We start from the raw sequence: 144,179 nt of genomic DNA on the forward strand, positions 1-144,179 counted from the left end.
GTGTGGGAAATGCTCACTGTGTGATATATTGTCTTAGAAGGGTTGCTGTTTCAATTGCTTTTGTATTTTTATACATGTATGTTCAGCTTTTATCATGCAGTCATCAAGCTTTCTTCATTCCAAAAAATGAAGTTTGTATGTTGACATAAATGTCTTTTGAACTTTGGTTGTGTCTCAACGATGTATGCCTCATATTATCTTTTATTCATATATAGAGCATTGCAAAAATTAACAAGAAGAAACACTGATGTATGGAAATTTATTTGGTGTTTCATTTTGTTATAAACATTCAAAGCAAACTACTGTGTTATAGCTAGCTTTGAGCTGGTATACAATACTTTGCATATAAAAACTAAGTAACTATGCAACACAAACTTACTATGACATTCTTTATAAAGCACCTTTAACCAAATGGAACAAAAATAAGATCCTTACTAAACATTAGCATGAAACGAGGGACTATAACAGATGTCACAAAAAATTCTAATTCAGTGAACTATCAGATGGCAAGTATACAAGATTTTTCATTTTGAAACAACATTTATTAAAATGAACAGTTTTTTAATTTTTTATTTTACCATAGAGGTAACATCAAATTCTGGCAAAATTCAAAACAGATTTTTTTACATCTGCATGTGTATAAGTACTTCTGTTTGTAAATCTTTCGTCATTTTTTTAAACGTCGTTTACACAGTTCTAGAATCTATCTTTTTATTGACTTACGATCAATGTAAAACATATCTGGCTTATGGTCAAAATTTTTAAAAGGAAAGATTAAACGCGCACAAATTTTCATGGTTTTATAAAACTTATTCACTCAAATAACTAAAATTATTTTCGATCCAAATGTTGCATAAAGAAAACTGGTTTCACCAGAAATGTGACAATTTCATAGAGTTATGTCACAAAACTACCAAACAGAAGCATCCACATAAAAGAACATAAATTATAATGTGACTGAACTGATTATATCTGACCCGTATTGTACAGACTCATATCAACCAGATAAACATACTGTACACGAATACATTTACAGATATTTATGTAAAATACTGACGATGAGACAATTGTTACTGGTTGTTTTTTTTATTTCTTGACAGTAGAGAGCTTTAATTAAACGAATTCCAAACTAACAAAAATGTAGCCATGCCAAATAAGGTTATTCAAAAAACAGTAACAACAATGCACATTTTAGTGTTTTCTTTCACTCAAATTTGGGTACCGGTAGTCTTTATGTTTCAAAAGAAATATTTTAAAATTCATTCTCCTTCTGTCTCATCTTTCAAACAGGGATGCAAAATATTCTATAGGTCTATATATTATTTAACTAAATTAAAAAAAAAGAAATTGTTTCATCAAATAAAACAGTATTAACAAATAATATATATATATGTGTGTGGAATGTTTTATGTATATGCTACAAAATGTGTTTTCCTTTTATTGCTAAGTACACAAATAGAAATAATGAAATTCCCATTTTGATTCAAGCTCTAAAATTGTGTATGAAAAGGTATAAAGGTACCATCTACGTAATGTGATGCTAATAATATCAATGATGTGATTCTATTTTTCTGATGACCCTTAAATGATGAAATGTGCAGAGAAATTAATACTAAATCTTGAGGTTCTCATTGTCCATGTTTTTAATTGATAATACTACAACTACAAAAAAATTTATGTCAGTTGTGTATCAATTTTAATTTAAAAATACCGTATCAAAATATAATGTTGCAGAATTTTTGGAAATGCCGTTTAATCATTTAGTAATATAATTTTTCATGTGAATTCAATACATCAAATACACTGATCAACAATTATTACCAATTTTGAAAGAAGGAAAAAATTCTTGATTCTACACACTTTCTTTTTTTATTACTGATACCTACTTCACATACAGGAGCAAAGCATATTATACTGTTCCTTTATCTCATTCTATAAAGCATAAGATAAAAACAGTCTATATGTGTGCTCTTTTTGTATTACCATGCCTTTAAACAAAACAAAATCTTCATTTAGTCATTATATTGATTTTGCAATGTTGCATGTTTGGCTCATCTTCGAAATGGCATCCATTTTTCATCAAATAAACTTATATATCAAAATTATTTCAGGAAAAGAAAGCTAAATGTTGAAAGGTGTATTTTGAAATCTGTGCTATAATTATCACCATATTCTAGAATTTTTGTCCCAAAAAAAAAACAAAATAAATTGAACAAATTAAATAACATTGCACTAACCCTTCATTATAAACAAAATATATAGAGAACAAAAGTATAAGATTTATATGTAACAAAATATACTAAATCAAAAATATATATTTGACAGACTATTTTCACAAAAAATCTTGAATTCAAAATTAATCTTAAGTTATACTGAAATCTTCATGACTGCCATGATTTTTTGTGAAAATAGTTGCAGAAGTGTTAAACTAAAATATATATACATCACTGCCAGTTTAAGATATTACCACTGTGAGAGTGTTTTACAAATTTACAAACAGTTTCTGATAAACAATAAAATGCATAAATAATACACCCAAATTAATATCTAACTTTAACATCTGTCCTCTATTACATGAAATAAATATAGAAATGATATCATTGAATTTTATTTGTTACAAGAGGAAATTTGTGACCTCATACAAGTGATTGATACCAAACATCATCTTAAAATTGGAGGAAAAGCATCGGTTCAATCAAGGAAATGATTCAAATGTGCAAATCATGTAAACATATTCAAGTATATGACTTTATATGTTCATCATGGTATAGGAACTATAGCAGTTGCCTAAATTTCAAGTACTGTAAATTCAGAAATTGTTGCAAGGTATTTATTAATGCACATAATGCCACTGGAGGAGTATCACAATAATAAGAACTCACATTCTGATATCTTATACATACATCTGTATGCAGCTTTTCCTGAAATAATTAATCTCATTTTGTCAATTCTTCAAAAATCGCAATAATAAATGCAAGCAATAATTTCTGAATTTACAGTATAAATGCTGTCTCATTTCTGGAATTTTGCTTTACTTTGTATAATTCTAAATTGAAATCCCAGAAGCTGAAGATAGTCTTGATTCAACATGACACCAAATGTGGCATAAGACAACTGTATTCATTTAAGGGTTTATAAAAATAAGAAGATGTGGTATGATTGCCAATGAGACAACTATCCACCAGAGACAACTATGTATCATGTACTTCTTTTCCTGAAAAATTTCCAACTCAAGTTTAGACTTTGTTTTAAAATTCCAAACTGCATACTAATTCTGAAAACATCTGCTTGCATAATACATTAATAAAAATATTGGTTTTGACATTCTCATGAAAAAAAAAAGAATTTCTTATACCTGAGAAAAAATTTTTGTTCTTATAAAGTTACACAAAACAATGGACTAGACAAGACAAGTATAAATCACTGACAAAAGGTTCTTTCAAAGTATAAATAAACCCATTAGAAAGGTTTTTTTTATCCAAAATATAGGAGCAAAGTTGTCTCTGTTATTAAAATAAACCTTAAAAAATATCATTACAAAACTTAAACTAAGGGAGATAATCAAGACACATTTCAAGCAAATTTATTCCAACCAAATGATTTATAAACTATAAGTATGGAATGACTGATTCTTCAAAAACTTGTTTCTACTTCAATCATAGACTATATCAAATACATCATGTTTTTTGTATGTTAAGACTAGTAACTAAATATATCACAAAAGACAGTGGTTAGCTTGTGTTGTTGATTGGTGGAGAAAATTCCATGGAAGGCGAGTGTCGAATGTCCTTATAACATGGTCGACAGACTGGTACAGGTCGTTTGGAATAATGTCCAGGTAATGGTATATTCTTGGCAATACATCGAGTGCAGAATACATCACCGCATTTCCAACAATGGAACTGTAACAAAAAAATAAATATTCATTAATGTTTTTGTCAGATGATTTCTAATTTTTTCAGTTCTGTGTTGAGGGAAAATACCTAACAACCCAAGCTTATACATGTTATATGTACGCTGTGAATGATAATTTACCTGTATTTACCTTTATTTTCACATAATACTCAGGTTTTTGAACAGCTGATACTGCATCTATAGAACACTGACCAGGAGATTAATAAAGGGACCTTAGAATTTCAATTTTCTATTAACCACTAACATGTAGTAATATCACACATTCGTTAAAAAGGTCAAGATAAAATATGGTGAATTTTTTATTTGGTACTGACCATTTCTTCTTCAAAATCGATCAAGAATACTTATTCCAAAAATCAGTTATTTTGGGCTGACCTCAGACTTTACACTACTCAAAACAATATTCGAACAAGAATACGTATTCATTGGACACCATGCCCAGCTCTGGGTTAAAATCTTAATTTTGTGCATATATTTAAGATATTTCACCTCATAATGAACATGTTGATGGGACCATGACTTCACGGTAAACTAACTTAGGCCAAAACTTTTAACCTGAGATTGTACTAATTTCCCGTTCCTAGGCAGGGCATATTAAAATAAGAAACTCATTTAATTGATATAATCAGACGCTTCCTAGTTAAACAACCACATTAAACATAAATTACGTTCAACAATTACAGATAAACAAAAGAATTAAAAGTGTAAGATTAAAGCCATTTTTTGGCCCATGAATTTCCAAAACTCCTTAAAATTCTACAACATTTTCAAAATTATGTTAAATTTATTGATAAATGGAAAGAAAGTGTTTATAATAAAACTGTTATCACAGAGATATCTCTCGCCTATTTGTTATTTTGATAATGCAAATGTTGAAATTAAAATAGCAATACTTTAACATGTAAGTTATGCAAATATTTAAAGTCAATGAACCATGACTGAAGGTACAGGGCTAAACAATCTCCATGGAAATGAGATGTGCCAATGCTAATACAACTGCATACCAAATACCATTGACTTTTCATAAGTCGTTCCCTTTAAACAAACCTAAACACAAACATTAACTTGTAAACTATGTAAAAGTTTCAAAGTCAATGAACCATAATAAGGGGGTGGGGTTATCATCTCCATGGAAATGAAACTTGCAAAGGCCAATACATTTGCATACAAAATATCATTGACTTAACATTAGTGGTTTATCTTAAACAGACCTAATCACAAACTAATACATATGTAAACTAAGCAAAAGTCAATAGACCATGACTGAGGGGGCGGGGCCAAATATTCTCCGTGGAAATAAGATGTGCTAATGTTTATACCACTGCATACCAATTAACATTGGCCTACCACTAACGGTCCCCCTTAAACTGACCTAATCACAAACTAATACATGAAAACTAAGCAAAAGTTTCAAAGTCAAACAACCATGACTGAGGGGGCGAGGCCAAATAATCTCCATGGAAATGAGATATGCCAATGCTTATACAACTGCATACCAAATATCATTGACCTACCACTAGTGGTTCCCCATAAACTGACCTAATCACAAACTAATACATGTAAACTAAGCAAAGTTTAGAAGTCAATAGACCATGACTGAGGAGGCAGGGCCAAATAATCTGCATGGTAATGAGATGTGCCAATGCTAATACAACTGCATACTAAATATCATTGACCTAACACTAGTGGTTCACCATAAACTAGACCTAATCACAAACTAATACATTGTTGACGCCACCGCCGTCGGAAACAGCATACCTATGTCTCGCTTTTTGACTCCATCAAGGCGAGTCAAAAATGTAATGACATATGACATATTTGACAATACTACTGTCTTATTATAAACTGTTTATTGAGAAATTATAATTGAGTTCAAACAAGTGAATCTGTGAGCTACTGCTTACTAATGATACCCCAGACCACTAAAAGTATAAGGGTAAACAGGAAGTTGTTGAGTGATGAATCGGAAAACGCATCACACTGTATAGCTGACTCATATAAACCCTGAAACCAAATTTCAGAAATCCTTGTAATGTAGTTCCTGAGAAAAATGAGACGAAAAATATTCATGGGACAGACGGACTGACGGACTGATGGACTGACTGGCTGACGGATGGATGAATGGACGGACGGACAGACAGAGGTAAAACAGTATACCCCCACTTTTTTAAAGCGGGGGTATAATAATTACTGTTGGTGTGTTAAATTTGATTAAGAGATTTATTTGTAAATAGCACATTCCCAAAGAAATTAGATAGCACATATTTTGTTTTTTCTATTGCCTGGTGTAAAATTGTTTCTAGAATAGAATAAAATGCTCTGCAGGGCGCAGCTTGATACGACCGCAGAGGTCGAACCCTGAACAGTTGGGGCAAGTATGGACACAACATTCAAGCTTGATACAGCTCTGAATTTGGATTGTGATTAAATATTTGACACAGCATAGGTTTCTGACACAGAATGAATGTGGTCTAAGAACTTTAAAATTTTAAATTGGACATTCACCTATTATGGTCCAATATCCAAAATCTAAATACATGGTTAGATTCAGCATATCAAAGAACCCCAAGAATTCAATTTTTGATAAAATCAAACAAAGTTTAATTTGGACCCTTTTGACCTCAATGTGGACAAAGTTGATAATGGGGCCCAAAAATCAAAAATCTAAATACATGGTTAGATTCAGCATATCAAAGAACCCCATATATTCAATTTTTGTTGAAATCAAACAAAGTTTAATTTTGGACCCCGATTTGGACCAACTTGAAAACTGGGCCCACAAAAAATCTAAATACATGTTTAGATTCAGCATATCAAAGAACCCTAAGAATTCAATTTTTGTTAAAATCAAACTAAGTTTAATTTTGGACCCTTTGGACCTTAATGTAGACCAATTTGAAAACGGAACCAAAAATTAAGAATCTAAATACACGGTTAGATTCGGCATACCCCAATAATTCAATTTTTGATGAAATCAAACAAAGTTTAATTTTGGACCCTTTGGACCTCAATGTGGACCAATTTAAAAACGGGGCCCAAAATCCAAAATCTTAATACACGGTAAGAATCAGCATATTAAAGAACCCCAAGAATTCAAGAATAAAACCCCATTGAAATTGGTCAAGAAATAAGCAATTTATACGAAGTATCTTCTTTTGCACAATTAACTGTGCAATTGAAATATTTCTTGCTATTGCGCAATACTGTACAATTGACAATTTCTTGCTATTGCGCAATATTGTGCTATTGGATATTTCTTGCTATTGCACGATACGGTGCAATTGAAGATTTCTTGCTATTGCGCAATACTGTGCAATTGAAGATTTCTTGCTATTGTGCAATACTGTGCAATTGAAAATTTCTTGCTATTGCACAATACTTATTATATAATAATTTACACATCCTGTTTGGTGTGTATCTCCTACCATATCATTATTATTTGCTTTTAAATATAAAACAGAAATAACCAACTTAAAATGGAAAATTTTAAAAGAAAAAAAAAAGGAAAAATGGAAAAAAAGGGGAAAAAAAAAATCCCCCCCCCCCAAATTTTTTGAAACCCCTTATGATTCATCACCCCCAAACTCAATCCCAGCCTTCCCTTTGTGGTATGGTACCTTGCAGTACAATTTCAGAGAGACCCATACACTTGAACACAAGTTATTGTCTGGAAACTAGAAAAATGCTTATTTTTGGCCCCTTATTCCTAAACGTTTTGGGCAATTATCCCCAAACTCAATTCCAGCTTTCCCTTTGTGATATGGAACCTTGTAGTACAATTTCAGAAAGATCCATACACTTACACACAAGTTATTATCATGAAACTAGAAAAATGCTTGTTTTTTGCCCCTTTTTTGGCCCCTAATTCCTAATATTTTGAGGCAATTACCCCCAAAATCAATCCCAGCATTCCCTGTGTGATATGGAACCTTGTGGTACAATTTCAGAGAGATCCATACACTTGAACACAAGTTATTGTCTGGAAACTAGAAAAATGCTTATTTTTGGCCCCTTTTTGGCCCCTTATTCCTAAACGTTTTGGGCAATTACCCCCAAACTCAATTCCAGCCTTCCCTTTGTGATATGGAACCTTGTGGTACAATTTCAGAGAGATCCATACACTAACACACAAGTTATGTCTGGAAGTTACAACAAGAGTGCACACGCTGAAATGTCTCGCCTTCTTTACTAATCATTGATATTATGTTGATAGTCCTAAATATAAAGCTTTATGACAACTGTCACATAAACTTAACATTAACCAAGTAAACTAAACATTGACGAACCATGAAAATGAGGTCAAGGTCAGATGAACCATGCTAGGCAGGCATGTACAGCTAACAATTCTTCCATACAACAAATATAGTTGACCTATTGCTTATAGTTTAAGAAAAACAGACCAAAACACAAAAACTTAACACTGAGCAATGAACCTTGAAAATGAGGTCAAGGTCAAATAAAACCTGCGTGACTGACATATAGATCATAAAATATTTCCATACACCAAATATAGTTGAACTATTGCATATAGTATTAGAAAAAAAGACCAAAACTCAAAAACTTAACTTTGACCACTGAACCATGAAAATGAGGTCAAGGTAAGATGACACCTGCCAGCTAGACATGTACACCTTACAATCATTCCATACACCAAATATAGCTGACCTATTGCATGCAGTATTAGAAAAAAAAGACCAAAACTCAAAAACTTAACTTTGACCACTGAACCATGAAAATGAGGTCAAGGTCAGATGACACCTACCAGCTAGACATGTACACCTTACAATCATTCCATACACCAAATATAGTAGACCTATTGCATACAGTATAAGAAAAACAGACCAAAACACAAAAACTTAACTATAACCACTGAACCATGAAAATGAGGTCAAGGTCAGATGACACCTGCCAGTTGGACATGTACACCTTACAGTCCTTCCATACACCGAATATACTAGACCTATTGCTTATAGTATCTGAGATATGGACTTGACCACGAAAACTTAACCTTGTTCACTGATCCATGAAATGAGGTCGAGGTCAAGTGAAAACTGTCTGACGGGCATGAGGACCTTGCAAGGTACGCACATACCAAATATAGTTATCCTATTACTTATAATAAGAGAGAATTTAACATTACAAAAAATCTGAACTTTTTTTTCAAATAGTCACTGAACCATGAAAATGAGGTCAAGGACATTGGACATGTGACTGACTAAAACTTCGTAACATGAGGCATCCATATACAAAGTATGAAGCATCCAGGTCTTCCATCTTCTAAAATATAAAGCTTTTAAGAAGTTAGCTAACACCGCCGCCGCCGCTGCCGCCGGATCGCTATCCCTATGTCGAGCTTTCTGCAACAAAAGTCGCAGGCTCGACAAAAATGCTTATTTTTGGCCCCTTTTTGGTCCCTAATTCCTTAACTGTTGGTACCATAACCCCCAAAATCAATCCCAACCTTCCTTTAGTGGTATTGAACCTTATGGTAAAATTTCATAGAGATCCATTCACTTAAACTAAAGTTAGAGTGCGAAAACCAATGTGTCTTCGGACGACGCCGCCGACGACGCCAACGTCATACCAATATACGACCGCAAAAATTTTTTGCGGTCGTATAAAAACAAAGGATATGGGGTGACCATCCTTGACCAGAATCAGTACATGCACAGCAAAGAACACACAAAAAACTTTTGAAGTTGCATTAAAAAATGTTATGCTCATATTCTTTTTAGAAGTAATTTCTACAATTACTCATATGATACTGACCAAAAATAAGTTCATTCATTCAACATTGTGTCAATGTAATGTAAAACTTTTTGGACAAACAAGTATACAGCTTAAAGAAATAGAATTGAGAATGGAAGGATTATTTTATGCAATTGAAATTCTAAATACTACTTCATGCTATATTGATAATAAGTACATGTATATGAGAACACACTGTAGGGAGAAACATCACTCTTTCATGCTATTTTTTTTAGTAAAAAAATGGGTGAAACCATATTCAGTGAATTGTAAGGAGATTGTGTACTAAGAAATATGAAATAGATATAGCTTATATAAATAATTTTCAATCAGTTATTTTGACAAGAATTTGGAATTTGGAAGTCATATCAAATTTAATAGAAAGCTTAAGGAACTAGTCAATATAATATTATCACTTTTAGTATTTTGACATTTCCTTTTATTCTTAATGTTTTGAAAAGCCCAAAATAACTTACATTCCTAGATGTTAGATACTGAATTAGGATTCATGACACAGAACCAAGAATACAGAAAGTATACATATTTTAAGATTTAAAGTTATTTATGCTTTGTGCTTATATTCATATAAACTGATATCTCATATACTTTGAAAAACCAAAAAATATTGCTCAATAAAAAAACACTGCTGAATGCTAAGTGAAAAATTGACAACTCCCTCTCAAAATAAAAAAAGATGTGAAAAAAGAATCATAATTGAAGATGCTACTTGTCTAAAACAACATCATCACATAAACTACATTCAAGGATTCTGTACCAAAAACCAACCATGTGATCAATATAATAACATGATGTAGGTAAAAATCTAGCTGTTTCCAACGTTTTCAGAGGAAATCTAAAATCAACCAAAGTTTTGTAATGTAAGATGACCATACAATGTATGTTAAGATAGAACCCAGATGACCATTGCATAAGCAAGTGGAAAGCTTATTTTTCTAATTCAAAATATCTTGAAATAAGCAATGAAGTTATGACAGTGGACATATCAAAAGTTTGATTTATCTATCTTTTTTGGAGCCTTTGCTTAATTTTCAAAAAAACTTAGCAGTTTGATATAACTCAAAAATATTGAAACCAATTTAATGTTCTTACTTTAAAAAAAAATCATATGAGATAGCAGCACCATATAGGACTTTTGTTGTGTTTCTTTCATTTTTGGTTATCTATCATTATGTTGGTGAGCATTTTTTATTATTAACACACCTACATGAAAATTCTAACTCCTTTTCAAATATTTATACAATAAAAAAAAAACTAAAAAGTAAAGAAATGTATTCATGTACCAAGAATCAGTTAGGAATACCTTGTTCCTTGCTCAACAACAATAGGAAAGTTAACCAAGATAGAAAAACATCCAAGGGCCTAAAAAGTAGTTAGTGGTGTCAATATATAATAATATAGCTTGCCTTTTTGGTAAAGCGGTCAAAGGGAGAAGCACATGAGCAGTTATGTACATTTCTGAAGGACTTCCAATCCAGAGCAACACTTGTCAGTTCTAAAACTAAATAGTCCAAATTAAGCTGCTCAGCGCTTGCCGAGCGTGTCATGCTAGAGTCCATAGTCCGACAATCTTCTATACCTGGTAATGTCATGTTAATATTCAAATCCTCAGGAACTGATTTGGACATTTCTTCAAATCCTGACTCAGAGTCACTTTTCTTGTTGCTATTTATAATATCTTTTTCCGTCGATTCCCCATCACTTTGTTGTTTTTCTGTGTCACCGTTGATAATAAGTTCTTTGTTTATTTTTAAGGGTAAATCATTGTTGTCATCACTAACTTGGTCCAATGATTCTGTAGACAGGAAGCCATTTAATTTCTTTTCAATCACTTGGTCTGGTTTACCCAATAACTTACAGACTTGTGTTATTCTCTGGAATCAAAAACATTTCATCTGATTTTAACAGAATTCACAATACAAATATGCTATTTTATTGAATGTTGTTTTTTTAAGCATGTTTGAAAACTCTACATTTAACAAAAAGTGTGTAGTTTTTCTTCCTCATTTTCCTTCTTCTTTGGATTAGCCAGCATTAATAATGATCAAAACATATTTTAGTAAGGTAAAAAAAAAAACAGAAATATTGATTTCTTTCGAACAATAAATGCACCTGCGCTTGCTTTCAAAATAATATTTTTTCAGTCTTGTGTACTACTTTTGGGACAAATAATATTAAAAGTAAAGAAAAAATCAGCTCTAACTCAAAATATGGACGATTTGATGTTGAGGTAGTCTTGAATTCAGTTTGACAGCTTCAGACATATTAATATTTTACCTTTTTCATCTGGACCAAATCACTACTATACCAAATAAAAGAAGAATGTGTCTGAGGACACAAATGTCCCTGCTCTGTGTGTTGTGGTTCTTAGCATTGTGTGTGAGTTTCACACAATTTGCACGAGGCAAACTTAAGTTAAGAGTGTGGAAACGAAAAAATTTGCAGTTTTCCAAGTTATAAAGGGTCATAACTATAAATGACTCACTGCCCAAATTTGAACTCTGTCTGTGTGTTGTGGTCCTTAGCATTGTGTATGAGTTTCATAAAATTTGCATGAGACAAAATTAAGTTAGAGTGTGGAGATGAAAATGGGATGGACAGGATGAAAAGACGGAAAAACAGACAAAAAGACAGAAGGACAGAGGGTCAAGAGTAATACTTAGTGCCCCCTTTGCCTACAACAAGGACTTTATTTCATGACCCAATATTTTTTTTTGGTGTTATTTCACCCCCAACTTGCTCTTTGAGATATAACATCTGAAGAACTAAATTTGGAAGGTGTATGAAATGTTTACATGTAAAAGGTATTTGAATGTTCTATTGATGACTGTGAAGTAGATCATATCTGTATTGTATGTCAGTGTATGTGAGACAGTAAAGTGCATTGCTTTTCTTGCAAAACAATTACAGACTTCACTGCTTTAATTACAAACTCTATGATTCAATCAATCACAATGCTTTTGAAAATGATTGTTAGTATGCTATAAACAGTAAAATGCAACATTTTTTCCACAGATATATCAGTACAATAAAAATGAGATATCTTTTCAGTAAAATCTATTGCTCATACTTCCCTGTATCAAACAGATATTTCATAACAGAGAAATAGTGTGATTTGGAGGTAATATCTACATCAATCTTTTAAATACTTCTGAACAGAATAAATTACCTTTTCTAAGAGCTGAACATGATCTTCTAAGGAAGCACAATGGTCACTTGCAGAACTTAATATATCTACAATATTCTCCCTTGGATGGATACCATTCTCATATCTATTATACATTCCTGCCCAAAACCTACAAAAATGTATACATTTGTCTCTTTTACAGCATTCTTTTTTCTGTGTAAACATACATAATCAATTGATTTATAACTTTATATTTCTATGAGTTTTTAGCAACAGAATCAGCTTTCAAACTGCAAATATATCATTCACACACTCAATAGGATCCTTCTTCTCTTTTGCACCATTTATTTTCATTCACAATCAAGTCATTTTCTGCAATGAACTTTTCACCTTTAGGAATTACCCTTACTATTTTCTAAAGATTCTTAAGTAACTAGAATAAAATGCTTGTTTTGGGATCCTTTTTGGCCCCTAATTCCTAAACGGTTTGGATCATCACCCCCAAAAACAATCCCAACCTTCCTTTTGTGGTATTGAACCTTTTGATTGAATTTCATAGAGATCCATACACTTAAACTAAATTGATTGTCCGGAAACCAAATGTCATTTGACAACAACGACGACATGATAGCAATATACGACCCCAAAATTTTTTTGCGGTCGTATAAAAACATATCTTAAGAAATGTTAACATAAATTAGCAGTGACATTTCATTTCTAAGATATATTCAGGAAAAAAAAAACATAGCAGACTTGAATTGCAAATATTTCTTTTTCTGTAGGCAGCAAATATTCATCACCTATTCTGATGTGTACTTGTTAAAGCAGAGTTTTCTATTCATGCTATTCTGATGTGTACTTGTTAAAGCAGATATTTCTATTCTGGTGTGTACTTGTTAAAGCAGAGATTTCTATTCTGGTGTGTACTTGTTAAAGCAGAGGTTTCTATTCTGGTGTGTACTTGTCACAGCAGAGATTTCTATTCTGATGTGTACTTGTTACAGCAGAGATTTCTATTCTAGAGTGTACTTGTTAAAGCAGAGATTTCTATTCTGATGTGTACTTGTTAAAGCAGAGATTTCTAATCTGGTGTGTACTTGTCACAGCAGAGATTTCTATTCTGGTGTGTACTTGTTAAAGCAGAGATTTCTATTCTGGTGTGTACTTGTTAAAGCAGAGGTTTCTATTCTGGTGTGTACTTGTCACAGCAGAGATTTCTATTCTGATGTGTACTTGTTACAGCAGAGATTTCTATTCTAGAGTGTACTTGTTAAAGAAGAGATTTCTATTCTGATGTGTACTTGTTAAAGCAGAGATTTCTATTCTGGTGTGTACTTGTTAAAGCAGAGATTTCTATTCTGGTGTGTACTTGTCACAGCAGAGATTTCTATTCTGGTGTGTACTTGTTAAAGCAGAGATTTCTATTCTGGTGTGTACTTGTTAAAGCAGAGGTTTCTATTCTGGTGTGTACTTGTCACAGCAGAGATTTCTATTCTGATGTGTACTTGTTACAGCAGAGATTTCTATTCTAGAGTGTACTTGTTAAAGCAGAGATTTCTATTCTGATATGTACTTGTTAAAGCAGAGATTTCTAATCTGGTGTGTACTTGTCACAGCAGAGATTTCTATTCTGGTGTGTACTTGTTAAAGCAGAGATTTCTATTATAGAGTGTACTTGTCAAAGCAGATATTTCTATTCTGATGTGTACTTGTTAAAGCAGAGATTTCTATTCTGGTGTGTACTTGTTAAAGCAGAGATTTCTATTCTGGTGTGTACTTGTTAAAGCAGAGATTTCTATTCTAGTGTGTACTTGTGTGTACTTGTCATAGCAGAGATTTCTATTCTTGTGTGTACTTGTTAAAGCAGAGATTTCTATTCTTATGTGTACTTGTTAAAACAGAGATTTCTATTATGGTGTGTACTTGTCACAGCAGAGATTTCTATTCTGGTGTGTACTTGTTAAAGCAGAGATTTCTATTCTGGTGTGTACTTGTTGAAGCAGAGATTTCTATTCTGGTGTGTACTTGTCACAGCAGAGATTTCTATTCTGGTGTGTACTTGTTACAGCAGAGATTTTTTCCACTTACTTTACACATTGTGGACTAGTATTTGGCATTATCACAGGTTCTTGATGCTCATAAGATTTTTTGTAGAAAGGATTCAAATATTCTGTCATGTGCTTGGTAATGTATCCCCACAATGAATAAGTTCTCTCTGACAACCTGAAATTTACATTATAATTAAGAGTATTTTTCTGCAAGTTTGATGTTTGGAATTTGCCTCTGCATACAACAATTTTTCATGTATAACATTTAGTAAACTTCTTTATCACATGCAAATCATATATTAAAAGAGGAAAGCTCTAATTTGTTTCCTAAATCTACCATATGCTTTTCCATTTAACCATAAATTTAGCCTATCTTTTTCTATCTTATTGTAAATCTTATCTTTCTTTTTTCTATCTATTGTTTTAAAGTGTACAAAATTTTTTTTTTTCGAAATACTAAGGATTTTCAACCCCAGGAATAGATAACCTTAGCTTTATTTGGCAAATACTTCCAGAATTGTGGATCCTCAATGCTTATCAGCTTCGTACTGTATTTGGCCTTTTTAACTTTTTTGATTCAAGCGTCACTGAAAAGTCTTTTGTAGACGAAACACACGTGTGGTGTACAAAATTTTAATCCTGGTATCTATGATGAGTTTATTTACTGTAAATAAAGCATATCTTTTTCTATCTTACCGTAAATCTAGCCTATCTTTTTCACAGTTCCCAACAAAAGTACCAAACTGACAGGAATAAACATGGTCGTGAATTGTGATCAAGAAACGGTCGTTGAACTGGAAAGCACATGGAAATTGCTGCATTAACTGCCACACACTTTCTATAAACTGAGTAAATACTGGAGATACTTCCTTTGAATCTACGGTACCAAGTAATCCACAACGATCGGTAAATTTGTGACCAAAAGATAACCATTCCTTCTCTATCAGTGCCTATAACAGAAAAAACAATTAAAGAATAACTACACACATTCCTGAATTCATGAATTGTTTGGTCACTTGTTGAATATATTTTTACATTGATTAGTTATTTCTTTTGTTGCATGATGTCAGAGTGAGAAAAAAATAGGATAATAATAAGAAGTTTTATTTGCTACTCAAAATAACTGTTGATACAGATTTTAATCTTTCTATAAGTATGAACAAGTTTATGCTGCTCTGTCAGGATATGTGTTTTTAATAATTCTCATGTAAAATATGGGTTATTAATAATTCTCATGTAAAATATGGGTTTTTAATAATTCTAATGTGAAATAAGGGTTATTAATAATTCTCATGTGAAATATGTGTTTTTAATAATTCTCATGTAAAATATGGGTTATTAATAATTCTCATGTGAAATATGGGTTTTTAATAATTCTCATGTAAAATATGGGTTATTAATAATTCTCATGTGAAATATGTGTTTTTAATAATTCTCATGTAAAATATGGGTTATTAATAATTCTCATGTGAAATATGGGTTTTTAATAATTCTCATGTAAAATATGGGTTATTAATAATTCTCATGTAAAATATGGGTTATTAATAATTCTCATGTGAAATATGGGTTATAATAATTCTCATGTGAAATATGGGTTTTTAATAATTCTCATGTGAAATATGGGTTTTTAATAATTCTCTCGTGTGAAATATGTCTTTTTATTTGACTGGAAAATCACAGCATTTAATAAATAGTTTTATTTGCTACTCAAAATAATTTTTGACACAGTTTTTAATCTGTCTATACTGTAAACATAATGAAAACACTATGGCATTTAGAACATTCAAAAGGAAGATATGCTTAATTTCAATAGTGAAGACCAGAATAATCCTAAATGCTTTAAAAACATTTCTTGAATGTGATTTCCATTTTGATTTTGTTTCACACAGTAAACATGGTAAAAGCAGTAGAAAATGAAACCTCTAGCTGCATCCTAAAGGCAGTGTTTCTCATTTGATTTCAAAAGATGCCAAATACATTATTTGATATATATGCATTCTAATTAAGGAGTACTCTGGATTGAAAGGCACATGGGGCACTTAATATAAGGAATAAGGTATATGTATATCTATAATATATTTTCTGCTTTTAAATGTTTTCAAATTTGAGAGATATTCCATTCTTATCTTGGCTTCCAAATATTCAGCTTTGAGTGTTCCTGATGAAGGTAAATCCAGAAAAGCGCTTTGGATGCATGAAATTTATTTCGTGTTGTTTCCATTTTTTTCAAAACATGTGTTGTTTTCATTTTTTTCAAAACAGTTGTTTGAGGTAAAAGAACTCTTACTACATCATACTGATAGCCTGAAATTGACTTTTGACGAATAGCCTGAGTTTAACTTTTGATGAATAGCCTGAATTTGACCTTTGATGAATAACCTGAAAACCTTTAATGTTTCTATATCATGGATTCACACCATTAGTCACTCCCCACAAGCTTTAAAAAATGTTGAAGGTGCTGGAAACATCATGCCTTAGTCTCTCCACCATATCTTCATTGAAACGAGACAAAAACAGATGAAAATCTTGTTTTGTGCTTATTCATCACTTCCAGAATAAGACTTTACAGTGAACAAGTTTATGCTGCTCTGTCAGGAATTATTAGTTCTTTTGTATACCTGAAAACCTTGAACAGTTCTGTAGTATGGATCCAGAATTAGACCTGATAAAGAACAGGTTTGTGCAGTTCTGTCCCATCCATCAGAACAATGAACCAATACACTTGTTCCATCTCTTACTGCCTGAAATTTAAAAATAAAATTCACACCAATAAAGCAGTTGTACAATATAATCCTTCTATTTCATTCTTTAAAGACACCATACACTTTAATAAACTGTTGAGATAGAGATATGTCTCGAATGTATGTAATATTGATAATAAAATCCAAATTTTTGAAATTTAAATGGCAACACTTAAACTTGTAACATGTAAACTATGGAAATTTTTCAAAATAAGTCAATGAATCATAATTACTAAAGGAAGGGCTATATAATCACTAGGGAAATGAGATGTTCCAATACTAATACAACTGCATACCAAATATCATTGACTTTAACATAGTGTTTCCCCTTAAACTTACCTAATCGTAAACTTTAACATGTAAATTTTGCAAAAGCTTCAAAGTCAATGAACAATAGCTAAAGGAGTTGAGCCGAGTACTCTAGATGGAAGCGAAACACACCATTAGTTGCTCCCCACAAGCTTTAATAAATGTTGAAGCCGCTGGAAACAGCATGCCTTAGTCTCTCCTCCATATCTTCATTGAAACGAGACAAAAACAGAATAAGTCCTGTTTTGTGCTTATTCATCACTTCCAGAATTTTACTTTAATATCTTAGCATTGATACTTTTACACTGGTAATCTGTCTCAGAAAGAGATTTCTATATGTATCTGACAAATACATTATATCAGGATCTGCACTATAATGTCAGAATTAAGAAACTGAAAGCATCTGCACTCCAGGTAGTTCTGATGCACTTAATGTTTTAATCTTTTTAACATTATGTCATAAAGAAAATACAAATGGACTTAATCCAAAAACCAATAATAATTCCAAGTCAAAATGATTAAAAGCTCCTTACTACAAAGAGTTCAATAAAACAGGCAGCTAAACTGAACTGAAAAATAAAACTTCTACATGTACATGCAAGAACTAGAAAGGACTATTCAAATAGTAATAACCCAAAAATCAAGGCTTATTGCATTTTTTCACTAATTTTCCTAATAGTAATTCCAACCTATGAATGGTCTATTTCTATATATAGGTATACTGAAACAATAATGATGAAGAGTTTTACAACATGTTTTTCTTTTATTTTCAAACAATCATAACTTCATTGATTACAAACATTTCTCTGAATGTAAAAAAAAATACCAATGAGCTACCCACTGCTTGGAAGTTACTTTTCTATTCTTGTCCTTTGTTGCATAATCTAATAAACAATTATCCCATTTCCTTTCCTGAACAAAAGTGCAATTATTTAGTCTTTTATATATCCCACCCCCAACTTTATACTAAAGCCATTACCAGTTATTAAGACTAGACAATAATGAATCTAACCTTTGCAATAAAGACTGCTGTATCTAATACAGATTTGATATGTTTTAACCACCCACATGACTCAAGTCCTGTCAGGAATGCACTCATTGATGGATTTCTCATCTCACATACTGTAATATAAGATAAAATGACATTTAACACAAGGAAACCAGAGATATCTTTATTTTGATACTCACTGACTTGTATCATTTAAATTGTAATAACTCATATTGATATATTTGTATTTTATCTGTACAGCATAGTTCTGTCAGTTTATATTTTAACATGTAGCTATGAAAAGCAACCATTTATTCAAAGAATAACTCTTTTTCAAGATAATAAGTTGGGAAAACACTGACGACATCTGTAAAGATTCATCCCAATGAGGACATTTATAAAATATATCAATAGTAATCCAAATGAGGACATTAATTTGTTATTCATCAAAGACTATATCAATAATTAATGATGTTTGTATAGTGTTTCTAGAAAAAATTCAACTTTTGGTTTCTGATTAAATTATTTGCATAATTCCTTAAATCATTAAACAACAAAAAATCTATTTTAGGGCAAATTGTCTCTTGAATAGCAGGAAAATAGATTATAAATATCTACATCATCAATCATATCTCACATTACATCAAAAAAAGATTAAATTCAAGGATTTTTTATTTGCTGTCTATTTGCATAGCAAGACATTTTCAAGATTAAAAATGACATTTGAATAAGAAAATTTCTTTGTATCTTTTCACCAGCAATATAAGTTCTATTAATCAATCAATCATGCCACAACCAAACTCTCATTTCAAAAAAGGGAAATTGAAATTATTGTAAACACTCCCACCTGATACTTATTGGTTGTAAGGAATGATATTTATAGCAAGCTGATAACTTTGTAATAAACTACTTATATTATATTAAATAGATTGTTTGATTGTTCTTTGCGTAAAGTCCAGTCACTAATATTTCATGCATATTCAGGACGAGTACAAATTAACAAGTACTCTAATAGGTATAATTTTCCTCATAACCTTTCAGTCTGTAATTTTTCTTCTATTATATGTCTCAGTTCCAATCCATGACTGTTTTTGTCTCTATCCACACTGATTTTATAATTGTGACATACTTACAATCTATAAGTTTTTGTAGACTGTTTCTCATGACATGGATATTTTCTATACCACAGAAATAAAACTTGATATCAGAATAGTAGTTCTCATTCTCAAAGCCTTTCCCTGCTGCCTTGTTAGCCATAGCATTTATCTGAAATTTAAAAATTGGTAATTAAGGCAAACCAGAATTTAAATGAAATTGTGTGGTAATATACAGTCTCTTAGATGTCTTTTTGGTTTTATTGTGTTGTTAGATTACTGCCTCAGTGACATCCCCTTTTGTGTTTGTTAGGGAGCTAACACATCAATTGAAGTGAAGACAAGAGGCTGTCGAGTGACAGCAAACCGGATTTTCCTGCGGAGATTGAACCCTGAACAGATGAGCAAGTATGGACACAACATTTAAGCTTAAAACAGCTCTGAATTTGAATTGTGATCGAATATTTAAAATAGATCATTATCTAATTAATAATGGAAATGATATTTGCAAATCTGACCCCAAAGCAGGATCATGTAAATATTAAACATTAACACACACAACAGAAATAAAATACCACATCACAACAATAGTTCTCTAAAATTAGATATTATGTTACACAATGTATATCTATTTTCAAATTATAATCAAATATAATTGATAGTTCCAAATATTTTTTCCCCAGTTCCAAATATTTTTTCTTTCATTTGTCACAAACTAATATAGATCTGCAACTTATCTGTCAATGTCAACAACTTTATCTACACAATGTAATGTAATGAAATATATCCTTTAACAAAATAGATTATTATCTAATTAAAGGAGTTCACTTCATAAAAAAAAAAATTATATATAGCATTCAGAAAATTAGTTTATACAGAATAACAAACAAACCTACCACAAAATTCTTCAAACAATTTAACAAAGAAAAGAAAAAAAAATCCAAAATGTCATTTATCATTAATACAATGTCTTTTAAAAATCTTTTTAAAAATGAGTTATTTCCCTTTGAACAGAAATGGAGTAATTAATAAGTATTTCATCAAAAATTTAATCCTTGGGAAAGGGCTATAACTCAACAACGAGAAAAGCTAAAATCGTGAAAATTGAACTTGACCTTCATTTAGTCACAGGAAACAACATATCTAAATTTGAAAACATTTCGTCAAAGTGTTTTCATGTTAATGAACGGACACTGTTTGGCAGCCGCCCGCCCGTCCGCCCACCGTACATCCCCAAATCAATAACCAATTTTTCCTTCGAAAAATCGGGTTAAAAAGGTAAAAAATTTTAAATATTATCAATAGACATGGATTTCCCACCCCTAATAGATGACTATGTAAGCAATCCAAAATGTGGATTTCCCGCCACTAATAGATGACTATGTAAGCAATCCAAAATATGGACTTCCCATCCCTAATAGATGATTATGTAAGCAATCCAAAATGTGGATTTCCCATCCCTAATAGATGACTTTGTAAGCAATCCAAAATGTGGATTCCCCACCCATAATAGATGACTATGTAAGCAATCTAAAATGAAAATGAGAAATGTTGATTTTCTTGTAAATCAACCAGCAAGTTTATTTTTCAAAATATTGTGGATATAATATATGCAAACAAACCTTAGGCCGGGTGTCCACAACATACATGTATTTTGACTTTGGATTAGCTTTGAGAATTGCATGTAACATTTGTTCATCTTCCACACATCTTGCACTGAACCCTGCTAATGGCTGACTACATCTGCATATGGCAGCCTAAAAATGTAAAGATAAGAAAATAAACATTTAAAAATGCAGCATTATCATTGTCCAATATATATGTATTGTGCTACATGTGTACATTCTAATAGACTGTGAATAATAAACCATTTTCTCCTTAAGTATTTTTTTCCACAAAAATTACCACTTAAACTGATCATAAGTTATAATAGAATGCTTGCGTATTGAGTAATTATATTCTTTTCTATATTCTTTTAAGAGCCATAGAAATGTTCATGACAACAAATTTGGGGGAAACTGTCGCAGCATGAAAGTTACACAATGTCTCCAGTAAACACTGCTCTATTCAGAAAACAGTAGCCAATAGGGTGATTGTGGTACCCGGTATACTGAAATTATTGCTATGTTTTTATTATTGCAAATAATGCAACTGGGTGAGTATGGCATTCTGATATCTGATACATATAATTAATATCGCATTTTTGTCAATTCTTTAAAAAATTCCAATAATAAGTGCACGCAATAATTTCTGAATTTACAGTTATGTCAACATGTAAATAGAACATATTACATAAGGTTGATATTCAATAATTTTATACCAATAATTCAAACAATTAGCAGCTTTATAGTCTGGATACCTTATCAGATCAGTGTTTGTTTCCTGTCTGTATATTACCTTGGGGCTTTTCCCAGAAATGTTTGTATTCAGAGATTGAAAAATCATCTCAAAAATATTTTAAGCCCTTATTCTTCTAAAGACATTTCCAAAAGTTCTTCAGATCATGAAACGCTATATTTGTGGAATGTTTTGGTTAAAATCTGTCCAGTATACATTGACTGAGGGAAGCACACTGTCATATTGAGTCAAAGATTTTTTTTAATTCTATATTACCTGATTAGCTCTGTTAAGATATGATAGCACTGGTAATCTTCCTCTACTTCTGAACTTTGAACTTCCAACAAGAATAGGTGTTGTAGCGCTAGCTGGGACGTATAAATTTCTTGGATAAGTATCACAGATCTGTGTAAATCAAGAGTAACAATTAATGTACATAAATACTTTCAATTAATCAGATATACACTTAGTTGAAATCTTATTCGCTTCAAACTATACCGTTATGCAATAATTATTTGTCACCTTCAATTTTTTGCTATGTGCTTCATAAAAAAAAAATATTTCTAATAAAATATTTTGTTGTATTGTTACAGTTTATAATACAAATTAGTTGGGTTTAATAATTTTGTAAAAGCTCTAAAAATATGTGTCACTGCTAACCCTATCAATTGGAGTCTCCTTAATTTTTGTTTACTTACCAGTCAATCTTTTTATTTTAACAGGTAGAAATTAGCGAAATGTGCTTACATATCAATGTTTTGTAAAGCATGTTTGTATAGAAACCAAATTGTTCATTTTGACATAACAGTGGCCTACTTTGGTAAACCTTTGACAGAATCTCATATTCATATTCATATCTTAAAGTATATAATCGGTAATATAATCTATTTCAGAAGTAGACTGGAAGTAAACTGAGCAAGATCTTCTTTGTATTAATCTTATGGTAAATGTATTTCGATATTTTAAAATTCCAATAGAACATTTCAGATACTTTGATGTTTCAGTAGCACTTGACTGCAACCTTGTTTGTCTGATCAACTGATTAATATTTGGAGCAGCTTACCATGACCTTTTTCTTAGGATGTCGAGTTCATAACATACTTACTTCATAGCTTTTATTCATACTGGTGAGTGCCCAGTGTGTACTAGGTACACCCATACGTAGATATTCTGTATCTGTATCATACAGGTGCCACCCAAAAGACTTTGGAATGTCATCATTCAAACTAAAGTCAAATGCATAAAGGGACTCAATATTACCTGTTGAAGAAACAAATAAATAACATACTCTTTTTAAATAAAGATAAACAAGAAGAGATATCTATACAGCACTCGATTGAAAAAAAACAAACAAATGGTTATGCTGAGTCCAGCATCATACAACAGCAACACAATTAAATAAGAATATTGAACAGGGGTATATCAAGAGCAACTAAGTAATTGCGAAATAAATGGGGAATGTGTCCATGGGACACAGATGATGCCCCCGCTTACATAAAATTTTATAAAGGGACATAACTCAAGAAAGGTAAAAGTGATGTTACCTAAATTCGTTTTTAATTTGAGTTTTGTTGTTATAAGCATTGTGTATAAGTTTCATAACATTTGGTTGAGGCAAACTTAAGTTAGAGAACGGAAACGAAAAATTCAGCAATTTTTCCATTTGTAAAGGGGTATAACTCTAGAACGGTAAAAGTGATGCCACTAAAATTCAAACTTGATCTGTTTTTGTGGTAATAAGCATTGAGTATAAGTTTCATAACATTTGGTTGAGGCAAACTAAAGTTATAGAACAGAAACCAATTACAGACAAGGGTAAAACTTAAAGCCACCTCCGCTACGGCAGGGCATAAAAAAACCATTAACTACAGATGGACAATGACAACAACATACCATAATAGAATGTATTTCAGTTACAAAAACATAACTCTATAAAAGAAAAATACTCTTCTTTGATGGATATCAAGCTTCTACCTAAGAGAAGAAACATAACTAACAGTCTGCATTGTTAGCCACTAGTCTGATGCCCCAGACATAACTGACAGTCTGCACTGTTAGCCACTAGTCCCATGCCCCAGACATAACTGACTGTCTGCATTGTTAGCCACTAGTCCCATGCCCCAGACATAACTGACAGTCTGCACTGTTAGCCACTAGTCCCATGCCCCAGACATAACTGACAGTCTGCACTGTTAGCCACTAGTCCCATGCCCCAGACATAACTGACAGTCTGCACTGTTAGCCACTAGTCCCATGCCCCAGACATAACTGACAGTCTGCACTGTTAGCCATTAGCCCCATGCCCCAGACATAACTGACAGTCTGCACTGTTAGCCACTAGTCCCATGCCCCAGACATAACTGACTGTCTGCACTGTTAGCCACTAGTCCCATGCCCCAGACATAACTGACTGTCTGCACTGTTAGCCACTAGTCCCATGCCCCAGACATAACTGACTGTCTGCATTGTTAGCCACTAGTCCCATGCCCCAGATAGTCCCATGCCCCAGACATAACTGACAGTCTGCACTGTTAGCCACTAGTCCCATGCCCCAGACATAACTGACAGTCTGCACTGTTAGCCACTAGTCCCATGCCCCAGACATAACTGACTGTCTGCACTGTTAGCCACTAGTCCCATGCCCCAGACATAACTGACAGTCTGCACTGTTAGCCACTAGTCCCATGCCCCAGACATAACTGACAGTCTGCACTGTTAGCCACTAGTCCCATGCCCCAGACATAACTGACTGTCTGCACTGTTAGCCACTAGTCCCATGCCCCAGACATAACTGACTGTCTGCATTGTTAGCCACTAGTCCCATGCCCCAGATAGTCCCATGCCCCAGACATAACTGACAGTCTGCACTGTTAGCCACTAGTCCCATGCCCCAGACATAACTGACAGTCTGCACTGTTAGCCACTAGTCCCATGCCCCAGACATAACTGACTGTCTGCACTGTTAGCCACTAGTCCCATGCCCCAGACATAACTGACAGTCTGCACTGTTAGCCACTAGTCCCATGCCCCAGACATAACTGACAGTCTGCACTGTTAGCCACTAGTCTGATGCCCCAGACATAACTGACAGTCTGCACTGTTAGCCACTAGTCCCATGCCCCAGACATAACTGACAGTCTGCACTGTTAGCCACTAGTCCCATGCCCCAGACATAACTGACTGTCTGCACTGTTAGCCACTAGTCCCATGCCCCAGACATAACTGACTGTCTGCATTGTTAGCCACTAGTCCCATGCCCCAGATAGTCCCATGCCCCAGACATAACTGACAGTCTGCACTGTTAGCCACTAGTCCCATGCCCCAGACATAACTGACAGTCTGCACTGTTAGCCACTAGTCCCATGCCCCAGACATAACTGACTGTCTGCACTGTTAGCCACTAGTCCCATGCCCCAGACATAACTGACAGTCTGCACTGTTAGCCACTAGTCCCATGCCCCAGACATAACTGACAGTCTGCACTGTTAGCCACTAGTCTGATGCCCCAGACATAACTGACAGTCTGCACTGTTAGCCACTAGTCCCATGCCCCAGACATAACTGACAGTCTGCACTGTTAGCCACTAGTCCCATGCCCCAGACATAACTGACAGTCTGCACTGTTAGCCACTAGTCCCATGCCCCAGACATAACTGACTGTCTGCACTGTTAGCCACTAGTCCCATGCCCCAGACTTAACTGACAGTCTGCACTGTTAGCCACTAGTCCCATGCCCCAGACATAACTGACAGTCTGCACTGTTAGCCACTAGTCCCATGCCCCAGACATAACTGACAGTCTGCACTGTTAGCCACTAGTCCCATGCCCCAGACATAACTGACTGTCTGCATTGTTAGCCACTAGTCCCATGCCCCAGACTTAACTGACAGTCTGCATTGTTAGCCACTAGTCCCATGCCCCAGACATAACTGACAGTCTGCACTGTTAGCCACTAGTCCCATGCCCCAGACATAACTGACAGTCTGCACTGTTAGCCACTAGTCCCATGCCCCAGACATAACTGACAGTCTGCACTGTTAGCCACTAGTCCCATGCCCCAGACATAACTGACAGTCTGCACTGTTAGCCACTAGTCCCATGCCCCAGACATAACTGACAGTCTGCACTGTTAGCCACTAGTCCCATGCCCCAGACTTAACTGACAGTCTGCACTGTTAGCCACTAGTCCCATGCCCCAGACATAACTGACAGTCTGCACTGTTAGCCACTAGTCCCATGCCCCAGACATAACTGACAGTCTGCACTGTTAGCCACTAGTCCCATGCCCCAGACATAACTGACTGTCTGCATTGTTAGCCACTAGTCCCATGCCCCAGACTTAACTGACAGTCTGCATTGTTAGCCACTAGTCCCATGCCCCAGACATAACTGACAGTCTGCATTGTTAGCCACTAGTCCCATGCCCCAGACATAACTGACAGTCTGCATTGTTAGCCACTAGTCTGATGCCCCAGACATAACTGACTGTCTGCATTGTTAGCCACTAGTCTGATGCCCCAGACATAACTGACAGTCTGCATTGTTAGCCACTAGTCCCATGCCCCAGACATAACTGACAGTCTGCATTGTTAGCCACTAGTCCCATGCCCCAGACATAACTCATAGTCTGCACTGTTAGCCACTAGTCCCATGCCCCAGACATAACTGACAGTCTGCACTGTTAGCCACTAGTCTGATGCCCCAGACATAACTGACTGTCTGCATTGTTAGCCACTAGTCTGATGCCCCAGACATAACTGACAGTCTGCATTGTTAGCCACTAGTCCCATGCCCCAGACATAACTGACAGTCTGCATTGTTAGCCACTAGTCCCATGCCCCAGACATAACTCATAGTCTGCACTGTTAGCCACTAGTCCCATGCCCTAGTCATAACTCATAGTCTGCACTGTTAGCCACTAGTCTGATGCCCCAGACTAGTAACATTTTATTCGGAATAGTAGGTAATTGCAAAACTTTGTTTAGGCACATAAGAAAAATATCCGAATATTAGTCTTCGGCTGGTAGTTGGAAAAGATTTTGGTGCAGACTGAACTGATCTTGTACTGGTACGAACTTCAGAAGTAGACAAACTGAAATTGGTAGACAGTGTGTAAGACATAGCTTGTATGAATAATTATTGATATTTTGTGATAATTTCTGTTAGACATTTGATCTGAAACCTTGAAAAAGCCTGTCTGATCACACCATAAATGTCCTGACATATCAGAGGGATTTCTAGACTTCAACACAACTAAACAATTACTGATAGTAACTCAACAATACTTCACTTGGATTTTTGGTAAGTCAGGATATACAGGAATTCTAATGATAGTAATCTATTTACCAGGACAAAGACTGCAACATCTACTAAGACAGTAACAAGTACATCATATTGATCAACATATGGATATCTATATGGAGCCCAGACATAATTTCATTGCTTTCTCCATTATTTCTTATTAATATGTTACCGGATTGTATATCAGACGGGTCAAGTTTTCCCAAACAGATGATAACCCAGAAATTACTTATCCCTAAATTCACAATGGACTTAGTGAAATATAGTGATACTGGTAAAAGGCCACTGTACTATAGTTATCATTATTGATTAGATTAAATCCCATGACTTTCTTCTATCAATTTTGTATATTTTGTTTGTCTTATTAGACTGCGTTTTTTCATTAAGAATGTGCTATTTTAGTGTTTCAATTTGATGATGAAATTCCCTTGGTAAATTATTTTTTCTATTGTTGAATGTAGAAGTGGAGAAATACTGTGTCACATAAGAAGCAATATCTCCATTGATTTCTCTGAAGACGTATAGGCGTACTTTGATGTATTTTTATGTGATCAGGAGAACGGCTCCTATTTTGCATCATCAGCATTACCTTTTTTCATGCCCTCACAATAGCAAATCTAATGAATAACTAAGACATTTGAGGAAATAATGGTAATTTGATCATAGAAGATAAAAAGACTGGAGAACCACACATTGACTATAAAACAATACTTTACTAAACTACAGTGGGTTCATTCAATTTCGTTGATACCAATTTTCGTGGATTGAGGAAAGTTGTTTATTTGTGGATATTTAATTTCCTCCATTTTCCAAAGTCTGCATACGAGCCTATAGAATTTAGATTTTTCGTTGCACATTTAAATTTTTGGTTCACCTTTGCCCATGAAATCCACGAAAATTGGTATCTAACAAATAATAATAAATCCACAGTATTAGTTACAAGTACACAGTAAGACACCTCCTCCAAACCCTCTTTCCATCATTAATCAAAGAATCAATCCTTCCATGAACTTCCTGTAATTTCCCAGCTATCAATTCATTTTAATTATGGACTTTTATCTATTTGTGCAGTACAATCAGTATCATCATATTTAAACTGCTGTTTACCGGTAATTACAAAGCCATCTAGGTACAATTCTCCATGCACGATAGATACAATTACTTGCTCCGATTGAGACATATACATGATATAAGTGCAAAATTATTGGAAAACGTTTTATAAGCTTTTCAGTAATATGAATTTCATAATGAATCAGAGTTAATTGAAAGCTTATAAGGATTCAGGAGTACCAGTGGTCTCTTCATCTTTCAATTCTTCAGCTGTAATACACATATGTTATGTAACTGTTGGCATGACTCTTTAGGGTGGATCTCATTTGGGCTAAGTGTGACACATGATTGGCCGATATTTTGTAAGCGTGACTTGTGAAAGTAAAATTATTGCGCATGAAAATAGGAATCAAAGTTGTGGGGGACATGTGAAATTACAAGCGTTATTATTACAATGATAAGTGGGATACAGAAATCTGATAAAACAATAAGTGGGATCCAGGATTAGACAACCCCCCCCCCCCCCCCCCCAGTGAGACCCCTTTAGGCAATATTGCACTTTTTGAGCTAACTGCAGCAATGGGAAATTTCAAGATGATTACTGGATCTTTTTTGGCTAAAAATAGTATCAGACTTTTTTGAAATTCATGTTTTCAACTTCAATTTTACATGATTATGATTGTTTATCTAAGACAACAGCAGTTGTTTTAAAAGATTGAAATTTTGTTCTAATGCAAATTTAATAGTTATACACTCTAATAACATGAATTTTATGGAGGAGATTTAATGGTTTTCCACCAGGAACAGTAATTAAATATGCATTGAAATTTTGCAGATTTAAATAATCTAAGTAACACCTCTTAGGCTCTGCTGATAAATGTTCAGAAAATGTAAATTCCAACTAAGATCGCAGGAAGTTCAGAAATGATGATTACTAGTATCTATCTGCATCAATACCACCAATAATATTGAACTTCTGTTTTGGTTTTCATAGTACTTTAAATTCTTCTTCAATCGTTTATAAAAGGTTACTCATTGATGTTTTCAGCAGTGTTGTAGGACTTTTGGGATCTACATCACTGTGGATTCATTATTGTTCGTGGAATACACATTTTCATGGATTTTGTTGGTATAGTCAACAATAAATTTAAAAGTTCAACGAAGTGTTGAATTCATATAGGCTAGTATGTAGACAGTGGCAACACCACAAAATCAAATATCAATGAAAAATACATTGTTTTCTTCAATCTGAGAATATGAGCACCCACAAATATAAATGAATCCAGAGTATATTTTAACTTTGGTTTTGGGTTGATGACTTTATCCTGTTAACTCTTATATCCTCCTATTTCAGATTTTTTCTGGACATAAATGAAGTACTTCTCAATAATCCTTACTTGGGTGTGATAGTTGCTGTAATGACTCTGTTATGTCCTGACAATCTCTATCACGAGGTATTACGAACGTCACACAACGAAAATCTTTACATCTTATCTGTAGTGGTGATCCTCCTGTTGTCAAGGGCAACCTATCTATTGTAGACATGTGCATATGGAGAACCTGAAAAACAAATAAATATGTTTAAAAAGGGGTGTGGGGTATATGTTAATGTGACAGCAATCATATGACACAAATACTGTAAATTCAGAAATTGTTGCATGCATTTATTATTGCGATTATGAGAAATATCCTGCTTCACTCATACAAAAAAATCCAAAATGCGAGTTGTTGCGATTAAAATCCTGATGCATTTTTAGCAATAATAAAAACATTGCAATAATTTCCGAATTTACAGTTACCAAAAGGTTATCAAAGAGATTAACATACAACATAAGGTATGAACATGTACAGGACGAGTTGGAATATAAATAATATATATATTAAGCTTCATAGAAAAATTTCAATAAAATCTTAAATTGACACCATCGACATGATCAGAATACACCACTGATGTTTGGCATCATTGGTAAAGCTGCCTTAGACAATGATAAGAATGTAGAAGCAAAAATGTGTGGAAATGTAAATTCAATTTGTACTTCATTTCTAAAAAATAAATTCAATCTGTCAACTCTTTCCTTCACAAATGTCCAGAGAGATGGAATTCAATGAATTACTTGATGTTCACACTCTCTTGTGGATACCCTTTAATCAATACAAAGAACATTTTGAACAGTTTCTGCTAAAATATTTAATGCAAAAGAAACAGTTATTTAGTTAGTAAACCCACACAGGCTTAATCCTTTGAATGATCATTAACAAAACAGTTCACACAATCATGACAATTGATAAATGAAAAAAAACATTTTATTTGTATATGAACCATTAAAATAAATAATGTAAATGTCTTCTGAACTATAACATTCTGATTTCTTTATTAACACTGAAATTGTAAAAAATAAAATATAATAAAGCTAACATATCAATTGTTGCTTCCATTTCCAGAGATTTCTATCATTAATAGTTCATAACTAGTCTTTAGACCATGAAAATTATATCATTTACAGTAATAATTCTACAGGAACTTAATATCAATGTATGGTCAATTGTTTTTATTTATCTTCAAATTATTACACAATTTGAGCACAGATAATTTGCTCTATCAGTTAGCTCTTCATTGTTAATGAAAATTTATGTCCCTCCTAAGGGAAACAACTCACAAAATGGATCCCTAATTACAGTGTCAATTATGGGATTGGCAAATAGACTATTAAGATAAAAGAGATGATTTTTCATTTCCTATAGTTAATTATCCGTTTTTAGATGGTGACGTTCCCTTGGCACCATCGTATGGTGTTTATATATATCTCAACTTAATAAATTCTGTCGTGTCTTTAACAACGTCTTTGATTTTAACGAAAGAAATCTCTGTATTACAGACAAATTATTACACCAGGGTTATCAATATCACCAACTTGTCAAAACTTTTACTAAATTTTATCATAGGCACACGGAATCATTCATAAATATAAATCAAAGTGCTGACATTTTATAGGTTCAGGTTTTTCACATCCCATCTTTCATGGTAATATTCTATACAAAACACAAAAATGTCGTCATTCACCTTAAAAGCTATTCAAACCTTTAAACAGACTTATTCACAAGGGATATTATAAGTTATAATACTGTTGTCATGTCATATTCAAACCTTTAAATAGACTTATTCACAAGGGATATTATAAGTTATAATACTTTATTCACAAGGGATATTATAAGTTATAATACTTTATTCACAAGGGATATTATAAGTTATAATACTTTATTCACAAGGGATATTATAAGTTATAATACTTTATTCACAAGGGATATTATAAGTTATAATACTGTTGTCATGTCAGTTTTTCCATTCTCTATTATATTGCCATATATATCTCTATAATAATTAAACAAATATCTCTCACTGTACTTCAACTGATTACCAGACTGGTTTTTCTTTAAAAGAACATGTATTGCACCAAAACCTTTTACTGCAAACCAGGGTTATTATCATTTATGCATGAAGAACAAGCAAATGACCACAAAAAATTGTTCAGATGACCTGACTTCAGAGAAATTAGCTGCAACACTTTACTGTTTACACACTATACATGTTGTATACCTTGTTTACATCTTAGTACCACTTTCTGTCATAAAACAGAGACAGACAGAGGCTGGTCATGAGAATACATTGTCACATTTCTACCAAAACTAATTAGATACCACAATACATAGACCACAAATAATTAAATCTATGTTACTATTGATTAGTATATATAATCACATCAATAGTACCAGTGATGTAGACATCATCACATAGACTTAAAATCAGGATAGCTCTTTGTTATAGTGTTTTTTGTGAATCATTAAATCCTTTATTACCCAGAGATAATACAACAAAAACAATAATGTCACAATCAGGAATATGACAGTTGTTATCCATTCGTTTGATGTGTTTGAGCTTTTGATTTTGCCATTTGACTAGGGACTTTCCTTTTTGAATTTTGCTTGATTTTACTTTTTACACACCCTGTTTTGATGAAAAGGTAGTAAATAATCAAAGGAATTTCTACAATTCTCATCTTATAAACTACATGCATAACTGGCATTTCTTGACAAAACAAATGGCTCAATGTAAAAGTCTGTTATTTTAGGTTTAGAAAGCCTATCTTTTTTTCTATAAGAAAAAGAAAATATTTTTCAAAAGTAGAAATATAATCATTTAAAGCAAAAAATAAAGATTACATAATGTATCCCACCTTCAAATTGTAAGCTAAAAGATTTTTCCTTTATTCAGAAACTGAACTTGTGGTAATAATTTTATGACATAACCATTGTGTTCAGTCTTTTTCCAGCATTGTGCTGAATAAAAAGACCATTGAACTATGAAAATGAGGTTACGGTCAGATGAACTCTCCAAAGAGATATATGTACACCTTACAATCATTCAATGAACCTGAACTATATAGCTTACATGATTGGTATCTGAAAAACCAATTTTATCACCAAAAACTTAATGATGACCAATTAACCATGAAAATGAGGTCAAGGTCTGGAAAATATCTATAACATTTTTAACCAAGAGTTTGTGAAGTTGTTTTTATTTTTAAACTTTCCTGGTATAGATTCTAGTTAAAACTTAAACTATAAATTACCTGATGGAGATTACTTATTTGTGATAAAAGTCTAAAGTTAAGGGATATTCAAACTACAAAAATTGTTATTCTATAATTTTTCTCACCATGTTTCTCTGAATGACTTTAACAGAATTTTTCAATGCACACCATTTAGAAAAGTAACAATTGAATATTACCCGTGACTTATATATACTTATAGAGTTGTCCACTGATCACTGGGAAGTTAATAAATGATATATCTGCATCATAAACAATAGTGTCTGATTATATAATAAGTGATTAGTTATTCCTTTTGACAATTTTTTTTTCACTATATAAAAGAACAATTTGGTAAAAAAAAAAATTATTACAATTGTTAGTTTGTGACTTTTACCATTAGTGATCTCTAAGCTGCTAATAATAGCATTTGCGTGTAAAAAAAAATTAAATCTTCCCCCACATTTTCAGTTAATGATTTCTAGCTTATAGTAGTGCACCAGCGGGCATTGTAAACAAGATAAAGGGAAACTCTTGGGGGGAAATGTCATAGTGAGACAGATAAGCAGGTTAATCATTGTAACAAATAATATAGGTACAGTGACGTCCACTTAATCATGTTATGGTTCCGTAATCCCTTATGATGGCACTCAGCTCCTGTCAGCTTTACCACTGTGGAGTAACATGATCAATCATAATTCTACAAAACCAAAGGTCAAATAAATTTTTCATGGGCATATGAATCTTATATGATTCTGCAATATTCTATGAATTGATTTATCATCAAAATGGATAATCAATGGAAGATGAAGAAAAACAAGAACTGGGTTGAAATGTTTTCTATAGCCAGGGAATAAAGAGAGCATAAAGCTATAGACATTAGTAAATGACATCATAAATGTATATGGATGATGATTTTATGTCTTCGTAATATTGGCAGCAAATATTTTTTTCTGGCTTTTTCAATATAACCTTTCTGTTGTTTTTTTTCTGAATAACAAATCTGCCATTTACTTGTGACAACATGGATAGGTTTTCATAACTAAGTTCCTTATAACAAAAATAAATGGGAAATGTGTCTATGGGACACAGATGATACCCCGCTTGCATATCATATAAAGTTATAAAGGGACATAACTGAAGAACGGTAAAAGTGATGTTACCCAAATTTGTACTTGATCTGAGTTTTGTGGTAATAAGTATTGTGTACAAGTTTCATAACATTTGGTTGAGAAAAACTTAAGTCAGAGAACAGAAAGGAAAAATTCAGCAATTTTTCAATTTGTAAAGGGGCATAACTCTAGAACAGTAAAAGTGACACCACCAAAATTCAAACTTGATCTGTGTTTTGTGGTAATAAGCATTTTGTATAAGTGTCATAACATTTGGTTGAGGCAAACTAAAGTTAGAGAACGGAAACCAACTTTGGGACGTACGGACAGACAAGGGTAAAACTTAATGCCCCCTCCACTATGGCGGGGGCATAAAAATTCACTAACAACTTACAAATGTTTCATTTTAATTGAAAGTCTGCACTTGTCCTGTTGTTCCAAGTAAAGGAGCATATACATATAAGGAAGGTAAGCCTAGTTTGAATCTATATGCAATCAATCCATGAAATAGCAAACAGCAGATTTAGTAAGTACTAATGCAAGTTATAATTTATCACTGTAATGTGTCTGATCCATCATTTCAAAATTAAATGGATAAAGGGCAAACAAACATCAATAGATACATAACCAAACATTCAGACTTCCCAACTTGATCAAATTGATATTTTCCAAGGAAACAGTTTTCCTCTACGTCAAAAAAACATTGGTATGCAGTAAACTTGATTAAATTTATCTGCCAAGAGCCACTTTGGCTATCAATTTACCCTAAAAATTTGATTACTATGAAAAGAAATTAATAGTTGTATGCAACTATGTCAGTTGTTTGTTGTATGTTCATTTGTCAAAAAAAGCCAACCTACCTTATCAAATCGATATAGGCAATTTTACTGAGAGGAAATTCTACAGCCCAAAACAGAACAATATTCAATACTTGTCAGACACGCTTATCAATTTAAGCTGAGATAAATAATATGGATGCCATTTACAGGAGATTTCTAACATGGAATGAATTGTATGACAGTACCAATAATGCATACAGTATCTTTACTTTCATCGCAATACAGACACAAGGTCCTGTTTGGTCGGTGCTTGCTATTGCTTTTTTGTTTCTCACTGACAGATACAAATTATTAGTTGATTTTCTGTTCTGTTGAAAACAAATATGTTTATTTCAGATTTAACAGAGACAGAAATAATTTCTGTTTCTTCCTTACAGAGAGAAAGCATTCGCTTTATAAACAATTTCGTTCATCTACTTAGATCGCTTCTGGATTTTTTTCTTTGTGTTATTGGATTACCGTCTTCATAAATTCAAATGTACCAAGAAATCAACACAAAAATAGAAAACTACACCTCAATGCTGTTAATAAAATACCTTAAACTCAAGGTTTGATATTAAATTGACAATGAGATTTCAAATACTAATAGTATATGGTGTATGGAATAACTGTAAGGTGTACATGTCTGTCTGGCAGGTATAATCTGACCTTGACCCCATTTTCATAGTTCATTGGAGAATCTAAGGGCAATTTCTGAAGTCAAAATGAACTGAAAGAGAATCTATTCCAATACAACAGCTATGATTATTTGTGCTTTCATATATCAGGACAAATTTTTGGTAGATATTTTAACACATCGATGGAATATCCATCACTATTTCTTTCTTCTATCATGAAGCCTTTTAAATACTGTAGCCATCTTTGCATGTTCATATTTGCTTCAAACTTTAAACATTCCAATAAATTCACCACAAAAAAAAAGTGTTTCAGTAAACATTTCTCTGATTTACAATAGTCATTTTGTTGTAATTAAGTGTTCTAAAAACGACTTTACTGCAGACATGGAAATCGTCTTAGCTAATATAAACCGACATTAAATAGTGCAGAAACTATTTGAAAACAACCTGAATCAATACATAAAAAGTAAACTCGATCAAAATCTCAATCTATCCAAACTTATTGGATTTTAGTTGGAAATAGAAATCTAAATAAGATTTTGTCACTGGTAGTACTCTAATATAAGCAAGAGTCCTACTAATCAAGCTGTTATTATTTCCTTGAAGTAATCTTAAGAGAAAAGTCAACAACTGACATTAAGATTGAGGCAATTTACAAATATTTTGAGTCAATCAAACTAGTTTATAAATGAAGTGTTAAGTTTCAATCATTCATCTTCTTGACAAATAATTGACATTTCTTGACTGTTAAGAAAAATAAATTGAATATAATACCAAAAAATTTTCAATCTAAAGAGAAATATAGATTCTAAAACTGCATCAAGTGTGATACGATATTTATCTATCGAGACAGTTAAAATTTTCAAATTTAAAACGTGAGGGGTAAATATATTTAAAATTTAACTGTCAAGAGCGGATAGATATCATAAATTGCACAAGATTTTGTTGTGGAATCTGTTTCTCTAATAATTTAAGTCGAATTACAGACAATCCGAATCCTTCTTTTTGAATGATCAGCAAAAAGATGTGCTCTTTCTATGTGACGTCAGCAGGCATTTTTCTTTTTCCCAGATCCCACTTTTTTTTTACTTCCGATATCCCAAATTTTAAAAACGTTTCATCCCCATCTTAAACACGCTTGAGTGACAACAAGTTTTTTTTTAAATATTGAAGTTATTGGTTCCAATAAAACACAAATTTGTCATTCTTAATTATGTTAGGGAACTCAAATTATAAATGTTCCTAAAATAGCAAAACTTGGCATGAACTTTTATGGTACTTTTCTATAGTGATGAAATGAAAGTTAATATCTTTAATTACTGTATTTATTAATGGCTCAACTGCAAAGAAAATTCATTTTAATCAAAATGAAATATATAACTGCTCTCCAATTAAATTTGATTGACATCTTTCAGAAATGATGCAGATCTGCAGTTTAAATGATATTATCCCTGAGGAAAATTCTTGTTGAAGAATTCAATTAATCCTGTTCAATTATTCAATAGAATTCCAATTAAACTGCTAGTTCTAAAGTACATATGTAAATTATATAAGCTGTAACTCAATTTAAAACCTTAAAACTTCTTCTTTTTTAACTTGCTAGATGTTATAAGATTAAGTACAAATAAAAATAGGGTGTTCTAGTTCTATATATGACCATACTGTAACATTACTCTAAATCACTTTCTACAAAAAATTCTGGTAAAAATAAGAATACAATGCTATGAGCCAAGTTTCTTTTACGTCTAAACAGTGTTGCTAGTTATTACAGTTTGAAATTGATGACTTATGTTAATTCTATGACTGATTAAAGTAATTAGCTAATGGAAAATGAATATTGATTGTATATATCTAAGTAATATTTCTTGTTATTGTAACAGTCCTAACCTTGGTGGTCTATGGCATCTAACATCCTTTGGTTAAAAACTGATTATTATTGCTGGTAACTTGCAGACTAATGTTAATGGCTGGTGAAGGAGACAATTCACTGACTGATATTGCTAGTAATATTTAAGACAAAAGTATCTGCTTAACTTTGATTTGATCTTGTTGTCTGTACTGTTCTTGTTTGATAATGGTGAACTAATCTCTTAAGTTAATAATGAACTAATTTCACATGTTAACAGTGAACTGATCTTACTAGTTAACAGTGGACTAATTTCATATATTAACAGCGAACTGATCTAACTATTTAACAGTGGACTTATCTCATTAGTTCACAGTTGACTAATCTTACATGTTAGCAGTGGACTGATCTCACTAATTAACAGTGTACTAATCTCACATTTTAAACAGTGGACTTATCCTAAATGTTTAGTGTACTAATCTTACATGCTAACAGTGAACCGATCTCACTAATTTACAGTGGACTTATCTCACCAGTTAATAATGAACTGATCTCCCTAGTTATCACAAAGAGTGGTCTGTTAACACTAGCTAGCAAATGACTTAACTTATATGTAAATAGTGAACTGATCTCACTAGTTAACAGTCAGGGTGGCTAAGATTGTACTGTTTTTGTTCTTTATTGGCGAATTGCTCTCTTAAGTAAGCAATGAAAATATCTCACATGTTACCAGTGGACTGATCTCAATAGTAAACAGTGTATAATGTAATATTTTAACAGTGAACCAACCTGAATAGCTAACTGTGAACTGATCTCACATGTTAACAGTGAACTGATCTCACATGTCAACAGTGGACTTATCTCACCAGCTAATACTGACAGCGGTCTGTAAACACAAGTTAGCAATGAACTTATCTAATATGTTAATAGTATACTGATCTCACTAATTAACAGTCTGGCTGGATTAGTTTGTACTATTCTTGTTCTTTAATGGTGAACTGATCTCATTAGTTAACAGTGGACTTATCTCACATGTTAACATTAAACTGATCTCACTTGTTTAAAGTCTAAAATCTAACATGTAAAAATTGAACCTACATCACTTGTTAACAGAGAACTGATCTCACTTGTTAACAGTGGATTTATCTTACATGTTAACAGTGAACTTATCTCATTTGTTAACAGTTAACTTATTTCACTGGTTAACAGTGAACTGATCTCACTAGTTAACACTGACAGTGGTCTGTAAGCACTAGTTAGAAGTGGATTAATCTCACATGTTAATAGTGAACTGATCTCACTCTCATATGTTAATAGTGAACTGATCTCACTAGATCTGGCTGCCTTAAAGTGTACTGTTTTTGTTCTATAATTGTGAACGGATCTCTTTAGTCACTAATTAACAGTGGAGTATTCTCACTGTTTAACATTGAACTGATCTCACTAGTTAACACTGGACTAATCTGTCTAGGTAACAGCTATCTAAAGGCATGAATCAACACACACTGTGTTTTTGTTAGATGTATTTCTATTTGTATGCATCTGATGAGTTAAGCTTTTTCCAACTGATTTTTTTATAGTTTGTTCTTATGTTGTACTGATACACCACTGTCCCAGGTTAGGGGGAGGGTTGGAGCCTTCAAACTAGTTTAACCCTGCCACATTATGTGTGTGCCTGTCCCTAGTCAGGATCATGTAATTTGGTGGTTGTCGTTTGTTGCTGTGTAACATATTTGTTTTTCGTTCATTATTTTGTACATAAATTAGGCCGTTAGTTTTCTCATTTGAATTGTTTTACATTTGTCATTTTGGGGCCTTTTATAGTTGACTATGCAGTATGGGCTTTGCTCATTGTTGATAACTCTAGTTGTTAATTTCTGTGTCATTTGGTCTCTTGTGGAGAGTTGTCTCATTGGCAATCATACCACATCTTCTTTTTATATATCAGTGAATTTATAGCGCTAGTAAAAATTGTTAACTTTACCAATTGGATAAAGAATAGATTCATCGAATGTATTTACAATGGTGGCATGATGCTGTTTCTTTATTGTGATAAGACTTCTCTGTTGTTCTGGCAGATTTATTCTGTTGCATAATTGGTCGACTGGAGTTGCTAGCTAATGATGAACTAATCATAATCCCTTTAGATAACAACAACCTATTGCAAATTTATCCATTCTAAGAACTGGATTCCTAAATTCAATAAAATGCTTTTATGGCTTTCAACAGACATATGTATAATTGCATAAAATAGCTAATAAATTGTTTAATTCATGCTAACTGTCCATATTTCAAGCATTTTCATATTCCGTATTGACAATTCAATTATGCTGATATACCATTATGGGAATACCAGAGTAAAAGAGAAGAGAAATCTACACTTAAACCAGTTGCTTAAAAAAACCTATTATCAGTTGTCCGTGTCTTGATAAAAAAAAAGAAACTGCTGCAAAAATATCAAATCCCAAACAAACCAGTTGATAATAATTTTTCAATTTATACTCTTTTTATAGATAATAAAACTCTGAACAGTCTGGATGCATTATTTACATGTAAAATATTCCTGGAAAAAAATACTTGACAATGTACCTCCATTAATGCATTTCTAGTTGAGGACATATTTGTTCTTAACCATTGCATTTCACAATGTGAGAACTTGTTTTCAAAAATGTAATAAATCATATCTTTTTACGAATTTCAGATTTTCTATCCAGTTGTATGCAGACTTTGGCAAACCACGAAATCAAATATCCATAAAAAAGGAAGTTTTTCTCAATCCACGAAAATTGGTACCCACGAAAATAAATGAATCCACAGTATGCTATCTAGACCATGTGTTTGTCTTGTTTAAACACTATTTTGTCCAAAGTTTGTTGTACTGTCCAATATTTTTTTTGTAATTCTTTATCCTCTCTATATATGTATTATTTTATGACTTAATTCAGTTGACCAATTTATAAGTTTCTGTATATAATCAGACTTTGTGTAATACATCAGATTCCTCTTTATTGATAACAGTTCCTGAAGTTTCTGTTTCAGATATAGGACTAATTTGATACATCTTTGGTATATCAGGATATTACATTTGATTCTAGCTAATTAGTTTCTAGATATAAGAAGATGTGGTATGAGTGCCAATGAGACAACTCTCCATCCAAGTCAAAATTTATGAAAGTAAACCATTATAGGTCTTCAACACGGAGCCTTGGCTCACACTGAACAGCAAGCTATAAAGGGTCCCAAAAATTACAAGTGTAAAACCATTCAAACGGGAAAACCAACGGTCTAATCTATATAAAAAACGAGAACACTTATGAACCACATCAACAAACGACAACTACTGAACATCAGATTCTGTATATCTATCATAAGACTTGTATATATCACATTTGAATCCAGTGTAAAAGTTCATCTCCTTTTGTATCATATTTATAAGAATTCCAAAATATTGTTCAAAATAAAGAAGTTGGACTTCTAAAGTTTTTGAATTTGTGCTAATTCTCAACAAAATCTGTCTCAAAAAAAGTTTTCCATATAAAAAAAGAGCTATATACCATTACCAAATAGACAGGGCAACAAGTTGCAGTTTCACCCTCCCCTACACCTAATGGTTGGAGAGGCATGACTTAGGGTTTTTATTTGCTATTAAAATTATTTTTTGTTTCTTAAAAGAAATGCTGATCCAGCATACACTCAATGTCCATCCCTATTCATTCAAAACTATAACAACTATCTTCCACTGCCACTGAAAAAGAAGCCACAAGACATATTTCTTTGTGATTGCATGATGAAATATTTCCACTTTCATGATAAACATGCATATATCATATAATTAGAGAGACGACTGTATCAAGCATTACTTTCTACTTCAGGAAATTACCCTTTAGACACAATTAATCCTTTAAATGGATATTTTTATCAAAAATAGCTCTGTATGCATTAGATAAATTGTAGTTTTTACTTAATGGCAGAATTTCTAAAATGATTTCTCTTCTGCAACAAGCCAAGCACACTGAATGAAGATTTAATAAAGTTTATCATGCAATCTCAGGAACCACCTCCAAATGAATGTACGGAAATTAAATCTTATTTTAAAAAGCTTCCTATCAATCTATGGATTTTATTGTGCAGTATTTCCTGTCTATTTTCCTATAAGCTACCAATAGGAAAATATGAAGCTGAGTATTACCTTAACTTGAACAATGGCAACTTCCAGCACTGGTAATTGTTTATACATATATATAACCCTTTTCAAAAATGATTGTGTTCAATATTTCAACTGTCTATACTTTCTTTTATGAGTATCATCAGAAATTAATAGTGTACAAGTGTCAACAAATGTATGTCAACAATAATTTTTTCAAAATATACAAATAAGAAGATGTAGTAATTATAAGATCTTGAACAATCATGTTGTCAACAGTCCTGTTTTAATTTGGACTTGTTTGATATAGAGCGTAGCCCTAAAAACAAAGGAGGAAACTTTAAGCTATATGCATAAACCACAATATACAGCTAAATGCTATTCCTTGTTTATGTGTTGATAAATTTTACTCTAAGATAAAAATTATATTTATCGATTCACAAATGGAAACTAAAGAGTCATACTACAACATGTTGGACTGTATTAAACCTATTTTCACCTTTAATAGACTGATTTGTCTGCAGTCACGACCTTCAAACAACATTGTCTGAACTCTTTATTGAAATATGAAATAGATTTTAAACAATTTTTCTCTCAATTACAGTGTTTTGAACAAAGTAAATAAATTAGCCATTGATTAGCTAGCTGCAATTAACTGTTGTTTATTCTCTAGACCGTCTGCTTAGAAAAAAAATACTGGATTAATCTGCAAACTAAACAAGTAAAGAGAACCATTCATCCAAGACAAACAGAAGAAACCCATATGTATCAACTTTATTGAAATCCAATAACAACTTTGTTTTAACATGTCATCAAAGAAGAATCTTCAGGACTTTAGACTATAGGATTTCTCTAGATTTCCAAGGTACTCTTAAAATCGATTACTTTGAAGCAAAAACATGAATCTAATAAACTGTTAACACAGAGATATGTCTCGCCTATTTGCTATTTTGATAATGCAAATGTTGAAATTAAAATAGCAATACTTTAACATGTAAGTTATGCAAATATTCAAAGTCAATGAACCATGACTGAAGGTACATCACTAAACAATCTCCTTGGAAATGAGATGTGCCAATGCTAATACAACTGCATACCAAATACCATTGACTTTTCATAAACCTTTAAACAAACCTAAAGACAAACATTAACTTGTAAACTATGTAAAAGTTTCAAAGTCAATGAAAAAATGAGGGGATGGGGTTATATAATCTCCATGGAAATGAAACTTGCATACCAAATATGATTGACTTATCATTAGTGGTTCATCTTAAACTGACCTAATCACAAACTAATACATCTAAACTAAGCAAAAGTTTCAAAGTCAATAGACCATGACTGAGGGGTAAGGACCAAATATTCTCCATGGAAATGAGATATGCCAATTCATATACAACTGCATACCAATTATCATTGACTTATCATTAGTGGTTCATCTTAAACTGACCTAATCACAAACTAATACATGTAAACTAAGCAAAAGTTTCAAAGTCAATAGACCATGACTGAGGGGTAAGGACCAAATATTCTCCATGGAAATGAGATGTGCCAATGCTAATACAACTGCATACCAAATATCATTGACCTACCACTAGCGATTCACCATAAACTAGTTCTAATCACAAACTAATACGTTGTTGACGCTGACGCCAGAAACAGCATATCTATGTCTCGCTTTTTGACTCCGTCAAGGCAAGACAAAAACTGGAAATATAAAATCAATTGACTGTTTTCTCTAAAAATAACAAATTGTTCTGTGAGTTTTTCATTTTCAATCTTCTTTAAAAAGTATCTGATTGTATAGCTCTTTGTATACATCTGTGGACCTCAAAATCTTTTGACAGTATTTCTTTGTACAGATTAATTCAGAAGTGTGTTTTGAATACCATAATTTTGTAAACTTGACCCTGGCTTCAATTGTGGACATTAAGGGTTTGACTTGCATAAACAGTTATGGTTGTTTTCTATGACATGGACGAAATAAAATAGACCAATCATCATGGACCTGAACCTCCAGTAAAAATCTCTAGATCTAAAGAAGTTATCCTGATGAAATTTTGATTAAATTTCTGAGTTTTTCAGATTCACAATACATGCAAGCACTGTGGTTTTTGAAGACAGCAAGTTGACCTGTCACCTCTATACATGTCCTTTGATTATTTGTGTTAGATTGCATTCTAAACCAAAATCTCCTTTTGTTCATAATTATATCATTTGTACTTACTCTTAAGTCTTATTATATCATCTGTACTTACTCTTAAGTCTTATTATATCATCTGTACTTACTGTTAAGTCTTACTCATCATTGATGACTAGGGGGTGACTAGGGGGTGACTTTCAAAATGAAGAACAGCAATAAAATAAATTTGATTCTGCTTTTTTTTTTTTTAATAATCATGGTCTATTTTAAGCTTTCCTGTGTATATGTACCCTACGTAAAAATAAGGATTGGTAGTATGATTGCCAGTCTTTACAGTACAAGTACATGTATACCCAAACCAAGGTATGAGGAAGCTTTTACAGCACCTGTAAAGTCCTCCTCAGTTTTTTGTTGGGCTTGTGTTGCTCAGCAAGCTTTAGTTTTGTGTGTAGTGTTTTGTTGACATTTGTCAGTCTGTTCATCTTTTTTGTTCTAGCCTAGATGTTATTGTCTGTCTGTCTTTGACCTTGACTTATGGTATGATTTTCCTCTAAGTATCTTCTTAATTTTAATGTTAGTTTAACAGATCAGAGCTGTTGGTCCTCTGTTTACCAGTGAATACTAAAACTTTCCACTGAAGATCTAAGGATAAGAATGTTAAAATATATGTCGATTTTTTTAAAATTCCAATAGTTTTTGCATCTACCTTACAAATGTAATTTACAAGACTGTCCCAAACGTCCGACAGCAGTAATCAATCATTTCATCTAAGGTTAAAGTAGAATAGTCCCATGTGACTTTTGAAATAACTCACTAATTTGAGAATGACTCCAGGTTGTACTACATTAAAACTTATTTCAACAACATCCATACAAAATCAATTCAATGATTAAAGAAATCTAATACGTAATAAAGTATTAATGAAAATATTTTTATAGTTCCAGACATTATTTAATTGTCCTTACATAAATGATAACATTATAACATGAAAATGATATGAGTAAAGGTGAACAAGATATTGATATCACAAATATAATAAAAGAACAGAGTTCCAATATCCCTCGCATTGCACATATTTTATCTATCCAGGGGCAATAACTAAAAAAAAACACTTTTTTTTGTTGTTCTTTAAAACAATTTATAAATAAAAAGCGTGCGCGGGGGACAAAAAAGTTTTTTTTATTGTATACTAAATATTTCAAACAGACCTTCAAGAGCATTACTTATAGTATACTATAAGTTTTATAAAAAAAATTGTACCTGTGAGAGCGCTAACGAGGCCATTCTCCATAAATTTAATATTTCCAAGAGTCATAACTCTTTTAAAATAAAATGCTTCGCTGGGCGCAGCTTGATACGACCGCAGAGGTCGAACCCTGAACAGTTGGGGCAAGTATGGACACAACATTCAAGCTTGATACAGCTCTGAATTTGGATTGTGATTAAATATTTGACACAGCATAGGTTTCTGACACAGAAAGAATGTGGTCTAAGAACTTCAATTTTTTTAATTTACCTATTATGGTCCAATGTCCAAAATCAAAATACATGGTTAGATTCAGCATATCAAAGAACCCCATATATTTAATTTTTGTTGAAATCAAACAAAGTTTAATTTTGGACCCCAACTTGGACAAACTTGAAAACTGGTCCCATAATCAAAAATCTAAACACATGTTTAGATTCAGCATATCAAAGTACCCGAAGAATTCAATTTTTGTTAAAATCAAACTAAGATTAATTTTGGACCCTTTGGACCTTAATGTAGACAAATTTAAAAAACGGGACCCTAAATTAAAAATCTAAAAACACAGTTAGATTTGGCATATCAAAGAACCCCAATAATTCATTTTTTGATGAAATCAAACAAAGTTTAATTTTGGACCCTTTTGACCTCAATATGAACCAATTTGATAGCGGGCCCACAAATAAAAAATCTAAATACATGGTAAGATTTAGCATATCAAAGAACCCCATATATTCAATTTTTGTTGAAATCAAACAAAGTTTAATTTTGGACCCCAATTTGGACCATCTTGAAAACTGGGCCAAAAATCCAAAAATCTAAATACATGTTTAGATTCAGCATATCAAAGAACCCCATATATTCAATTTTTGTTGAAATCAAACAAAGTTTAATTTTGGACCCCAACTTGGACCAACTTGAAAACTGGTCCCATAATCAAAAATCTAAACACATGTTTAGATTCAGCATATCAAAGAACCCCAAAAATTCAATTTTTGTTAAAATCAAACTAAGTTTAATTTTGGACCCTTTGGACCTTAATGTAGACCAATTTAAAAAACAGGACCCAAAATTAAAAATCTAAATACACGGTTAGATTTGGCATATCAAAGAACCCCAATAATTCAATTTTTGATGAAATCAAACAAAGTTTAATTTTGGACCCTTTTGACCTCAATATGAACCAATTTGATAGCGGGCCCACAAATAAAAAATCTAAATACATGGTAAGATTCAGCATATCAAAGAACCCCATATATTCAATTTTTGTTGAAATCAAACAAAGTTTAATTTTGGACCCCAATTTGGACCAACTTGAAAACTGGGCCAAAAATCTAAAATCTAAATACATGTTTAGATTCAGCATATCAAAGAACCCCATATATTCAATTTTTGTTGAAATCAAACAAAGTTTAATTTTGGACCCCGATTTGGACCAACTTGAAAACTGGGCCCATAATCAAAAATCTAAACACATGTTTAGATTCAGCATATCAAAGAACCCTAAGAATTCAATTTTTGTTAAAATCAAACTAAGTTTAATTTTGGACCCTTTGGACCTTAATGTAGACAAATTTAAAAAACGGGACCCAAAATTAAAAATCTAAATACATGGTTAGATTCGGCATATCAAAGAACCCCAATAATTCAATTTTTTATGAAATCAAACAAAGTTTAATTTTGGACCCTTTGGACCTCAATGTGGACCAATTTAAAAACGGGGCCCAAAATCCAAAAACTTAATACACGGTTAGATTCAGCATATTAAAGAACCCCAAGAATTCAAGAATAAAACCCCATTGAAATTGATCAAGAAATAAGCAATTTATAGAAGTATCTTCTTTTGCACAATACTGTGCAATTGAATATTTCTTGCTATTGCGCAATACTGTACAATTGACAATTTCTTGCTATTGCGCAATATTGTGCTATTGGATATTTCTTGCTATTGCGCAATACTGTTAAATTGAAGATTTCTTGCTATTGCGCAATACTGTGCAATTGAAGATTTCTTGCTATTGTGCAATACTGTGCAATTGAAAATTGCTTGCTATTGCACAATACTTATTATATAATAATTTACACATCCTGTTTGGTGTGTATCTCCTACCATATCATTATTATTTGCTTTTAAATATAAATCAGAAATAACCAACTTAAAATGGAAAATTTTAAAAGAAAAAAAAAGGAAAAAAAGAAAACCCCCCCCCCCAAATTTTTTGAACCCCCTTATGATTCATCACCCCCAAACTCAATCCCAGCCTTCCCTTTGTGGTATGGTACCTTGCAGTACAATTTCAGAGAGATCCATACACTTGAACACAAGTTATTGTCTGGAAACTAGAAAAATGCTTATTTTTGGCCCCTTTTTGGCCCCCAATTCCTAAACGTTTCGGGCAATTACCCCCAAACTCAATTCCAGCTTTTCCTTTGTGATATGGAACCTTGTAGTACAATTTCAGAAATATACAAACACTTACACACAAGTTATTGTCATGAAACTAGAAAAATGCTTGTTTTTTGCCCCTTTTTTGGCCCCTAATTCCTAATATTTTGAGGCAATTACCCCCAAAATCAATTACAGCCTTCCCTTTGTGATATGGAACCTTGTGGTACAATGTCAGAGAGATCCATACACTTACACACAAGTTATTGTCTGAAAGTTACAAAAATGCTTATTTTTGGCCCCTTTTTGGCCCCTAATTCCTTAACTGTTGGTACCATAACCCCCAAAATCAATCCCAACCTTCCTTTTGTGGTATTGAACCTTATGGTGAAATTTCATGGAGATCCATTCACTTAAGCTAAAGTTAGAGTGCGAAAACCAATGTGTCTTCGGACGACGCCGGACGACGCTGGACGACGACGACGACGACGACGACGACGACGACGACGACGACGACGACGACGACGACGACGACGACGACGCCAACGTCATACCAATATACGACCAAAAAATTTTTAATTTTTGCGGTCGTATAAAAAGTCGATCGTCCACCATTATAGAACTTGTCCAAGATATTGCTGATATCAACCTATAGTATAAGTTTTATAATAAACAGCTGCGCCATGAGCGGTCGTCTTGTGTGTGAATTTTTATGCAATAATCATAAATAGTTTCTGACATACGGCGCAATATGCGAAAACCCCCCTTTTTTTTTACAAAAAACTAAATATCTCTAAAATAAGATTTTGATTCAAAACCAAAAAGTATACAGATCTTAAGATTAATATAACTAAGAAGTGTGTAAAATTTTAAGCAATAATCATAAATCTTTTTTGAGATACGGCGCGACATGTGAAAACCCCCCTTTTTAAAAAAAAAAAAAATCAATATCTCTAAAATAAAATTTTGAATCAAAACCAAAGAGTATACAGATCTTAAGATTAATATAACTAAGAAGTGTGTAAAATTTTAAGCAATAATCATAAATCGTTTTTGAGATACGGCGCGACATGTGAAAAACCCCTCCCCCTTTTTTTTACAAAATACTCAATAACTCAAAAATAAAATTTTGAATCATCACAAAAAAGTATACAGATCTTAAGATTAATATAACTAAGAAGTGTGTAAAGTTTTAAGCAATAATCATAAATTGTTTTTGAGATATGGCGCGACATGTGAAAAAAAACACACACCTGTTTTAGTTACTAAGTCCCGTAACTCAAAAAGTTTTAATCTTATTTTCACCAAAAAGTATACTGATCGTTTGACCATCATAAGAAACAACTATGTTAAGTTTCATGAAATTTGGATAAGTCGTTCTCAAGTTACGGTGCGACATGCTTATGCCACACAGCCGGACAGACGACATTTGTATACCATAATACATCCCGTCAAAATTTTGACGTGCGTATAAAAATCTGGCAAAGACTTGTACCCATGAGAGTGTAATAGATTTTTGGTTGAAATATTTTGTCAAATGGCACTGCAAAGACAATTTTTGCTGTTAAAATGTATTAAAGTACCCTTATAACTACCCATGTATGAATTTTGTCACATTTTTCTCAATTTTGAAATTGCATTCAAGAACCATAACTATCCTCTCATAATTAGTTGGAACTTTCGACACTTTTTTCCCAATTTTGAAATTGCATTCAAGAACTATCCTCTCATAGTTGGATGGATCTTCCATGAAGGAATTGTCACCTACTGTCTCCAAATAATATATGTAAGATCTGCTTTTACCAAAGAATATGTGTTTTTCATGGGAAAATTTAAAATTTCATTGAAGTAACAGTACTTTATACTGCTCATTTAAAGATAATTTCACAAAGAAATCGCTCTGCAACAAGGTTTAAAATGTGGATAAATTTTAGTTCAGCTTTTTCTTTTTCCTATAGCACTGAAAAAACATTAAGTTTGACTTACTTTCTGAATTAACTGAGTAACTGACTAACTCTAATTTTACTTTTTTTTCTGTCAAAAGAATTTCTTTACAAAACTTACAAAGGAAGTAACAATGAGAATGGTCTTCCTTTTGAAGGTAAAAAAGTGTTTAAATTGTATACTTTAATCTACCCACTCCAACACCCCAAGACAAACTCTTTTTAATCTACCCACTCCAACACTCCAAGAAAAGCTCTTAAGTTGGCACTGAATGCCCTTTTTCTGATTTCTCATTGATTTTCAATGCAACCTTTAAAACTTAACAATGAAAACTCTATCCATAGGAAACTGTAGTCATTAAAAGATTTCAGGTTACAGAAATTCTATGTCATTAAAAAACCAAGCTCAGACTAAATCAAGCTTTCTTAAAGATCGTGATTTAAATCCTATTAAAATCTTAATGATCATACAGCATCAATTCAGATCATGTGCATAACAAAGACCACTAGAATTTTTGATAATAGGTATTCACTCACTTTCAATGTTAGCTTTAAAAAGATAAAACAAAGCATTATTCCAGTAACAATTATATTAGTACATGAACCAAGATTCATTGTTCTCAAAGTGAATTTTTTTCAAAGAGATATTTTCTAGATCTAGAATAAGTATAGCTTGGATTTCTCTGTTTAAGTGTTTTGTTCAACAAAACTAGTTTTTGTCGTATAAAATCGAGGACAGTATCATTATCATGGCATTCAATTAATTTTGAACACTGTTATTTTTAATGCACATTGATCTGTTTTCTAATTTCCATTTCCTTGAAGTTATCACATTGGCATTTACCTTTAATCAACAGGACAGGTGGAGTTCCTACTTTTTTAATTGATAACAAAAATGATTCAGTACATCTCTACAGACTCATCTTTAGGAGCGGAATTATACATTTGAAAAGCACTACTGAATCTATTAAGTGTAATTTCAATGCCAAAGCTAATTGAATGTTACCTTTCCTTTAGAAGTAATATCTTAGGTTCAAGACTTTCTTGTTACTTTGGGATTTATATGTGATAAGCCCTTGCCTTATCATCATCCAACTACATTGTACATTTGTAGCTGCCATTTGCCCTTTTATAATTGAGTTGGAAGAAAACATAATTGAACTGCTATTTGTCCGGCTCATAATTTGTGCTATAACTTCTCTATAAATCTGTTGATACATTAAAAGGGAAAACATACAATTTCACCTGTCAATACTTATATATCAATGTTATAAGTAAACTCAATATCATCTGACATCTAAAGGACTAAATCTAAAAAAAATTGTGAAAAAAACTCACTGCCAATTACCGGTAATATGAAACATGACACTCCCACAACCATATTCTCTTACAATTATATGAACAAAGTAGTCTTACAATAATAGAAAATGTTAATCACGATTAGAGCCATTATAAAGAATTCCAAAGATCAAGAATATCAATACACAAGGTCCCTTTAGAAGTTTACTAGTTGGCGTGATTAAAAGAGACTTACATATAATTAGAATGTTAACACACTATTCTTTTATTGGCATTATAGAATTGCTAGTAATTGGGATTTTTTTTTTGCATAATATTTGTGCTTTCCACTTGTGTTTCTTCTTATCATATTAAGATAGGAGTCAAACGCACCCCAATGTTGACATGCTAGTGATCTCTGTAGGTGAATTACTTAGACCACTCGGCCACAGGGCCCCTGGATTCAAATGCATACTCAGTCCTCGAAATTAGTACAGGAACGACAGGACATGTCCTGTAAAAATATATTCGGTCCTGTCGATTTTTGTTAATTTTATGATACATTCCTAAGAAAAATATCAAGAATCATCAATTCGGTCCTGTAAACCCCAATTTCTATGACTGCATACTATATTTATGTTAGTTAACTTTTCTGTGCTTATTTTTTAATTGTCATGCTCTAAATTAGATAACAATATATTATCAGAAATTTTCAAAATAGCTGAAAGTGATTAATAAACATCATCCAGATTTCAGAATTAACATGTACATTGGTATACAGACAAAGAAAAATTTGTGTCGAAAGAATGAAATAGTAAAACCTCAATGAAAAACATGACAAAGAACAGGAATTTCAATTCTACATACATTCTCTTCCCTTACACCATACTGGGACATAATATATTGATGGGACTTGACACTCAACAATCGTATCGATTACCTTGTCGGGTCAGTTCTAATTACCCATATGGTACTGAAACGGAGATGTGTCAAACTACATACTCCCTATTATTGACGATAAGATACAGCTCTACATTAGATAACATACAGCTCTACATTACCAATTGAAACGGTTTTAAAATAATGATTGGAATTTTTTTTATATTTTATAACACTAATGTAAAAATATTTAATTAATTCCAAAATGATAAAATGAACAATTATACAAAAACTAAAGTTGTTTTTTAAAAGAGAAAACGGCAATATTGCGATTATAACTGTCTTTCCTTTTTGTTTCCATTTTCTGATTATGAAACAATAAAAAACCAACTTTCACCTAAAAAGTGTTCAAATGTGGGTGTATGCTATAAATCTTCAAAATAAATAATTTAATTAAATTTTTTTTTAAATTATTTGTGGTGATCACAAATTGTTTTCTTAGTAGAAAATTATCATTATAATTATCATACATTTGATTATCGATCAAAGGTACCTTTTTTTATTTATTTCATAACAATGAATGAGTTGTCTTCTATTTTGTCTGATACAATATGTACTCTCTGATTTTGCATGTACAGCAAAGATTATTCCTTCTTTGTCTTAATAATGTAAAAAATATCTGATTAATTCCAAAATGATAAAATAAACAATAAGACAGACACTAAGTTTATTCTATTAGAGAAAATGGCAACTGCGATTATAATTTTCTTTCGTTTTTTGTTTCTATTCTCTTATTATCAACTGAGACATACAATAAAGAAGAAAAAAATATATAATATCACCTTATGTGACTTTCTGTCCAGCAATTTGTGTTTTTTTGTTGTTGCAAGAATTCTTTTCTTTTGTAAAATTATGTTCATTGAGGAAACAAGTTATGCTAAATATAATCTAGCCCCCTCCATTTAATAAAACCTTATTATTTATACGATACAAATTTAAAGAGTTATTTATATTTATTTCACATAGGGAATTTATTATTATTGTAATTATTGATGGTATGTCATTAAATTGATTTCTTACGCAAGAAAAAACAATATATTTTAACTTTGTCGTTTTATTTTAGTTACATAAGAATATATTTCGTAACAGAAGTGTGCCCAAATGCAAAGGGATAATAAATAAAATCGGTGGCCATAAATCAGTGACCGTTTCACTACGCTTTAATCTTCTCAACCTGAACATCTCTCTTTTATGTGTCATTCTAAATGACAAATTATATTTTGTTTCGTTTAATACTTAACAATGAAACATTTTTGACGATCGTTTAAAATTATAAATTCCGTAACACAGGCGTTGACATCTTTCTCTCCAAATCCTCGCAAGTCTCGTGGAGTCCGGTATTTAGGTCATATCATAAGGAAAAACCTGTCAGTATAATAGTCCCAGCATCATGAACATGGCTTAAAATTCAAATCTTAATTGATTAATTAAGATTGGAAGAAATATTTATTGCTATTCTTTAATTAAATATACCCCATACAATAGTCAGTTATTGGTTTACTGTGGTATTACAATGCATGCTTACTTTCAGTAAAAACGACATTATCATTCACGTATTGATTCGTATTTTTTCACTCTATCAGACTTCTTATATTTTCTAACTGTAATTGAAAAGAACATTGCATGTGGGCTAATTAAAAAATGTGTGAAATAGGTCAGAATAATACAAGGTCACTATAATCAGCATTAATTGATATCTAAATGCAAATATTTCAGAATAGTTGGCTGTCCATTATCTGACTCATTAGGGAATTCTCCAAACCCTATTTATCAATGTTTTCCTATGTTCATGACATTTCTATGAGTCCACCCATTTAAAACCCTAGTTTTGATGTTTAACTTGTTTCATAGTGAATATTCAGATGCAGATCCAGGAATTTGAAACAAGAGGCTCTCAAGAGCCTGAATCGCTCACCTGTATTTCAGAGGAGAAGATTTTTAAATGTTAGCAACTTGATGAACAAATTGTGTAAAATTGTCTTTAAAGGGCAATAACTCCTTAAAGGGTCAATTGACAATTTTGGTCTTAATAACTTTTTTGTAGATCTTACTTTGCTGAACATTATTGCTGCTTACAGTTTATATATATCTATAATAATATTCAAAATAATAACAAAAAACTGCAAAATTTTGCTAGAACTACCAATTCGGTGGCAGCAACCCAACAATGGGTTGTTCGATTCGTCTGATAATTTCAGGGCCGATAGATCTTGACCAATTTAACAATTTTACCCCATGTCACATTTGCTCTAAAAGATTTAGTTTTTGAGATATAAGCCAAAAACTGCATTTGACCCCTATGTTCTATTTTTAGCCATGGCAGCCATGTTTGTCGATGGATCAAAACTTCGGATACAATTTATAAACTAGATACCCTAAGGAACATTTAGTTCAAGTTTGAAGGTAATTGGCCCAGTAGTTTCAGAGGAGAAGATTTTTAAATGTTAGCAAACTTGATGAACAAATTGTGTAAAATTGTCTTTAAATATACGACCAAAAAATTTTCAATTTTTGCGGTCGTATAAAAACTGCAAAATTTTGTTAAAACTACCATTTCGGTGGCAGCAACCCAACAATGGGTTGTTCGATTCGTCTGAAAATTTCAGAGCAGATAGATCTTGACCAATTGAACAATTTTACCCCATGTCAGATTTGCTCTAAAAGCTTTAGTTTTTGAGATATAAGCCAAAAACTGCATTTGACCCTTATGTTCTATTTTTAGCCATGGCGGCCATGTTTGTCAATGGATCAAAACTACTGATACAATTTATAAACTAGATACCCTAAGGAACATTTAGTTAAAGTTTGAAGGTATTTGGCCAAGTAGTTTCAGAGGAGAAGATTTTTTAAATAGTTTACGACGACAGACAACGACGACAGAAGACGACAGACGACAACGACAGACGACGGACGACGACGGACGCCAAGTGATGGCATAAGCTCACATGGGGCCCTTCGGGCCCTGGTGAGATAAAAGGGGGTCCACCAAGGCAATGTTAGGAGTGGGAAGTGTAAAAGTAAATGCCAAAACTATATGATTATGTAGCTCCATCCATAAAGGAGATGCACCCCACTAAATTTACCTCTGATATGTGCTGCTGTATGTTGAACAACTATCAATCAATCTAAAATACAACTCATACATCGTATGGGATCTTCAATTAAAACTTGTATGTAGTTTATATCTCTCATTCCATGTAAATATCCTATAACTGACTGGAGATTTTTTATAAACTTTTAACTAAGGTACAATGGAAATATGCATAGTATTAATATAAACAAGGGTAGATCATGGATTTGTAATGTATAGTCTTGCTATACAAATCCTTAGGTAGACGTAGGGGTAAATGGAAATAATACAGCAACCTTTCATATGATTTTTATATCCTATATTTAGCCCATTTGACATTTCAGCTAACAAATGAAAACTCAGATTTGGGTAGACCTAGCATCAAGATACAGAAATTCCATTGACACAATGACAAATATACACTCATGCATTACTGCGGAATAAAACACATTCATTTTTGTGAATGAAATAAAAGTAGATTCTTTAGTGATACACTTGCACATGCAAGATTGTGAATTGACCTGATACTTTTTTTATCACGACCATTCCAACGCTACTGACAATATCAGCCAGTTCAGATCAAAGCGAAATCGTACAAATTACGATAACAGATAGTATAAAAATAATGTACTTTTCCATCATGTCTTTCTTATTAATCAAGCTGTGATTAATATCATCCAATTCCTATAAACAAGGGATCACGAAGGAATTACAATCAATTCCACAATTATAACATGCAATCTCTACATTTCATATCAAAATTAGTTTCCAAAATACATGTATTGTTAATGCCATGGTTAATTCTGTCACAATATTTGTCAACAGTCGGGTCAATTAATATTCTCTACAGAATAATTAACATTAAATTTTATTTACAAACTCTCCTAGAACTTTGCCTCATTTAACAGTACGAAAATGACAAAGTGAAATTGACAAGGAAAATACAAATCGGGTTATAGGAGTTTGAATGGATGATTATTACCTTAGAGACATGAAACTTTTGATATAAAAAATACTATAATGACAAAACCCTTTTAAAAGACTGATTAAAATGTCAGGTGTGTTTGGAATTCATGGTTTATTTTTGTAATAATTTCCTTTACCATGTTGGCTATGACATAATAATGAGTTTGAATGCAAATAAAACACTGTAAAAAATCTTTTCCTTTGTTCTCTGTGGATTTGTTGCATTTAAAACATTCTAATAAATATAGAATAATTTTTGACAAAGCAATAAAAGTTATCCACCTCAACTTACTTTTACTAAATCAATGTTAAAACCAATTGTTGTTCTTTTTAGGCCTTTGATGCCAGAATCTTTCTTAGTAATCTTCATACCAAAATATATGACAAACCAGACAATATTTTCTTTCCCTATTGAGAAAACTGATATTTCTGTGTTTGAGTTTTGGATCTTAAATTGGTGTGATATGCTGAGGTATTGAAAACACACAAACTCAATTATCTTCTTTTTCATGTATGTAGATATGAGTTTTACAAAACTTCCGAAACTAATGCTATGATTATAATAGTCAGCTGGGGTCACAATTGCCTTACTTTGATAAATAGTTTTATATACCAGCAGCACACTCTATAAATTCTATGGACACATAAATATCATTTCGATTTTTGTTCAAGTCAATCTATGCCAAGTTCAAATCTCCTGAAAATGTGACACACAATACTCAATAGTACATATGGAACAACATTCCAAAAATAGTTAATTCCTGGTTAATTCATGGTATTATATCACAAAATTGACCTCCTTTAAAACTAAATATCAATTTTGTTGCATATCAATGCACAAATCATGCAATTTTCTGGAACATTGTTATCAGTATTGCACAATTCATATTTGGTCTGGTGCATTTTATGCTATGAAATGTGTTTGTTCAATTACTTCAGCTTGGTCATTAATCTACAGAAATGGTTTCTAAATTTGTGAAGTATCTCTATGGTAAATCATGATGTTTTGTCAGGAGATTGGGAAAACAGTTAATTATTCAATGTTATAAAAAGCCAGCCTATTCTGGTATCTGTTAGTAGGATTTTTATTTTATATTTATTTCCTTCACATCTGGTATATTTGTAATCAATGGAGCAATTAAAAGAGATGCTGCATTATGGGTAGCAACATTGGTTTTGAATTCTGATTGGTCGAGACGTGGGGCCTGTGCAACATAATGTAGGAGAAAGGAGTTCAATTCTTTAATTGGTTTAGTCTTGATAGTTTCTGTTAAATTTATTCACATCTTATTTTTTACTCAAGGCAATTTAGAGCTTGACATTTTGTATAGACACCTGTCTATTATTGAAGAATCCATCTTGACTGCTAGTTTGAGAATTCTCTGATATTCAATAGCCCAAACCTGTCCCTAAAACCCAAGAGCATTCCTGGACTAATTGACAGCTAGAGGTCTTTAGGTTATTTGTGTCATTTTGTTTCTGTCCCATTGATGTATACCGCACACCTCTTTTAATTAATAGTTTAATACTACTGTAAGTCTTTCTAAAATACATTGTAATCAACATACCCATGTTTCTTTCTTGCCTTGAGCATCAACAAATATCAAATGGGTTGTCGTCAGATAGAGAGTTCCAAGCGTTGATTTCCTGGCATTGTATCTTTCTAGAAGCTTGACATTATCAACCTGAAAATATACAAGTTCAATAGTACTCCCTTTTTCAATTTTCTGATTCCCTCTCAAAGTTGGTTCTGTACCATCTGTTATATAAGTCCAATGTTTTACCATGTTTTGAGTGGATGACAATTTTGAATTTTAAATGGGCACAAAAATCAAAAGTTTGAAAGATGACTATTCAAGGATTATTTACACCATATAAACAAACATTATTTCTTTAATCGAAAGTATTTTTTTTGTAAGGATATCTCTTAAATTTCAGCCAATAAGATTATAGGAATCAATTTTTTTCCCTGCTGGACATTTTAAATTTGGGATCATTAGAAAAATAACAATTTCTTATTACGACCAACTAAGGGACAAAGCCCCATTTGCCAATGTTGTTCTTACTTATTCCAATTTCAGACTTTATCTACCTTGGCACTTTGAGCGCCTTGAGCAAAAACAAAATCTAGGACTTTTCTAATGGCCATTTATTCATCTCATTTATCTCAAATGTTTATATTATGCAAATATTTCTAAAGAATATTTGTAGTTCTTATTTTGGAAATTAAAATTACCATTTTGCAAAAATTTTGTACCATGACCACAAACCAGGAGTAAACCAAATGATTCAGGGCTAGTATTCATTACCACTTTACAATGCTAAAAGCATGTTTAAATGATATTTCTGTCCTTGAACAAACTATCGGGAAAGATAACTTTCTAATTGATAAAAGCAAAGCAATTATTACTAAAATATCTAACACCGAAAGTATTTCGACAATATAAATAGAATTTTTATTTCAAATTTATGCAAATGATGTGAAAAGTCTATTTCCTAATTAGGACATATTCTTTGTTGTTTATGTTTGCATTGACTAGATTTCTACTATAAGGAACATAAATCACAGATTTGTTACATAAATGTCTCATTTCCATATTCACTAAAGCAGTTTTACAATAACATACAATGGACATTTTTTTAAATCTGAAATTTAGATTGGAATCAACAAATTCCATTATAAAAATATGATCAAAGATTAAAAATAACCTTTTATCAGCTGACAGAACTCACAATTGTAATTCATTTTAGCAGCAGACCATGATAATTAAGAATGAAAGTATATAGTATTCCAACTTGCTCTGCAAACCTTGGTAACACTTGTTTACAGTATATGAGTTGCATGTGAATAACCATAGATAAACTGGTTCAGCAGTCATGCTTACTATTTTAAAGTCATGATGAGAAAAAAATTTCTAGAACAAAATATTAACATATTTCAAAACCATCCTTTTCACATATATAACATGGTGTTCAGATGTATGTTGGCTAGAGATTAACATACAGGATATGCTATACCCAAAAATAATTGTTTGCCAGTAAGTACTACTGGACAATTATACGTACAAATATTTTTGAGGCAAGGGTTTTACAGTAATTTGCTCAAAAGTCAAGTGGTCAGATTGTTTAGAACATTGTAAGGGCTGTATAACTCAAAAAAAAAACTTTAAAATAAAATCTGTGAAATACATTTAATTCCAGGGTCAAATTTTTCAAAGAAACATACATTCTGACAAGAAAAACTATCATTTCCAATGGCCTCTCCAAGATTTTAGGTCCCCTTGTCTGATTTTGAAGTATCTACAATCAATCTTTAGTATTGGAGGCTCCTCCACCAATCTCTACTCTACATGTATGATGGTATTTCTTTTGATATGATCACTAATTTGCCTTTCCTGCTTAATATTATTGTATACAAGCAACAGCATATTCTAAATCCCTTTTCTGATAGGAACGAACCATTCTATGATTTTCCATTTTTCATGCAAGCAGATGAGCCAATTACCTTATTTTGTTATCATTATGCCACTAATGAATGATTGAAAAGTTTTACTGAAAGTCACTTTTTGATTAGGCTCTTAAAATTATAATTTAATTGACAATGTTTAATACCCATTCATTGAATACAATATTTAACTTTAACTGCTTAATCTACTTCATATATTTTCAACTAAACTTGATTATAAAGCTGATAATATTTGTATATTGAATGATGTGCAATTCCAGACATATTTCCTCAAACTTTGGTTAATGGGGATCCAGAGAACCAGTACTTCTTGCAAATAAGGGGGAAAACTCATCTATATATTTTTTTAAAGTCAAATTCAAGCTAAATAATTTAGAATATATATATAGACTTTTATAGTTTTGATAAATGTACATGAAAAATATGATAAAGCTGCAAATTCCTGATTACTATAAATATTAGCAGCAACTGAACATGGAAGCAAATCAGCCGTTTATTTCTAAACAGTTAATTTCAGAAGCTGGTGCATTTTTTAAATTAATTTTCCAGAAATTCAAGTGTTTACATATTCATGCTAAAACTTAGACTGTTGAAGCAATATGACCCAATATGCAAAATATGGTCTAATATGTTTAAGGGGTTTCAATGAATAGGAACTGTTAATGAAGAATATTTTTTAAGAAAAAATTACCATAATTTCCTTAAACTCACAAGCAGTCTGAAAGAAAAATTTATATACATGAATAGCAAGAAGATATTTTAAAAAATGTAACCAAAATCTGTCTTTATGCCTGATTTAGGTGATTCAGTGTTTATAGTTATTTCTATTCTTTCAATGTCCATTTCCAATTGTCAATTTTCAGAAACATTGTAAGGGGTCTGATTCATGACATGAGTTTTAATAACAATAAGGATCAGATAAACTTTTTGATCATCTGTATTTGACAATGTTGGGACCAACTGAGTAGGGTATCATACATTTAGCAAAAAACATAAAAATATTTATTATATGACAAAACGCATAATCTATCTACAGAAAAAAATAGAGCAAAACACTTTTATTTAGCAAGAGTATTTTAATTTATCAACATATAAATATATACTAAAGCAACATACAGTATACATGTACCAAGCTAACATTGAAATTAATATGTATATATGCACAAGTAAAATATTGTTCTGATATTTCTAAACATCAACAATGTTGCAATTAAATAATATAAGCATTAAAAAGCTTTCTTGAGATAGCTCGTTGAATCTTACCCTTCTATTTATAGAATTTTCCGATGGAAAATGTAAATCCAACACATTACCCATATCATGAATCCATGTGTGAGCAATATACTCTAGAGTTTCTAGTTTTTCTTGTGTCCATTCTAACACATTCATTTATTTAATTTTAATATTTCAATAGATATACAAATTTCAATTAATCGGTGAGGTTGTTTATTGGCTTTCAATTATATCAATGTCCCATAATGGCAAAATCTACGAGTATCAATTGAATCCTGTTTGACACTCTTTAATCAATGAATTCTAAATGTAAAACAGTTTTGTTTAAATTAATGTGAATCTATCCCTGAAGTTTGTGCACTTCTCAAACATCCACAACAATACAAGATATTCAACTCCGCTGGTTTTTTATTTCTGCCACTATCACAGGCTGCTATTTACACTAAAAAGCTTTAAAAAGCAAGAAAGTTTACAATATCCTCCTCCGTAAATAATTAATTTACTTAAGTAAAAATCTCAGCGGAGTTGCAATGAAGTAAAAGTAAAAGCGAAATTGATTGTACCATTAAATCATCAATACCAATAATAGTCTTGATTGACAGGAAATGACACAGAAAGAGTTACAACACCACAAATTATCACTTATTCACTTGTTTTAAACTGTTTTTACCAAGTTCATAGATTTATTTTTTCCAATAATTTTATACAGTGCAAAAAAAAATTGCTGACTTTTGTCTCAATCCAAAAATATTTTAAATCTGACAATTCATCTATCAAAATTTAATTTTAAATAGTTCCTGTAGTAAATCTAAAATTAATAAAATGGTAAAACTTATAATTTCATATTCCGATATTGAATACCATCTCAAGACACTTCCATAAGCATGACCGATTCTGCTATCATCAGAGAAAATGTTTGCCTTATTGATCGACAATCTTAACAAACGATGTATTGATTGGTCAGATTTGTTACAAGATTCTATCATACCTAATAACGTCCCAAACATTTAACCAGGTCTTAATGAATCACTGCATTCATGATTTCATCAGAGATATTGGTATATATTCGGCACTGTCCACAGATGTGAAAAAAAAGAAGCTCAGCTTAGACAATAAACTATAAGAATTGTCAATAAAAATATTGATAAAAGCACATTTTTCTGATTCCCTTTAATACTTTCCTCAAGCCTGAATCAAGATCACAAATTAATCGAAGTAGTTTTTATCCAATTTTTTAATATTTTATGGATGTTTAACAAAAGTTAAAGACATGTCTAAAAAATTAAGCCCCTGAGACTGTGTATTATGTAAATGTAAACTGCAAAAAAAAAAACCAGCTTAGTCCATCTATCAACAAGAAATGATTGTAACAGGATGCTGTTACGAAGTCTCCCAAACGAAGCTCCCATAATTTGTCATTCCCAGGGTCGCCTGACATTGGGCAAAGTCCAGTGAAAATTGGTTTGGTCCAGTAAAGTTATATGCATTATTGATGCCTGGGGACTGACCCTGTATATCATTCAAATCATCTTGGCATGACAAACCAGAATATATATGGTTTAGGGGTGGGGATCTCGACCATTTACAAGATATTAGAACATTGGGGGTGGGGGGAACACCTGGGGACTGACCCTATACGTCATTCAAATGTTCGAGACATGAGGAACAGGAATATATATGGTTTAGGGGTGGGGATCTCAACCATTTACAAGATATTAGAACTTTTCCAAATGGCAGGGGGTCGAGATGACCCCTGGGGACTAACCCTGTATATCATTCAAACAATCTTCGCATGACAAACCAGAATATATATGGTTTAGGGGTGGGGATCTCGACCATTTACAAGATATTAGAACTTTCTTAAATGGCAGGGGGTGGGGGTGACCCCTGGGGACTAACCCTGTATTTCATTTGATGTGCTTTATCATGACAAACCAGAATATATATGGTTTAGGGTTGGGGATCTTGACCACTTACAAGATATTAAAACTTTCTCAAATGGCAGGGGGTTGGGATGACCCCTGGGGACTAACCCTGTATATCATTCAAACCATCTTAGCATGACAAACCAGAATATATATGGTTTAGGGGTGGGGATCTTGACCACTTTCAAGACATTAGAACTTTCTTAAATGACATGGGGTGGGGGTGACCCCTGGGGACTAACCCTGTATATCATTTCATGTGCTTTATCATGACAAACCAGAATATATATGGTTTAGGGGTGGGGATCTCCACCATTTACAAGATATTACAACTTTCTCAAATGGCAGGGGGTCGGGATGACCCCTGGGGACTAACCCTGTATATCATTCAAACCATCTTAGCATGACAAACCAGAATATATATGGTTTAGGGGTGGGGATCTTGACCACTTACAAGATATTAGAACTTTCTTAAATGGCATGGGGTGGGGGTGACCCCTGGGGACTAACCCTGTATTTCATTTGATGTGCTTTATCATGACAAACCAGAATATATATGGTTTAGGGGTGGGGATCTCGACCATTTACAAGATATTACAACTTTCTCAAATGGCAGGGGGTCTGGATGACCCCTGGGGACTAACCCTGTATATCATTCAAACCATCTTAGCATGACAAACCAGAATATATATGGTTTAGGGGTGGGGATCTCGACCATTTACAAGATATTAGAACTTTCTCAAATGGCAGGGGGTCGGGATGACCCCTGGGGACTAACCCTGTATATCATTCAAACCATCTTAGCATGACAAAGCAGAATATATATGGATTAGGGGTGGGGATCTTGACCACTTACAAGGTATTAGAACTTTCTTAAATGGCAGGGGGTGGGGGTGACCCCTGGGGACTAACCCTGTATTTCATTTAATGGGTTTTATCATTTAGAACATTCTCAATTAAAAAGATTGTGTCTATTACAAACGGTTTTCAATTTATAATCATTTGAAAATTTAAAAAAATAAAATCCCATAGGGTTCTATAGTAAAACCCTCTTTTCTTTTTGCCCCTCAAAGTACCCCTTTATAAACCCCATTGCACAAACAAAACCCTGATTGCACCACTAGACATGTTAGTCTAACATATTGTGAAACCCTAAGTTAATCTGACAAGCGGTTTTGGAGAACGGGTGCGGTAAGTTCAAATTTAAAAGCGGTGGAAGAGGAAGAGGAAGAGGAAGAGGAAGAAGAATAATAATAATAATAAGAACTGAGCAAAAACAATAAGTCTTCCCAAACTTCGTTTGGGAGACTTAATAAAACATTGGAAATGAAGAGGAAAAAATCAAAATTTGCTTCAGATGTTATTTCTTAACCATAAAAATACTTTTGTCAAAGCTTCAAAAAAATTTATGAAGGTTTGACTAAATTCTTGAAGTCTAAAAGAAACATCAGACTGTATATAAAATTGTAAATTGGATACCTGAGCATATATATTAATAATGAATTGTTAGACCTGGGTATGATCTAAAGAATATAAGATAAGGAGATGTGGTTTGATTGCCAATGAGACAACTATCTACTAGAGTCCAAATGATGCAGATGTTATCAGCTATAGCATGTATAGGTCATTGTATTGCCGTCACCAATGAACAGAACACATAATTCTGACATAGCAAGCTATAAAAGGCCCTGACATGACATAATGTAAAATGATTCATACAAGAAAACTAACGGCTCAATTTTATGTACAATACTAGTATATGTACAACAAACGAAAAAACAAATCAGATAGACAGTAACAAATCACTGAATCACAGGCACATACAGAATGAAGCAGGGTTTACCATGTTTAACACCCAACCCACATCTATCTTGTGTTTTCACACAAAACAAGACCAATACCAAGTCTGGACCTGTGTTGCTGCATGCAACTGATTGAGGTACCATGCAAACCGGAGCAAAAATGATCATTTCAAGACCAAATATTAAAATCATTCACTTAAAAAAAAAATGTCCTTGTACAATGAGTGTTGCTGAAATTTCAAACTATCGAAGTGGCTACACGGCCAATGTAAAAATTGCTACAACTTAACATTAGCTGCAGACCAAATCTTAAAACCCTCTTCAAAGAAGCCAAGAACACTTTGTCGAAAATTTGCCTTGTACAATGAGTGTTGTTAAATTTCAAACTATCGTCAAACAGAAAGTGTCTACACAGCAGATGTAAATATTTCTTACCACTACAACTCAACATTATCAAGCTGCAATACAAATATTCAGTCATTCCCTTTCATAGAAGCCAAGAAAACTTTGACAAAAGTTTAAATTCAAGCAGACTGAAAGACAGATGGACTGAGTTGAGCGGTTATTAGACCAGCTTCCTCTTTGGGCCAGGCAGGTAACAAAGGTAGAGAAGAAGTTTAAATATAACTAAAAAGCCAAGTCTCAACTGAGAACTCTAACATATCTACAACTCTACACAACACACAGCTCATTTTGAAGAAATTTTATTGTTTCAATTGATCCATACAAACAATTTTTTCCAATTTGAACCCTCGTCTGTACTATATTATGTTTATAGTACCATAAGTAATCATTAGAGCTCCAGGATTTACTGTCCGAAGATCGTAACAACAGTGACTTGTTCCATATTGATTATTCTTCACAAATACCACAATACTGTATTTATCGTGTTTAACCGGGAAATCATTTGCATTCCATTTTGTATGACGACTCTCCAACATATGTACAATTCTGTGATATCAGAAATGTTCTAATCTTTGATTAATGAAGAGTATTCTATACTTGATTAGACACAGTCAGATGCAAACTTTTAATGGAAAAATTTGGTCTGTTTTATTCGTGCATATTTAACTTTCAGCAATACAGTTATGTAAACAAAAATTATTTTTTAACTCAGAACAAGAATTTAACACTAATATTTTTACATGTATTAACATAAGATACCAAAAATCTTTTTCCTTTTCTATTACTACTTTCAAAACACAGTTTTTTAATGAAAGAAAGCATAAAACACAATTGTCTAAATACTGGTATATACCTAATAGTATCAAAATAGATTGCTCAAATATACAAAGGGGACATTCAAAAATCATAGGTCCAATTTAGAAATACTGCTTCCCTTGAAGCAATTCAAAGAAATATGAAATGAACTAAAAACACTCTATTCCCTTGACCCATGTTGACCTCTGACATCTGTCACTGACAAGTTGTAAATGGATATATTGTAGTCCTATACAATTAACCCAAGATTCTAGAAATGTCTCCGACAGAATATAATTTCCCCAAAGAATAATCTCTAACAATACATTTCTCCCAAAAGAGTAACTTTCTACCCATACATTTTCATTGAGGTCGGAACAAATTTTCTTACAATATTCTTTGAATAAATATGAATACATCTGTTAACTCATATTACTGAATGTGTCATTAGGGAACATCTTTAGAAGCTTTAATAGGTTTTGAGAATCAAGACGTCTATGGAGTATGGAGGTCATTTTATATGCTGTACAGTTCATAATGTGATTTCAAGCAAGGAAGACAGGTTGATAGATTTTTACCTGTTAATCAAATATCTTGGCCATAAAATATTCCTCAGGCTCAGATTTTTAATGAATTACCAATACTTAGTCCTTGGCCTGCATATTAATAAAAGTGGTAGTTTTCTAGGTTGCCAATCATGGTCACATAAGGAATTTCTTATAGAACATTAAAGCTATACAAAAAATTTATAGTTCTGATTTTTCTTCTTTTTTTATTTCGTTTATAGTTACATGAACACCTGTGACAGCCATGCTGTTTACTACCTGTGAGACATTAAATGGTTTCTGTTTCAAGATGAATAAAATGCTCCGCTGGGGCGCAGCTTGATACGACCGCAGAGGTCGAACCCTGAACAGTTGGGGCAAGTATGGACACAACATTCAAGCTTGATACAGCACTGAATTTGGATTGTAATTAAATATTTGACACAGCATAGGTTTCTGACACAGAATGAAAGTGGTCTAAGAACTTAAAAATTTTCAATTTACCTATTCATACATGTGATGGACTGTGAAACTCAGATCAGGAGATTGGGAAATTTTGGTCAGGAGATTAGGACTCAGATCAGGAGGTTTTTAATCGACATTAATTTTGTTGTAAATGTAACCGTGTGCTGTAAAAATGGTCTTTTAAAGTGTGTTTTCTTCAACTTTCCATCCAATTTATTATGTTTATAGTACCCTTGTACTTATAAAGTTTCTCCATCTTTATATTCTACATGTTCAATCTAACATTGTTTTTTTTCAGTATGTTCTTTAAATTTTTTACTTCATATTCTATAAAACAATCATTGCAACCAGAGCATTTGTTTAGCTATCTGCAAATAGTTTTTATTTTTTTTTTTTCTCTTGCAAATAGTTTTTATTTGCAAACTCAGAAAATCATTTTATCTGTAAAATTAGGGTCATAGTTATTATATAAATTTCAATTTAAGCCTTGAAAGGAAGTCTAGAATCCTCAAATAATTTTCAAATTATTATTTTTTTATTTGTCCTAAGACATTTAAAATCATTTAATAACCATCCTTTTATGATTATTTGTTCAATTTATATTTTATTTATATTCTTTTAAAAATTTTCATTATTAAAAGGAAAGTAACTTCAAACAGGATAAATCAAGGGAAGTAACCCAATAAATACACAGTTTTTGTTACACAACGGCAGTTAGCCTGAGGTAAAAATCGTTGATTACCTGTATGTTTGACACCCAAGCTGACAAGTGAAGCCATATAATTATGCATGTTAATTGATTTACAGGTAAAATATAACTTCAGGTAATGTCAGTTACACCAGATGCCTGAGATGATATGTTGGGCAGAAATTTTTCATTCATGAAAAATTTCATACACGGGATTTTTTCCTCTTCAACGGGAGGTCGGGAGGAGACCCCTGAAAACGGGATTATTGTACTCCCGTCGGGAGGTTCACATGTATGCCTATTCAAACCATATCATTATTATTTGCTTTTATATATAAATCAGAAATAACCAATTTAAAATGGAAAATGTTAAAGAAAAAAAAGGAAAAAAAAAATCCCCCCCCCAATTTTTTGAACCCCCTTATGATTCATCACCCCCAAACTCAATCCCAGCTTTCACTTTGTGGTATGGTACCTTGCAGTACAATTTCAGAGAGATTCATACACTTGAACACAAGTTATTGTCTGGAAACTAGAAAAATGCTTGTTTTTTGGCCCCTTTTTGGCCCCAAATTCCTAAACGTTTAGGGCAATTACCCCCAAACTCAATTTCAGCTTTCCCTTTGTGATATGGAACCTTGCAGTACAATTTCATAAAGATCCATACACTTACACACAAGTTATTGTCCTGAAACTAGAAAAATGCATGTTTTTTTTGCCCTTTTATGGCCCCTAATTACTAAAATTTTGAGGGAAAACCCCCAAAATCAATCCCAGCCTTCCCTTTGTGATATGGAACCTTGTAGTACAATTTCATAAAGATCCATACACTTACAAACAAGTTATTGTCATGAAACTAGAAAAATGCTTGTTTTTGGCCCCTTTTTGGCCCCTAATTCCTAAAATTTGGAGGAAATTACCCCAAAAATCAATCCCAGTATTCCCTTTGTGATATGGAACCTTGTAGTACAATTTCATAAAGATCCATACACTTACAAACAAGATATTGTCATGAAACTAGAAAAATGCTTGTTTTTTGCCCCTTTTTGGCCCCCAATTCCTAAAATTTGGAGGCAATTATCCCCAAAATCAATCCCAGCATTCCCTTTGTGATATGGAACCTTGTGGTACAATGTCAGAGAGATCCATACACTTACACACAAGTTATGTCTGGAAGTTACAAAAATGCTTATTTTTGGCCCCTTTTGGCCCCTAATTCCTTAACTGTTAGTACCATAACCCCCAAAATCAATCCCCACCTTCCTTTTGTGGTATTGAACCTTATGGTAAAATTTCATTGAGATCCATTCACTTAAACTAAAGTTAGAGTGCGAAAACTAATGTGTATTCGGACGACGACGACGACGACGAAAAATTTTTTTGCGGTCGTATAACAAGCATTCTGAGAGTATTGCATGGCAATACATAGTCCCCTACCGGTTAAGAATTCATTATACTGGAAGAAAATGCTAACTTGATCTATAACTTGTCATGATGTAAACTATATAATAAATATTAAGTCAGTGTCTTAAAGTGTGACGAACAAGCATTCTGAGAGTATTGCATGGCAATACATAGTCCCTTACCGGGTAAAAATTCATTATACTGGAACAAAAAGCTAACTTGTTCTATAACTTGTCATGGTGTAAACAAAAAGAAAATATCAAGTCAATATCTTCAAGCATGACTAAAAACAGTGTGGAAAACTGATTAAATGAGTGAATTTTTCAAGTCCAAGGACCATAACTCTGTACAAAATTACCAGACCGAAACCAAATTTCGAACTTGATCTGTATAACTTGTCATGATAAAACTATATACCAATTATCAATCAATATCTTCAAGCATGATGAAAAAAGGTGTGGAAAACACTTTAACATCAGATATGATTAATAGTTCTCTAAAATTAGATATGATGTAATACAGTGTATATCTATTTTCAAATTATAATCAAATATAATTAATAGTTCCAAATATTTTTTCTTTTATTTGTCACAAACTAATATAGATTTGTAACTTATCTATAAAATGTCAACAATTTTTATCTACACAATGTAATGTAATACATACATTAATAAAAATATATTATCTAATTAAAGGATTTCACTTCATACTTTTTTTTATATATATATAGCATTCAGAAAATTAATTTATACAAAATAACAAACAAACCTGCCAAAAAATTCTTTAAATAATTTACCAAAGAATGTCTTTTAAAAAATGAGTTATCTCTCTTTGTACAGAAATATGGTTTAACATAGTTATAGTACTCTAACATTAGATATGGTCCAGAGTTATGGAACAAAATTTGAACTTGATCTATAACTTGGCATGGCAAAACTATATACCAAATATCAAATCAATATCTTCAAGAACGAAGAAAAAAAGTGTGGAAAACTGATTTTGCCGGACTGACGGACGGACAGACGGACAGAGTGCAAACCTAAAGTCCCCTTCTACTTCGTCGCTAGGGGACTAAAACAAGTGTGGAAAACTGATTATTTGAGCAAAATTTTTAAGTCCAAGAACCATAACTCTGCAAATAAAATGCTTCGCTGAGCGCAGCTGGATACGACCGCAGAGGTCCAACCCTGAACAGTTGGGGCAAAAATGGACACAATATTCGCCCTTGATACAGGTCTGAATTTGGATTGTAATTAAATATTTGACACATAATAGGTTTCTGACACAGAATAACTGTAGTCGAAGAACTTAGAATTGGTTATATGATTTGAATTTATATTCAATTTTTTTGTTTTTGAGCAATTCACTATGCTGTTGCGAATTGACCCCCACCCCCCCAAAAAAAAAAATATTTGAAGAAATTTTCTTTTTAATTTCTGAAATCTGAAATGAGAAAAAATTGTCCCCCCCTCATAATTTCTTTTTTACCCCCCCCCCCCCCCCCCCCCCCTTTTTCCAAAAAAAAAAATTCTTTCCCTCAAGATATGGTCATAATCTCAATTCAAATTTCCAATGGAGTTTGCAACCATAAATACCCATTTAAAAAAAAAATCATAAAAATCTTAAAATAGAAAAGGACATACATAATCATGGCTAAAATTAATATATTAACCCTTTCAACGCTACATAAAAAATAGAAAAATGGCTGCTGCTGCTGCATTTTTTTTTTGTGTTCATTCATTAGACCAGTATATATTCCTTTTCAGACTGCTGTATCTTTTTTATTATAAGAGATACAGACAAAGTTAGTGCATGAAAAATGCTCAGGAGAGCATGAACTGTAATGTTATGCAATTATTTTAGTAAAGTTTTTATCAGGCTACCTGCATTTTCAGGTAATTAACAGATAAAAGGTGTAAATTATTGTATTTGTGCTGAATTTTGAATAATTTTCAGTCAACCTCCATTTCCCCCCTTTTTCTACGTCTCGTCTGGGAACAGTATATCTAACGGGAAATGAATCTGATACGCTTTTCAGTATAAAATTGATAAAATCTCGGACTCCCCGAGACTTCCCAAGATTTACGGATTTTGGTAGCGTCTGACTGAAAAACTATCAGAACTGCTCAACAAATAAACCACATAACTCTAATTGTAAATAAATACAAGTTTTATCATTTAGTAGATATATTTTGTCATATAAAATTACCAAAATAAGTTTGATTTATTTGATGTGAAGTGTTTTATAATAGTTTGGGAATTTGTAAATCATCGCGGCAATGGCCGCCATTTTTTTATTACCTGGTTTGCATTCTGCACAATTCTGTGATGAAATGCTTGCGATTTTAACAAATTTGAAGTGACAGAATACAAGTTTGATACACTAGCATCACTATAAAACTAGTTTGAATGACATTTAATTGATAATATAAGAAATTATTAGGATAATAGCGAGTCCGTTTTTAACACATGTCCGTTTCTGTATCGTATCTTTATTAACTATGGCACGACGATAAAATCGACTACAATCAGGTAGTGTCAAGTCCCGTCAATATATATGTTCCTGGTCTCGTAAAGATCGATCAAATCATATTTCCCACACGAATTGAATGTAATAAACACATTGAGATAACGGGAAACCTTTTAACTAATCCTCGTTGTCAGTTTCGCCATAGAAATGCTGAAATATTTCCATATTTACAGTGTCTTTTTTCGATTTCCGCCATTTGCATTTGTCAAAATATTTGTTTTTATTTTCCTTCTACTGCATGATTTTACCATAAAAATTCCCGGGATTTCAAGCACAACTGGGACCTTGTATATCCTCGATTCATATGAGGAAAAATTAGAGAGGACACAAATGAAAACCGAATGGTTTAAGAGGCTGGATGAAAAATCCGTTGTCATCGCGGCATATGCAGCGAATAGCAGTGGTGGACGGCGTACGTCATCGGGGCATATGCCCTGTATAGCGTTGAAAGGGTTAAATATTCCTTAATCAGCATTTTCAAATAGTAACTTCTAAAAATAAATTGACAGCTAATCACCTTAAGACAATACAACATTTCTTTATACATAATTTAAAAGCAGTGTAAGGGAGGTAATCCAAACTTAACATTGTACTTTTTTTTAATTGTCCATTAACCAGGAAACCCTTGTTTTTCCCCCTTTTTTCCCTTAATTCCTAAATGGTTTGAGCCATAACCCCCCAAAGCCAATCCTAACCATCCCTTTGTGGTATGGAAACTTGTGGTATAATTTCAGAGATCCATACATTGTTCCACAAGTTATTGTCTGGAATCTAAAAAATGCTTATTTGGGCCTCTTTTTGGCGCCTAATTCCTAAACAGTTAGGACTATAACCCCCAAAATCAATCCCAACCTTCCTCTTTATAAACCTTATGTTTAAATTTCATAGATTTCTATTAACATTTACTAAAGTTATTGTCCGGAAACCAAATGTCTTTGGACGACGCTGACGACACCGACGTGATACCAATTTAGACTGCAAAATTTTTTGCGGTTGTATAAAAACTAAGTCTATTTATCAGTAAAATATGGAAAAAGGAAAATAAATATTTCCAAAATTTTACCCTTAATACTGTATTTTGGTCATAAATAAGCCTTCTGTCACAATTTCATAAAATTTCATGTAGGTTTGACAAAGATATTGATATCCAAAAAAAACTTTAACCACAGACTGAACCTAAATGTTGACGCCGCTGACGACGGAATCTATGATCACTATGTCTCGCTTTTGCGAAATAAATTTTGCAGGCTCGACAAAAATGACCTAAAAGAGTTTGAACACATATATTCATGAAATTGTATATATCTTACATGTAATATGTTGTATGTATGTCATGTACATGTATATGTTTTAATTGTTGGAAATAAAAAAATCAAAATTAAAAAAAAAATATATATTTGTTAATCGCATTCTGACTTTTTAAATGCCCATTCAATTAGGTATGTAAAATTTTTTCTACATGAGATAATTATATATATAAGTGGTAAATAGGGTAGAATAAAATGCTCCGCTGGGGCGCAGCTTGATACGACCGCAGAGGTCGAACCCTGAACAATTGGGGCAAGTATGGAAACAACATTCAAGCTTGATACAGCAATGAATTTGGATTGTAATTAAATATTTGACACAGCATAGGTTTCTGACACAGAATGAAAGTGGTCTAAGAACTTAAAAATTTTTAATTTACCTATTCAAACCATATCATTATTATTTGCTTTATATATAAATCAGAAATAACCAATTTAAAATGGTAAATTTTAAAGAAAAAAAGGAAAAAAAAAATCCCCCCCCCAATTTTTTGAACCCCCTTATGATTCATCACCCCCAAACTCAATCCCAGCCTTCCCTTTGTGGTATGGTACCTTGCAGTACAATTTCAGAGAGATCCATACACTTGAACACAAGTTATTGTCTGGAAACTAGAAAAATGCTTGTTTTTTGGCCCCTTTTTTGGCCCCAAATTCCAAAACGTTAAGGGCAATTACCCCCAAACTCAAACCCAGCTTTCCCTTTGTGATATGGAACCTTGTAGTACAATTTCATAAAGATCCATACACTTACACACAAGTTATTGTCCTGAAACTAGAAAAATGCTTGTTTTTTTGCCCTTTTATGGCCCCTAATTCCTAAAATATTGAGGCAATTACCCCCAAAATCAATCCCAGCCTTCCCTTTGTGGTATGGTACCTTGCAGTACAATTTCAGAGAGATCCATACACTTGAACACAAGTTATTGTCTGGAAATTAGAAAAATGCTTATTTTTGGCCCCTAAACTTTTCGGGCAATTACCCCCAAACTCAATCACAAATTTCCCTTTGTGATATGGAACCTTGTAGTACAATTTCATAAAGATCCATACACTTGAACACAAGTTATTGTCATGAAACTAGAAAAATGCTTGTTTTTTGCCCCTATTTGGCCCCTAATTCCTAAAATTTGGGGGCAATTACCCCCAAAATCAATCCCAGCATTCCCTTTGTGATATGGAACCTTGTGATACAATGTCAGAGAGATCCATACACTTACACACAAGTTATTGTCATGAAACTAGAAAAATGCTTGTTTTTTGCCCCTTTTTGGCCCCTAATTCCTAAAATTTGGAGACAATTACCCCCCAAAATCAATCCCAGCATTCCCTTTGTGATATGGAACCTTGTGGTACAATGTCAGAGAGATCCATACACTTACACACAAGTTATGTCTGGAAGTTACAATAAAATGCTTCGCTGGGGCGCAGCTTGATACGACCGCAGAGGTCGAACCCTGAACAGTTGGGGCAAGTATGGACACAAAATTCAAGCTTGATACAGCTATGACTTTGGATTGTCATTAAATATTTGACACAGCATAGGTTTCTGACACAGGATGAATGTGGTGTAAGAACTGGAAAAAATTTAATTTACCTATTATGGTGGAATATCCATAAACTAAATTGTTTGTTAATTTCAATATATCAAAGAATATGTAGAATTCAATGTTTGATGTAATGTAATAAAGTTGAAATTTGGACCGTTTTTGTTCAATGTGGACCAATTTGGTAACATGTATAAATAATCAAAAATCTAAATACATGGGAGCCCATTTAAATACATCATAAAGGTATTAAAATAGAAAGTGACATCATAGTCATGGCTAAAAATAAACAAAAATCCTTAATCAGCAACATTTAAAGTAATATCTAAAAATAAAATTCCTTTGTAACCATAAAAGCCCATTTAAATACATCATAAAGATATTAAAATAGAAAATGACATCATAGTCATGGCTAAACATAGCAAAAAACCCTTAATCAGCATCATTTAACAGTAATATCTAAAAATGGAAATTACATCATAAAGGTATTAAAATAGAAAATGACATCATAGTCATGGCTAAAAATAAACAAAATCCTTAATCAGCATCAGCAACATTTTATAGTAATATCTAAAAATAAAATTCCTTTGTAACCATAAAAGCCCATTTAAATACATCATAACAGATATTAAAATAGAAAATGACATCATAGTCATGGCTAAACATAGCAAAAACCTTAATCAGCATCATTTAACAGTAATATCTAAAAATAAAAATTTCTTTGCAACCATAAAAGTAAAATAGAAAATGACATCATAATTATAGCTAAAAATAAACAAAAATTTTTTTTATTGGCAAATTTTAAATGGAGTTTATTATACTAAAACAATAAATTTGCAACCATAAACATGATAAAACCCCATTTAAACACATCATAAAAGTATTAAATAATTCAACTACATCATAAGGCTATAAAAATAGAAAATGACTTCATAGTCAAGGCTAAAGGTAAACAAAAAACCTTCATCAGCAAAATTTTATATTGGCAAATTTCCAATGAAGTTTATTACACTAAAATTGTTGGCAAATTTCCAATGCATTTATTAACAATAAAGTTATTGGCAAATTTCCAATTTACATAATTTAAAAGCAGTGTAGATGAGATATTTAAATGAGTTTGAATTACCAACCTAACACTGCTTTTAAATAATGTTCTTTACTCAATTATTTGTCTATTAAAATGGAAACCCTTGTTTTTTAACCTTTTTTCCCCTTATTCCTTAAACATTAGAGCCATAACCACCCCCCACCTACTTTCTCTTCGTGATAAAAAATAACTAACTTAAAATGTAAATTTTAAACAAAAAAAAAAAGGAAAAAAAAAAATTACCCCTTTTTTGACCCCCGCCCCCCTTATGATTCATCACCCCCACCCCCCTTTCCCCCCAAACCAAGCTCAATAACAGCCTTGCCTTTGTGGTATGGTACCTTGTAATACAATTTTAGAGAGATCCATACACTTGAACACAAGTTATTGTCTAGAAACTAAAAAATGCTTATTTTAAACCCCTTTTAGGCCCCTTATTACTAAACGTTTTGGGCAATTACCACAACACTTAATTCCAGCTTTCCCTTTGTGAAATGTAGCCTTGTAGTAAAATTTCAGAAAGATCCATACACTTACACACAAGTTATTGTCATGAAACTAGAAAAATGCTTGTTTTTTGCCCCCTTTTGGCCCCTTATTCCTAAAATTTTGAGGCAATTAACCCCAAAATCAATCCCAGCATTGACCCTTTGTGATATGGAATCTTGTGGTACAATGTCAAAGAGATCCATATGCTAACACACAAGTTATGTCTGGAAGTTACAAAAGTGCTTATTTTCGGCCCCTTTTTGGCCCCTAATTCCTTAACTGTTGGTACCATAACCCCCAAAATCAATCCCCACCTTCCTATTGTGGTATTGAACCTTATGGTAAAATTTCATAGAGATCCATTCACTTAAACTAAAGATAGAGTGCGAAAACCATTGTGTATTCGGACGACGACGCCGGACGACGACGACGACGCCAACGCCGACGACGACGCCAACGTCATACCAATATACGACCTCAAAATTTTTTTGCGGTCGTATAAAAATGCTTATTTTTGGCCCCTAATTCCTTAACTGTTGGTACCATAACCCCCAAAATCAATCCCCACCTTCCTTTTGTGGTATTGAACCTTATGGTAAAATTTCATTGAGATCCATTCACTTAAACTAAAGTTAGAGTGCGAAAACTAATGTGTCTTCAGACGAAGACGCTGGACGACGCTGACGACGACGCCAACGTCATACCAATATACGACCACAAAAATTTTTTTGCGGTCGTATAAAAATCAAAACTTTGAACAGATTCGAAATCACCAATATGAGCATAAAAATTATCAAGTTTATTCCAACAAATTTTTGACTCTGCAAAAGTAATTAATTCCACTATTTTCAAAGGCTTTATTTGAATAATTACTAGGTTTTTAATCCAAGTGTACTAGTAAGTAGAATAGACAGTTAAGTGGTGGAACAATGACTTGAAGACGAAATAAATCTTTATTTGTAAGGTGTTTTGTGCAGTTTCAGAATCCAGTACATATTTGGAGCTTTAATGTTATTCGGTTATAGATGTCATTTTCCAAAAATTGAGTCAGTTGAAATGTTGGTGAATTCGTGATTTCCTTTTGAAGAACCTCAATATAAAATTTATGTCAAGCAATAATGATATTATTTGCAGCCTTATCAGCCGGGGCAAAAACAAATTCCTAGCTTTTGTTTGATACGAGAAATAGGGCTATTATTGTTGTTGTTTGGAGTAAAATGTTCTTTAAAATATTTAATACCTATACCAACTATGTTCATTACTGAATTAAAAAAAGAATTTGTATATCACTACTATATCGGTGCAAAAATCCTAAATGGTGATAAGGACTATAAACTTAGACTATAGAGATGGTTTTTTTTATGAATGAGTTGCATTGGTTGCCTCGAGGTCAATAGGGGTATAAGACTCATTTAACAATCTGTTTTTACTGTTATATAGTAACATAAGCATTGTGACATCGGAAATTTATGATGAATTTAAAAGTTGTCTGTAGCTCTTTGTCCACCATACACCTTATCGCTATTTGTCTGCCATTACTGGACATCACAGAGGTTCCATTAAAATTTTGATGTCACAAGAGAAAATGTCTGACGTCACAAAGGAAAAGTGGTTGTTGTACGACGTCAAAAGTTCAAGTGTCACAAATTCTAGGGTCAAGTGTCACAGATTCCCTAGTGATAAGGTCTATTAGCAGACATCACAGCCGTTCCAGTAAAATTTTGACATCAAAAGACAAAAGGATGTCTGATGGCACAAAAGACAAATTATTGTTGTATGACATCAGCAGTTCAAGTCTCACAATTTCTTTGGAAAATGGTGATGAGGTCTATTAGTTTGCACTCTGCGTGATTATTATGCTCTTAAAACAAATTGGGGGAGTCACTGTAGACAAAATTACACACCCATTTCTAAATTTGTAGGATATGGACTAAGCTGTTATGGTTTAAAAGAATATGTAACAATTCCTTTAACAAATTGTCTCATTTGTAATTTCCTTTGCATTAAATGTCGGCAATAGCTTAGACTATTGCAACTGATTGAACTGTTCATAGCTCTCTGCTTTGGATATTTACAAACAATTTTCTGATGGTAGCGGTTTATGTATTCTCAGTCCTCGTTTTGTCCTGAGTCAAACTTTTTCATTCATTACCTTTGGGGTTTTGATAAAGTCCATGTCGACTGACAGACTTTTATTTCTTTGCAAAATGTGAAATTTATGTCTCAGAATTTTTTAACTTCATCAGCGCCATGACACCTCCTTCCCGGAAGTGACATTATCCGAGTGAGGTGCGCTCTGTTACTAAAACTATTGTACGACATGCATGTGTGACTTACAGGAGATGGACAAACATCATTCATTTCTTTCCCTATATATATTTTTGTGAATCAATAAATTTTCAAATTAATATTTCGTATTGGATCCTTTCCAGTTGGTTTAGATCTATATCGTGTTGTGTATATGGGTCCCATATTCGATCATATCATATATTCCTTGGTCGATCTCACTAACGATATATATACGGTCTTTTTGCAATCTTTTGGGCAAAAGACTAGATTTCTTAATTCTGAGATTGATAATTGTAAATAAGAATAAATCAGAATAAAAACGTAAAGCTATAACTTAAATTTAGAAATTTGACTTGTGTTATGGCTAATATGTAGATGCCCAAGAAAATATGTGATTTAAAATGTATATACATTGATATTTATACAGATGAATTGTGTCGTACAGAACAGTTGGTGACAACAGTTGATTTTTCCTGCGTTTTTTTAATTCAATTCAGTTCAAAAGAATGTATTGAATAGACAACTTAACCGTTCAATTATTTCAACAAATCTTTATAACGAACGTGTCGATCGGTAACGATTGAATAACATTTGTTGAATCAATCAACTCAACTGATTACCATCGTTTGTTGAATCAATCAACTCAACTGATTACCATAGTTTGTTAACTCAATCAACTTAATTGTTTATGATGATGATTCGATCGTAACGATAGATACGATCGATAATGATTGAACAACATTTGTCGAATCAATCAACTCAATTAAATTGTTTATGATGAAGACTCAATCGTAACGATATATACGATCGATAACGATTGAACGTCATATGTCGAACCCACCATCACGTTTCTTTATGACCCTACTCGATCGTAACTATCGATAACGATTGAACATCGTTTGTCGATTCAATCAATCCAATTTGTTTAAGACGAAGTCTCAATTGTAACTATCGATAACGATTGAACATCATTGCATCGACATTTGTCGAATCAACCATCACAGTTTGTTTATGACCACTTCTCGATCGTAGTTTATCGATTCAATCAACTCAATATGTTAATGATGAAGACTCGATCGTAACGATGGAAAACAAATAATAATCCTGAGCTATTAGAATGGAATTTTCAGTGGGATATTTTCTATCGCGTACAAGTAGACTCTAATGATGGATTTAAATGTATAATCTTGAAATCTCCATGTACTCGTTACGTATTGTGTAAAAATAAATTAACTATTACTAGTATACCCTTGATCCGTAGGCTGTGTCAATATGCCTTATTGCGCCGTAGGCTGTGTCAATGTCCCGCCTATCGCCTTATACTTTGTCCTTGGGTTAGAGTTAGCTTAGGGTAATGATCACGCTGTATCTAATAAGCCATCTGACGGCGTAGGCTGTTTCCATGGATTAGAGTTATGTTAGGGTTAGAATTAGAGTTCGGGTTAGGGTAAGGCTGTATCGAATATTCCATCTTGCGCCGTAGGCTGTGTCCTTGGTTCTTGTCGTGCAGTTGTCTTACCCAAAACAGAATTGTCTGAGTTGATTAATCTTATACCATCGTTTATAATATGAAGATACAGTTGAATGAGTTGATTATATTGATCAACCGTGGCACAATCGTATCGTTGAATACTTGCTAATTACAGATCCATTAATGCACAACACAATTAAAATTTAGATTTTCAGATAATTTTTGGGTTCCAATCAACTGTATATATACATGTTTTTGAGGTTTTATTCTGTATATTTGATATAGTTCTTGTCTATTACTGATACTAATATACAAATAAGGAGATGTGGTATGATTGCCAATGAGACAACTATCCAACAAGAAGCAAGAATGTAAACAACTACTGTAAGTTTTATTTAATCTGTACACAGAAACTGGTGTTACACCAGATTAAAATGAAGATACAGTTGACTGAGTTTATTATATTGATCAACCGTGGTAAAATCGTATCGATTGATGATACGATCGAAACGATCGTGCTCCGTTCATTATATGAAGATATTGACGGCGTGCATATAGCTGAGTCTACAAACGTAACGTCTTCAAAATACTTTTAAATCATTTACGACGTCGACATTTTTTCCCAAGAAAACAAACGCGTAACAAAAACACTGGACACTTAGTTTCACATAACTTTAAACATAAACGGTAAACTTATTTCTTTTTTTTTTCGAACAACAAAGTGCAGCAAATACACATTCCGGAAATACAAATAAATATATGCTAAGAGCAGTCTAACGGAAATAATAAGCGACTATATGTCGTGGACTCTATTCAGAAAATAGCGTTAAAACGTCATTTCTTTAAATTGTAACATAATAGCTGGACTTTTAAAATTTTCAGGTGTTCAGCCTGGACTATCGAATCATTCATATTTTGCAGATATTTTTAAACTTCTTGTTATGCACATATGGAATATCAAGTTATTTCGAAATTGAAAAATAGCAATTACATATTTTTTCTTACCGATTCTTACATTTTCGAATATTAATTCTTCCAAATTACTACTTCTTACACATAACGAACTACATTCCAAACTCATCTTCCATGGCCGTTTTTGAATTTTGTTGCATTGAATTTCGTCTGACGTCATAGTCCGAATCCGAAAAATTCTATTATAAGAAAATGCGGGAAAATATGTTGAATTTGTATAAATTTTAGGTCAAAAACTCTATTTTATGCTTATTCAATGTTACAAGTTTCACCTATTTTTGCCGTTTTTTCTCTATGGTCGTTTCATACTTTATAGATTTAATTTTGATAACCTTACTAGTAATGTGGATTTTAATAGCTAGCATTCAATATTTAATCATAAAAAAACTTCCTATTTAAAGATATTTTAAACACGGTTGTATAAAACTACTTTTAAAAGCGCATTTTACAGTTGCCGTCAACTTTGTGCACGCCGTCATAGCTATAGTTGATTGAGTTGATTATATTGATCAACCATGGCACAATCGTATCGATTTAATACGATCGATATGATATTGCTCATTTTTCATCATGAAGATACAGTTGACCGAGTTGATTACATTGATCAGCCGTTGCAAACGTATCAATTGAATACAATCGAAACAATCGTGTTCCGTTCATAATATGAAGATGCAGTTGACTGAGTTGATTATATTGATCAACCGTGGCACAAACGTATCGATTGAATGCGATCGATACGATCGTGCTCCCTTCATTATATGAAGACACAGTTGACTGAGTTAAATATATGATCAACTGTACCATTTGTCGAATCAATCGATTGTCGAATGCTGTACCATACTCCACTGTATTCAGTTGTTTGCCATGATACAACAACTTGTAGTAGCATCATTCTCTGTACTATTGTGTGTGGGAAAATAAACATTTATAGCTTTTTTTATAGTACAGATATGATAAAATGTTTTTTGTTGTTTTTTTTTTAATTTGTGTACTTAGTATCAATCTGATTGTTAAAGCACTTGTTCAACTGACCTTTGTTCTATATTATTGCACTAACACCGCCGTCCTAGGTAAGGAGAGACTTGGGTGCTCGCTAAATGTTAACCCTGCCAAATTGTTGATGATGTGTTTGTCCCAAGCCAGGAGTCTGTAATTCAGTGCATGGTTGTTGTTAGCTGCTGTCTGTCGTTATTGTTTTTCCTATATATCTCTGTTTTGAAAAGTTACACAGTTGGTCATCATATTATAGGGTCTTTTATCGTGCTTATTAAACGACATGGGTTTTGCGTATTATTGAAGGCTAATTTCTGGAAAGACTTTATTTTGGATTCATACGACCAATTTTGGCGTATGAAAATGTGTGTTATTTGTTAATTCCAGGATTTACATAGTAAGTCTTACTATATAAATCCTTGGATAATTGTATAAGAGAAGAATCGTACCTAATTGAATCAGTACAATATGAAGCGGCCATAATTTGGACTTATTAGCGAATATGCGCCTTTTGATAAAAACTGTATACAGAGATTGGATAGAACTCATGACATCACAGATGTAAAAAGAAACCTAGAGTTATTGTTATATATACATTAAGCATTCAATTTGTATGTGTACCTTCCAAACTACATTAATTACTGAAAATGTGATGTCTCATGTAAAGACGGATGAGAACTCATGAGTTGCTTTAAATCCCTCGTGTTTTCAATCTACCTTTAGCATGGTTAGGAAAACTCAGTTTAAGAAGAAGAAAAATAGAGGTTCTTCCCTTTGTTCCCTTAATATTTGTAATGACATGGATAATCATTCACTAATTAGATATAGGAAGATGTGGTATGAGTGCCAATGAGACAACTCTCCATCCAAGTTACAATTTATAAAAGTAAACCATTATAGGTCAAGGTACGGCCTTCAACACGGAGCATTAGCTCACACCGAACAGCAAGCTATAAAGGGCCCCAAAAAATTACTAGTGTAAAACCATTCAAACGGAAAAACCAACGGTCTAATCTATATAAAAACGAAAAACGAGAAACACTTATGAACTACATAAACAGACGACAACTACTGTAATCAGATTCCTGACTTAGGACAGGTGCAAACATTTGCAGCGGGATTAAACGTTTTAATGGTACCAAACCTTCTCCCTTTTCTGAAACAGTAGTATAACATCACAACATAGAAAAACACACTATAAAATATCAATTGGAAGGCTTAACTCAATCAAAAAACGTAAATTAACACACAATGAGCGAATAAATTTGACCTGTGACACCTGAATCAGGGGCGGATCCAGGATTTTGGAAAGGGGGGGCGTAGCATTAAATTTTTTGGACCTTTTTTGGCTAAAAAACCATAAAATAAGTGTAAAATGCATTTTATAGTTAACGTGTAGGGGTTGGACATTTTTGGTGCCGTATTCTCTCCATCAATTGTCTATTATAAAATGATTGGATGGATCCAAAGCTATGTACTAATTGATATATTTGATGTGGTATTTGTCAGTAAAAAAGGGACAAGGAAAATTCTCGTTTGTTGTATGGTTAGTTAGCATAACCTCACAGATTTCTTGTTGTAAACAAGATATACGGCTATTCAATGAAATTTACAATACGACCGACACGAAGAAAGACAAACAAGCAATTTTTATCCAAATGTTTCACCCAAAAAGGGAAGTGAGGGGTTCCAAATCAACCAAAGGCTACGAATGAGTCGGAAATGACAATGAAGTTGTGAATGGCGGTCGACACATGGTGACATATGGGCCACACCCAGCAGGCAGGTTGCAGTCGGGCATTGAAAAAAGTATTCAGAATATCAGTTCGGCGAAACAGACATTCCGGTCAGATATGGGATTCACATGCAACCCCTCAAAAAAAAAATACACCAGTTTTTTTATTAATCAGGTTCATTTTAATGCTAAATAATTCTGTTGAAAATATTTTTTTCTCATAGCAAAAAAGTGGACAAGATTATTGTTTTCAATCCAGATACGGCCAGAATTTTTGTTTAAGGCAAAAATCAGGGTCAGAATGTTTTCTCTAAAATATCTCAGACTGCCCCCTCAAATCAAATGGTCCGTACCTTAGACTTAAAAATCTATATCTAGAGCTTACTGACTGGGGATCACTATTCAGCAATGTTATTAATGGGCTGGGGCGTGTGGGGTTAAACATGTTTTCATACATGTAGGTAAATAATATTGCTGTGGAACTTTTTTTTTCATGAGAGTGTAATTAATAGAGTATTACTTTCTGTTGGGTGGAATTGTGAAATAGAAGTCAATACGTTCAACTTCTTGCTCAATACTTTGTTGCTTTGAAGGCGTCATCCTCAGCCTAAGCAATGTGTTACTGTAATCTGAATTTCAAAATGTCTTAGTGACGTTTTTTTTCGACGTACTGGCCAACTCCACCGTAGCGAATCACATGACTTTGACATAATCAATAATATATTACAGTAAATTCGAGCGAAAAATATCTTTATAAGTAAAGAATTGTCGCATAAAAGTTAAATACACGGGAAATTGCAAAGTTCACAAAGTCTAGTCTGATTAATCATTTTACAAAAAAAAAAAAAAAAAGTGCAAGCAAAAGGGGGGGCGTACGCCCTCTACGCCCCCCTCTGGATCCGCCACTGTGAATGCAAATACACAGTTAATAAAAATTACAATTAAGGGATAAATAATTAAAGTCAAAAGTAAATAAGTTTGTTTTCTCTTTCTTGGTTGGAAAAATATAGTTTACAGTAGTTTCTGTGTTTTTGATCGTACTATGTAAAAATTAGGAGATGTGGTATGGTTGCCAATGAGACAACTATCCACCAAGTTCAAATGAAGGGGATGTAAGCACTCATAGGCAACCGTACGGCCATCAACAATGAGAAAAAACCCATACCGTATAGTCGGCTATAAAAGGCCCCGACATGAAAAATGTAAAAACCATTCATACGAGAAAACCAACGGCCTTATTTATAACAAAATAATTTACGAAAAACAAATATGAGAGACATGAACCAACGACAACCACTGAACTACAGGCTCCTGACTTGGAACATGGACATAAAAAATGTAGCGGGGTTAAACACGTTTTGAGCGCTCACCCAACCCCTAACCGTGTGACAGTGGTGTAACCACACAACATAAGAACAAACTGTAAAGATCAATAGCAATTTGCTAAACTAAAATTGGTACGAGGCACAAAAACAACTAACACAAAAACAATAGAAATAAAGCACCGAAATAAGAGTACTCGATACAATTGAGAATTGAAATGGGGAATGTGTCAAAGAGACAACAACCCGACCAAAGAGCAGAAAACAGCCGAAGACCACCAATGGATCTTCAACACAGCGAGAAAATCCCGCACCCGGAGGCGGGCTTCAGCTGGCCCCTAAACAAAAATGTGTACTAGTTCAATGAAAATGGACGTCACACTAAACTCCAAAACATATAAATGAACTAAAATTAAAAAAAACATACAAGACTTACAAAGGCCAGAGGCTCCTGACTTGGGACAGGCGCAAAAATGCGGTGTGGTTAAACATGTTTTGTGAGATCTCAACCCACCCCCCCCCCTTTATACCTCTAGCCAATGTAGAATAAACAAACACACAACAATAAGCACTGTAAAACTCAGTTTAAAAGAAGTCCGAGTCCGATGTCAGAATAGGTAACAAAAGAAACTAAGCAAAATGACAATGATACATAAATTAACAAAGGACTACTAGTATAGTTACTGACATGCCAGCTCCAGACCTCAATTAAACTCTTTGAAAGATTATGTCTTCATCATATGAAAATCAAGCACAATACCTCCCCTTAGGGGTTTAGTATCATATCATCATAAAATATATGAGTAGAACATAACCCGTATCATGCCAACAACTGGTATTAGAATAAATGTGTTTATTTCCGATGCAAAGACCCTATGAGTAAATCAATATTAATACCAAAATAGGCCATCTTTAATGACCTGACAACAGTATCGTAACTATATCTCTTCTGAATAAGTCTGTTTAAAGGTTTGGTTAGCTTTTGAGGTGAAGGTCGACATTTTTGTGTTTGGTATAGAATATAACCATAAAAGATTGGATGTGAAATACCTGAACGTATAAGATGTCTTCATGTTGATTTATATTTACGAATTATGTCCTTGTACCAATGATAAAAATTTAGTAAATTTTTTGACTAGTTTGTGATGTCGAAAACCCTGGTGTAATAATTTGTCAGTAATACAGAGGTTTCTTTCGTTAAAATCAAATACGTTGTTACATACACGAGTGAATCGAACAAGTTGAGATATATAAACACCATAAGATGGTGACAAGGGAACGTCACCATCTAAAAATGGACAATTAGCAATAGGAAATGAAAAACTCATCTCTTTTACCATAATTTTTGAAGTTACCGAAAGCTAGTTCAAATCCAATATCAACTATTAAATAAATCTTGATATCTCGGACCAAACTGGTATCAATCAGTACACATCCAACGGATTTAGTAAAAAGAGGTCATAAACAGTGCGAGAAACGTATGACCTTGTGCAATGCCAAAATCACAAGTAAACAGTATCGACAGGATGCAGGATAATGAGTTTTCAGAACTGTATATATGTAGGACTCTGAACCGCGATGGTACTCCGAACCGCGATGGTCACGCTGAAGTGCGATGGTTTGACGCTGAAGTACGTTTTTGATCACGATGAAGTGCGATGGTGGCATTGTGACGCTATCTTCTTGATAGCTACGCCGAAGTGCGATGGTGGTTACGCTGAAGTGCGATGGATTACCTAACCTTTATTGTTAATGTGTCCCATGTGGATGAAAAGGTAAATTTGTTTGCTAGAAGCAGCGTTTCATGTTTATCAAATAAATTATCGAGAACAGTAACCTGTTTAATTAAAAACAGTCATAACTAGATTTGTAATTGCGAGCAATAACGGATGGCACCCTTCTCCCCATTGCCACGGTAACGGCAGTCATTTTGAAAATTAGAAAGTCAAAGAGCGCATCTACACATGCCAATTAACATTGTTGTAAAGTTTCATGAAGTGTGGAGCATTTTGAAAGTTTAGACATTTTTGCTGTTTCCATGGTAACGGCAGCCATCTTGATTATGCCATACCCCGATTGCAAATCTGCACATGCTGGTTAACATTATGGTATAGTTCCATGACAATTGGTTCATACAATTCCGAGATATAAGCTGGACAAAAAAAGTGGAAGAAAAATAATAAGAAAAAAAGAAACGTAGAATAAAAATATGTCACCCCAACACCGTTAAGGGTGCCATAATAAATATTTCCAGTCATAATTGTAAAGTTGTAGTTCGCTTTTGACAAAAATAAGCCAACGTTCATACAGTCATTCAAGACGCTACATACAAGATTATTTTCTATTAAAACAAGTGTTAATTTCAATGACTGATATTGTGAAAGCTGTTTAAGATGCAATTTGATAAGGGCCTTATTAGTTTATTACCGTCGGTGTTTTTTTCTGCAACTGAAGAAAATATGGAATGTTTTTGCATATTCAACATGAATACAACTTGTATTTTTTTAATACTACCGAAAAAGGGATATAATTAGTAGACAGGGAAAATGTAAATGAGATTCTTTTTCGAATACTATAGAAGTTTTGTTTTTTTTATGTACGATGGAGCTTGGAATTCTCCAACTACATATGGGTCCGCAGAGATCCTCCCCGTATTATGATATTACGGTTAACGTGAAAATCATGAGAGCTGAGAGTTGATGTTACTTTAACACATTCAGTAATCTCAGATGAGAGGAACAAAGTAAAGATAAGCTGTTAACGCAGAATAATGTCCTAATGCAGCAAATTTAAAGAGAACAATCTATCATTTAGTATGGAACTGTAAAAGAGAGGCGAAAGATACCAGAGGAACATTTAAACTCATTAGTCGAAAATAAACTGACAACGCCATGGCTAAAAAAGAAAAAAACCAACAGACAAACAATGATGCACAAAACATAACATAGAAAACTAAAGACTGAGCAACGCGAACCCCACCAAAAACTGGGGGTGACCACAGGTGTTCCAGAAGGGTAAGCAGATCCTACTCCACATGTGGCACCCGTCGTGTTGCTCATGTTAGTACAAACCCGGTAATAAGTCTAATTCGGTAGGTCACATTCGGGAAAAGGGGACGGAATTGTAGTTACGACATTAGGAACATATTCGTTATCATCTGTGAAACGGATATCCCAAGTAATGGCTGATATAGACCACTCGGTGGAGACCATCGCACTTCACCGTGACCATCGGACTTCAGCGTCCCCATCGCACCTCCGAGTCCTACATATATATATAGCCTTAAGAATAAGTTTATTCAAATGATCAATTAGTTCACATGGGTCGTATCTAAGTGTACGGGCTTTATGAACAACATCACCGTAAAAATTAGGATGTGACATCCCGTTTTTTATAAGAATTCTACAGGTACCGCATTTTTAATTTATTTTACTTCTCTCAGTATTATCTAATAAAGCAGTAGGTGTTTAAATGTTTTTTTTCGAAACGCCTTCTTGACACTTCTTGTTTTTAATCAATTATCTACATCTACATCTATATCTACACTGGGACTATTATACTAATATTCAATATATTATGTCCCAGATCTACAATACAATACAATACAATACAATACAATACAATACAATACAATACAATACAATACAATACAATACAATACAATACAATACAATACAATACAATACAATACAATACAATACAATACAATACAATACAATACAATACAATACAATACAATACAATACAATACAATACAATACAATACAATACAATACAATACAAGTATTTTTTTTTTAAGTTTACTACACTTCCATGATTTCTTTTCATAAGAAAACGTTTTTTACTTCCTTCATCAATCCGTGGCAATACTGGAACCCTAGTTTCTTTTAAAAAATAATCACGGTTTAATTTATCAACAAAAAGATTTAAGAAATGTATGTTATAATTAATTTCAGTGGTGAAGCCCTTACTATAGGGCTAATAATAAAGATGATTTAAACAAAATCTATCCTAACAATAAAGTTGATGTAAAGGTTGCACAATTTTCCGGAAAAGTATTGCAACTTATCCCGGTTTCATCTAATATTATTATTGTTAATGGTTCCCAGTCCAAAATGTTCAGTTAACATATCGCTCAACGAAAGCGTCGCTTAATCAAGTAACTAGTCGACAGAATTTCGAAAGGCATGAGAGAATAATATTTGGTGGGAAATTCTGTAGTATGATCCGAAGATATTAGAAATAGATAAGAAGGCATATATATGCAGTTCATATATTTTATTACAAGTTAAAGAATTGGAAAGTTTACTTGTGTATGTAGTTTGTACTAACCAAACATTTCAGCTTTGTTTCGTTTTTAGATACATAAACAACTTTCTTTTTAATTTTATGCCCCACCTAGGGGCATTATGTTTTTCGGTCTGTGCGTCCGTTCGTCCGCCTGTCCCGCTTCAGGTTAAAGTTTTTGGTCGCTTCAGATTAAAGTTTTTGGTCAAGGTAGTTTTTGATGAAGTTGAAGTCCAATCAACTTGAAACTTGGTACACATGTTCCCTATGAGGCTATGCTCAGTCAAGGATATAACTCTTTAGGGTTATTAGAGAAAAATAACATACATTTGTTATTGTGGACTAAAAAATAAAAGAACTGTGATAACATATGTATGTTACATGTTCGAAAGGGCCAATATACATAATTTGTTTTGTTAAAATGTATACAAGTTCTATTGATATTATTATTGTCTTTATGTATACTAAACTATAGAAAGATATAACAGTTCATAGTTTGCCAATCATACATAGTACACCTCTGTTATTTCAGAAAAATATGCCTGTAATAACTAAAGGGTGTTATTACAGCTTCTCTACATCACTTCAAAGCCTTTGCTCAGACATACATCATGCTTAATCACAATGTATTTTAATTTATTGTAAGAATTAATGATCAGAGCATGTAATGAGGTTCTGCGCAAGCTTCCCAGTAATTCCCAAGTGTCTCATATAATAAGTTACATGCCTTTAATAACTAAGCCTTGTTATTACAGCTAAGTTTATCCCTTAAAAGCCTTGTCTCATTGATTTACCATGGTTGTTGAAAAATGTATTAATTTAATTCGAAAATTAGTTATCAAGGCTATGTATTTAGTTTCTGCGCAAAGTTTCAGGAATTCCCAAGTGCCCACTAAAAATCAAAATATTTATGATTTATTTAACAAATAACAAACATATATACATGAAGATGTATGTTACTACAGATTTAGAAAATTTAAGGATTAAAGAGTAGACAACTCATGAAAGTATCTGTAATAACACATGCAAGATATTTTCTCTAATAAACCTATAGAGTTATACCCCTGACTGATGATATGATCTTTCTAATTTTAATGCCAAGTTAGAGTTTTGACCCCAAGTTCACCGTCCACTAAACATAGAAAATGATAGTGCGAGTGGGGCATCCATGTACTATGGACACATTCTTGTTTATACTGTATAATTATCCAGAGAATTTATACAATTGAATCTTAAGGCTCTGTATATAGTATTATGTGGATTTCTACCATGTAAAAGTTCTGTTCATGTACTAATCTCCGGGTAGAAACTTGGATGGTTAATCTGTTGCTTTCTACATCTAAAATAATCCTTACTCTTCCGGAGCACCTGAGATCACCCCCAGTTTTTGGTTGGGTTTGTGTTGTTCAGTCTTTAGTTTTCTGTGTTGTGCTTTGTGTACTGTTGTTTGTCTTTTCATCATTTTTAGTTTTATGCCATGGCCTTGTCAGTTTGTTTAAGACTTATGAGTTTGAATGTCCTTTTGGTATCTTAGCCTCTCTCTTAAAGACTTTTTAAAAACAGTTTTAGTTTAGATCTGATTTGGCTGCCCAATTAATATCTACATGTATACCGGTATACAATTTAACTGTAATTTCGGTAAGATTTAAACAAGTTACCACACAACTTAAACCAGTGCATTTTTCCTGAACAGCATCATTTATTCACCTGAAGCAGGAAGGCTATGTAAGGGAACAGCTGTTTTAACTTTGAGGGGATTATTATTTATTTTCAATCTAATTTTTTTTCTAGTACCATTCAAGTATCAAATAATTCATTAATTTGTCGCACAGATCACAAAATTTTCTTTTAGAACTTACATATGTAACAACAATCAGAATTTTTTGTTTTATTCTCCTTTATTAAAATATTTTATTCTTCAAAGTTGGGAATCAGAATATTATTTTATAGGAAAAACATATATATTTCTATCTTCAAAATTGCAAATTTGAGAAAAGCAGTTTGTATTCACAACTTCTGAACAACTGAATGGATTTCACTGTAACATTCAATTAGTCATATAACATCATTGTGAGACTGAAAGTTATATTTATCTGATTTTTTTTTTTTTTGTGGTTTCCAATTGCATATCGTGGAATTTGAATTAGCAGAAGAATGTAGTATAAAATATGAGCTCTGCTTTCAGTTTTTGTCTCCCCTGCAACAGAAGCAGAATACGAGACATAGGAATTACAATCAGAAGGCGGGGACAGCATACACTATTGTGTAGAGCTTTATATATCTAAAAGGTAAAAGGCCTTAGTCCTATAAAGGCTATTTCCTTCATATCTTTTTTGCAGATGCCTTATGTTACAAAGTTCCAGTCTGTCTCATGTCCATTGCCCTTGACATTTTCATGGGTCAGAGACGGTTTGAAAATTTTTATTTTTTTTTGTCATGTGAATTTCTCAGACACTAATTATGAGTACAATGTAATAGGATAAATATATTTGGTGTATGGGTTCCTTTCAAGGTTTACATGTCCGTCAGACTGGGTTCACCTGGCCTGACCTCATTCCACTGATAAGCGATCAAGATTAGTTGTTAGTGGTCAAGTCCATATCTCAGATACTATAAGCAATAGGTCAACTAACTTTGGTCTATGGAATGATTGTAAGGTTTACATGCCTGACTGTCAGGTTTCATCTGACCTCGACCTCATTTTAATGGTTCATTTGTCAATGTTAATTTTTTCTGATTTGGTTTATATGTCAGAAACTATAAGCTATAGCTAAAGGTCAACTATATTTAGTGTATAGAATGATTGTAAGGTGTATATGTCTAACTGACAGGATTCATTTGACCGTGACCTCATTTTGATGGTTTATTGGTCAATGTTAAATTTTCATGGCTTTGTCTGTTTATCAAATACTAGTATAATCAATAGGTCAAATGTATTTTGTGTATGGAATGATTGTCAGGTGTACATGTCTGGCAGAGTTCATCTGACCAGACCTTGACCCCAGTTTCATGGTTCATTAGTCAACTGTATTTGGTGTATGGGATGCAGTGTTCCAGCTAGGATTTGAAAATAGAGGGGCACGTTTTTAAAAAAGGGCACTTTAGCACGTTCTCACTGAAAAAAATCAAATACTTAATATTACCACATAATGACATATTTTTAGCAAGCATGTAGCTAAGTTAAATACTCTATACTATTATATACAAGTTTAAAAGTCATTTATTTAGAACATATAAGTTAAAATCAAACTGAGAGCACTAATAGTCATTACTATATTCATTTCTCTTTCAGAATTACAGATTTTTTCAAAGAAGAGTTCAAATGCAAATAAATATTAAACAACATTGAAAAGTCTTCTGTTTTTCTTTTTGAAGAAGGTTGTCACACATTGATCAAGAATTTTTTCAAATTTAGTTTCATCACAGTTTAATTTTACAGTTAGTATTTTTGTTAATGTCTGTGTTTTCAAGTTTGCCCTGTGACTAATCTTTATCAATTTGACCTCTGCTGTACTGAGTGGTTGTATTATTGCAACACTGAATAGTTTTGCAACAAGAGGGTACATAGATAAGATAATAGGTAAATGAAATAGCTCTAGCAGACTAGGTAAGGAACGATCTGTAAGTTCTGCTGATGACACAAGAGCTATAAAGTCCTGCCATTGAATAAGGAGAGTTTCAGGGTCCATGTCAAATGTATTTGCCAGAGCTTCTATCTCTGTATAACCATACATTGTTTCAATGTTGTCTGTTCCTGTAAGGTCTAAAATGGCCAACTGATAGATTGTGTCAGCATCCTTAAATCTAACTGTTATATTTTCATATAATCCATTGAGAAAGCACTCTCTGACTTTAGTGTCAAAATCTACTGGGGGTGGGTCAGTAATGTTACATGTGCTTCTTAAATGTTCCTCTTTTTGAAGCCATGTGCCATTCTGGGTCTTTCTTGTTGTCAACAAATTGACAGTTTTCTCCACACTTGTTTTAATGTTGCCAAGATGAACATCCCTCTTCTGAAAACAAGTGAGAGGCTACAAATGTGTGGCAGCACATCTGCAAGTAGCAAAACAGCTTTCAGCATGGCAGGATCTTTAAGATTTTTAAGCAAGCCATTTCCCACTGGATCAGTTCGAATTTCTGCAGACTCTAAATGAACAACAAGAGACCTGTATGATCATGCAATTGAGGATATTGCTTGGTCATGACTTAGCCAGCGATGACGTTTTGCTAGTTTAATAGCTAAAGATGCCTGATCAAAAGCTTTCTGTATTTCTGGATTGGCCACTGACTACCATTACTTCCGTGTGATTGATGCATGTTACAAAGTTTGCAAAGCATGACACCAACTAATGTTCCATCCTCACTAAAGTCTTTGTCAAAATATAACCAGGAATACTGTTTCAACCAATTATTATTTATACCAACTTTGTGTTTCCCACTAGGATTTCTTGTTCGTGTGTAGGAAGGAAGTGTAGGGTTAGGATTTTCTTGAGTTGCTTCATTTGCTTGTATTTGTGGTTGTATAGGAGTTTTGGCTGTCTCAATTACAATTTCTGGGGTCTCATTTCCATCATTACTAAAAGAAAATAGGGAGAGTAGGGTAAACTTTACATTGAAAATTGTGTAGGTTTGGTTGTGAATTTAAATAAGAGTGCCAATGAGACAATTGTCTTTATTTCGATCTTGAGAAATAGATTAATTCAACAAATAAGTTTGTTAATTCAACTTTGAAAGTTTATTATCAATTCAACAAGCATCTCCGTATATTTCATGTTGAGCGTATCTAATAATATCAATAAGTTTGTCAAAACGGATTTCAATAAGAAAATTGATACAAAAATCGGACTTTCGAGAGCTCCGTAATCGGCACAATAATAAATTAATTCAACTTTGAAAGTTTATTATCAATTCAACAAGCATCTCCGTATATTTCATGTTGAGCATATCTAATAATATCAATATTAAAGTTAGTCAAAACGGATTTCAATTTAAGAAAAATGATATAAAAATCGGACTTTCGAGTGCTTCGTAATCAGCGGAATTTACAATAGAAGAACAATTGCGATATCTGATAGAAACCTTTCTTCTTCTCGATTTTTCATAAAAGTAAAGAATTAAATTATTTTTTTACCTTTGATGGTCATTATTCTTGAAAAAAGATGTAATAGACTGGCAAGTCTTTGATATTTTCTTCTTGTCATTTTCGAGTTGGTCAATTTTTCTTTTTTTCGTCGGCATTTTGCGTGTTGACGATTTACAATATACTATTGGAATGATTCTTTTTTAATGAACATTATTTTATAGATAACAAATACAATAGAAATGAACATCGTTCACATTTATTTTTTTAAATTCTATTTTGCATCGTCAGGTGTTAAAAAATCAATTCATTTAACTTGGATGTTTGGTGCTTCAGTGCAAAGGGATTAGACAGGGTCGTAAATTTCACCTGATTAAGTAATTGACTCTATTCAAATAGGTGATTATATACAGGTAACAAGTGTCAACAATTTTAATCTGTTGTCTTAATGAAGTGTGTGTATAAAGAACTCAACAAAATGGCGACGATATGAGGAAAAAAGATCATTTTTAAAACTTTTTTCAAAAGGGCACAGAGGGGCGCATCAAAAGGGCAGAGGGGCGCAAAATTTTGGGGGCGGGGTGCGGCGCCTCTCCATTTCATGCTAGCTGGAACACTGGGATGATTGTCAGGTATACATGATTGTCAGGTATACATGTCTGTCTGGCAGGGTTCATCTGACCTTGACCTCATTTTCATGGTTCATTAGTCAATGTTGTTTTCATAGTAATGTTTGTATTCAGATACTGTGACATTTACTGTCAGCAATAGGTCAACTATATTTGGTGAATGGAAGGATTGCATAGTGTACATGTTGTCTGGCATGGTTAATCTGACCTTGACCTCATTTTCATGGCTCATTAGTCAATGGTAAATTTTCGTAATTATGTCTGGGTTTTTTCGGATACCGTAATGCAAATGGTTAACTATATTTGTTGTATGTTATGATTGTCAGGTGTACGTGTCTGTCTGGCAGTGTTCATCTGACCTTAACCTCATTTACATTGATAATGTTAAGTTTATATGAAACTTATAGTAAAACCTTCATATTACACTCTTTCAATATAAATTCACTCATGATAAGTAAAGCAGGAGAGACATATCAGTGTATGCACTCTTGTTCTTGTTTTATTAAAGAAGTCTAAGTAATAGTTTGATTTAAGTATTTTCATTTATATCATCAATAAGATATATTACTAAAAGTTGTATATGAACATGATGTAGTGAGAAAACAGGAAACATTTATGTTTACAAAACAATATTTTGTCTTATTACAGTTAAATCGCAGGCATGGCTAACCAACCAGGTAAGTTATTTTAAATATTATTTTTTAAGAAAAAATGTAAAATATTTTGACATGTTGATGAATTGAGAAAATTCATAACCATGAGATTATGGTAAAAACAGAAGTACATCAGTGTGAAAAATACTCGCACAAAAGTTGCTTCATTTTTTCTTCAGTCATTGCTGCTGTACATGTAATGCTGTAAAATTTTTATGAAAACCATTTGTAAATATAAAATGCATATATTAAAAAAGAGAACAAGTTCACAAAATGATATCAAAGCTTACATTTACAATCAACATGATCAGTGATTAGAACTATTTGAGGAATAAATAAATTAAATGTGGAATATGCATGTACATGTGTCACACACATGTACAGTGATTAAAAGAATAATTTTCATCTATCATTGCCCATACTGTACATCTTCAGAATTCTTTTTCTTCAAATCGTTCTGTAAAACAGTTTGGATCCCTAGAGTTCTTACTAAGATGAGTCCTGGGCCTACTGTCATAAAACTTTATTCAGTACTCGGAGTACAAAATTTGTGCTACAAACACAAAATCCAGCATTCTGATTGGTTGAATTTTGAGAGTACGGTTCTCTTACTCCAAATTTTTATGACCGCAAGGCTTGGAATCTTGAAAATAAGACTAGACTCACCATTTAAATTTTGGATACTTCCAAAACTGCATCAAAATTCACTGAGCTGAGTCTCGAAATCATCATTGCATTACAAAAAAATGGAATTACTTAATTAGTAATGTTAATCTGATTAAGGACATTTTGTTCAGACTAGATCAAGAACACTTGCTGATGACTTAAGGCTCTGATTATGTTGATTTTAATTGTCAGTATTGTGGAATCATCATTGCAAAAAATGACTAGTCCTAAGATTCATCTAAAAAATTCTAAGTGAGAACCCTAATTCCTCTGAATCTATTGATTAATAAATAAAGACTGTTTTGTCCAATTGAATTTTACTAAATTTCTTAACAAACGAAATATAATTGAACTATAATATAGGGTTCAGTTTCTTAGTTATTAAATAATGGTATACCAAGTATGATGATTTCTTTGGGACAAAGGAGTCACAAATTAAAAAATCTCAAGCAATAACAAAACAACAAACTTTAGATGTCATAAAATATTGGGAGTTTTTTTTGGGACAACTTAAATTTTCCGAACCACAAAACCTATATATGTACTTATACATAAGAACAAATTACCTTTTCTAGGAGGGTTTAATTTTGGAGGTCTATCTGCAACATCAACACCATTTTCACTAAATAAATCTGCAACAGCCCCTGCCGCCACTGGTGGCTTTAGCTTTGGTGCTGCACCTGCAGCAGGAGGACAATCTACAACCACACAACAAGCAGCAGGTGGTTTGAGCTTTGGTGGCACAGCCAGTACAGGCACAGGTAGGTTTAACAATATGTAATGAATGATAAGGCTTTTTTAACAAATCCTAAATTCTCCCCTTTTCTTTGTAAATGGGTGAAAAGGGAGAGAAACCTCTAGCAAAATAAAAGGAAATAACCTAAGTTCAAGAGCGCTCGTCACTTTCGTTATTTACCAAACTGTTTTCAAAATGACGAAAGTATTTCAAATCAATTTCGTCACTTAAATTTGGAAAGCGTAAAAATATTTTCGCATGAAAACACTATAATTCTAACTGTCTACATGTTTCTGACAAGTTTATGACCCTCAGCTTATTCACATTTACAACAGGTGTTATAAAGTTGTGATTACAGGTAATCCGCTTATCGCCATCGGATGGGTCACTAATCCGGTTAATTATTTTCCCCAGTAAAATTAGTCAGTCTGCATTTTAATTTTAATATTTCTCAAGGCCAACTACCAGATTTTGCAGTTCGCTTGTCGTAGTTTCGTCATTTGAACAAAATTGTTTCCCCCCGGACAATTCGCTTTTTAATTTCAATATTTCTAAAACGATCATAACTTGCAGTTCGTTTGTCTTAGTTTCGTCAGATGATCGTATTTTTGTCATCTTTGATATAAAATGTTCAATTTCGATTAAAAAGATAGAACTTTATTCAAAACGTTCAGAAATGTTTTCACGTTAAAAATTTCCATCATCATCAATGAGTCAAACAGGTTACAATCAACCATTAGATTTTATGGGCGCAGCCATTTTATGAGCATAACATGGTATTCAGAGTTAAGAGTATAGCTAATCCTGATTGGTTGATATGTGTGCCCGTTATTTTTTTATTATTAGAGACTTCGTGCATTCTGCATTATACCAAAGGCCAAATAAATTATTTTCCTTAGCCCTAACAGAACTGAGATGTCTTTTCAACGCTAGGATGAGACACGTATTTTCAAGTGCAAAGTTGATAGGCATGGGAGATAAGTACAAATTATGGTAAGAAAAACAACGTGAACCTATATTTTTTGGACCAAAAAGTACTGTCCTAATAACTTTTCTTTAATTCTAGCAAGGTTTCGTTAAAAAAATCAACTTTCTAAAGTCGGTATCTCGAAAAAGGCTATCATTGTCGCCTATGGGGAAATTAATTGTTTATTTCAATCTACAGGTGCTTCCTTTACGATATACTGCGCATGCATGAAAGTATTCCTATGAATTTATAGACACTTAAACGTAAAATACAAAATATATTTAGTGCCAAAATAAATGAGAGAGACAAATATAGTTCTTACTAAGCAAATTGAAATAAAAAAATGATAATTTCCTGCCTTTTTTTAAACACGAACCAATCCGTAGATGAATCCTGATTCATTCTGAGTTTATTATCTACATGTACTTGTCACTTCCTGTTTACATTTCATTTGAAAATCGAAAGTAAATGTGATCAATTCTCGATTAATTTACAATTTAGTTATTCGAATCGTTCCATGGGAATTTGTACAAATCCTTGGTTCCAACTTTATAGAAATTAATTCAAAATATCGATTTAAACATCTTATAAGGATAATGATTATGCAGTGTAATAGTCTTACAAAGTTCAACAAGTTCATTTATACTGTGATTCCTGGTTTTAAAAAAAGGAACCCAACTTTTGTTGATCAGGAATGTCCCTTGAAACTAATTGAAGTAAAATTTTGAACTAGATTTTCAGATATTATATCCTAATCTTCATATTTAAGTGACACATCAGTCAAATCATGCAATTAGTCCTTCAAAGTCTGACAAAGATGTATAGTTAGTAATTATAATATACATACATCCTTGGTCCCTTGCTGTTACCCAAAATAATGTTGATTTTCATCTCGCGCAAAAGTGACTAAAGCCCTCAAAATCCTAGCTTAAACTCTGGTTCAAGCTTCCTTAATTTGTTTGCATTGAAGAAATCTAAGCAGGGGGGGATAATCTAGATTTTTTTTATTATGGCCTTACAGTTAATTTTGAAAAAAAGTAGATTATTACATCATTTTTGAAGCGGAGGGGGCATTAAGTGTTACCCTTGTCCGTCCCGTCTGTCACGTACATCCCCAAAATTGGTTTCCGTTCTCAACCAAATGTTATAAAACTTATACACAATGCTTGTTGCCACAAAACACAGATCAAGTTCGAAATTGGGTAGCGTCACTTTTACCGTTCTTGAGTTACGCCCCTTTATAAATGGAAAAATTGATCGCGTACATCCCCAAAATTGGGTTTCCGTTCTCTAACTTTAGTTTGCCTCAACCAAATGTTATGAAACTTATAGACAATGCTTATAATCACAAATTTAACTACGTGAATCCTGCATGTATGTGGAAGTTGATTCATGTATATATTTACAAGCAGGGGCATCTGTGGCCAATAGACACATTCTCCATTTAATTTGCCTTAACCAAATGTTATGAAACTTACACACAATACTAATTACCACAAAACACTGATCAAGTTTGAATTTTGCTGGTGTCACTTTTACCGTTCTAGAGTTATGCCCCTTTACAAATGGAAAAATTGCTGAATTTTTCAATTCTGTTCTCTAACTTAAGTTTGCTTCAACCAAATGTTATGAAACTTATAGACAATGCTTATTACCACAAAACACAGATCAAGTTTGAATTTCAGTGGCGTCACTTTTACCATTCTAGAGTTGTGCCCCTTTACAAATGGAAAAATTGATGAATTTATCGTTTCCGTTCTGTAACTTTAGTTTGTCTCTACCAAACGTTATGAATCTTATACACAATGCTTATTACCACAAAAAACAGATCAAGTTTGAATTTTGGAAGCGTCACTTTTACTGTCCTAGAGTTGTGCCCCTCTACAAATGGAAAAATTGCTGAATTTTCGTATCCGTTCTCTTACTTAAGTTTGCCTCAACCAAATGTTATGAAACTTATACACAATGCTTATAAACAACACTTAGATCAAGTACGAATTTGGGTAGAGTCACTTTTACTGTTCTTGAGTTATGTCTTTTTATAATGTTATGTGCATTATTTACATGTATTTTATTATTTACTTTATACTTAGGCATGCTGATGCATTGTTTTTTTTTAGCAAATAAGATCAACATAAAATACACAAATATATTTCTTTTTTATATAAGGTGGGTTTAACTTGGGAGCCAATCTGGCGGCAACCTCAGCTCCAACAGGTGGTTTTGGTTTTGGAGGTGGCACACAGCCTGCTAGTACCTCAACTGGATTCACTTTAGGAGGCATACCTGCTGCCACCAGTGCTACGGCGGGGCCTACCCTAACTGGATTACTATCTGGAAATCCACCTGGAAGTACAGGAGCCTTAGGACTAGGTGGTGTGGCACCTAAACCTGCAGCTACAGGTATAATATGTTCTAAGACTATTGTGTCAATTTCGATAAAATATTGCAAATTTGGCATGTTTTTGTAAATTAATTTATATTTGAAATACAATGTACATGATATATAGCCATTCTTTTGATAAAATTAGTTTTTTCTATGGAAAGTCCTTCACATATTCATCTTTGGGATATGCCCTGCAAAGGCTAACCCTTGAATAAAATGGCCTGTAACGTATAGAAAGGAACTCTTATCTCCTCACTTGTGGGTACATCTTTTTGGGATCAATTTTTGTTTGCAGATAGATGGGTAGGACTTTTAAGAAAAGGAATCACTGAAGTAGATTATAAAAAATACAACAACAAATAGAATTCCAAACCAAACTTGTTAACTTTGTATAAAAACATGGAAGGGAAAAAAATTATATTAATTGGGAGTTCAAATACATGTATATACTTTTTTAATAACAGGTGTATCATTTGGACAGGCAACATTAATAGGGGCAACAACTTCTGCACCAGCAACTGGATTATCTTTTGGAGTAACAACTCAACCTGCAACTGGTTTAACCCTGGGAGGGTTAGCTAAAACCACCACAGGTCCAACATTAGGTGGAATCTCACAAGCAAAGCCTGGTTTTAGTCTTGGAGGTGCAATAAGTCAGCCAGCTGCAGGACTTGGTGGGACCCCACAAACATCAACTGGATTTGGACTTGGTGGGACCACACAAGCATCAACTGGATTTGGAATTGGTGGGACTACACAAACATCTTCACAAGGGTTTGGCCTAGGTGGAACCACACAGACAGCCACTGCTGGATTTGGTGCAAAACCATCATTACAAACTGGTCTCACCATGGGTGCTGCCGGAATCAATATTGGACAAGCTACAAGTGGTATGTTTAAATTTATTTATCTATTCCCTGGGTTACATTTGTTTAAAATGCGCTTAAACAGCCAATTAAAGTGTATTTAATGGAACGCCTTTGCATAATTTCTTTACAAATCTTTATATTGTGTCTTGTTTTTGCACTGTATCATACAGCATTTTATCAGATTAATCAAAAACATTAAAAAGGAATATACACATACAGCTGAAATTAGAAAGGCCTTATGCAACTACTGGCATGAAGAGAATTAAGGTGAAGGAAGGTGATTAGAAAAAAAGCATCCCCCTTAAAAAATAATAAAAAGAAGAAAATGACAAAACAAAAAAGTTTAAAAAAAAATAGTTATTATACTGCCCACTTGAAAATTTGATGTGCCAACTTACCTACAATGTAGTCAGTCTTCTGTGCCAGCTTACCTACAATGTAGTCAGTCTTATGTGACAGCTTACCTACAATGTAGTAAGTCTTATGTGCCAGCTTACCTACAATGTAGTAAGTCTAATGTGCCAGCTTACATACAATGTAATAAGTCTTATGTGCCAGCTTACATACAATGTGGTAAGTCTTATGTGCCAGCTTACCTACAATGTAGTAAGTCTTATGTGCCAGCTTACCTACAATGTAGTAAGTCTTATGTGCCAGCTTACATACAATGTAATAAGTCTTATGTGCCAGCTTACATACAATGTGGTAAGTCTTATGTGTCAGCTTACCTACAATGTAGTAAGTCTTATGTGCCAGCTTACCTACAATGTAGTAAGTCTTATGTGCCAGCTTACATACAATGTAATAAGTCTTATGTGCCAGCTTACCTACAATGTAGTTAGTCTTATGTGCCAGCTTACATACAATGTAATAAGTCTTATGTGCCAGCTTACATACAATGTGGTAAGTCTTATGTGTCAGCTTACCTACAATGTAGTAAGTCTTATGTGCCAGCTTACCTACAATGTAGTAAGTCTTGTGTGCCAGCTTACCTACAATGTAGTTAGTCTTATGTGCCAGCTTTCTTATGTGCCAACTTACATACAATGTGGTAAGTCTTATGTGCCAGCTTACCTACAATGTAGTTAGTCTTGTGTGCCAGCTTACCTACAATGTAGTAAGTCTTGTGTGCCAGCTTACCTACAATGTAGTTAGTCTTATGTGCCAGCTTACCTACAATGTAGTAAGTCTTGTGTGCCAGCTTACCTACAATGTAGTTAGTCTTATGTGCCAGCTTACTTATGTGCCAACTTACATACAATGTGGTAAGTCTTATGTGCCAGCTTACCTACAATGTAGTTAGTCTTGTGTGCCAGCTTACCTACAATGTAGTAAGTCTTGTGTGCCAGCTTACCTACAATGTAGTAAGTCTTGTGTGCCAGCTTACCTACAATGTAGTAAGTCTTATTTGCCAGCTTACCTACAATGTAGTAAGTCTTGTGTGCCAGCTTACCTACAATGTAGTAAGTCTTATGTGCCAGCTTACCTACAATGTAGTAAGTCTTGTGTGCCAGCTTACCTACAATGTGGTAAGTCTTATGTGTCATCAGCTTACCTACAATGTAGTAAGTCTTATGTGCCAGCTTACTTACAATGTAGTAAGTCTTATGTGCCAGCTTACCTACAATGTAGTAAGTCTTATGTGCCAGCTTACCTACAATGTAGTAAGTCTTGTGTGCCAGCTTACCTACAATGTAGTCAGTCTTCTGTGCCAGCTTACCTACAATGTAGTAAGTCTTATGTGCCAACTTACCTACAATGTAGTAAGTCTTATGTGCCAACTTACCTACAATGTAGTAAGTCTTATGTGCCAGCTTACATACAATGTAGTAAGTTTTCTTGAAAGAACAGGCAGATTCAAACTCCAAAGCTGTAGGAAGTCTTCTTAATGTCTGATAATCATAGAGTTTACAAAAAGTGAAAACACAACAAAAGTATTCACCTCATTAATGTTAAAGTTAATCAACAACTCAGGAATAAGAAACACATATTTTCTATTTCAATTAGCTGGATCTAGTATATTTGGACAGACTGCAGCCAAACCACAAGTTGCAGGTCTGGGAGGTGTTGATCCAAAGACTTCAGCAGTTACATCTGGTAAGGGTTTCTATGATAATGAACCAAGGAATGAAACCAACCCTCTATTTATACTGTAAATTCAAAATTATCACATTCATTTATAATTGCGATTTTTGAAGAAAGGACAAAAATATGAGATTTATTATTGCGATTTCAGGAAAACCTGCATACGGATATGTGCATCAGATATCACAATGTGAGTTCTTATTATTGTGATACTCACTTAGTCGCAATATTCACATAAATAAAAACCTCGCAATAATTTATGAATTTACAGTAGTTAATCGTGAAAAAATGCTAAAGATTTGGAGAAGGGTAAAAATTCTAGTTATTATATATACAACCTGGTAATTTTAAGTTATCCTAAAGTGTTTGATCCTGTTTATTGTTGTTTTTGTGACATATATGTAACATGTCTGAACTTAATCTGTGTTGTTGGTATGATAAGTTCACTTTTGGGAACAAAAGATAAAAAATGATTTTCAAGGAGTGGTTGTTTACTTGTAATAAGTGGAGAAAATGAATTTCTCTTCACCTTATATTTTATACTTTTTACATAATTACTTCTTGAACATTTTTGTTCACAAATATTGATTATAAGTATGTGAGAGTTACATGTGATTCACATATATGTCCTTCTTTCATATGTAATGTGGTGGTCATATGTATTTCAATTCTACTGGAATTAATAATGAATAGAAAATGGAATTAGTTTATTGTCATGTAACTGCATTATAACTTATTAACAAATAAACATACCAACAAATTAAAACTATTATCTAAATGAAAGACAATTACAATGAAATATCTATCAATCATAATCATGATAATAGTGTTTCTTCAAATAAGTTTCTCCAGACATTTATTTGGATTTTATTTAAACAACCCAGATATTAACACTGAAAAAAGTATTTATGTTACATTTAAAACTTGACATAGTCAGTGTCGTTTAGTTATAAGTACTTTAAGAAATAATGTCATCTGCTTCTGTATATGCAATCACTTTTAGTTATGAATATATCTCGGTGTGAGCATTTAGGAAAAAATATATTTTTAATAAATAAACATGTACAAAAGTCTACTTATACAAATTTGAAAACCTGAAATCCCACAAAACCTTTTAAATGAGTCCAATCTGAAATTGAATAAGTATTTATTACCCCTTTGTATGGGACTATGCTATATACATTATATTTTTTTCTTTACAGGTGGAACAACAACAGATACAAAGCCAGGGTAAGCCTTTGTAACAATACTATTGGAATGTTCCATTGGCAAGTTTTGATAGTTAAAAAAACAAGACACACAGAATGTGGGGAGGGGTTAAAATGTTTTTAGGTGCACTAATCCTCTCCCTTACCTGGGACAGTGGCATAATAGCACAACATAAGAACAAACTATAAAAATCAGGTGAAAAGGGCTTAACTCACCAGATCGATACAAAGCACAACGACAACTGAAAAAACACAAAAGACACAAAAAACAGACCTGAACGTACTCACAGTTACTGGAAGCTAGTTCAATGCCAATAACGACTAATAAAAAAAATCATGTATCTAAGACTAAAATATCAATCAGTACACATCCAACTTCCAATGGATTTAGTGTAAAGATGTCATTACAAGTCAGAGAAAAACATGACCTTTTGCAATGCCAAAATATAGGTGTCGACAGATTATAGGACCGTGAATGTACATATGTGTATAACAATGATATTTAGTTGCGTTTAAATTTATCGATAACAAAATAAATATTTATACTGATAAGAACAATAATCAAAGATTTAATTACAGTGTTAAATTGATAAGTTTATTTTAAGGATTGATAAGTGTACCTGGTTTGTATCTACATTTATGGGCTCGGTAATCAACATCACCGTAAAAATTAGAATGTGCTATCCTGTTTGTTATAAGTTTTCTACAGGTTCAGCCAAACTTTCAGACTAAATCTTTGTATCAATGATAGAATTTAGTTTATTATGGTAATGAAACCCTTGACTCAACAATTTACCCGTAATACATTTCTAGTCATAAAAGTGACATTAAAATTAATTGCTATAAAAGCAAACTCTAACTAAGTACCCCATCAAAAACTTTATACTATCAACTTTAGATGGTTGTCTGACAGCTGAGTTCACCTGACAGGTAGACTGTTACTTGACATTGGTCAATCCTTTTGAAGTTGTTTTAACTGTTTAACTGTATTGCTTCACATTAAACAGTTCAGTTTGTAAAAGCAATATTTAAATTCTTTATATTAAAAAGGATTTTGATTGAAAAAAAATACAGAATCATGTTGTTTACACAAGTGTGCAAATTCAGGTTGGTATGAAACTTAATTATGTAATTGAAAGCTTTCAAAATGAATTAAAAACCAGTGATTTATGATTTTCTCAAGCATTTAGCTGAAGAAATGATGTGGAAAGAGCAAAACTTCAAAAGTCTCAAAAAAAATGTACAAGGATTTCAGGTATTCTGTCTGTTCAGAGTTTTAGTTTTGTCAAGTCAACATCATTAGAAAACTTTTGCTTTTAAAAACAAAGTAAAGTTTCTTATCAAAATGTTATTGCATTGATAAAAGAGTATTGGGCAAATGTAAAATTGAGAATGGAAACAGGGAATGTGTCAAAGAGACAATGTTTCGACCAAAGAGCAGAAAACAGCCCTAGGCCACAATGGGTCTTCAACACAGAGAGAAAATCCCGCACCAGGAGTTGGGTTTCAGCTGGCCCCTAAACAATGAGGTATACTAGTTCAGTGAAAAGTAAGTCTGCTGATGTTCTGACCTTCAAAAGATGCTCTGTAAATTAACAAAACTATTAATGTACCATTTAATGCCAGTTCACTGAATCTATATCAGAAGTATGAAGTTATCATTTTAGGTGTTGTGACCAAATACACTGTCCTAGATTCCCAAATGGTCACATTGATTGACTTGAAAGCCTATAGTTACAAAGTCTAAACAGATTGAAAATGGGGTAAAACAAATTTTTGACTTGGTCATTTTGTTTTTGGTTTGTTTTTGGAAGCCCTGGATCAGTTACATGAAAATAGATACATGTGAAAGAAAGTCTTTGTGTTAATTATGATCATGTTAAATAATTTAGACAAGGCATTGACATATTTGTTCTGTCAATTAATTTGCTATAAAATATCTTTCTGCTTTTCCATTTCAGGGATGGCAAAACACTTAAAGAATCACAGCTGCCTCCAGAAATATATGGAACTGTTGATGAATTTCAGTAAGTCTTAAAAAATGACTACTGATTGACATGAGAAAATTAAGAAGTTTGGATAGAAAATTTATGCAATGGTTTAGTTGCATGTTTTTTCAATTGGACGAAGATCTATGAAGTTACATGTTATGGCTTTTCACCGGTATACTGAGTTGAAATTAAAAAAGTAAATACTGAGATGCATGACAATTTAATATTAATTCATATAAGACAGCATTATCATGTTATATCAGTTTATAAATATCATGCATAAATATTATTTTGTCAATTTATAGGAGTTAAAAATAAATCCTGAAAATGCCTGTTGTCTAAATGGTGAAATAAACAATGAATGCATTAAAATTACTTAAGATTCATCAGCCTTGGGGAAAAGGAGATATGAGTTCATGTACATTTCACAAAATTTTCTCAAGAATTACAATTACACCTGGAAGCTTGCTCAACTTGAACACAGGGGATTGTTGGTAAGATCCCTGATGGGGTCTAAAGAAAGACTTGAACATTGGAACTTGCAACTTTTCCGCAAAGCACATGGCATTTAGAAATATAAGTAAGGACTGGTTAGCTCAGTAAAAATAATGTGTCCGGGAAGGGTGACACATCTTTTTGTGGACTTTTAACTTGTGAAGTTTCACTTTAAAAATCCATCTCAGTGTGTTGGTTTGGTCAAGCAGGGCACATATTCATATCACATTATCATGTTCTCGTCCTGAATATGCATTTAATATATCACTAGATGTACATGATCTTCATCGTAGGGAAAAAAGAATACCAAAGTTATAGCACTTTTATTGCTGTTCTCTATCTATCACTAAGAAAACTCGCACCTTGCAACAATATCAAACTTCAGAGGTCTTTTTTTTATATTCACAAATAACTTTTATAGATGTGTTTTGAAGAACATTTGCTGGAGATGTCACATTTTATTATTGCAGGAAGTACACCAAATCAGAGAAGAATGTACAAGATGACTTAGCCAGATCTACCTCCAAACCTCTATACAAAGTGCAAGAAGATGTTGTAGCTTTAAGGCAACTTTTATCTGTAGTGTCCAATGGTCTACAGAGAAATGCAGTGGTAGTCGAAAAGTTAAAACATGAAATGACTCAGGTAGGGCTTTGAAATGCATTCATGGTAAGAGTTAATTTGCATGATTTGAATTAAAAAACTTGCAAATTACAATTATGAAACTGTTCTTGATAGCAAATTAGTTCAGTTGGAATTCAAACTCTGCTAAAAACATGTAAAGTATTGGAACAAAATTAAGAATGTTCTAGTGTCATTTAGCCTCACATCAAGCCTTGTTAAAAGTGGTACTGGCTTGAAAAAATGTTACAGCTCAATCACTTTATTGATCACAACTTGAAAGGTCTTAACAACTATAAGGTAATTTTCACTTTACCGTCTTTTGGTGTGTATAAAACGCGGTCATGCAAAGTACACACCCAGTTTTTCGCCCTTGAAACTTGAGAAAAAGTTTCTTCTTAACACGCAGTGACTTTCTGGAAAAATCCCAACTAGAAACTTGGTAAAATGCATCCATTGAAAAGTGATTTCTTTTTCGGACACAAATTGAACTCCAGTCCTGGTTGATTACAGGATAATGAAAATATTGTTGCAGAATAAATAATTTAGCAAATGATGTTTGATTCTTTATTGTTTCCATGGATGTGTTTGATTGAGAACAACAGGAAGTGTAAATCAGGAAGTTGTTTAAATGCTAATCGCAGTCGGTGAATCTTGTAAGGAATACGGAATCATTACGAATATTCTAAAATACACAATGAATAAATAAATTGTAATATTTATGTTGATAAATTAGTGCTAAAATAAATATTAATCTCTGTTTATTGTTTGTTGGTACTCATTGAATCGTTTAATCCGGATTATCACACTCTTATTGAATATCAATTAAGAAGTCTAATTGTTGTCAAAACAAATTTGATTGACAGATTGATTTTGTTCCTTAATCAAATTCGTACAGTTAACAAGAGGGCATTGACATGTCTGAAATAATGATTTGAAACGGTATGTAGGTTTTTAAAGTGTCACAAAGTAAAAATGTGTATGAAATCATCACTTTATTCAACTTTACAATAAAGTCACATAACATGTGATCACCTGATACAACGAAAGTAAAAAACAATGGCGGTTGCTATCATCAAACGGGCGTGCTTCATTCAATTTTTATACATTTACCTTCTGTATTCCTTGTTAGAACACATATACAAAGTAAGTAATAAACCAGACAAACACCTACACTAATTTAGCCATTGACAGAATCCTTCATCTCTAACTTGGACATGACCAAATGCAACTTCTGGACGGCTCGGGAGAACAGACACAAGAAAACGAAATAAACAACTACTGAAGCATTTAAATGATTTTTATTTGCATACAACATTAAAAACAGTAACAAATCAGATACAATTCAGATACAAATAAACATGTAAAACGTAACAACAATCAAGTGCATGCTATGAAAATATTTTCCTCCAGATTCCTGGTCTCTCGGTCGGAATTCAGACCTGAAAAAAGTCTACAGAACTGTGTAGCTATACATAATACGCACCCCCTTTTCAGAAATCTATCCCAGGGTAAAAACCCACGTACTATACACACCAAAACACGTTATTTATCATAATTTAAAAGGTCTTAAAGTCGGCTTTTAATGTATGTTTCACAGGAATTGAAAAATGCTGAGATGTCAATGAGAACCAAAGATATACCTCCAGGACTACAGTATGACAACACAGCTCCTGCAGAGTTAGTATAGTGCAAACATATCTCTTTTTGTGAAGAAAATTTCCAAAGGGGTCATACTTTCCATTATTTCATTTATAAATTTTATGGTTGCTTTGACAGAAATAATTGGAAAGAATATCATACACACTGTTATAAATTTTCAATAAAGATAAAATATTTTATAAAATATAGATAAATGATTATTATATTTTTTCATTGATAAGATAAAGTTTTTCAGCTAATATAAATGATTATAGGTCATATTATGATATCAATTTAACAAAGGAAAAATGAATTTCCATTTAAGATTTGAAATTAGTAAGTGAGTTTTGAAAAATGTAAAAAACTAGTAAAAATATAAGAAATTTGTAAGGTACATTGAAACTGTTGTAATTTCTTTTGAGATGGTTAATATAGTTTTGTTTAAATTAATAATAAATTATATTGATTATTTTTTACTTTAATTTGAATGTTAGAAATAACAGTTATGAATTTTTGGACTTCTGTACAAGGATGAAATTCTTCATTTCAGATACTTCCATCGTTTGGTAGAAGATTTTGAGAATCAGATGTTATCATACAGACAGCAGATAGAAACATTAGAAGAACACTTGGCATCTACACACCAGCCAAATAAACTTACACCGGATGGTAGATATGTCTTTAAGCGCTGTTTATGATTTATCTTGGTGTTTTTTAAATTTTTATATAGTTATAAAGTTTTCATCTGATATTCTGAAAAAGTTCTTACAAAATGCTTTTGAAAATGAATTTGGAAAGTTAAATATATAAAATTGCAAGATGTTTAACCAATTATTTATTAGAGAGTATCATGACAGAATGTCAGCTCATAGATAACCACGCCAAATAATAGTTTTTGTAAATGTCTGCCTAGAACATCTCGGATCCAGGCATAAACTTAGGGTTTTCAAAATTTTCATCTTAGAACCAAAAAAAAAAATCATTTGATTATATGGTCTTTTTCACTGGTCTATTTTCAGGTAGTCTATGAGCAGAAGTAAAACTGTATGACTTTGCAATCTATTAGAAGACATACAACTGTATGAATTTATTATCTATTGATTGATGTTTAAAGCCACTTTCAGAACTGTTGGCTATTTCATGGTGGTCAGATTTTATTGGTGGAGGAAGCCAGAGTGTCTGGAGAGAACAACCCATCTTTGGCAGGAAAACTGACAATCCTAGTCAATTAAGATTTGAGTCAAACATACCTGCCATGTTAGGGGTTGGAACTCACAACCTCAGTGTTGACAGGCTAGTGATACAGTAGATGGACTACTTGGACCACTCGGCCATCGAGGCCCACAATTTTTTAATCTATGAGCAGACATAAAACTATATGACTTTCTTATCTACGAGCAGAAATAATTCTGTTTGACTTAGTTATCTCTGAGCATTTATCTTTTTTCAGATTTAATTTTGTTACTAAGGAAACTCCATGAGACATTTATAGCATTAGCTGCACAGTTACATCAAGTACATGAAGCTGTGAAGGTATTTAAACATACTGTTGTTTTTATGAGAATTTTAAGTGGGTCTTGAAAAAGGATGTATCCTGGTGAATACCATATCCCACAAGTTAAAGGTTACTCTGACCTACATTTAATGCTTCATTGACATGTTAATTATCAGGTCTGAATACAGATCTAAGATACTTAGTAACCTACTGTAAAATGGTTTGGTGAAAAGATGTGTCTTTGGGAGTATGAAAGTCTTCCTTAAAAAGTAGACCTACATTTCAAGCTTAATTTATTAGGATCTTAGTTTTGATTTCTGATCTCCAATATTAAATAACCTACAATCACAAATATTAGCTTCACAAAATGACAATTTTTTTATAATTTTGTTTATAAGGAATTTCCCTATAGGAATGTCCTATAAGGTTTTTGCCCCAACAAAAAGTTGATAGCCACATTTTTGGGAACATATTATTTTTATTTACTTAAATGTATGGATGTTATGTTTTAGACACAAAAAGAACACTATTTAAACTACAGAAAGATTTTTCTCCATGATACAAATAATATATTTGAGCCAGAAAAGAAACAGCAACCCCAAACTAGACCAGATACATCTACACATCTGGGTCCTACACCATTTGGTGGTCTGACTAACGCTGCTGCAGTTGCCATGGCATCAGCTTTAACTAGATCACAACAGCCTGCAGGTAATTCTGACATGTTCAAATCTGTAATTTATTATTCTGGATCCATTTTAAAATTTATTCAAATATGACGCTCTTCTTCTGCTTTAGAAACAAAGCCATTTTCTAATTGCAATAGAACATGGGCTACAAGTGATTGATGTCACAATTGAATTGCAATGTCAGATGTATTTTGAACAACGCCAGAGATCAAAATGGACATTTTTGTTGGTGTTGCTGGATAGAAAATTAAATAAAATCATTCTAAAAGTAAGGACATGTATCTGTTCATTTTTATACGACCGCATAAATTGAAAATTTTTTGGTTGTATATTGGTATGACGTTGGCGTCGTCGTCGTCGTCGTCCGAAGACACATTGGTTTTCGCACTCTAACTTTAGTTTAAGTGAATGGATCTCCATGAAATTTTACCATAAGGTTCAATACCACGAAAGGTAGGTTGGGATTGATTTTGGGGGTTATGGTACCAACAGTTAAGGAATTAGGGGCCAAAAAGGGGCCAAAAATAAGCATTTTTGTAACTTCCAGACAATATCTTGTGTGTAAGTGTATGGATCTCTCTGACATTGTACCACAAGGTTCCATATCATAAAGGGAAGGCTGTAATTGATTTTGGGGGTAATTGCCTCAAAATGTTAGGAATTAGGGGCCAAAAAAGGGGCAAAAAACAAGCATTTTTCTAGTTTCATGACAATAACTTGTGTGTAAGTGTTTGGATATTTCTGAAATTGTACTACAAGGTTCCATATCACAAAGGGAAAGCTGGAATTGAGTTTGGGGGTAATTGCCCTAAACGTTTAGGAATTGGGGGCCAAAAAGGGGCCAAAAATAAGCATTTTTCTAGTTTCCAGACTATAACTTGTGTTCAAGTGTATGGATCTCTCTAAAATTGTACTGCAAGGTACCATACCACAAAGGGAAGGCTGGGATTGAGTTTGGGGGTGATGAATCATAAAGGGGTTCAAAAAATTTGGGGGGGGGGGGGATTTTTTTTTTTTCCTTTTTTTTTCTTTTTTTCCTTTTTTTTTCTTTTAAAATTTTCCATTTTAAGTTGGTTATTTCTGATTTATATTTAAAAGCAAATAATAATGATATGGTAGAAGATACACACCAAACAGGATGTGTAAATTATTATATAATAAGTATTGTGCAATAGCAAGAAATTTTCAATTACACAGTATTGCACAATAGCAAGAAATCTTCAATTGCACAGTATTGCGCAATAGCAAGAAATCTTCAATTGCACAGTATTGCGCAATAGCAGGAAATATCCAATAGCACAATATTGCGCAATAGCAGGAAATTGTCAATTGTACAGTATTGCACAATAGCAAGAAATATTCAATTGCACAGTATTGTGCAAAAGAAGATACTTCGTATAAATTGCTTATTTCTTGATCAATTTCAATGGGGTTTTATTCTTGAATTCTTGGGGTTCTTTAATATTCTGAATCTAACCATGTATTAAGTTTTTGGATTTTGGGCCCTGTTTTTAAATTGGTCCACATTGAGGTCCAAAGGGTCCAAAATTTAACTTTGTTTGATTTCATCAAAAATTGAATTATTGGGGTTCTTTGATATGCCAAATCTAACCGTGTATTTAGATTCTTAATTTTTGGTTCCGTTTTCAAATTGGTCTACATTAAGGTCCAAAGGGTCCAAAATTAAACTTAGTTTGATTTTAACAAAAATTGAATTTTTAGGGTTCTTTGATATGCTGAATCTAAACATGTATTTAGATTTTTGATTATGGGCCCAGTTTTCAAGTTGGTCCAAATCGGGGTCCAAAATTAAACTTTGTTTGATTTCAACAAAAATTGAATATATGGGGTTCTTTGATATGCTGAATCTAACCATGTATTTAGATTTTTGATTTTTGGGCCCCGTTATCAACTTTGTCCACATTGAGGTCAAAAGGGTCTAAAATAAAACTTTGTTTGATTTCATCAAAAATTGAATTCTTGGCGTTCTTTGATATGCTGAATCTAACCATGTATTTAGATTTTGAATATTGGACGATAATAGGTGAATGTCCAATTTAAAATTTAAAATGCTGTGTCAAATATTTAATCACAATCCAAATTCAGAGCTGTATCAAGCTTGAATGTTGTGTCCATACTTGCCCCAACTGTTCAGGGTTCGACCTCTGCGGTCGTATCAAGCTGCGCCCTGCGGAGCATTTTATTTATCATGAAACGGTTGATTTTCTATATCTGTAACTTATTATTCTGGATCCATTTTAAAATTTTAGTGTAACATAGAGTAATTAAAATTTTCAGAAATTGTGTAGTTTAAGCTACTAGTTGATACAATGAATATTAAGTCAGAAATACAGAAAAGTGTGATTTAATTTAATGAAAGGGTGATAGTTATATTTATCATACCTTACATTAATATATAGTAATTATTATACGCCCGTTTACGGGACGTATTATGGTATACTGTTGTACGTCCGTCTGTCCGTCCGTCCGTCGTCAACATGTCGGACATTAACTCAAAAACGCTTTAACCAATTTGCTTAAAACTTTGGTGAATTGTTTATATCTATTGACATGAGCTCCCTTTCGTTTTTTATAAATTTTAGATTTTACGTTTCCGAGTTATGGGGTTTTATTCATTAAAAAAAGGTGGATTTTCCAGTTTTCCGACAATAACTTGAGAATGCTTTCACCAACTTGCAAGAAATTTTGGTTAATTGTTTATATCTATTGACATGAGCTCCCTTTGGATTTTTATAAATTTTAGATTTTACGTTTCCGAGTTATGGGGTTTTATTTATAAAAAAAAGGGGGATTTTCCAGTTTTGGGACAATAACTCAAAAATGCTTTCAGCAGTTCTCATGAAACTTTGATGAAACGTTGATATCTATTGATGTAAGCTCCCTTTAGAATTTTATGAATTTTAGATTTTACATTTCTGAATTATGGGGTTTATTCATTAAAAAAGGGGGGATTTTCCAGTTTTCAGACAAAAACTCAAAAATGCTTTCAGCAATTGGTATGAAACTTTGGTGAACTGTTTATATCTATTGATGTAAGCTCCCTTTAGAATTTTATAAATTTTATTTGTTTATAGTCTGACAACAGATTTACTAAGTATTGCGCAACAGCACAGTGTATTGCACAACAGCAAGAAATCCTTAATTGAATATAAATTCAATTCATCTAACCAACTTCAAGTTCTTTGACTACATTTATTCAGAAACCTATGATAGATGTATGTCAAATATTTAATTACAATCCAAATTCAGACCTGTATCAAGCTTGAATATTGTGTCCATTTTTGCCCCAACTGTTCAGGGTTAGACCTCTGCGGGCGTATCCAGCTGCGCTCAGCGAAGCAGTTTATTTGATTGGTTATACGGAATCACGTGTCATAGTTTAATTTCAATGTTTTTCCCAAAATTGGTAGGAGCGGTGAATAACCCCAACAAATTGAAGCCTCCATCGAACAACCCTATTATACCCCGGTGAATAACCTTTTCAGCCCTTTGGTTTTTGCATTAATTATCTCCCATAAAAAATGACGTCATTGACGCCTGTAAATAGAATGGCAACGACCAGGTAAGAAGCCCATCAAGTAACAAGATCAAAAAAGGTTTGGAAAATTATCTAGTTCTGAGGATATCTCTCGTTAACGGTCCTTTTTCAGGGCCATCAATATTTTACAGAAAGAGTCTACCTTTGTTGTACATACTAGAAATTCATAGACCCAAAATAATTTTCTAATGTAAGCGTTTTGACAATCTTTTTTTTCTCCTGTAGGGCAATATTTTACACTTAATTGTTTGGTAAAATAAAACAGTTTTGGCCTTTTGAGTCGGTGAATATCCAAAATTGTTGACAATTTAGGATATTCACCTCCTCTTACTCGTATAATAATGATTTAGTAGGACCACCTGTAGCAGGTCTGGCAGGAAATCTGGGTCAAACAGCTGGATTTGGTTCTACAGGATTATTTGGTGGAGGATCAACACAGCCAGGTATGACACAAATTTTGGATGCAAGATGTATAACTTCTTACTCCTCAACTTAGTTTATTAATGCTTATGCTTCGATCTGTCATTTTGTGAATTCTACATTTATATTACAAATTACTGTATAGAGATTTATTTTCACCAGGCTTAAAATTATTTATTTCTAGGGCCAAATCTGTTTGCAAGATTTTATACTTAAAATTTTTCTTTTCCCTGATTCTAATCCTCTTAAAAGTGAAATTATCACAGGGGATATTTTCAATATTTTATCTTGATTGGGATTGAAAGCTCTGATGAAAATTTCCCATTTGACAGTATTACTTTATAGTTTTTACCTAGTATGCAGATACCTTATGTGACGAAGTTTCCTTCTGTCATAAGTCAACTGTCCTTGACCTCATTTTCATGGTTCAGCGACTGCTTGAAATTAAATATTTGTTTTTTTGTCATGTGAATTTCTCACTTATTATGAGTAATAAGATAACTATATCTGGTATATGGCTTCCTTGCAATGTCTACATGTCCCTCAGACAGGCTTAACCTGACCTCAGCCTCATTTCATGGATCAGTGATCAAGGTTAAAGTTATGTCATTAGGTCAGTTTCTCAGATAGTATAAGCATTAGTCAACTATATATGGCGAATGGGATGATTGTAAGGGTACATGTCAGTCTGGCAGGTTTCATCTTACCTTGACCTCATTTTCATGGTTCATTGGTCAGAGTTCATCTGACCTTGACCTCATTTTCATGGTTCATTGGTCAATGTTAAGTTTTTCTGTTTTGGTCTGATTTTCAAGTACTGTAAGCAAAAGGTCAACTATATTTGGTGTATGGAATAATAGTAAGGGGTACATGTCTGTCTGACAGGGTTTATCTGACCTTGACCTCATTGTCATGGATATTTAAAAATGTTAAGTTTATGTGATACTTGTAGTAAAACCTTCATCTTTAAGACTTTCAACATAAAATCAATGGTCAGTAAAGCAGGTGAGACATTTCATTGTGTGAACTATTTTTTGTGTAGTCTGTGACAAACGTGACTGGTAAAAGAGATTACTGTTATTGTTTTTAACAACATCAACTGCTCAATCTCCAACATCTAATCAGTGCCCCAGCAACTAACTTGAAATGTGCATGGTATTTTTTTGTTAGTGCACAGGACACATTGTTTTCGGAATGTGTCAATTATGACTGATATTTTATTCATTTCTTTAATCAAAGTGACTCATTTCAGTCCATTAAGTTATATTGGCCAGCAATATCCTGACTGGTAAAGGGATAAACTCCAAATTTGATATTTATTGAAAAGTGTTTCATCTTCACTTTAAATATCCACATGTGTTACGTCATGCAAAAGGTCTTGTGATCTGTAGACATTTAAATCATCATATGATAAAAGAAATTTTTGTCTTTTGATGATATCACAATTTTACAATTTTTCTTTCAGCTTTTGGAGCCACAACGGCAACACAGCCAGGGATAGGAGGTAAACAAAATGGATTGCAAATGTTTCTAGTATATTTATTTTACCCATGTAATAATTTAGTAGACCATATATTGCAAGTTAAAATGGTTTGTTTGGTATTTTTATACGCCCGTTTACGGTATACCGTTGTCCATCTGTCTGTTCATATTCTGAAATTTCAACATACACAACAAAACAAAAATATTTATTTCTATTATCAAAACTATCGTGGAATGTATACTGCTATGTACTTGCCAAAACTTGAATAATAATTACGAAAAAAGATTCTTGTGTAGAATTCCAACAAGGAATATTTGACATTATTGTTGTAATTAAAACCATTTTTTAACATCTAAATGATTTAATTTTATAACATCTAAATGATTGTCAGAAATGACATGTCTACTATGTATGTTGGACAGATAATAGAGATTTTGAAGGCTTGTGGCAGAAACATCTTAAAAAATGGTTTAATGACTACTAAAAATTAAAACAAAAAATAATTTGAAAATTCCTTCAGTTTTGCAATGAATGATGTATTATGGTGTCAGTTTTATACTGAATATAAAATAGTGTCAGAAAGCATTTACTGAAGTCTTTGTATTGGACGTTAAAACAACAACTACCAGAACAGGGAATGATTGGTTCAAATCAACGACAGGGATCAAATTTGCTAGTCGTCCAGGTATGTACAGCTACTTATTCAGAACAAGTTATATCCCTTTGTATAAGTGTAAAGTTATAAAACTTTCAAACTAATAGATACGTAACATATGTAAGTAAGATTTACATGTGAAAGTGAGATTTACATATGTAAGTGAGATTTACATGTGAAAGTGAGATTTACGTAAGTGATATTTACATAGTACATATTTATCATCATTTTGGTAATTTGGTTTAATTGTGAGTAAAAAGTATTCAATAATTGAAAGCTCCTTTTTATACGACCGCAAAAAATTTTTGCGGTCGTATATTGGTATGACGTTGGCGTCGTTGTCTGGCGTCGTCCGAAAACATTGGTTTTCGCACTCTAACTTTAGTTTAAGTGAATGGATCTCTATGAAATTTTACCAAAAGGTTCAATACCACAAAAGGAAGGTTGGGATTGATTTTGGGGGTTATGGTACCAACAGTTAAGGAATTAGGGGCCAAAAATAAGCATTTTTGTAACTTCCAGACATAACTTGTATGTTAGTGTATGGATCTCTCTGACATTGTACCACAAGGTTCCATATCACAAAGGGAATGGTGGGATTGATTTTGGGGGTAATTGCTTCCAAATTTTAGGAATAAGGGGCTAAAAAGGGGCAAAATACAAGCATATTTCTAGTTTCATGACAATAACTTGTGTGTAAGTGTATGGATCTCTCTGACATTGTACCACAAGGTTCCATATCACAAAGGGAATGCTGGGATTGATTTTGGGGGTAATTGCCTCCAAATTTTAGGAATTAGGTGCCAAAAAGGGGCAAAAAACAATCATTTTCCTAGTTTCATGACAATAACTTGTAAGTGTATTGATCTTTATGAAATTGTACTACAAGGTTCCATATCACAAAGGGAAAGCTGGAATTGAGTTTGGGGGTAATTGCCCAAAACATTTAGAAATAAGGGGCCAAAAATAAGCATTTTTCTAGTTTCCAGACAATAACTTGTGTTCAAGTGTATGGATCTCTCTGAAATTGTACTGCAAGGTACCATACCACAAAAGGAAGGCTGGGATTGATTTTGGGGGTAATTGCCTCAAAATTTTAGGAATTAGGGGCAATAAAGGGGCAAAAAAACCAAGCATTTTTCTAGTTTCAGGGCAATAACTTGTGTGTAAGTGTATGGATCTTTATGAAATTGTACTACAAGGTTCCATATCACAAAGGGAAAGCTGGGTTAGAGTTTTGGGGTAATTGCCCTAAACGTTTAGGAATTTGGGGCCAAAAAACAAGCATTTTTCTAATTTCCAGACAATAACGTGTTCAAGTGTATGGATCTCTCTGAAATTGTACTGCAAGGTACCATACCACAAAGGGAAGACTGGGATTGAGTTTGGGGGTGATGAATCATAAGGGGGTTCAACAAATTTGGGGGGGGAGGATTTTTTTTTCCTTTTTTTTCTTTAAAATTTTCCATTTTAAAATGGTTATTTCTGATTGATATATAAAAGCAAATAATAATGATATGGTTTAAATAGGTAAATTTAAAATTTTTAAGTTCTTAGACCACATTCGTTCTGTGTCAGAAACCTATGCTGTGTCAAATCTTTAATTACAATCCAAATTCAGTGCTGTATCAAGCTTGAATGTTGTGTCCATACTTGCCCCAACTGTTCAGGGTTCGACCTCTGTGGTCGTATCAAGCTGCGCCCCAGCGGAGCATTTTATTCTCATTTTTGAAGGCCGTACAGTTGCCTATAATTGCTTACATCAACTTCATTTGAACTTTGGTGGATAGTTGTCTCATTGGCAATCATACAACATCTTCTTATTTTTATAGCAAGATTTTCTAATATTTTTATCAATTCTAGAGTGTTGTGTCGGTTTGACACAATTTAGTTGTGAAATGATTGTTTATTGGTGACATTTGTGGTTTTAATATATTGAATATTTGCATAATTCTGTTATTGTTTATCATTGATGTTCATGTTTTTGCCATATTGAGTATTATATTTATATATTATTGTTTTATTGGTAATGATTTTAGTTAATTTCATATTTATTTTTATACCATTCTGTTATTGTTTATTAGTGAGATTCATGATTTTCTTATTCAGTATTATAGCATTATGTTATTATTGATAATTGAGGTTCTTCGTTTACTTGTTTATTAGCGAGGTTCATTTTGTGCCATATTGTGTATTATTATATGCTCCTATTAAACTGGAGGTATACTGTTTTCTGTTTGCTCCTTAGTCTATCAACAGGTCATACAAATGCAAGAGAAATTTTGGTCAAATTTCATGAAACTTGTAGGGAATATTGTAAACTTTAGGCTGTTTGTGGAATTAGAAGTAAGCTCTTGTTTGATTTAAAAAAAAATCTGGTTTGTCATTTCACATTTAAGGGACTTTGAATGTCAGATTTAAGACAATTTTACACAACTTGAGTAAGCTGGGGTCTATTTACCAATTGTTGGGAAATGTAAAAGTAAGCAACCTTTTGATTTGAAGAACTTTTCTATTTGTCATTCCAGGGTTGGACTTTAAATGTCAAAATGAAGGCAAATTTTTACATGTCCCACTCTAGCTTGAGTATGCTTTAGATCAATATACTTGAAACTAAATTTTTGTTTAGATTGGTGAAAGTAAGCTCCCTAGTTGGATATTAAAAATGTTCTCATATGTCATTGCAGAGTTATGGGACTTTAACTGTTAAATTTAAGGCAATTTTTATATGCCTAAGGATAGCCTGCCACAAGTTTTTCTGCAGTTTACTGACTTCTCATTTAATGCCTTCTTTGATATTCCATTTTATTATTGCAATGATATATATCAACATGCATATGACAGGCATATTTTGTGTTCCTGGTTTGGCTGTCTATTTCATTTATTTAGTTATTGTTAATTGAACAGCTTCGTGTTTTACTTGCTTGTATATTTAGAATTATGTAATTATGTTATTGTTTGTAGGTGACATTCAAGATTTTATTTTATTGAGTCATATATAATTCTGTAATTGCTTGTTGGTGAGGGTCATGGTTTTGTCATAGTGGATTCCATGTCAATTTTTATACGACTGCAAACAAATTTTTGGATGGGATTGATTTTGGGGGTAATTGCCTCAAAATTTTAGGAATTAGGGGCAAAAAAAGGGGCAAAAAACAAGCATTTTTCTAGTTTCATGACAATAACTTGTGTGTAAGTGTACGGATCTTTCTGAAATTGTACTACAAGGTTCCATATCACAAAGGGAAAGCTGGAATTGAGTTTGGGGGTAATTGCCCAAAACGTTTAGGAATAATGGACCAAAAAGGGGCCAAAAATAAGCATTTTTCTAGTTTCCAGACAATAACTTGTGTTCAAGTGTATGGATCTCTCTGAAATTGTATTGCAAGGTACCATACCACAAAGGGAAGGCTGGGATTGAGTTTGGAGGTGATGAATCATAAGGGGGTTCAAAAAATTTGGGGGAGTGATTTTTTTTTCCTTTTTTTCCTTTTTTTTTTCTTTAAAATTTTCCATTTTAAATTGGTTATTTCTTATTTATATATATAAAAGCAAATAATAATGATATGGTTTGAATCGGTAAATTAAAATTTTTTATGTTCTTAGACCACATTCATTCTGTGTCAGAAACCTATGCTGTGTCAAATATTTAATCACAATCCAAATTCAGTGCTGTATCAAGCTTGAATGTTGTGTCCATACTTGCCCCAACTGTTCAGGGTTCGACCTCTGCGGTCGTATCAAGCTGCGCCTTGCGGAGCATTTTATCTAGTGTTGAATTTACCTTTTTTTTTTTTATTCTTTCTCATTTTTAGGACTACCGGTATGTAATAAACTTTTTACATGTGTAATATATAAATATATATTGTTAATATTTGATAATAGTTTTTTTTAGAAATAGAAAACAATATTAAAAAAAAATACATATCTTATTTACATGTTTATAACATTGTTTTTCTGAATCAAGAACTCTATTATTTTTGTTACATAATATATATTTTGGTTATAGAAATTGTATGTTGATATGTCATGTTTTGCAGATAATTATATTTTGATAATAAAATGGTTTTTGATTTATTAATTATTCTTAGAACTAGAAACTTGTAACATTTATCGTTTACCAGCATACATTTCATTAAGGTACCTAACAGACATGAAATGAATCTGATGTTCAGTAGTTGTCGTTTGTTGATGTGGTTCATAAGTGTTTCTCGTTTCTCGTTTTTTATATAGATTAGACCGTTGGTTTTCCCATTTGAATGGTTTTACACTAGTAATTTTTTGGGGCCCTTTATAGCTTACTGTTTGGTGTGAGCCAAGGCTCTGTGTTGAAGACCGTACTGTGACCTATAATGGTTTACTTTTATAAATTTTTACTTGGATGGAGAGTTGTCTCATTGGCACTCATACCACATCTTCTTATATCTATGAAGATAACATTGAATGACCATTTTATATCATAAGTAACCAATTAATAAATAGATTTTGGGGTCTTAAAAGTACTTAAACTGCTGTTGTGCACAAATAGGTCTTTATACATTTATAACATCATGTGAGAGTCAGTTGTAACTAAAGACTGTTAGGTTAAGGTATCAATAAGTATGGTTTAGTCTTTTTAAAGAGGCCACAGTACCATTGTTGCATTGTGAACTTGGAAGACAGACTGATTAAATCAATCAATTTGATTCGATCATAATCTTTAGTTTTATATGTTTATTTTTGAAGTAATGGATTAATCACTTGCAATTATTGAGCAATCATAATTGGAAAAATGAGATGTCTGTTTTAATAGATGCCTGTTAAGTGCCAATCTGCCTAAAAATCAGGCAGTGGTGAAAACATGACAAACAAAAACCCACTCAAGTTGACATTAACTTATGTTCAAATTATATAATGGTGCACGAATATAACATTTTTTTCCTTTTTCTGTTCTGGTAATTCAAAATATAATTTGGTTGAAATGCACTAGAAATTGAAAATTAAGTGGAGCTAACTCTGTAATTTGCTATCATTGTAACCAAAAGTTATCTAGAGATTTCTCTAATTACCAGACACGCAGAAACAAAAGACCTACCATTTCTAACTCAGGATGAGGGTATCTTCAAAATAGGATGATTAGGTCGGTAGGTTTTTTTTGGTCAAGTTTTTGATTTTTTTTCTAAATTGCCTGATTCTTACAAAGACTGGCACTTAAGGAGGCTCAAGGGTACAAAAATTTCAGCAACATTTTAAACATTTTTTTTTTCATTACAAATTTTATTTATTACACTATTAGTTGTTACTTTATGATATGGTACAAACATGAACCCAAAAAATCTATTAGTTTTGGCCCCAGATGACTTTTAAAATGTTTATATCATTGAAAAAGCTCCAAATTATCTCCCTTTGGTGCAAAAATGCATTTTTTTTGCATTAAAATTGAAATATCTTTTTTAACTCATTGGTGACCTATATTTTTTATTATTGTTTTCAAATAAGCTGTACTTAAACTAAACAATTGTAAAATTTAAGCGATTTCTGTTATTTAGTTCTTTTTTTATTTCGATATTACCTCTTTTTCTCCTATTAGTTCAACAGAAAAAAAGTACCTTAACAAAAATGCATGCTTCTTTCGAAGGCAGATTGTGAGCTTAAATGAATGGTGACCCCATTTTTTTATTTCATTTTCTATTGAGTATATGATAAATAAAATTGAGAATGGAAATGGGGAATGTGTCAAAGAGACAACAACCCGACCATAGAGCAGACAAAAGTTCATTTATAGAAAATAATAGCGAAATCCTATATTTAAAAAAAAAAATGGATTTATACCCTCGAGCCCCCTTAAGAAAGATATATCTACTTTATGAAGTCTAGCATTATCTGATTACTTAGATAGATAGTAGATATGATAGAAACCAATACAATAAATACATTTAGATGTAAACAGTTCAAAATGCATGTCAAAAGAACGGTATGACCTAAATTTGTTGGTTGAATGGTCACAATTTAGGTGTTGAAATTTAAGTTTAATGGGTTGGTTTTAGGAAGTTTGAAGTAAAGTAGATGATATATTTTAACATGAATTAAAAGGGATTGTTCAATCTAAATATAGGTTCAGCATTTTTACGTGCGACAAAAAAGATTGTACCTCAGATTTACTAACAGTTGTATATAATTTTTTGAATTGTGCTAATACAAAGTTTGCTACTACTTTGAAACATTAGTGGGAAAATAAACATATTGGTGAGTTGTTGTTTTCATGATTTCAATTACTCAACTTTTCACAGTGGGGTTAAATTTGCACTTCAACGATAAGTCGGTAAGTTGAAACTTCTCATCAATCTTATTGCTTTGTAGAAAGCATTGAAGTGGGAGATATTTTGTGTAATTTATGTGAAAATTTCAACATTTACAGTTTAATTATGTCAAAGTGTCCATATAATTTTTAAGATAATATTTCTTATAGAATTGCATAGCTGAAAATTTTTATTTTTATTTTTTAGGTTTTGGTGGATTTGGCAGCACTACTACACAACCTGCTGGATTTAAAGGTAAACATTTTGTTTGATGGGTTTTAATCCATTTTCTTACAGTGGACTTCTTCAGAAATTCAGCTTCCATCCTTGTCAATTACATTTTGCAGTCTCAGCAACAACAAAAATAATGTTTAGACCAATCAGAATGTCCAAAACAGGGGCCTTCCCACAATGCAACATAATTTTTAATTGGTTTATTACACAATTTCATTTGGGTGATTTTTTTTTTTAAGTGTAGATTTATGAATAGCCTATGATCCACCAGTTTATAAATGGTCATTACAATATCATTACAGATCGATTGCAAATATCAATTTTTGTCAAAAGACAGGAATATTTGCTGTTGTTGTCTACGGGACTGAACATGACCAATGATTCCTTGAAAAATAACAATTTCATGTGTGATTTATGTCACTTTTATAAATAATAATTTATTACATGAGAAAAAATACCAACTTTGATTGGTATGGATCAATATTTGGAAAGAGTACTAATAGTTCTGTACAGATAAAAAATGTCGCTACATTGACAACAACACTTAAGTAAACTATATCTTTTATTGTCGACGTTTCGCCGATTAGATCGGCGTCATCAGGACAAAATATACAAAATTAGAACCCCTGAAGTACAAAAAACTGGCATCTTGTATATGACGTCATAATTGTCCATTGTTGATGTTGCTATAGGATACTCTATATCATTATGTAATGTTGAACAGAAAATGAATCAAACATAGTACAATACAAATGGAGTTACTAAATTCAGAGTTAATCTATAATTGTTCTAATTGTCTTTATCTTAAAAATGGTTGTAAACTATTCTAATGGTAAGTGTATTTATAAATAAAATGTGTTTTTAAATAAAATTATTGTTTAACATGAATGTAAGTACAATGTCAGTGTACAGTTTGTATAAAGTTTCTTCCTAATTTGGAAAATGTGTAACTCTGATCTTTTATAAAAGTAACACCACAAACAATAAATCAACCATTCTTAAAATACATATCCCTTATAAGAAATATCTGGTGAGGTATTTATTTTTTTCTAGGTTTTGGCAGTGGATTTGGAACAACAACCACCACCCAGTCAACAGGTTTTGGGGCTGGGTTTGGTGCAACAGGAGGGACAGCCACTGTTCGACCATTAGGTTAGTGGTAAGCACTGCCCAATTACAGGTACACAGAGTTCACCATTTACCATTAGGGTTTGTGGTTTTAAAGCATGGCCCAAATTTGGGAACATAGGTATCTGTGTGCATGTCCCAATTACCAAGAAAAACTCAATTTTTTAATACTGTGAGATACATTCTAGTTTCATTTGTTGTAAATAACTTTCTTTTTGTGTACTGTTGACTTTGGTCAAGTTTTATATTCTTTTTTTATTACGTGCCATCATTAAAACTATTCAAGGGACTAGTATTATCCTAATTTTAAATATATGGCTATTTGTTGCATAATAATTTCTAGTTCTTTTTTAACAACAAGAAAAAATACAAAGTTATAAATAATTGACAATAATTGGTTGTTTTTCAGGATTTGGAACAGCAACAACAGCTGCATCAGGTTTTGGAGGTCAGAGTACATTTGGTCAAACTGGTACCCTGTTTGGTACAGCCCCTGCTGCTGCACCTGCCTTTGGGGCTAATGGGGAATCACCTTTCCAACTCAACAAGCCCCCTACATCAAAGAAAAAGAGATGATCAATATAAGCAGGCATCTTAATGATGTCTGAATTATGATTTTAAGATGTGACCGAAACATGTAAATTATTTGAGATTACAATTAAAAGTCTATTTTGATATACAAACATTTTGTTTATATTTTTAATCATCTTTTTTAATCATTTTTGATTAATATGATATTTGATTTAAACTTTTATATAGTAATGATAGAGACATTGTTTGACAAAAAAAGATTCTGCCTTTAAGGTTTTTTTCTATTTTGAATTTTATTCAAAATGTAAGAGATATAACAATATGGAGAAGATAAGATTACTAATATAAACAACGAACCCCAAGAGATCAAAAGGACTAGAAATTAAACCTACAATAAAATCATCAATGAACTTGAAAGCAATATTTAAGATAAACTGTAATAGTATGTGGAACGATTGGGAGACAAATACATGACGGCCTTAGTTTAGTCAATAACATAAAACAGGAAGCCAACATCTACCACTGGACTGCAGGTTCTTACCTTGTGACAGGCATTATGAAAATGAAACAGGATTTAATCAGTAGTAAAGGTATCAAATATCTAAAGAGTACATTGTATTAAGAGATGTTAAAAAAATGCAATTTGATTTTTTGACAAACCATTTGATCACAAGTAATAAAGAATTTTAACTTGAAACGAAAGTGATGAGCTAGTGTTAAAAATAAATAAGTTATAAGTCTAGTCTTATTATTTGAAATTGAAAAATATGAAACAGTTGAGAGTCTGTTGCAAAATTTAAATTTTAGTGTTCAAATTATTGAAAGAAAACTAGCCAAAAGGACAAAAATATTAGTTGTTGAACTCTTATTGGATACTGAGATGAACTAATATTGAATGCTTATCTAAGGCATTTTAAAAAACATATATAAGACCATCATTATAATGTTGATATCAGATAGCCACACTGAAAGAAAGAATGAAACAGATGATAAACTGAGATAGCAAACTATTTGTGAAGTATTATTTATTTTGAATATACAGTTATGACTGATGAAGTGTACTTAGTTATGTTTTTGTTACTGTAATTTAAAAATTGTGATTGGGGTGAACATTATTGTAGTTAAAAGTATCATTTAAAATTGTAGTAATGTACTTCTAGAATATGTACTGGAATTGAAGTCGTAAATCTCTCATTATGATCTGTTCTAAAATAGTTGCAATGATAAATGCATGTATTAAATACTGAATTTACAGTGTTTTATAAAAAAAGACACAAAGTTATTATTTTTATACGACCGCAAAAATTAAAAATTTTTTGGTCGTATATTGGTATGACGTCGGCGTCGTCCGAAGACACATTGGTTTTCGCACTCTAACTTTAGTTTAAGTGAATGGATCTCCATGAAATTTTACCATAAGGTTCAATACCACGAAAGGAAGGTTGGGATTGATTTTGGGGGTTATGGTACCAACAGTTAATGAATTAGGGGCCAAAAAGGGGCCAAAAATAAGCATTTTTGTAACTTCCAGACAATAACTTGTGTGTAAGTGCATGGATCTCTCTGACATTGTACCACAAGGTTCCATATCACAAAGGGAAGGCTTTAATTGATTTTGGGGGTAATTGCCTCAAAATGTTAGGAATTAGGGGCCAAAAAAGGGGCAAAAAACAAGCATTTTTCTAGTTTCATGACAATAACTTGTGTGTAAGTGTTTGGATATTTCTGAAATTGTACTACAAGGTTCCATATCACAAAGGGAAAGCTGGAATTGATTTTTTGGGTAATTGCCCGAAACGTTTAGGAATTGGGGGCCAAAAAGGGGCCAAAAATAAGCATTTTTCTAGTTTCCAGACAATAACTTGTGTTCAAGTGTATGGATCTCTCTGAAATTGTACTGCAAGGTACCATACCTTAAAGGGAAGGCTGAGATTGAGTTTTGGGGTGATGAATCATAAGGGGGTTCAAAAAATTTGGGGGGGGTGGATTTTTTTTTTTCTTTTTTTTTTCTTTTTTTCCTTTTTTTTTTCTTTTAAAATTTAAAATTTTAAGTTGGTTATTTCTGATTTATATTTAAAAGCAAATAATAATGATATGGTAGGAGATACACACCAAACAGGATGTGTAAATTATTATATAATAAGTATTGTGCAATAGCAAGAAATTTTCAATTGCACAGTATTGCACAATAGCAAGAAATCTTCAATTGCACAGTATTGCGCAATAGCAAGAAATCTTCAATTGCACAGTATTGCGCAATAGCAAGAAATATCCAATAGCACAATATTGCGCTATAGCAAGAAATTGTCAATTGTACAGTATTGCGCAATAGCAAGAAATAATCAATTGCACAGTATTGTGCAAAAGAAGATACTTGGTATAAATTGCTTATTTCTTGATCAATTTCAATGGGGTTTTATTCTTGAATTCTTGGGGTTCTTTAATATGCTGAATCTAACCGTGTATTAAGTCTTTGGATTTTGGGCCCCGTTTTTAAATTGGTCCACATTGAGGTCCAAAGGGTCCAAAATTTAACTTTGTTTGATTTCATCAAAAATTGAATTATTGGGGTTCTTTGATATGCCGAATCTAACCGTGTATTTAGATTCTTAATTTTTGGTTCTGTTTTCAAATTGGTCTACATAAAGGTCCAAAGGGTCCAAAATTAAACTTAGTTTGATTTAAAAAAAAATTGAATATATGGGGTTCTTTGATATGCTGAATCTAACCATGTATTTAGATTTTTGATTATGGGCCCAGTTTTCAAGTTGGTCCAAATCGGGGTCCAAAATTAAACTTTGTTTGATTTCAACAAAAATTGAATATATGGGGTTCTTTGATATGCTGAATCTAACCATGTATTTTGATTTTTGATTATGGGCCCAGTTTTCAAGTTGGTCCAAATCGGGGTCCAAAATTAAACTTTGTTTGATTTCAACAAAAATTGAATATATGGGGTTCTTTGATATGCTGAATCTAACCATGTATTTAGATTTTTGATTGTTGGGCCCCGTTATCAACTTTGTCCACATTGAGATCTAAAGGGTCCAAAATTAAACTTTGTTTGATTTCATCAAAAATTGAATATATGGGGTTATTTGATATGCTGAATCTAACCATGTATTTAGATTTTTGATTATGGGCCCAGTTTTCAAGTTGGTCCAAATCGGGGTCCAAAATTAAACTTTGTTTGATTTCAACAAAAATTGAATATATGGGGTTCTTTGATATGCTGAATCTAACCATGTATTTAGATTTTTGATTATGGGCCCAGTTTTCAAGTTGGTCCAAATCAGGGTCCAAAATTAAACTTTGTTTGATTTCAACAAAAATTGAATATATGGGGTTCTGTAATATGCTGAATCTAACCGTGTATTAAGTTTTTGGATTTTGGGTCCCGTTTTTAAATTGGTCCACATTGAAGTCCAAAGGGTCCAAAATGTAACTTTGTTTGATTTCATCAAAAATTGAGTTATTGGGGTTCTTTGATATGCCGAATCTAACCGTGTATTTAGATTCTTAATTTTTGGTTCCGTTTTCAAATTGGTCTACATAAAGGTCCAAAGGGTCCAAAATTAAACTTAGTTTGATTTTAACAAAAATTGAATTTTTAGGGTTCTTTGATATGCTGAATCTAAACATGTATTTAGATTTTTGATTATGGGCCCAGTTTTCAAGTTGGTCCAAATCGGGTTCCAAAATTAAATTTTGTTTGATTTCAACAAAAATTGAATATATGGGGTTCTTTGACATGCTGAATCTAACCATGTATTTAGATTTTTGATTTTTGGGCCCTGTTATCATTTTTGTCCACATTGAGATCAAAAGGGTCCAAAATTAAACTTTGTTTGATTTCATCAAAAATTGAATTCTTGGGGTTCTTTGATATGCTGAATCTAACCATGTATTTAGATTTTGGATATTGGACCATAATAGGTGAATGTCCAATTTAAAATTTTAAGTTCTTAGACCACATTCATTCTGTGTCAGAAACCTATGATGTGTCAAATATTTAATCACAATCCAAATTCAGAGCTGTATCAAGCTTGAATGTTGTGTCCATACTTGCCCCAACTGTTCAGGGTTCGACCTCTGCGGTCGTATCAAGCTGCGCCCTGCGGAGCATTTTATTTTATTTGATATAGTTGCAGGGTGGAACAAGAAAATCAACCAAACTTTTTTTGAACATACTGTTATGGAATACTGTAAACCAGCTAATTTTCAAGAGTGATTAGTTTACACGACTTTCACAAGTAGAAAAATAAGGCACATATAAATCATCATTATTATGTCAAACTTTGATCTCACATTATATGAATGCATCACAGTTATCAAGTCACAAAAATAAATTGCTAGAAAGGATTTAAAGATATAAAAAAAAAGGTACTGTGGATTCATTATTTTCCGTGGGATACCAATTTTCGTGGATTTGGGATTAAAGATGAAACATAAATTTATATATGTTCAATGAAGTTTCTGTAGGCATATATGCAGACTTTAGCGAAACCAAAGAATCAAATATCCTCGAAATATATATATTTTTCTTCAATCCATGAAAATTGGTATCCATGAAAATAAATGAATCCACTGTATCTGGAAAAAAAAATTGTTTACAGTAGTTCAAATTATTCTTATTCAAACATGCACAGGAATTAAATATACGTCGGGATATTTCAGTCATCAGAGATTCACAAATTTAAATTCAGGCACAAGTGTGAATTTAGATTTAATATGTAAACTTAAGTGTCATTCCATTATGTATATATAAGTCATTTAACATGCATATTGTATTTTAAAGATTATTAAATAGACAATGTAAATGGTTGTTGTTAAATGGCTAAGTAGATATATATATCATTGGAGTTGTCATCTGTAATTATTGTTTATGATCTCACATATACATTTTCAAGTATGACAAATATTTGTTTGATTATTCAGAAAAATCAGTTATTCTTAATTATGTGAATATGAAATGTTATAGTTCTATCCAGAAATTTGGTTTCACTATAGAAATGTCATTGTATCAGATTTTATTGATTAAAGGAGACATGATTTACAAGGATGTTGAAACTGTGTAACATAACACACCAGGAAGGTATTTGGTCCGTTTGTACAATCAATAGCAAAAATTATGACATAGGCAGTAGTAATAATGTTTTAGATATTTCTGTTAAGAACCTCAAGTTTCCTGATATGAATAATATGTAATAAAATTTTATGATAATGAGTGCTTATTATCCCCAAGCACAACGCGTTGTGGGGGACATAGAAATACTGGGTGTCTGTCTGTGTGTCCATCCGTCTGGTCTTGTTAGCACTCTCACTTGTTCAATTCTTGCCAGATTTTTATGAACTTGTATCATAGTTTATATCAGCAATGTCTTGGACGAGTTCGAAAATCAGTGCCGATCAATTTTTTTATTTTGTATTTTAAAGAGTTATGCCCCTTGGAAATATTAATTATATAGAAAATTGCCTAAAGAATGCTCTAATGTGTACAATTCTGGCCAGATTTTTATGAAAATTTATATATAATAGGTTTATATCATCAATGTCTTTGAGGATTTCAAAAATCAGTGCCGATCAATAATTTTTAAAAGAGTTGTGCCCCTTGGAAATATTGATTTATATGGAAAATTGCATTGTTAGTGCTCTCATGTGTCAATTCTTGCCAGAATTTTATGAAACTTATATCAAAGGTTTATATCATCAATGTCTTGGACAATTTCGAAAACAATTTTGTTAATGGAAACAAGTTCTCTGGGTATGCAGCTTATAGCACACGCATATCAGTAAAATTTTACGGAGATGAATTTCTGGATTATATAAATCTAACGTTCTGGAAATTTCCTCAGGTGTCCCACACAAAGCAAAGGTGTAAAGTTCAGAATTTTGCAACAAAAACATCAGTTCACCGATACAGGCCTAATTTATATGTATGATTATGTGTTTCGTGTCAACCCGTATAACAAATTAAGTTTTCAAATAAAACAAATGTTGAACCATGTACAAAAATCCGAGATTAATTATTGCAATTTCAGGAAATGCTGCATACAAATTATGCTATCAAAATGTAATATGCGAGAATTTTCACAATAATAAAAACATTGCAAAAGTCTCTGTATTTACAGTACGTCAAATGGAATAATTAATTCTATAACAGTATATCAGTTTATAATTGAGCCTTTTTTAAATCAATAGTCTTTAAAATTCTGGCATAATTTACAGTCCTTTATGGGGTACATTAAGACAAGACAACATTTATGCTTCCTCAAGGTAGAAAACTCTAAGTAGCCACTGAATTTTTAATTGACACATGTCTTTTTACAAGGCATCTCACTTTTAAAACTTTCTAGTAAGGTTCTATCATTTGAAATTTTCTAGACAAAATACATGAACAACTTTTGAACTGTTGAAGACTATGTTGAGGTCTAATTTTCTTTTTGTCTCATTGTTGTATAATCTCATTCTATTTATATAAAATATACTCACAATATAACAAATGAACATGAGATACTGTAATATCTTTGAATCAACACAGCTGACAACTTTAAATCGGGTGAAAGTGCGGTGGATTAAACTGAATACTGTTGACTTTAATATTCTATATTTTGAAATGCCAAAATGTATTACCATTATTAGTAAAATCTGAATATATTTATGAACTCTGACCTTATTTAAGTTGTTCATTACTATGACTACCTGACCTGATGTAGTACATCATCCCGGTCATTACTGTTTTGTTTATTGTCTTGTTTGGAATAAAATTTGAATCTTCACAACTTCTTGTGTTTTTTTGTATTGCTCAACCTTTGTTGGTGACCTGTTTTACTTTGTCTGATTAGGTTTACAGTTTCATGTGACAAACAAAACAACACAAATTGAACACACAGATAAACATATTGGCATTGTTTTAGATAATAAGCTAACACTGAAGAAAATGGGCTTTACACATAAATTCAGAAATTATTTCTAGGTTTTCATTATTGAGAATAATGCAACTGTGTGAGAATTGTAATAATAAGAAATTGCATTCTAATATCTGAAACATCTGAATGCAGATTTAACTAAAATCACAATGATTAATCTCGCATTTATGTTATTCTTTGAAAATCGCAATAATCAATACACGCAATAATTTCTGAATTTACAGTATTTTTAGGGTACAATGAGTTGCCAACATGTATAACAGTAAACGATTCTTTGATATTTTATTATTATTTTATTACATAGGTTGCAGTGAATTACCGTGATTTCTCAGTGAAATAAAAACTCATAATTTTACATGTGAAATAAATTCGACAATTTCACTCCTCTGACATCATACAACAAGGTGTTGTCAAGATGTTGTCGATGACGTTGCATCAAAACAAATTGTGAATGCGTAAAAAAGATATAGATCCTTGCATTTTCTACTTTATTTCCTTTAAAAAGCCCATGTTCAATGTAATTAAAGGGGCATTAGCTGTCAAATTCATCATTACCGATTTGACTCATATTCTTATATTTGATTTATAGACTAAAACAGTAACTTTAAACGTATATCCAAATTACAAAAAGTCTAAAATAAACCATTAACAATGCATGGCCTTGATAAGATGTATCGACATTTCGTGTGTATATTTGTCTAGACGTCAACTACTTAACCATCGATATGACCTCCAAAGACTTCAGATGGTCATATAACCCAATATAAACATAAATATAAATAGATAGCGAACATGTGCAATTGGATTTCTAGGTCTGTTTGATTAAATATTGGAGGTTAAAAAGTATGTTTATCGTCGTTTTTACCTGTATAAGAATGATATTTTTGTGGATTGAATCAGTCAACGAAATGATTCATACTTGTTTCACTTTCAATGTTGACATTCTTTTCCTTTTAATAATTCATGCGTAACCCATCCCTAGCAAAGGGGTTAAATCAAAGGTCACATGAATATGGATTCAATGAGGTCGAATTATTCACTTGTTCACTCAAAAAAATCCTTTTGTTAATACTTTTGAAAGAACTTTATTGAAATCCCTTTTATGGTTTAAGAGTTCTGCTAATAGGTTCATTATTACCATTAATAAAAAAATGAAATTTCAATGTCAATCATCTCAAGACATTGTAGTTACATACAATTACTTTGCTTCTTGCACATCTCCATATGATATGTACTTTACTTTGTGTAAAGATTATCGAAATCATACCGTTACGGGGAGCTGCACTTGCAAGGTCAGTTTCATCAGATGAATCAAATAAACTAACTCCCCTTCAAATTGTTTTTTGATATGTAACCTCAGAGAGACATTTAATTGAACATGTTCAACAATTTAGTAATAATTCTGAATTTTTGTTATTTTTTCTTCAGGATATGTTTGGTCACATTTAAGTGTATTCGTCAAATCTTTGAATGGTGGCAATATTTAATTGAAAATCATAGAACTCCCCAAAAATTCTACAAATGCTAAGGGATCACAAATGTATTTTCCAAAAGTTGAGAACTTTAGTACCAATTGACTCTTTACAGGTTTTTTTCCAGAATTTTAATCTTATTTTGTTTATATCAACACCATTGCATCTCATAGAAAAACCCATGAACACTAAACACAAGAAAAATACAAGCAGATTCATTTTACATTTGATTTAATGATGCAAAAACTGAACTATATGAAAACTTTGGTATGAAAAAAAGTAAAAAATATATGGACACAAGGCTTTAAAGATGAGCTATTTCGATATCGCACAGTTCATAGTTCAAATTTGGTAAATATGCTGTGGCTTTATTATTATTATTTGGGTTACATGGATTTTGTATGTAGGTAAAGTTGAACAATACATTTATGTGTTCAACAAAGTACAAATTTCCAATAAGCTTGTATGACAAAATGAAGACTTTTTTAAATCACAGAAGCAAGTATCCCTAAAAGCATTGAGACTGACATGCTGAGCCACGTTTTTAATGTGCTAGTTCAAAAGGTAACAAACAGTCTGCAAGAAAACACCCAATGCTTACACATTATTCTGACAGGGCTTTTACTCTTTAAATGCTGCATGCTTAGCGGAGAAGCATCAAATACCAATTTTGATGTTTTCAATTTCGCCCCCTATTTGGATTGAAGACATACCCCTTTTACTCGATAGATTGAATGTTTGTGTTTAACTCCAATTTTAGCACTCTTGGCTATATTGTTGAAGTCATTTTTATACGACCGCAAAAAAATTTTTGTGGTCCTATATTGGTATGACGTTGGCGTCGTCGTTGTTTTTCTAATAACTGTAACGTTGTTATATTCATGACGTAGTAAAGTAATTTCAATTTAAAATTTAAAAGACAATAAAGACAGAACATTCAGTATAATAAATTGAATAAGACATAGCTGAGAGGATGATAAAGCAGATTGTAACCCCTTAAAAAACATTGTCAACCTTGGCTTCGCCATGGTTGACAATGTTTTCTCGGGGAAACAATCTACTCTACCACCCTCCCAGCTATCTGTTATTTATACAATACGATCACAGATTATCGAATCGTACTGTAATTTACAAGTGTTACTTGAGCATATGCTGTGTTTATAAAGCTTATTATTTTTGTGACTTTTATATTGGGTCAGTGAAGTGCATAATATGAACACATTTGGCAATGTTTGGAAAAAAACTCAAATTAGACTTGCCATTCATATTAAATTTGATTTTAATACAATAGATAAAATGAATTTCATTCAAAAGTAAAGGGTAAAATTTTATCATATACTGTGCATACTCTCTATCAATAATAATAGTACATACTTTATAAGCAATAATATCATTTTCACAAAACCTGACCAAGTTGAAAAAAAACTGTTACATTTGATGTATGTTCAAATATTTTATATAATAAACAGATTTTAATATGAAAACTGTTGAGTGAACAAATTATGAACTATAATATATTTGTGAAATTTCATAAACGTTGACTGTAAACAGACTGCAATTCTGTAAAAATTAAAATTTAAAAAAAAAACAACATTAAACTGATTATCTATGCACCTTTGGTGAAATGCCTTTAAAAAAGGGTTCAAGCATGAAAAAGATTGTGAGATTAGTTTGGAAAATAAACTATTGCCTATAATGAATAGGTTTAGTAATTTTAAAATGCTGTTTGTAAACTAAAGCTCTTTAACCCACTTAAAGGAGACTAATTTTGTAAATATATTGCTCTATCCAGAATAGGTGAAGCTGTAATTATTTTTAAAAACTTTCAACAAAATAACTTGTGCTTCAAATCAAATATTCTTATTGCCATGATTATGATTGGGAAAAAATAATAATCCTTTTCTCTTGCATAACTATTGTACATTGTATTACCATATCATTTTTGCTAGTTTAGTGCATGTAATTAACAATCTCTTAAGATTTTGATCCACTTTCAGCAAAATATTTGATAACTACCAGTATCACTGTATGACAAGCTGAAAGATTCAATAATATCTTGAGTGAAACAAATCCTATGCAAACGTATTGATGAAAACACTAGATCACCATATACTAGTATCACAATGTTTGTTTATAAATTGTGTTAGTTAAATTTTATATCTATCCAAACGTAAGATTACAAAATCTTTGTCGATACAATACTCACTTTACCCAGAAAAAAAATGACTGATTGATTGGTGTTTGCTTTACACCGCATCAACACAAAAAGGCAAGAGCTTATTCAAATATTTTTACAATAGGTATTGTTTTAAATAAGAACAAAAACCTCCTTTAATTTAAGAGGCCCCTCATGGGGGTTTCCAAGTAATCACATAATCACAAATTTCTTGCCAATATAATCACATAATCATTTTTTTTTAAACAAAATAATCAACTAATCAAAAATACAGTCCTGGATTATCAAATAATCAAATAATCATGAAATATTTGGTCTGGTAATCACATAATCACTATAAAAACGGCCAAGTAATCACATAATAAAAAACCCCATGAGGAGGCTCATTTAAGTTTGAAGCAGAATCAGAGGCGGTTTAGGGCCACCCCTTATAAAAATTTCTGGATCCGCCACTGAAAATGACTTTTTAACAAATAAAATTCTACACTTACATCATCAGACTAAGACTATGTTTATTAAATTATTATTAAAAATGACATAATAGTTTCACGATATTATTACTGATATTATAAACTTGATAAACATGCTAAATAGATATAAGAAGATGTGGTATGAGTGCCAATGAAACAACTCTCCATCCAAGTCAAAATTTATAAAAGTAAATTCCCAGTTAGATCTTCGTAAATGGAGTGTTAGAGATCAGTATACTTCACGTTAAAATGCCAGATTTTGATTGGCTAATACGAAGGAGATAATTTACTCTATCCCATGGCTCAGCCAATTTTTTGAATGTCACCCTCTCGTGCAGACCAATCAATAATCGATAGTTTAAAGGTCAAATAATTGAATTTAAATCAATAATTTTAAAGGCAATGCTCAAGTTCTACTATACGTTTTGGCCTCAGAGCTCTTTCATATACTGTCAAAATAAACTTTGAAAAATAAGTGTTGCTTCACTTTAAATTTGTTGTTTTTCTAATAACAGTAACGTTGTTATGTTCATGGCACAGTAAAGTACTTTCGATTTGAAATTTAAAAGACAATAATGCCAGAACATTCAGTCTAATTAATTGAATAAGACGTAGCTGAGAGGATGATAAAGCAGATTGTAACATTCTTAAAAAAATTGTCAACCTTGGCTTTGCCATGGTTGACAGTGTTTTCTTGGGAAAAAAACAAACTACTCCATCAAGCTCCCAGCTATCTGTTATTTATATAATACGATCACAGGTTATCGAATCGTACTGTATATTACAAGTGTTATTTGGGCATATGCTGTGTTTATAAAGCTTATTATCTTTGTGACTTTTATATTGGGTCAGTGATTTATGGAGAAGTGCTTAATATGAACACATATGGCAATGTTTGGAAAAAAACTCAAATTAGACTTGCCATTCATATTAAATTTAATTTTAATACAATAGATAAAATGGATTTCATTCAAAAGTAAAGGGTAAAATTTTATCATATACCGGTACTGTGCATACTCTCTATCAATAATAATAGTACATACTTTATAAGCAATAATATCACTTTCACAAAACCTGACCAAGTTGAGAAAAAAACTGTTACATTTGATGTATGTTCAAATATTTTATATAATAAACAGATTTTAATATGAAAACTGTTGAGTGAACAAATTATGAACTATAATATATTTGTGAAATTTCATAAACGTTGACTGTAAACAGACTGCAATTCTGTAAAAATTAAAATTTAAAAAAAAAACAACATTAAACTGATTATCTATGCACCTTTGGTGAAATGCCTTTAAAAAAGGGTTCAAGCATGAAAAAGATTGTGAGATTAGTTTGGAAAATAAACTATTGCCTATAATGAATAGGTTTAGTAATTTTAAAATGCTGTTTGTAAACTAAAGCTCTTTAACCCACTTAAAGGAGACTGATTTTGTAAATATATTGCTCTATCCAGAATAGGTGAAGCTGTAATTATTTTTAAAAACTTTCAACAAAATAACTTGTGCTTCAAATCAAATATTCTTATTGCCATGATTATGATTGGGAAAAAATAATAATCCTTTTCTCTTGCATAACTATTGTACATTGTATTACCATATCATTTTTGCTAGTTTAGTGCATGTAATTAACAATCTCTTAAGATTTTGATCCACTTTCAGCAAAATATTTGATAACTACCAGTATCACTGTATGACAAGCTGAAAGATTCAATAATATCTTGAGTGAAACAAATCCTATGCAAACGTATTGATGAAAACACTAGATCACCATATACTAGTATCACAATGTTTGTTTATAAATTGTGTTAGTTAAATTTTATATCTATCCAAACGTAAGATTACAAAATCTTTGTCGATAAAATACTCACTTTACCCAGAAAAAAAATGACTGATTGATTGGTGTTTGCTTTACACCGCATCAACACAAAAAGGCAAGAGCTTATTCAAATATTTTTACAATAGGTATTGTTTTAAATAAGAACAAAAACCTCCTTTAATTTAAGAGGCCCCTCATGGGGGTTTCCAAGTAATCACATAATCACAAATTTCTTGCCAATATAATCACATAATCATTTTTTTTTTAAACAAAATAATCAACTAATCAAAAATACAGTCCTGGATTATCAAATAATCAAATAATCATGAAATATTTGGTCTGGTAATCACATAATCACTATAAAAACGGCCAAGTAATCACATAATAAAAAACCCCATGAGGAGGCTCATTTAAGTTTGAAGCAGAATCAGAGGCGGTTTAGGGCCACCCCTTATAAAAATTTCTGGATCCGCCACTGAAAATGACTTTTTAACAAATAAAATTCTACACTTACATCATCAGACTAAGACTATGTTTATTAAATTATTATTTAAAATGACATAATAGTTTCACGATATTATTACTGATATTATAAACTTGATAAACATGCTAAATAGATATAAGAAGATGTGGTATGAGTGCCAATGAAACAACTCTCCATCCAAGTCAAAATTTATAAAAGTAAATGCCCAGTTAGATCTTCGTAAATGGAGTGTTAGAGATCAGTATACTTCACGTTAAAATGCCAGATTTTGATTGGCTAATACGAAGGAGATAATTTACTCTATCCCATGGCTCAGCCAATTTTTTGAATGTCACCCTCTCGTGCAGACCAATCAAAAATCGATAGTTTAAAGGTCAAATAATTGAATTTAAATCAATAATTTTAAAGGCAATGCTCAAGTTCTACTATACGTTTTGGCCTCAGAGCTCTTTCATATACTGTCAAAATAAACTTTGAAAAATAAGTGTTGCTTCACTTTTGTTGTTTTTCTAATAACAGTAACGTTGTTATGTTCATGGCACAGTAAAGTACTTTCGATTTGAAATTTAAAAGACAATAATGCCAGAACATTCAGTCTAATTAATTGAATAAGACGTAGCTGAGAGGATGATAAAGCAGATTGTAACATTCTTAAAAAAATTGTCAACCTTGGCTTTGCCATGGTTGACAGTGTTTTCTTGGGAAAAAAACAAACTACTCCATCAAGCTCCCAGCTATCTGTTATTTATATAATACGATCACAGGTTATCGAATCGTACTGTATATTACAAGTGTTATTTGGGCATATGCTGTGTTTATAAAGCTTATTATCTTTGTGACTTTTATATTGGGTCAGTGATTTATGGAGAAGTGCTTAATATGAACACATATGGCAATGTTTGGGAAAAAACTCAAATTAGACTTGCCATTCATATTAAATTTAATTTTAATACAATAGATAAAATGGATTTCATTCAAAAGTAAAGGGTAAAATTTTATCATATACCGGTACTGTGCATACTCTCTATCAATAATAATAGTACATACTTTATAAGCAATAATATCACTTTCACAAAACCTGACCAAGTTGAGAAAAAAACTGTTACATTTGATGTATGTTCAAAGATTTTATATAATAAACAGATTTTAATATGAAAACTGTTGAGTGAACAAATTATGAACTATAATATATTTGTGAAATTTCATAAACGTTGACTGTAAACAGACTGCAATTCTGTAAAAATTAAAATTAAAAAAAAAAAAAACATTAAACTGATTATCTATGCATCTTTGGTGAAATGCCTTTAAAAAAGGGTCCAAGCAATTTTATTGACACGATCCCAAATTCCACCTTGAATTATTTTCCCAGAAACCCACTGGTCTTCCTTCATAGTATAAACAAACATGGGCACATTATATGGGTATCCTCATTCGTTGGCAACAAATTTACTTGTATCAGTAGGACAAAAATTTTCATCTGACGTCCATTGGTTTCCCGAGTATGATATGAATTTTTCTAAAGCTTCATTATTTGAAGTGATTGTAATTTTATTTTTATTTTCAGAAACTGTAAGCAGAGGTGTAGTTACAGTAGCAACACCTTTACTTTTACGTAAACTTCATTGCCCCATTTTTTATAATTACTTTTAACGCTATCTGCTATATTTGGCTCCAACCCATGAGATAGCAAGAAATCAGCAATGGATTTACAACTTTCTTTTTCTCTATGTGCAACAAATTCCATCAACAATGCTTCCACTTTTACTTGTTCAAAAAATGTGTGGCCTCCTTTCAAAACATTACTTCAAAAGTTTCTACGTCCATTTTTATGACTGCTTGTTCAAAAGTATAAATTTCAAAGACATCATCAAGGAAAATTGAATTAACCGATTCTGTTCCTGTCTGATGACTATGTTTCCAATGCTTAACTTAAGTTTCTCCTACGTTGCCATGGTACTTGCCTAATGAACCTTTTTCATGTGTGTGTGCTAATAAATTTTTCACGACAGTCATTTTGTTGGTCAATTTTGCCGCCTCCATTGAAGCACAAAGACGCATGACATTTCCTTCTAGGCATTCGATTGCAATAAATAACTGCATGGTTTTCAAATGACCGCTTGTCTTATAAAAAGCAAAGAATAATAAAAGCAGCAGTGTTATTCTAGTGTTATCTTTTCAAATATGTATATGTCAATGAATCTAACCAGCTGATTATTCCCTGGGGTAGTCAGTGGAGTGGTACAGGGTACGTCAAGAGAAGCTTGGAATCTTGATGGTTTTTGTAACAAGCAATATTTGATGAATAAAAATATAATGTTGTTAAAAAAAAATGGAAAAGCAAATGAATGCCCAAAGGGAGCTACACAAAAAAAAAACGTGGTCTATAATCGAAGAGGCGATATTAATAATTTTTTTTTGAATAGTTCCAAATTTCTAGAAATAAAAATACCTAAATACAGATAAATAGGTCGCACATACATAAAAATATTGTTTAAGGGAGACCATTTCCTAGTTTTCTATATCTATGAGCAGCAATAGAGACTGAAAACATTCCAATATTAGCACCAATATCAAGGAACACTGCTTCTGGAAATTTTTTCATGTATATATGAATCATACCAACATGACCTCCTTCCCAAGAGCCATGAGCTATTATACTTCCAGACACCCATTTATCTTCCTCGGTAGTATAAACAAAAATAGGTGTGTGAGGAGGGTCCTTTATATGTGCAAGAACAAAATCGTAATTTTGATGACATATTTTATGGTCAACTGTCCATCCTTTTTGATTTCGTGTGATTACTTTTCCCACAGTGTTTTCAGCAGTTATAACAATCCAGTTTCAGATGAAGTTTGTGTGTTTCCTTTAAGATTGCCAGTCAAAGATTTAAGAAATGTTGGTTTATCAAAGTAAAATGTATAGAAAACAACCACTAACACCACAATGAAGAAAATACGTGATACCGTCTGCTTCCTTATTATCCTAATTTTACATCAGTCTGTTACCTGCAAAACAAAACATAATCTCCAAAATAGGTAAAAATAAGAATTAATACACTAAAAAATGTCTTAAGTTAAGTTGCCCACTGCAATGTTCGAGTTACAAAATTTAAACTCTTAAATTGAGGTCAAGGTCAAGTGAAGCCTGCAAGATTCACATGTTCTTTTTATATTCATCTTGCGTAAAAAATATTATAAACCTACTTTAATAGCTTAAATATAGACATCATACAAAACTTAAAACTAACCATTGAAAAATTGAAAATGAAGTAAAATAATAGGCTAAAAAACTTAATGCCTTTCGGGCGAGGTGAGCTGAAAACAAAAATGTGAAAAAATTGTCATTTGATTACTATAACTTCAATGAGAAGTCAGTTGACAATTTCAGTTATGTTAGATCTTGTCTTACTGATCATTTTTCATTATTAGTGTATCTCTATCTTTCATTTTTCAATAATTTAGTTTTGGATGTAACACTTCTTCTGATTGGCTGAAAGTGTTTTGTCCATCAGCTCATAGACATCATTTTGTCATGTGACCGTGACGTCATCAACGATTTTATCATGATTTACTCCTTTTCAGAATTAAATTATAAGGAATGACTGTGATATTTTTTTCTGTCTATTCGAAATAACCTAAAAAATGTGGTGCACACTTTTAAATAACCCGCTACTATAGTAGTCTCAGCTAAATCACACAGTGACGCCTGGTACACTTCATAATGTTTGGATATCTGACAGTGTCGATCAAGAAGTCATGTATCAGAGCTAGAATTGCTACTGGAGTATATGTCCTACAGAAGAATAGGTCCAAAATTCTATGGAAACAGAGAGAAACCATTTTTTCCGTTGTGTAATCATGGCGAAGAAGATATTGACCATTTCATATTAAAGTGTAAGACATTAGAAAATACTAGGAAACATTATATAAATAACATGAAAAATTAAGTGGAACAAACAGTTATCTATTAAATCATATAAAGTGTAGTCGACTATTTTTACAACTGATACTAGACATTTCGCATCCGTCTTTGCCAATGGTACTACAATCCAGTGTGATATCTCAGCAGATAGAAGCAGAGGATTGTGTTTTGCCTTACACCGGGAAAGATGTTCCAGGCTTGATATACATGTTGGGTGAGACTGGGGTTAGTCCAAGGGCTATAGGTGCGCTAGTAGTCGATTTTACCTTTTAGACCTTTTATAACATAAACGGTACCAATTTTTCTGCACCAGATGCGCATTTCGACAATCAATGTCTCTTCAGTGATGCTCGAGGCCAAAACATTTGAAAATCCAAAGCTTATTAAAAAGATGAAGAGCTATAAACCAAAAAGGAAAAAAATGAATATCTTTTAGTAACAAGTTGATAAATGTTTAAGGTTTAAATGGATTAAGTAGATAGATCATATGGCATTTAAATTAAGTTTAGTTAACATATATTTTAAATAGATTAATTTCAATGATAAATTTTAAGCTTAAGAAAATGTATCTCATATTAATTGGATGTTACACATAGGACATTTTATAATGAATGTCTAACAGAGACAGTTGTTAGAACAGTTTGTTTTAAATCACATGAGAAATAGACTTTTTAGCTGTGAAGCTTTGTGATTGGACAAGAAAGACTTTTAAAACCAATAGTAGACTTTTAAATTAAGAGTGCTGTACATTGCGTTTTCTTATAGGTAGTGGGTAAATGTGTATATAACTGTGTTGCTTACTTACTTACTTACTTACTTACTTACTGCCCGGTATGCCATTGGCATGTAAGGCAGCAACAAAGTTTTTCCATTACTGTCTGTCTTTGGCCATCTTTTCTACTGTTCCCCATGTGTTATTCATGGTCTTTAGTTCTTCTACAGTACGTCTCCGTGTCTTTTTTGGTCTTCCACGCGTACGCCTGCCTTCTGGAGTCCAATGTAATGCTGTTCTAGTGATGGAATTTCTATCTCTTATAATCACATGTCCAATCCATTTCCAACGCCTTCTCATTAATATTGTAGCCATTCTATCTGATTACTCTGTCTTAGATATTTTGTTTTGCCAGAAAATGCGCAGGATTCTTCTTAAGCTTTTGGTATTAAAAACTTACAGTTTGTTTAGGTCATTTTCTGTCATCCTCCGGCATTCTGATCCCTATAACAGAATAGATAGTACGCAACTCTGGTACAGTTTTAGTTTGGTTCGCTTACTGTTCTGTGAGGATTTCCATACATTGTTAAGTGATCTGAATATATTTCTGGCTTTGTTTAATCTCTTCATGATGTCATTTTCTGCGCTTCCATCGTTCCGTACTGTACTTCCCAAGTATGTAAATGTTTCTGTGACGGGAAGATCTTTTCCATCGACTTCTATAGGAGTTGGGTTAGTGATGTTAAGGGTCATGTCTTCTGTTTTTGTCTGGCTGATTTTCAATCCAAGATGGCTGGCAAAGTTATTAATGCGGTTCGTCTTCTCTTGTAAATGGCGGTGGGTATGAGATAAAAGAGCTGGATCGTCAGCAAAAGCAAGATGTTCCAAAATTGATGAACTGTTTCATCTTATTCCTCTTGGAGCATCTTCTGCTGTTTTTCTCATTACCCAGTCACACATCCTTGTCAAACTCCTGTTTTTACCTCAAACCAGATGTTGCTATGCCCTACACTGCAAGTGCAATTGTTGTAGAAATTTTTGATAAACTCGATTATTTTTTTAGGAATTCCATATACTTTAAGTATTCGCCACAAGCTCTTTCTGTTGATGCTGTCAAAAGCTTTATTAAAATCCACAAAGTGGATA

The 144,179-nt window shown here is 32.5% G+C and overlaps 2 protein-coding genes and 1 long non-coding RNA gene across 7 annotated transcripts; 1 reads left to right on the forward strand and 2 right to left on the reverse strand.

The window, feature by feature from the left end:
* Window positions 1-245: 245 nt before the first annotated feature.
* On the reverse strand, window positions 246-77,741 carry LOC127714346 (myotubularin-related protein 6-like). Of its 3 annotated transcripts, none has more exons than XM_052220405.1 (15): window positions 77,629-77,741; window positions 59,946-59,972; window positions 57,357-57,473; window positions 30,074-30,236; window positions 23,431-23,585; window positions 22,602-22,730; window positions 21,611-21,745; window positions 20,028-20,160; window positions 18,919-19,028; window positions 17,475-17,597; window positions 15,553-15,806; window positions 14,897-15,031; window positions 12,851-12,977; window positions 11,088-11,555; window positions 246-3,902 (listed from the first exon to the last, which is right to left on the reverse strand). In XM_052220405.1, exons 1-15 carry the CDS (start codon window positions 77,650-77,652, stop codon window positions 3,732-3,734), a joined length of 2,271 nt encoding a protein of 756 aa, XP_052076365.1. In that variant the 5' UTR covers window positions 77,653-77,741; the 3' UTR covers window positions 246-3,731. The 3 variants fall into 3 exon arrangements, with proteins under 3 accessions (XP_052076365.1, XP_052076366.1, XP_052076367.1); XM_052220407.1 differs by having other exon boundaries at window positions 3,747-3,902; window positions 11,261-11,555; XM_052220406.1 differs by lacking the exon at window positions 59,946-59,972.
* LOC127714352 (uncharacterized) lies at window positions 66,830-75,240 on the reverse strand. Its single transcript, XR_007987696.1, has 2 exons — window positions 73,538-75,240; window positions 66,830-68,233 (listed from the first exon to the last, which is right to left on the reverse strand). It is a non-coding gene; the product is annotated as an uncharacterized LOC127714352 (long non-coding RNA).
* Window positions 77,742-88,384: 10,643 nt separating the features above from the next.
* Window positions 88,385-127,032, forward strand: LOC127714347 (nucleoporin p58/p45-like). 3 transcript variants are annotated; one of them, XM_052220409.1, is made up of 18 exons: window positions 88,385-88,571; window positions 94,903-94,931; window positions 96,149-96,334; window positions 99,446-99,679; window positions 100,127-100,552; window positions 102,539-102,628; window positions 103,819-103,846; window positions 105,786-105,851; window positions 106,781-106,955; window positions 108,532-108,611; window positions 109,123-109,241; window positions 110,023-110,105; window positions 110,580-110,778; window positions 114,669-114,758; window positions 116,201-116,239; window positions 123,359-123,406; window positions 124,439-124,537; window positions 124,923-127,032. In XM_052220409.1, the coding sequence occupies exons 2-18, from the start codon at window positions 94,916-94,918 to the stop codon at window positions 125,087-125,089; spliced, it is 2,145 nt and encodes a 714-aa protein (XP_052076369.1). In that variant the 5' UTR covers window positions 88,385-88,571; window positions 94,903-94,915; the 3' UTR covers window positions 125,090-127,032. The 3 variants fall into 3 exon arrangements, with proteins under 3 accessions (XP_052076369.1, XP_052076370.1, XP_052076368.1); XM_052220410.1 differs by having other exon boundaries at window positions 114,666-114,758; window positions 124,439-124,544; window positions 124,923-125,064; XM_052220408.1 differs by having other exon boundaries at window positions 88,386-88,571; window positions 114,666-114,758.
* The last annotated feature ends 17,147 nt before the right edge of the window (window positions 127,033-144,179 follow it).

This window comes from Mytilus californianus, unplaced genomic scaffold (assembly GCF_021869535.1).
Source record: "Mytilus californianus isolate M0D057914Y unplaced genomic scaffold, xbMytCali1.0.p SCAF_9, whole genome shotgun sequence".
Classification (NCBI taxonomy): Eukaryota; Metazoa; Mollusca; class Bivalvia; order Mytilida; family Mytilidae; genus Mytilus; species Mytilus californianus.

Excerpts from the sequence above, each read along its gene's own strand:
- LOC127714347 (XM_052220408.1), top strand. Across the intron at positions 99,680-100,126 it reads ACCTAAACCTGCAGCTACAG|GTGTATCATTTGGACAGGCA; the intron begins GTATAATATGTT and ends TTTTAATAACAG. Across the intron at positions 102,629-103,818 it reads GACTTCAGCAGTTACATCTG|GTGGAACAACAACAGATACA; the intron begins GTAAGGGTTTCT and ends TTTTCTTTACAG.
- LOC127714346 (XM_052220405.1), bottom strand. The coding sequence starts at position 77,652 with ATGGACTTTATCAAAACCCCAAAG. Across the intron at positions 59,973-77,628 it reads ACTTTATCAAAACCCCAAAG|ACTGCTTGTGAGTTTAAGGA; the intron begins GTAATGAATGAA and ends TTTTTCTTTCAG. Across the intron at positions 19,029-20,027 it reads TCTACAAAAACTTATAGATT|TATGTGAGATGAGAAATCCA; the intron begins GTAAGTATGTCA and ends CTTATATTACAG.